Source organism: Amblyomma americanum, chromosome 1, assembly GCF_052857255.1.
Source record: "Amblyomma americanum isolate KBUSLIRL-KWMA chromosome 1, ASM5285725v1, whole genome shotgun sequence".
Lineage (NCBI taxonomy): Eukaryota > Metazoa > Arthropoda > Arachnida > Ixodida > Ixodidae > Amblyomma > Amblyomma americanum.
In genome coordinates this window covers 266,497,810-266,641,988 of record NC_135497.1, presented here as the reverse complement: position 1 = coordinate 266,641,988, position 144,179 = coordinate 266,497,810, and the positions used below count along the sequence as shown (strand labels likewise).

At 46.7% G+C, this 144,179-nt stretch overlaps 4 protein-coding genes and 2 long non-coding RNA genes across 7 annotated transcripts; 2 read left to right on the top strand and 4 right to left on the bottom strand.

Annotated features, from left to right (window-relative positions):
- Positions 1-6,884: 6,884 nt before the first annotated feature.
- On the top strand, positions 6,885-11,044 carry LOC144116437 (uncharacterized). Its single transcript, XM_077651176.1, has 3 exons — positions 6,885-7,144; positions 7,784-8,334; positions 10,326-11,044. Exons 1-3 carry the CDS (start codon positions 6,885-6,887, stop codon positions 11,042-11,044), a joined length of 1,530 nt encoding a protein of 509 aa, XP_077507302.1.
- A 15,595-nt stretch (positions 11,045-26,639) lies between these two features.
- LOC144117451 (uncharacterized) lies at positions 26,640-70,000 on the bottom strand. The gene is made up of 5 exons (XM_077651239.1): positions 69,962-70,000; positions 50,409-50,629; positions 28,712-28,775; positions 27,659-27,762; positions 26,640-26,670 (listed from the first exon to the last, which is right to left on the bottom strand). The coding sequence occupies exons 1-5, from the start codon at positions 69,998-70,000 to the stop codon at positions 26,640-26,642; spliced, it is 459 nt and encodes a 152-aa protein (XP_077507365.1).
- Positions 70,001-84,897: 14,897 nt separating this feature from the next.
- Positions 84,898-98,883, bottom strand: LOC144115042 (uncharacterized). Its single transcript, XR_013311211.1, has 4 exons — positions 98,803-98,883; positions 98,199-98,350; positions 94,581-94,706; positions 84,898-91,159 (listed from the first exon to the last, which is right to left on the bottom strand). It is a non-coding gene; the product is annotated as an uncharacterized LOC144115042 (long non-coding RNA).
- Positions 98,884-102,052: 3,169 nt separating this feature from the next.
- On the top strand, positions 102,053-103,106 carry LOC144096974 (uncharacterized). The gene has a single exon (XM_077629782.1). The coding sequence runs from the start codon at positions 102,250-102,252 to the stop codon at positions 102,901-102,903; it is 654 nt and encodes a 217-aa protein (XP_077485908.1). The 5' UTR covers positions 102,053-102,249; the 3' UTR covers positions 102,904-103,106.
- A 9,111-nt stretch (positions 103,107-112,217) lies between these two features.
- Positions 112,218-134,186, bottom strand: LOC144115041 (uncharacterized). Of its 2 annotated transcripts, XM_077649168.1 has the most exons (12): positions 134,138-134,186; positions 133,492-133,551; positions 133,172-133,246; positions 132,588-132,684; positions 131,967-132,061; positions 130,711-130,865; positions 129,087-129,133; positions 128,577-128,638; positions 128,227-128,390; positions 128,090-128,127; positions 124,241-124,372; positions 123,866-123,969 (listed from the first exon to the last, which is right to left on the bottom strand). In XM_077649168.1, exons 6-11 carry the CDS (start codon positions 130,830-130,832, stop codon positions 124,278-124,280), a joined length of 528 nt encoding a protein of 175 aa, XP_077505294.1. In that variant the 5' UTR covers positions 130,833-130,865; positions 131,967-132,061; positions 132,588-132,684; positions 133,172-133,246; positions 133,492-133,551; positions 134,138-134,186; the 3' UTR covers positions 123,866-123,969; positions 124,241-124,277. The 2 variants fall into 2 exon arrangements, 1 of the variants encoding a protein (XP_077505294.1); XR_013311210.1 differs by lacking the exons at positions 128,090-128,127; positions 128,227-128,390; positions 128,577-128,638; ... (5 more) ...; positions 133,492-133,551; positions 134,138-134,186 and adding exons at positions 112,218-117,176; positions 120,252-120,324; positions 123,402-123,507 and having other exon boundaries at positions 124,241-124,923.
- A 3,559-nt stretch (positions 134,187-137,745) lies between these two features.
- Positions 137,746-141,767, bottom strand: LOC144115040 (uncharacterized). Its single transcript, XR_013311209.1, has 3 exons — positions 141,648-141,767; positions 140,577-140,686; positions 137,746-137,879 (listed from the first exon to the last, which is right to left on the bottom strand). It is a non-coding gene; the product is annotated as an uncharacterized LOC144115040 (long non-coding RNA).
- Between the last annotated feature and the right edge of the window lie 2,412 nt (positions 141,768-144,179).

Here is a 144,179-nt window from a genome sequence, read left to right as displayed (position 1 = left end):
GTCTTCTGCTGTAGCCTGTAAAAAGGGGGGCTGCGGCTTTGTCAAGCTGTATTTTTTACAGCTTTTTCTGCAGCACCTCTGTCCATATACCTTTGAGGCAGAAATAATTTATTATTATTATTATTATTATTATTATTATTATTATTATTATTATTATTATTATTATTATTATTATTATTATTATTATTATTATTATTAATATTATTATTATTATTATTATTAATGTTATTATAATGATCCGAGCCCCAGAAAGATGGTGATCGGCGCCATGTCGCCTCGATTCCTCTGGATGCGAAGGCAACGTCGATGCAGGAGCCGGTTGTTCCGCGTCGTCGAAAGGTGGGCTGGCCGGTGTTCAAGGGGGTGAGTCCCAGCTGCGTTGCTGCGTCGTGCAGGTCGTCTCCACGCGCGGAGTGGCGCGCACTGCCCCACGCACTATGGTGGGCGTTAAAATCACCACAGATGATTTGGCGCGGGGCACAGCATGAAGACACAGCACGAAAACACAGCGCGTTCCACGCGACAGCTGGACGCACATAAACACTGGCCACCGACGTGTCAACACCACCGACGCACACTGTCACCACCACGCACTCCTGGGCGTCAGATGTCGCCGCCGCCGAGCCGACGAGGATGTGCTGGACGTCCTGCCGCACGTATATCGCGCACCTTGATTTCCCGGGGCGATGAGATGTGACTCAACAGGGCACAGCAGCACAGGTGGGCTCCTCGCACGTGGTGGCTGAGTGGTAGCCAATGTAGCCAGGTAGCCGCATCTGGGGCTCCCCGTCATGTGAACGCACGTTCGTCTCCTGCAGCGCGATAACTTCCGGCGAATCCTGTGCGATGCGAACTCGCATTTCGGCGTACCGCGCCGCAAGTGACCGCACGTTCCACTGCAGGATGGATGGTATGCGGGAGGGATTTCGGCGGCTAGCCATCATGCTAGCTTATCTGTGCGGGAGCGCCCGCTGCTTCTAAGCAAGCCCGGTGTCCATCGGTGCCCTCCGGGAAAAGTGCGCTGAGGGCGCGCAACGCCAGCTATAGGCGCGCGATCTCCGCGTTCCGTGCGCCAGGGGCTGGCCATGAGAAGCGGCCGCAGGCTCGGGCCGCGCTGTACGGGACGGCGGGCTACTGGATCGCCGCTGCCGGCGCTGCCGTTGCTTCGGTGGCTGCTGCTGCTGGGGTGTTCCCCTGACGGCCTGCGCATAAGAAAGCGCGCGCGCCGTCTGCTGATGTTGCTGGGCTGGGGCCGCTGTCTCAGCCTGGACGACGGCTCGGACAACCCGCCTGGACATCGGTGCCATGGAGGTGGCCATTAAAGTGGCCACGTGATGCTCTCGCTGCCAGTGCGGGCACGCTGGGTCAATGGCTGCGTGCCACTCCCCGCAGTTAATGCAGCGGGGCTTGCTCGCGCAGGTACCCGGCTCGTGGGGCGCGCCGCGGCGCGTGCATCGGGCAGGAGCGCAACACACCTCAGTGGCATGCCCCAGGCTGGCGCACTTGGCACACTGGAGCGGCCGGGGACGGCAGGGGCGGACCGCGAGCCTGCGCTTGAATATGGTGATGAACGCCGGGGGTGTCGGCGCCGCAAAACGGAGAGCTAGTGTGCTGCCCGACAGAGACGCCGACACCATCGGCACCGTTGACTCCGCCGCCGCTAGCAGCTCCTCCGCCGTCCTGCGCCCGTCCACACCAAAGACCAGGCCGAAGCTTTGATTCCGAGGAGGAGGCTCCTTGGCGCAGAACGGCACGCCGCGGATGACGGCTGTGGCTAGCAGGGCCTGGAAAGCATCGCTGCTCTCCGCGTCCATTGCCCCCACATTCCGCCGCATGTTTCCCCGGACGGCGAGGACGCCCGGGCGGGATCCGATCTCCTCGGCCAACTCCCAGCCCTGTCAAAGTACTCTCTGTGTTGTTGTGTGTGTCCTCTCGTTCTGCAAAAAGTTAAACGCGATGAACAATCATGAAAAGTCTAATCTTCGATCGGGCTGCCTCGACGATTAAGCCTCAGTTAAATCGCTGCCATTAACATGACGACGACGTGATACCCCTCCCCCTCGCTCAACACAGCCCAAAGAAACATAGTCAACCTACCTTTTAGAAGTTAAGTTCTACTTGCGCTGTCGTGGCTATCAGTAAACTGCGTTACTTTTTCAATGATTAAATCAACACCTTCTACAAGTCGACCTCCGAGTGCAAAATTAGCGGTAAACATGGTGGAAGAATATCTCTACAGTGGAGGTAAATTATATTAATTACTGGTAAACAAACGGTTCACACTGACAGAAATCGCCGCAAAAAGTCAATAATTCATTTATCGAAAAATAAAAAAACGAACTTTGCATACTGAAATAAACACCAAAAAAATTCAGCAGAATCTTTAAAAAACGAAAACCGTAATACCCAACCATGCGCCGAGCGAAGAAATATATTGGTGTATCGGTATTACTACGCTGTCCTCTACTATTTTGTTCGCCAATTAATCTCCGCTTTAGGCCAGCTAGCACATTATAGTTCTGCAAAACAGTGGGTTCGCTCTCACACCAGATTAAGGTACAGCAAGATGGGAATAAACTGCTTTCGTCAACAAAGCGGGCAGTCTTTCCTGCGTACATTTTCTTAGACTGTGGAACGATGAAGTGACAATGACTCGCCCAGTTACACGCTTGCGGAACATAGATTACCTAACAACTAAAGCTACGCCATGCCAGCCGGATGAAGTTTTGGTACTGCGTGTGCGCCAACACGTGTTTCAGCCAACGGTTTCAGCGCTTCAGCTAAAACTTCAGGTATACGATTTCGTGCTGCTACTGAAAGTACGAAGCTTCCTGAATAGCCAATTTTTTCGCTCAGAAGGCTAACATTCGCTTTTGTTGTCCACGTTGCAAATCTCGTACCGAAACGAAACACACATTCAATACCGACTCCACGCCATCGCCGAACAACGGTCAATCTCGCTGGCGCCATCGCTCGGCGACACATCGATATAGGCGCTCTCTCGCTCCGGCGCGCCACCCTAGAGGGTGCGTGCGACCATCGCTTATCCCAGGGGCGTCTACGTAGAGAGAAGTGAGATACTTCACACACGATATCGAAACGCATTACAAATAATTGAAAGCTCAGCCAAAAATTAAGCGGTAGTTTGATTAAGAGAACCATAGTTCACAATTGCTTTTGTCTCGCAGAAGCACACAAAAGTAGGCACGTTGATTCCTTCAGCAGAGGTTTTGAGCTGAATACATGCTTCCACTTGCACCAGTAAGGATGCCAGCCAGGACGGGGCGGCGGGCCGTACGAACGTTTAGGTGCCGTCTTATGATCGCACTTTCCACGTGTTAATATTTTACTAAAGATTACCGTGGGGGGACACTTCGCACAAATTTTTGTGAGGCCTCTCTTTGGTTGAGGCCTAATACTAAAATCCAAAGAAAGAATTATGCACAAAAAATGGCAGTGCGGCTGTGCAGCTCCTACCGATTTCCCCCCTCATGGTAGTTCCTGAGCCTCTTGTGGGCTTCTGGTTCCGCCCCGTGCGCTTCCGGAGTTCCTGATTTCGCTGCTGCCTTGGGTCCCGGTGTTCCTAATCCCGTTTGCTGCCCTTGGTCCTGCTGGACCCGGCGGCAGCGCCCAGGTCGACCACGGAGCTGCCTCCACCAGCTACCAGACCAACGAAAGCCCAGTGCTTTCAGTTCACCGTGCCGGTACCTACTCCGGCGGTCGTCGGTGTCGGGGGGCTGCAATATCTGCAGCACCTCGGCGGAACCAAGTTCCTTGCAGCTTTTATGCGAAGCATAATAGGGAACACTACTTAGCTCAACCATAGCCCAGCCTGGCGCGGCCGCGACCACCATTGACGTCATAGCCTAACTCCTCCTCCCGCTAGGGGCGCTGCAGCCGAGCACGTGGTCTGACGTCACGAAAGCTGAGGAGAGACGGGGCTCAGCTCGCGCGGCCGCGACCACTAAGGCTAACTCCCGCTAGGGGCGCTGCAGCCGAGCACGTGGTCTGACGTCACGCCAGCTGAGGAGAGACGGGGCTCAACTCGCGCGGCATAGAGCGGCCGCGACCACCAAGGCTAACTCCCGCTCCTCCCGCTAGGGGCGCTGCAGCCGAGCACGTGGTCTGACGTCACGCCAGCTGTGGAGAAACGGGGCTCAACTAGAGTGTACTAGAAAGGTTTCGAGTGGGCCGAATACCCGGCTCCGCGCTTGCTAGGAGGTGAGGCGCTCCGCGTTGAAAATGCTGCGGTGGAGCTGCGGTCGAAGTGGATTGGGTTGCGCCGGAGCGAAGCGTCAGGAATGTTCTCGAGCAGCTAGCGGCGGCGGTTTTCTTTGCGTAGCTCGTTCTTTTGTGATCACTGTTTTATCCTGCAGTTACCATCAAAGTGTGTGGCATGCCTAATCGAAGGCATCGTCACTGCTACGCACCGGGATGTCGCACCGGCTACGCGGGCGTCCCAGCCGAGAAGAAGCTGTCGTTGTTCAGCGTCCCGAAAGATGCGGTTCGAAGGAAAGCCTGGGAGCGGAACCTCCATCGCGCTGACAAGCCTCTGGATGAGAACTGCGCAGTTTGTGAGCTGCACTTTGAAGAACGGTACATACTTCGTGACTACGTGCACGTAGTGACCGGCAAAGAAGTGAGAACCGCGCGCGGAGTGCCCGCGCTCACACCGGAAGCAGTGCCCACGCTTTTGCCCCAATACGCCGAAGTATTTGAGCTCAAAGGCACCCCCGAAACGTGCACCACGCAAGCGTGGCACGTCTACCGTGCTCGAAAGCCCGGGCTGCAAAAGGAAGAAAGCCTGCACGAGTGTACTTACGGCCGTGCACGACAGTGGAAACTGCGACGACGAGTCGGCAGTGGAGTGCACGCAATGGCCAGCTCTTGACTCAAACAATCTCAGGGACCTGAAGACCCCTTCAGCGTACTGGTCAGTGCATAATTTTTCCGACTACGAAGGCACTGTTTATGCACTGTCAAGCTTGGAAGCAAGTTCTGGCACGGTGACTTCTGAAAGGGCTGTTCTGTTCAGCCTGAGTGCGACCGAGATTACGTACAGAACATTCCTCAAGCGAAAACTCGTTGCTGAAGGTGCTGCGAAGACTGTGCTCGAAGCAGAGCGAGTCATTTCTGAAGCCTCCGATTTTCTTGCATGTCCTGGTGCGCACTCTACCTCTGCTATTTTAGAGAAAGATCTCACTGCAAAACTTCTGGTAAAAACAACAGTCATTCATGGGGCCTTCCACAGCAAGACATGCACAGGGATGACAACAACCAAAGGTAAATTTGTGAAGCGAAGTGACAGATGCAGAGTAGTACACTATTTCATGTGCAGTAAACTGTGAAGGTCACGCCCTGTGCTACTGAGGGCAAGATTAGGTTAAAAGCCTAATCACGATGATTAATATGCGCGCTACATGTGGTAGCAACAGTCCAGAAATTAAGCAACAAGCGTATTTTGCAATTTGTGTTGCTTTGTATCGCTGACCGAGGCATATGCAATGCAAAAGTGCTGTGATAAGAATTGGAATAGGAGTTTTGTTAATATTACTAAAATATATCAAATTACCCAGGTGTGTTTGCTCAAGCATGCGAACTAAACCTTTTATTGTTCATAAAGCCCTTTCACGCTGTAGTGCACTTGCATAAATAGAATGATAAGTGATGACAAATTTCTCAAGTATTTTGCAATGAGCTTTGGTAGTAGCTTCACTACTTTTGACATTCATTCTTATTTCAAACAATATTGCTCTCCTTACATAATTGTGACTAACTGGTGTGTGACATGAGGGCTTAACAAAATACCTAATTTCATTTCAGGAGTCCCATGCCTTTCATGCCGTTATCTGCGCAAGACCCTGCTGACACGGATGTCTCGGCTCAGAAACCGTCGTCACAAGCAAATCACGACAGTGGGCCAAAAGCTCAGGTCTATGTTGCAGAAGCACAGGCGCCTGTCCAAGAGACTAATAAGCCTGAAGGGACAAATCGAGAGCATGAAGGCACGAAATTCTGCAATAAAAGAAGAGACTTTGGCGGAAAGCATTGCTATGTTGCCCAAGAAACAACAGGAAAGCGTGCGGCACTGCTTTGATGCCTGCAAAAGAAAGAGTACAAGGGGCACGAACTTTACTAAAGAATGGGTGCTTGAGTGCATTTTAATGAAAATGAGGAGCCCGAAACTCTATAGGCACATCAGGAAGCACAACATTCTTGTACTTCCAAGTAACACCACTTTGAAGAAGTACACTGCAGCATACAAAAGTGGCTTTGGATTCAACAAGAAGGTGATGGAAATCCTCAAACAAAAAACAAGCAAAATGGACAGCTTCAGTCGTCATGGGGGCCTTCTGATTGATGAAATGAAGTTGTCAGAGCACCTATCAATGGAAAAGTGTGCAAAGTAGCGTGGATTTGTTGATCTCGGCCCATTCACACCTCCCGATGATGCAGGGCTTCCATGCGACCATGGAATGGTTGTCATGTTTGTCCCGTTCACTGGGCGGTTTTCGCAGATAATAGGAACCTTTGCAGCGAATGGAAATGTCAAGGGAAACCTGCTATGCAAAATACTTATTGAAGCCGTGATTTCGGCTGAGCAAGCGGGACTCTTTGTAGATTTCGTGACCTGTGACGGTGCCTCATGGAATCGGAAAATGTGGACACTAATGGGCATTAAGGCATCTGCCAGCAAGATTACGTGCGGAGTGAAACATCCTGTTGACGCAAAAAGGAACCTGTATTTCCTTTCAGACTTCCCGCATATACTGAAATGCCTTCGAAACTCACTGCTGAAAGCTGGCTTTAATACACCAGACGGACGAGTAAGATTTTATCTGTTTTGAGTGTTCCAGCATAGTTATCCTGCAAAGTGACTAACAATGTGCTTCTTTTTTATGATGCAGGTTTCAACATATTTTGTTAAAGAAGCGTTCAACTATGACAAAGATAATGTGACGCTGAAGGCGATGCCAGGGCTGACTTTAAGCCATCTGGACCCAAACAATTTTGAAAAAATGCGGGTCACCCTCGCGTTCCAGCTCTTCGGTGACCGCGTGTTGCGTGGCTTGCATCATTATAAGGACAGACTTGAATCAAGTTATGGAAAAGGAGCCATAGATGCTACGGAAAAATTCTTCAGGTAACGTGTTTTGTACTCTCAATCTGTGCATGTGATTTTCATTTCATTTCATTTATTGATCCCTTAAAGGCCCGGAGGCATTACATAAGGGGGGGCATATTGGTTTCCAACGGCGATGATGGGAACATGCATAACAATAAGAAGAACAAACATACAAACAAACATAAAAGAGGTTGTAGTCATATCAGGGTTTTCCAGCAAGTGATACATCATTTAACAAAGATATGTCAAGCAATACTCGCTACAAAAGAGCGCAGAAGTGATCAAGATTTATGTGAGGTGAATTTTTATTTGCTCGCGGAATGTTTTGTGATCAGTGCATGCAGCGATGTCGTTAGGCAGTGAATTCCATAGTGCTATTGCGTTGGGGAAAAATGAGTTGTTGTAAGCTGACGTGTGGCCACTGATGCGTGCTATCGGGTTACCGTGACTAAGCCGGGAGGACGTTCGTAGTGGGGCGGTTAATAGAGCGTGCCGTGATCTTGTGTTATGATAAAATGTATGAAGTAAGCATAGGCGGGAAACGACGCGGCGTGATTCCAGTGTTGAGAGACAGCATGTGCGACAAAAAGTTGTCTTCAGTTGTGAAAATAGTATTGCTCTAACCTGTAGTGACAGCAGATCTTTATTTTTTTTCAGAATGATCAACGAACTGATCAAAACAATGACATCGCGCTACAAGTCTGAAGCTCTCTGGCCAAACTCAAGAGGTGCTGCTGCGTTGTCGGCTTTCCTGGAATACATCACTAAGTGGGAGGAGTGCACCGTCAACGGGGTTGGCTTCATCAGCAAGACAACGGCTGTCGGCTTTAGAGTGACATTGTCTGGAGTGTTGCGACTTTTGGAGTATTTAACCAAAGAAGTTGGATTTAAGTACTTAATGACGGCCAAGTTAAGCCAGGATCCAGTTGAAAACTTGTTCGGGGTTGTACGGCAGTCATCAGGGTGTAATGACCATCCTACACCTGAGCAGTTTTTGATAACTGTTAACTGCCTCAGCTTTTACAGCCTGGCCAGACCTGTTGATGGTGCCAGTGTTGAGCCACTAGTCCTCACAGCGCTACTTGACACAGGAAACACAGACCTGTCAAATTCCACAACCTTGGAAGACACAATTGACAGCTATATTTCAAGGGGGGACCTTGATTCCCTAGAGGATGCTGCCAGCCAGAAAGGCAACGGTGTTCCCAGTGAGCACAAAAGTGTAGTTCAAAAAAGAAGTGACTCGCGCCTTATCTACCACATGGCAGGATATGTCGCCAGGAAATTTGTGAAAAAAACTGGATGTGATGCATGTCGCACTCTTTTGCTTGTGAGCAATGCAGAGGGGAGGTCAGACCTGCACTCTGGTTTTACCAGCTTCGCTGACACAGGTGGACTGCTGTATCCATCTAAAGAGCTCTTTGAGTTCATTAACTACTTAGAGAGTGCCTTTACGGGCTGCTTCAGCATGAATCAATTACATGCTGACAGCATTCTGGATGTGCTGTCACTGCTCAGGACCAGAACAAAAACAATTGGATGCACAGTCCATGAAGGCGAAGTAAAGTGCAAGGTTGTGAAGTTTTATATTGTAACACGGCTCCACTTCCTCATTAAGGGCCTAAACAAATCAAATGATGAAGCCAAATGATGGCGTCAAAGGATGAAGCAACTAAAAGTGCGCAGGTGTCTGTGACACTGACAAGCAGTACTGCTGATTGCTTTCGCGAAATAAATGTTGACATATTTTGCATTTGATTTGCACTTGCCATCAGTGGTTTATAATATACATCATTCCTGTCCGATTATTTTCATGTTTCACGGCCTTTTATTGCCATAGCCAAAAATGTATTCATCCTTGTGCAACACCAAGAAAATATTTTGCTTGTACAACAGAACTTTGGTCAGTGATAGCCTGCCTGGTCACAACGAAAAGGTTCAGAGAGAAGTAAACTGAGCGCTGAGTGGTGTTCGAATCCCAGTCTTGCACTCAGCGGTTGCGATTTGCGTACGCGGGGGCCGTTGAGCGCTCCGACTTTGTAACATTTCTCGACTCTGCGATTCCAGACTCTCATTTGGAATCGCGCCCGAACGCATTCCTGCGCTTTATTTTTGTGCGCGTCCATGCATTCCGCGTAAATCTATTTCGTTCTCGCGCTGATAGCATGCTTTCGCGATTCCACTGCCTAATACACATCGTCTGGTTAAGGACTTTTTTATTACCTTTGCATGACGACGGATATTTCATCAGTATTCAAAGAACAAAAGTTATGGTAGACTCCGTGTAAGCTGCCAGGCCAGACATACACGCGAACTTGTGGAGTGCGCGGCAGTTGCAACTCGCCTGACGCGCACACGGAGGGGACGGTCAAGCGACTACAAGCGTTCTGAAACACCTCGGGGCCTATCTTGTGCCGTACTGCGCCAATGACCCCTGTTTGAATAAAAAGAATCAACCCGTACAGCCAAGACGCCGCAGAAGGGGCCGCAGCGCACAGCTTGCGCCGCGTCTGCCGGCGCGCCCAGCCAATCCACTTCAATCACAGCACCCTCTATTCTCTCGACAACCAGCGCCTCGCTTTGAGCGCCTCGTTCGTCTCACTCAGATCTTTCTAGTACACTCTAGCTCAACTCGCGCGGTCGCCGCGCGGCCGCGACCACCAAGGCTAACTCCCGCTCCTTCAGGAGATTGCTAAACAACGAAGACACTAGCCTGACTTACGGGCAGGCGATACCGAATCCCTTTCACAAATCTATTATGCTTCGCATCCTAGGCTTAACCTTAGCTAAGCCAGGCCTTTTTTTTCGTCTATGGCCCAGGCTACAAAAAATTTCGCGGCAGGCTCCGTGCTTGCCGCAGGAAATGAAGTGCCACTGTTGCAAATGGCCGCACCAGTGGTTTACGTGACGGTGTTCCGACTGCCGCCATCAGTAAGCGACGACGCCCTCGCCGCCGCTCTCAGCCCCTACGGAAAGGTGCGAGCAGTCACGGAGCCGACTTTCAAAGGGAAGACTTATGTCCGGAATGGAGCCCGGATGGTCAAGCTCGATATGCAGCGGGCGCCTCCCAACTTCCTCTTCGTGGCCGGTCACCGAGCGATGCTCGAATATAGAGGGATGAAGAGGGTGTGTTCCCTTTGCGGCGCTGCGGGCCATCTCGGCGCCAACTGTTCCGTCGTGTGATGCGGCCGTTGCTCAGCCTACGACCACGAGACAACCGCATGCCAAGTGGCTTGTCGGCGCTGTGGTGGGACCCACGCTACATCAGACTGCGTGGCGCCGCGCTCTTACGCGGCCGCCCTGGCGACATTACCCGCACAGCCCGCTGCAGGCGTTGAACCACTCCCGGGGCGGCCAGAATCTCCTACAGAGCCCGTGGTCCCCAGCGCCGCGGAAAGCGATGACACCTCGCCCACGGTAGCAATAACGGGCGAACCAGCCGGAGCTATACCTGAGGTGGTATCAGACGAGGAGAAAGCAGAGAAGTCATCTTCGCCCGAGGAGGATTCCGAGGCCTCCACCTCTTCATCGGTCCCGTCCGGTGTGACGGACACAGAGATTGATCGATTCCACTCCCAGCCCACGGCAGGCCAGAGAAACCAAGACGACTTGGAACCGGAGTCATCGGACACCCCGTCGGAGGTCTCTGCCTTTGTGTTGCCAAAAGGGGATCCCAGCTGGACGAACCCGATCAGCCAAGTTGCCGACTTGCTACATCCGGGGACACAACAGTCCTGTAGCATCCCCGACACACCCAGCACAGCAAGCCTTGCTGCCCTGCAGAGGCAACGCTCAGCTCCTCGCCTATCAGGAACGCGCATGGTCTCCAAAGGGCATGGGATAGACGAGGCCAAACGACAACTTTCGTCGTCGGACGGCGGCGCCGCGTCTGCGTACCCTACAGCTCTCAAGAAGTAAGCCTAAAGGACCGCCAAGGAGGGTGCCGGGATGGATGTCTCGGTCTCCGAGGCGTAATCACCATGGCCCCGCCTACACGTGCAGCCGCGCCCCCGGGCCTCGTTGCCTCCTCGGTGGTGGTTGAGCTGCCGCCGCTTGGCCGGGTCACGCCGGTGGCGGCTGGCTGCCATCACTACCACCTGCCGTTCAGCGCGACCCCTTCGTCTACGCGAGCGGCGACGGACCAATGCGTGAGCGGTGATCGGTGTTTGTGTGTGAACGACGGTGCGTGCTTTCGTGTGATCCTGGGTGCGTATCCTCACCGGGTGCCTTTCCTACCCGAGTGTGGCCCGGCGTCGCCACGGTCGGTGCACGACTGCTCAGACGACGGGGACATGCTCGGGGGTGCGGTAGACGGTCGGGACGCACACCTACATCAGACTCTGGTTTTAGCAGTGCCGCTTTCGGCCGCTCCAACGCCCCGCACGGACAGGTCGCCCTCCCATGTCGGTGCCACGGCCTTCAACCAGCCGAGCCACCAACCTCGCCTATGGACCGCGCTGCCGTCTCCAGTATTGTACGCGCGACATGAACTCCTGGCATCCATTCGCACCTTGGACGCCCGGTCATCCGCATGGTATGACAGCTGTTTTGTTTTCGCTGATTTGAGACATTTCATGTCACTATACCCTTTTCTGCTCGCGATGGCTGAACTCACTTTCGTTACCTTCAACGTCCGTGGCTTTCGAGACCCTGACAAACAGCGCGAGGTAGTCCACCTTGCGCGCGTTCTAGGGGCCGAACTCTTATTTCTTCAAGAATGTAACTTTCGCACCCCTCTAGACGTGTTTACTTTCCGTGACCGCTTTTGTGTTGAAGCCTTTTTTTCCCTTACCAACTCCGCGGCGTGCAGTGTTGGCGTCGTATTCCTAAATCAAAACCTGCGCAGCGGAGCACATTCCACATTTGGGCTCGAGGGCCGCACCCTGGCTGTGGACTTCAACCTCAGCAACAGGGGAGTGCGGGCACTGATTGTGCATGGCCCCGCGCAACACTCCGATTCCTCTGCCTTTAACGTTTCCCTCGATACGTTTCTAATTGACTGTTACACCACATTTTTGGTAGGCGATTTTAACTGCGTGTTGGATCCACTGCGAGATGTTATCGGACCGGGCCAAGGTCGTACCTATCCCGGCACGCAAGCGCTTCGGGACCTGGTGACATAATTTCACTTGACAGATGCGTGGGTGCAGGTCCACGGAGTAAATTTTGCGGCAACGTGGCAACGAGGTCGGTCCGCCTGTCGGCTGGATACTTTCTACTTCCCGAGCGAACTAAGCCCATACGTCACGGACTGCACCGTGCACGATTTTCCGCCGCGTCTTAATCCGCGTCTCTCGGATCACATGCAGACCAGTGTCTGTTACGCTGAGGTTCGGAGATTCCGGAACCCGCACGCGCCTATGGCGCATGGACCTCACCCTTTTAGGAGACCACGACAGCGAGGCAGCACTTGCCGCGTCATTGATCGCAGTGTTCGCTCCGGGCGCACGACCTTCGGAGCGGGACGAGCTGAAGGCTGAGTGGCGGGAGGTGCTCATAAGAGCAGGACGCGACCGAAGACGGCGCCTCACGTGCAGCCTAAACGAAACGCAGCGTCGGCTGAGAATAGTTCAGGAGGGCGGCAGCCTTATCTTCGCGATGCTCGATTACATAAATCAGCTAAGAGTGAGGTACGACACCTTACTGCGGCAGTCTTCACCAGCCGCGAGTCTGGCGCAGACTAGGGGCAGGCCGGTGTCCAACCCCTCGATACTCCAGCACGTACGGGTGGGGACCATGGCGGACGAGTCTCCGGCACGCGTACTATTTGTGACTTTGGACGACGGCTCAGAGACCGCCGATCCGGGTCACATCGAGGAAACCTTTACGACATACTTTGAGTCTCTTTTCGCGACAGACGGAGTACAGTTCAGGGACGATATTTTCTGGAACGAGCTGCGCACCTTTTGTGCCGGCCTCCCTTCAGTGAAACCTGAAGCACACAGCATGCTGCGTGCACCCGCGACAGCACATGAAATGCACAGCTTATTGCGGGGGCTGAAGATGAATTTGGCCCCAGGCTCCGACGGAATCCCCATCTCCTTTTATCAAAAGTTTTTCGGTCAAATCATGGATGCCCTTTTAGAGATGATTAATGAATTTCTAGAGTCGGGCAGACGCCCCCGGTCATTTTCAGATGGACAGGTTGTCCTCCTCCTAAAAACAAACGGGCAGGGCTCCGACCCCGGGGCTTGGCGCCCAGTAGCACTATTAAACACCGGCTAGAGGTTAGTCGCCGTCCTACTGGCCAAACGACTCAGCGCGGTACTTCCTGACATAATAGGCCAGTCCCAGTTTTGCAGCATTTCTGGAAGGTCTATTTTTTCCGCACTCTCTCTTAAGAGAGATGTTTTATTGTATACTCAGCGAACCGGCATTGCCGGCTGCATTGTGTCCGTAGACCAAGCAAAGGCATTCGACCGTGTGGAACATGAATACCTCTTCGGGTTGCTCACACAATATGCCTTCCCGGAGCCCTTCGTACAGTTGCTGTGCGCCCTGTACAGCGACCTTGAAGTCAGGGTAACGATCAACGGAGCCCTTAGTGACCACATAAACGTAACACGAGGCATACGGCAGGGGTGCCCACTTTCACCGGCCTTTTTTGTAATTTGCTTAGAACCTCTCCTCAGTCGCATCATAGCCTCGTCCGACATTAGGGGATTACCTCTCTCTCCCCAGGAGCAGCTGCGGGTGTCGGACGACGTGTCGCTCTTCCTGCGCGATGCGGACAGCTGCGTCGCCTTCCTTCAGCTGTTCAGGGCTTACAGCGATCTTTCCGGCGCACTTTTGAACCCCGCCAAATGCAGCGCCATGCGGTTGGGCCCGTTCTCGGGTGCACTGCCGAGCGGCATACAGTGGGTTGAAAGGATGAAAGTCCTCGGCGTGACCTTTCTCCCCACAGAAGAGGTGTCGGCGCGAACTTGGGTACAACTTCGCCGCACAGCGGCACAGCGCTTTACCGTTGCTTCTCAGTTCAGGCTTTCCCTGTCTGAGCGAGTTTTTATAATCAAGACAAGTGTGTCATCGGCACTTTTTTATGTAGGGCACATCGCTCACCCCCCCCCCCCCCACCCCCGGCAGTTTTTTGCGTAGTTTGCCTCAATGTGCAACGCATTTTTGTGGGAGGGCAGAGCGGAGGTCGTGGCTCGTCAGCTGACGCGTTTGCCGCGAAGCATGGGCGGCTTGGGCCTTCCCTGCCCTACCACTGTATGCGAGGTACTTGCAGTACGAGAAACGTTAGCATTATTGCAAAACCAGGCATATGCTGGATACCACTTGGTGCAGTATTTTTCGGGGATCTCCCTCCGTCATTTTCAACCGGACCACCAGTAATCAGGCCCGAGATCCGTGAACCCGCCGGCACACTATACCTACGTCTCATGCGCTTTCACGCGGCTCACAGCCGCACTACCGAACGAAGACATCCGGCGTAAGCCCCTGGTCCGCGTTTGCGAGGCGCCGGCTGTGAGCCGGCTGACAGCCGATAGCCTCAGGCGAAGCCAAGCGGCTAGGTGGCGGCAACTTCCTCTCATCTGCGCGCTCATGTACGGGATTTTGGTTGGCTTCGGGGTTGGCGAGTTTTGCCGACCGCGGATCGCCTGTCAGTGCGGAGAGTGATACCGTCAAACACTTGCCCCCAGTGTCGGAGCGTTGAGACACTCGACCACGCTCTCTTCGAGTGCGTCGTGGCGCGCGTGTTTTGGCGATTACTGTAGAGTATGTTTAAAATCCGGTTTCGTGCTCATTCGCGCAGGCGAGACGCGATCAGAGACTTGCTTGTGTGCCTAGGCGCATGTGTGAGAAGCTGCGTGGTATAGCTGCTTGGCGCAGGCGCCCGCAGCGAGCCATGCATCCCCTCTTACTTCGCTTCCGCCGTCAGATGGCCGAACACTTAAACAGTCAACTAGTTGTGCTGGGAGAGGCCGCCTTCCTTCGCAGGTGGCACACACGCTTCATTAAAATCGAAGGAGGCCGGTTGTCGCTAGTCGCGACAGCCTACTGACATCTGCAGGGTCCTACGCACTTTCAGGCACTATATCATGCCCACATAACTTTCTGGGTTGTCGCCCCCTCCCCCTTTTTTTTCGAGAGTGGTTTACGGGTGAGCATAGTATTTGTGTATTCATGCTAGAGGTATTTGTGCAATTTATAACATTTCAGCTTGTCATTTTTTTGTTTGCTTCTTGCCGAGGCAGCAGGGTTGTCATTGTATATATGTGTATGTTAAAAGTGTATGTATATATATATATGAGTATGTATGTACAGTACATGTATGCAGATGTGCATGACCTCTTTGTCCCCTCTGGATTTCTTGTCAATTTTGTATCCATTGTTTCACACTACATTAAACTTCTCATGATTCGCCTTTTACTAAAGATTACCGTCGGGAGGGACACTCTAATGAGCCTAAAGGCCAATTTTTGTCAGGTCTTGCCCGTTTGGGTGAGGCCTAATACTGAAATCCAGAGAAAGAATCATGCAGAAGAACACTATGCGCACGGCAGCGGGTCTGTGTGCATATAAGCTCACCAGAGAGCGCATCCTGACTGCGGTCATTTTTTTTTTCTCGCTGCAGGGTAACGACGATTGGAACGGGTGCCCGACCTGCTGTGTCCGGAAGGATGCGCAGGCACCGAAACCGATGTGCACGTCGGAGCGAACGAAGGGGATCATTTTCGCGCACACGGAGCTGATTCTTAATTAAAACGACAATGTAAGATAATTTCCAGTAGATTGTTGAAAGGCATCTGCCTCTCTGCATGCATGTGTCGACACAGCATTGCGAAGTGCTCCATACAAAAATGTCAGAACCATATAAAATATACATGAGCACAATTATTGTGTATTTATTTTCCTTTGACTAAGGGCTTACTCACACTCGAAGAGGTCGCGCGTTTGTTTTGGTCGAAAAGCGACAGTCGCAAGTGGTAACGTTGTCAACAGCCAGTCTCTTGCTGCTCGATTTTGCAGCCCTGCAACTGCGAGTCGCAAACCGCTGAACCAATCAGTGAGGGAGCCGAGCTTTCGGCAGCGACGCCGCTCGCTGGTGCGGCGAGCAACGAATTGCGCTTTCTGCTTTTCGGCTGCGTAGTCGTCGCTAAGCATAGCCGGTTCCGCATCGATGCCTCAGCTGAGGGCGTTTCGGAACTGACCAGCGCTGTACCCGAGATTCTACTTTATCGTGAACCCCGTCTCACAATAATATAAAAATATGCTCGATTTCCGCGATGCCTTCAGCAGCGGAGGTCGCCAGGTGATCGAGCCGCTTTGGGCAACAGCAGCAAAGCGGGCCAAAGCGGCTCTGAGAAGAAATTTGCTTGTATCCAGCAGCTCGGCATTTGCCAACGACCCTCAAAAACTGATTCATTTTTTTTTAATTTCGACTTCCGAGAGCATAGAATGAACGCGAACAAACAACGTACCAGCGCATTTTTCTGACGCTAGCGGCCGGCATCCAGGCTGGCTGGCAGGCCGCTTGTACGGCCGCGGTGCACATTGCCTTTATATCTTCCTCTTCGCTCAGGTCGTCGCAGTACATTGCTAATATCGAGGGACCAGAGCACTTTCGAGGACAAAGCGCGAGCGCCGGAGACGCGGCCAGAGCAGACGAAATTCTCGAAAGCGCGCGAACGGCGTCATTCCCAAGGGTTCTCATTTCAACGAGAATCGAACGCGAAGGCGACCCGCAGGCCGCCCTTGGAAGTGTGAACATCGGTGTTGTCGAACTGCGGTGTAGTCGCAGGCGACTGCTGGTCGCGCGACCTCTGCGACTCTCAAGTGTGAATGAGCCCTAAGAAAACTTCCTACTCAAAACTATTCAAAACTATTCAGACTATTCAAAATTAAGCTCACTAATAGAATATGGTTAAGAAATGCATAAAAAGGCACCTGATTTTGCAAGACAACTATCAGTATGATTCTGGAGGCCTGATTTCGAAAGAAAACCTGAATTTACGTTTTGTTACTCTCAGCTTGAATCATCAGCAAATATATGAAAACAGATGACATAATTTAATTAATGAACTGTGTGACTTACGAATGTTTCAGTGTGTGTTCTCACAAGAAAACCATAGCATGATATGTGCACGGTAACTTTTTTGCGGTCGTTTCCATTGGGAGTTGGTGGACGTTGTTCATGGCGTTTCTTATTCAGGCATTCGGCTACTGCTGTCAGGAGCTGCAAGAGATAGCACGCAGCAAGGAGGCGCCCTATCGGTTTGTGAAGACTTTCTTGAAGCAGATAATCACAGGATTTCTGAAGGGCGTTGCGAAGGCACAGGCTGATAATGCCGAGCTTTATTAACTTGGTATGGGCAGACTATTGTATCGATGGCAGCGATGGCGTAGAGATAGAGCATCCGCCTCGCGTGCAAGAGGACCGGTGTTCGAACTCTGGTGCAGCGCAATTCTCCACCGGGTTTCAAAAAAAAAATCTGCGTGTCGATGGAATTGCATAACCAGGCCTGGAGCGTGGCCTGATCTCGGTGACCAGAACCGACAACGCACTCTCTCACCAAAGCAGGATTTGGCCACCCTGGTGTAGTACTTGGCCACAACCTTCTATGATCAAACCAATTAACCCTCGGCCCTCAGTCCCCAGCGGCTGCTGAACAACTCACCACGGCGGCGGTCAGACCTGTGACGCAGCGGAGGGTGCTAAGAATCTCTGGCTCCGGACAGGCCGCCATTGGAATCTAAACCTGACAACGTTCAACGCTAGAACTTTATCTAGTGAGGCTAGCCAGCAGTGCTTTTCGAGGAACTAGCTGGAATTAAATGGGATGTGATAGGGCTTAGCGAAGTTAGGAGGACAGGTGAGGCGTATACAGCACTAAAGGACGGACACATACTGTACTATCGCGGATTAGAGGATAGACGCCAACTAGGTGTGGGATTCCTCATTAACAAGGATATCGCTGGCAACGTAGAGGAGCTCTATAGTATTAACGACAGGGTAGCAGCTATAGTATTTAGGCTGAATAGGAGGTACAAGCTGAAAGGGGTGCATGCCTTCGCGCCCACATCCAGCCATGATGACCAGACCGTTGAAAGCTTCTATGAGGACGTAGAATCGGCAATGAATAAAGTAAATCACAGTACACTGTACCGATGGGCGGCTTCAATGCGAAGGTGGGCAAGATGCAGGCTGACGACCACGGGGTAGGTGATTATGGGATAGGTTCTAGAAATAGCAGGGAAGAGTTATTAGTCGAATTCGCAGATAGAAATAATTTACGCATCATTAATACCTCCTCCCGCAAACGAGAAAACAGGAAGTGGACCTGGAAGAGCCCCAATGGTGAGACTAAAAATGAAATCGACTTCATAGTATGCGCTAAACCTGGCATCATTCAGGATGTGGCCGTCCTCGGAAAGGTGCGTTGTAGCGACCACAGAATGCCAAGGTCTCGAATTAGCTTAGACTTGAACAGGGAACGGAAGAAGCTAGAGAAGAGGGAGACCATTAACGAGTTAGCCGTAAGAGGGAAAGTACAGGTGTTAAGGATAGCGCTGCAAAACAGATATTCGTCTTTAACTGAGGAAGACGATCTTGATGTTCATACAATGCACGATAATCTGACAAAATAATTACGGAGTGCGCAGTAGAAGTAGGCGGTAGGACAGTTCGACAGGATACCAGAAAGCAATCTCAGGTGACGAAAGATCTGATTAAGAGGCGCCAAAGCATGAGGGCGTCTAACCCTACCGTCAGAATAGAACTAACGGAGCTATCAAAGTTAATAAATAAGCGCAAGGTAGCCGACATAAGGAAGTATAATATGGAGAGAATCGAGCATGCTCTAAAGAACGAAGGAAGCCTAAAAGTAGTGGAGAGGAAAGTAGGCATAGGTAAAAACCAGATGTATGTATTAAGAGACAAGCACGGCAATGTCATTAGCAATATGGATAAGATAGTTAACGTAGCCGAAGAGTTCTACACAGACCTGTACAGTAGCCAATGTAATCTGAGCCTTAATGAGAAAGACAGCAGTGCACACCAAAGCGTCATGTCGCCAGTAACGAAAGATGAAGTAAAGAAAGCCTAAAGAGCAATGAAAAAGGGAAAAGCAGCTGGGGAGGATCAGGTAACAGCAGATCTGTTGAAGGATGGAAGAGACATAGTGCTAGAAAAACAACACCCTCTATACGCAATGCCTTAAGATCTCGACTGTACCCGAAGCTTGGAAGAATGCAAACATTATCGTAATTCATAGGAAGTGAGACGCCAAGGACTTGAAAAATTACAGGCCGGTCAGCTTACTATCCGTGGCCTACAAAGTATTTACTAAGGTAATCGCTAATAGAGTCAGGGCAACCTTAGACTTCAATCAACCAAATGATCAGGCGGGCTTTCGTTAAGAATCTCCCCAATAGATCATATTCACACTCTCAATCAGGTGATAGAGAAATGCGCTGAATATAACTAACCTATATATATATATATATATATATATATATATATATATATATATATATATATATATATATATATATATATATATATATATATATATATATATATATATATATAGCTTTCATTGATTACGAGAAAGCATTCGACTCAGTGGAAACCTCAGCAGTCATACAGGCATTGCGTAATCAGGGGGTAGAAGAGCCGTATGTCAAAATACTGGAAGATATATATCGCAACTGCACAGCTAATATAGTCCTCCATAAAGTCAGCAATAAAATTCTAATAAGGAAGGGCGTCAGGCAAGGAGACACGATCTCGCCAATGCTATTCACCGCCTGTTTACAGGAGGTATTCCGAGGCCTGAATTTGGAACAGTTGGGAATAAGAATAAATAGAGAATACCTAAATAATCTGTGATTCGCTGATGAAATTGCCTTGATGAGTCACTCAGGAGGTGAACTGCAAATGATGATCAATGAGTTAGACAGGCAGAGCAGAACGATGGGTATAAAAATTAACATGCAGAAGACCAAGGTAATGTTCAACAGTCTAGCAAGGAAACAACAGTTCACAATTGGCAGCGAGAGCCTGGAAATTGTGACGGAATACGTCTACTTAGGGCAGGTAGTGACAGCTGATCCGGATCATGAGAGGGAGATAACTAGAAGGATAAGAATGGGGTGGAGCGCATATGGCAGGTTCTCGCAGATCATGAGTGGCGGTTTACCAATTTCCCTCAAAAGAAAAGTGTACAACAGCTTTATCTTACCGGTACTCACCTACGGGGCAGAAACATGGAGGCTAACGAAAAGAGTTCAGCTTAAGTTAAGGACAACGCAGCGAGCCATGGAAAGAAAAATGATAGGTGTAACCTTAAGATACCGGAAGCGGGCAGAGTGGGTGAGGGAACAAACGCGGGTTAATGACATCCTAGTCGAAATCAAGAGAAAGAAATGGGCTTGGGCAGGGCACGTAATGCGAAGGCAAGATAACCGCTGGTCCTTAAGGGTAACGGAGTGGATTCCAAGAGAAAGTAAGCGTAGTAGAGGGCGGAAGAAGTCTAGGTGGGCGGATGAGTTAAGAAGTTTGCAGGCAAAGGGTAGATGCAGATGGCAAAGGATAGGGTTAATTAGAGAGACATGGGAGAGGCCTTTGCCCTGCAGTGGGTGTAGTAAGGCTGATGATGATGACTCCCAAAACTGGCCCTTACCCTCCAAAATATGACTTCGGCTGGTTTGGCCCAAAATCGATGTCCAATCTAATTAAGAGAAGCGCTTACCTCACAGAGGCGAGTATTGTTCTTTGGAACAAATTTCTCCCGCCGGATTCTGTGGAGCCGTATAGCTCGTCGCTTGTAGTCTTTTTTTCCGCTGGGAATGGCAAACAGCGTTTTTCCCGTTTCTCGCCGACGGCTGCACCCAAAGGCGCAGCACCCAGGCGTTCTCGCAGTTTCTACGCAGGTATGAACAGAACAAGCGTCACCTCGCAACTGGAAATGCTGTGCACGCTTATCTCAGCCCATAAGAGCATGTGCTACGTAATGCTCCGAACAATCTGTGTGCCGGCGGCCGGGATAAAGAAGCGAGCGGGCCATTTATGGCGGGGAAGGACCACGTCACCACGGAGTAGAGACATACAAGAACATTCATATATATCAGTGTGCAGAGCGGAAAACGACCTCATTTAGGCCAAAATATGTTTTCAATATACTTGTGCAAAAAAGTGATTATACTTATTTATATCATAACTGACCGAGTGAAACAAAACAGTGATGAAGGGCGGTGAGATAGCCATAGGCGTGATGCCTGCGACCCGTGCCTTCCTAGTGGGAGACAGCAGTATCATTCAGTTGAACATCAGATCTCTGAGACTAATACAGTCGAACCAGGATATAGTGATTTCTAAGAGGATCAAAAAAGATCGATATAGTGAAAATTCAATACACAGATAGAGGCTTAAGCCACCCTCAAAAGCATAACAAATTGTGACTTAGCGGTCACAGGAGTCATGTGCCACAAAGTTCGGGCACGGAAGGTTAAAGCACTTTATTTCACGGAGAAAAATTACTAATTTTCGACTGCTTTTTGCTCTGAGTAATGAATTGAAAACGCTAGTGTCGATCTTCTCGGCAGTGTCCAGGCACGGCAGCCCAGTACCTTCCATTTCGCCGCAACAACGCCGAATGAGGCTGAATGCTGACGCCAGTTCAGCGGCTGTGCACGGGTGCATCTCTTCTGGAACACAGTTGTCCTCGTCATCGCTGAAATCGCCTTCTTGGGCGCCAGCTATTCCGGCCACAATGTCATCAGCGAGGTCAGCTACAGCCTGAACTTCGCTGTCAACGTTGATAAGTCCTCAACAGTAAGTTCCGATAGGACAACGCCGGGAAATTGGGACAAGTCGCGAAGCGTGTCCTCCAAGCATTCATTGCAGTCATCCAAAGCTTCAGGACATTCATCTCCAGCCCCTTCAAGGCCTGCCTTGCCGAAAGATTTGGCTACCGTGGCCTGTTTTATGGCGTTCCAAGCGCCAGTAATCATCTGGATGGCGCCGAGCAGGTCAATCTTGAGATCAGTTTCTATGAGGAGGTTTATGAGGAGCCGCTGAACAAGTTGCCTTCTGTAACCTACCTTGAAAGCCCTGGTCTATGGGCTGCAGTCTCGCTATGGTATTCAGCGGGAGAAACTTGAGTGCAATGTTCTGCAGCATGCACGTTATTAGATGGGCTGAGCAGTTGTCTAACAGAAGGCATACTTGGCGTCCCGACCTGCCCAACTCGGCGTCCCGAGCCTGACGCCATTCAACAAAAAGTTGGCGTGTCATCCAGGCCTACAGCCGTACAGCCGTAGTCGATGGGAAGCTGCTTGCCATTCTTGAAACAGCGTGATGACGTGCTCTTTCCAGAAACAAATGAACGCAGCTTGCACAGGCCATCCATTTTCCCCACAAGCAGAACTGACATACGCACTTTGTTCAATTTCCTGCCGTGACATGAGCTCCCACGAAGATCAAGTGCCTTATTCGGCAACATTTGCCAAAAGAGACCAGTCTCGTCTGCATGAAGACATCGGCAGGTGAAAACTTTGCAGCGATCTTCGACCACTCCTCTGAAAGCCACTGCTGCATCTCCAGGCTGCTAGCAGCCCCACTTTCGCCTGAAATAACTTTTCCCACAATGCCGTGGTGGTTTTTAAACCGTTGCAGCTACCCAGTGCCCCCGCAAATGTTTTCTTCGCCAAGAAGACTATGAAGTGGCTCTAGAGTAGAACGCCGTCCCTTCGCCTCTTCAGTTTTTTACTGTTTTACGACATTATAATGAAAGCACTGTTTCTTTTTTGGTGACGGTCCGTCCGTCCGTCCGTCCGTCCGTCCGTCCGTCCGTCCGTCCGTCCGTCCGTCCGTCCGTCCATCCATCCATCCATCCATCCATCCATCCATCCATCCATCCATCCATCCATCCATCCATCCATCCATCCATCCATCCATCCATCCATCCATCCATCCATCCATCCATGTCCAATACAGGGAAACATCTCTTTCTGGTGTTTTGTAATGGAGGACACTTCAGCAGAGCGTGGAGCTCAGACAAGCAGACCTCAAACTTGAAACGTTTGTTTTTCTATTGTGTTTCTACCTATATGCGGTTCGGTAGTAGGCAGTTAATTATCTCTAAGCTTATGCTACTCATCCGATCATTGCAATCTAAGTTTTCTTCGTATCTGCGGTCTGAAATGTCACGTGTTATATACCGTGTTTCGAAGAGCAGCTCATGTAGCCTGTCCTTTCGAGTCCTTTCATGAAGTTATATCCTTTCTTAAAGTAGGCGAGATGGTTCCCCTCGGGGATATCGACAGCACTTCGTGTTCATGTAGTTGTAGTTCAACTGTGCCGAGTTTTATGTGCATGCTTCAAAATCTTCTGTGGTTCCCCCTGTGGTGCACGGCCCTATTTGAAGTAAAACGTGCACGATAAATACCAACACAAGCATTTTCATAGCTTACATGAACACCATTGACTTTACAGCGGCCGTTGTAGGCGCGAGGCAGTGCCCAGAAAGTTTTACTTTCTCTGCCTTTGTACCCGCCGCGGTAGCTCAGTGGTTAGGGCGCTCGACTACTGATCCGGAGTTCGCGGGTTCGAACCCGACCGCGGCGGCTGCGTTTTTATGGAGGCAAAACGCTAAGGCGCCCGTGTGCTGTGCGATGTCAGTGCACGTTAAAGATCCCCAGGTGGTCGAAATTATTCCGGAGCCCTCCACTACGGCACCTCCTTCTTCCTTTCTTTCACTCCCTCCCTTATCCCTTCCCTAACGGCGCGGTTCAGGTGTCCAACGATATATGAGACAGATACTGCGCCATTTCCTTTCCCCAAAAAAACCAATTATTATTAATTATTATCTCTGCCTTTGCGCCATCGATGTTTACTGACAAACATTCAGAGGAGATGGCTGGAAGGACGTTATAATGTATCGGCGCAACACTTGATAAAAAGAGAAAAAAATGCCGGCTTTCGTCGATAGCTAGGCCTGGTACGCGGCTTCTCTGCGGTGAAATGTTTGAGAAAATGTTTTTTTTTTTGATCCCATCTTGGGCAGACCAAGCATTCGATACCCATGGCCAAGCTGCCTTTGCGCCATCAAAATCGAACTGTCGCAAAAAAAAAAGCATCATGCTCCTCCACAACCAAAGACCAAAGAGCGAACAAGGGCCAGTCTTGGAGCAAGGCGGGCACAGTGTTTTCTCCGTCCTGTTCATCCCACACAGAGAGAACCACGGCATCGGTGGCACGCCCCACGTCTCAGACAGGAGGTACTAGTGCCAAATCGCGGCTGCACTGAATCCAGGTGATACGCGGTCACTGACCATACCTCGCCGAGCGGTCTGGTCGAACCTTTCTCCTGCGACGTGTGGTCCGTCAGAAATCCGCCGCCAGACACTTCCTAGTTTTGCGGTTATATTATTTCCCTTACGCACGGCCTAACTTGAATGTAAGTACCCTTGCCAACCAACCTTCGCGTTCATTACCCTGAAGGAAACCAGTTAAAGTTGCGAAACTAACATTTCTTCAGCACCCTCGTCCCGTCTGGAATGTCCTCGACCGTGGCGTCTATCGATTGGAAACCAATGATAGCTTCGAGCAACTAGTGGCACAGGACTATCGGAAATTGAATACCGATAATGCCGATAGTTTTTAGTACCGGAATGAAATTAACGGCTGCACTTACACCTCCCTTGTTAAAAAATTTGGTCCGTCCACAGCACCGGAAAGCTCGGGAAAATAATATACATGTTTCAGTCGTATTCGAACCCACGCCCTTCGGTGCTAGGCTGACGCACAAACCACTCGGCCACTGCCGCAGGGCTGCAGTTGATATTTCTGTACGGTATTTCTGTATACCTCATAAGGAACTGGTGACGGACGTTTTACAAACGGTCACTCGTCTTAAGTAAAGAAGGCGAAGAAGGCGACGCAAAAAGAGAAAGAAAAACAAAGCGGGCAGAAGGTCACAAGATAAAAAAGGAAATTACGCGATAGAAGGCGAAGCAGCTGATGTAAAGCAGTGGTAGGGTGTTAACGTAGTTAAACCGAGTACACATGCGAGAGCAATGACACTTAAACTTCGCCGTAAGGGGTTTACAGGGTTAACGCCCATGTATGCAGAATTGGTCACTATGTACTTAACAGTCATACATCTCGCCGAGCCCCCGTAGCACTACTAGGCTGGCAGGTGGCCGTTTCTACCATAGCCACCGGTAGGGATCGTGCGACCCGTGTTGCTCTTCCTGAGCAACCGCTCGTGATTAATCGTTAATTTAATTGCCACCTAGCAGGGCGGGGCAGGTTGTGATGAAAGCACAATGTTGCGAAACTTAGTTGACGCGAAGCCCTCCTCCCGTTGGCCACAGATGGCGCGACGCTCCTGCGAACTGACCCGGGTTGGTTTGGAGCACAAGACAAGATTGTTGGTACGTCCGGAATAGTGCTTTCGCGCCAAAAGCGCGTGCGCCGGCGGGAAGCGGATGATGGTAGAAAGGAGACGCTCGTGCCCGTCCTCCAGAAGGTTTTCTCCTCCAGGGCTAAGAAAACACGGTCTGTTGCCTACTGCCGCATCTGCAGCAAGACACCGCTGGCCCAGCTGTGACAGCGACTTTTACCCGAGCATATCTTCTGACGCCTGCTTTTACGACGCACTCCAAGGCTCTGACGGTCGAGGGCAGGCCAACCGCGCCGTGAGCAAAGTGGCATTCAAACTTTTGTTTGCGCTCTTGTGGAGGTGAGATACCAGGAATGTAACATTGTGCGTTTAAATATAATAAAAAAACGCCTATTTATCGTATTGGAACGCGCAGAGTGCCTTTCTTTGGTATGCGTTCTCTTTGGCGTTCGATCCCGCATTTGTGGCCTTCATCGCACCTGCGCTTGCCGGGGCTCGATGTGCTCGTGGTGTGCGTTGGTTCTCTTCGTGTCAGATTTTGCGTGTTTAGTGGTCTCGCCGTGTGCATTAAACGTGTGTGATTGTGCCAATGCTGGCGTCCTCGTTCCTTTGTTCCCCCCTGACGGGCTTCTCCCGGAAAACGTTACATTGCTGAAAAAGAAGGTTTTTAACATAAACACATCCCCCCGCCGAGATGCCGGGAACAGGAAGTGACTTAAGCAGACCGTACGTCCGCGCTCCATCATCTTGGCCGCAATATTCGCTTTGTAAACCTGCCAAAACACGACACTGCGCACATGTATTCCTGCAGTAGGTTAATCCAGGGGTAGCACGGATTAGGCCTCAACGTTTTCTTTACACTAGGAGCATTGTAAAAATAATGTCGCTAGTATTACAATAGTTCGCTAATGTTTGCTGTCGATAGTTCTATCGATACTTTTACAAATGTTGGCTTATGATAGCACCAAATATTTTGCAATAACTGACTATTAGTAACACTCAGTTCCTGAAGTTTCGCTGCAGTTTTTTTCGCGAATCAAAAAAATTATTATACGAAGCTGTGAATGTTCTAAATATGGCCATCGCTATAGTCATGAACAATACTAACCCACACCAACAAAGTTAGAAACTAAGCTCATAGAAGGCGACTGCGGGGCGGCTTATCGCATGAATATGCCATCAGAGATAACACTGAGGTCAAAGAGAACGACCTCAAAATCATCGCGAAAATTTTCCTGCGGCCATTTTTTTTTCTTTTTCCTACTAAGCCCGGGTCGAAGCAACGTGCGACAGTTCGCCACCAGTCGCGTTAAACGATAAAATTAATGGACGCGGCATCCGAAACAAATTCCTCCAATTTCTGAAATCTTGGAGAGGTGCAACACACAAAGAACTTAAAGCAGGTTAAAATGTAGGGTAGAAAAGCGAAAGTTTTATTAAAAATGCTCCGCTTACGGGTTCCGAAGTGTTCGCAATCGTTGGGCTGTTGTAATCTACATCGTCGGCTCCCTCACGCTGAGTGTTCCGCGCAAGCTTATCTGACACTACTGGCAGCTCCTACTGTTTCGTAAGCAGCAGCTAAACTACTAAGAGCAAGAAAATCTGCTAACATATTGGTTTAGGAGCAGGTGCGCCCAGTGTGGTGCGTCTCCGGCCACTGGTACCCTTATGGACGGCGCCGGTGGCTGTTGCCAGCACGACCAGGAGCTTCGCGGTACTACCACTATACCAATACCTTATCCAGTGACTCTGCGGAGGGTACATCTGTAGTGCTTGGTGACGCGTGGACAGAGAGCCCATCGTCTGTACCACTCATTCCGCGTGCTCGGGACACGCGGGAAAACGTCGCCAAGTTTATGCTTCAGTGTTTACAAGCGGCAAGTTTCTTGATCTTAAACTTTCCATAGCACTGTCGATTGTATTAGAGCGATAGCTCTACTAGATGCCCAGTCGGTCCGATCCTTGACCGCGACTAACCTTGATAAGCTGCTGAGCAGCTGCTTGAAGTTAAACGTAAGATGGCCAACTGACCGTGCACAACAAGATGGCAACCTTCAAATTTTGCCTGGGTCATTTCCTATATGTTTTACCATCGATAGTTCGACAGTGACTCAACTATCGATGGTACTATCGATAGTCTTGCATCACTGCGATCAACGCCTTTCGGAGGTATACGCACCGTGAAAATTGCGAGTGGTTAAGAGCCAGGCTCTCGAGCTTGATGCAGAAGCCAACGTCGCAGCTGGCCACTATGTTCTGCACCTTGAAGTCGGCAAACCTTGCCTGCGAGGGAGTTGTGGGAGGACGCTTGTGGCATTTGTGCAACACACGAATAGGGAACAGACTAGCCGTAAACACCAACGTTGTTACAAGCAAGGGGCCACGCACGTTGCCCGTATTTGCGCCAAATGGCTGCAATGCCCTCGTCGGCGGCGCCATGCACCACGCGTAAATCAGAACGGCGCGTTCTTCTAGAGACCGGCCGTGAGGTCAGCTGGAAATTTCGCGCCCGAAAATCGTCATGCCAAAGGCACAGGTTCTGCATACATATGCTCTCTGCTGCGGAAGTTGAAAAATTGAGCACTAAAGAAGCCGAAAGGAAGCACGAATGATGATACAAAATATACAGCTTGCCCCTACTACTTTTGGTGCCCATGTGCATTTCATAAAGTGTTCGGAGAAAGTGCTGCCTGCCTTCTTAACGTGTATTATTGTTCCTTGCCTACTTTTGTTATTTCTTTATAGTAGCTGAAATAAAACTGGAACATATATAAAGAGGTTTGCATGCAATGATGTAATGTGCCTCCGAAGCGGAAACATTACAACATAAAAAAAACGAAGATGCGTTAGCTGAATATATATCACAGGTGAAAAATGTTGGCACGGCTATGCATGCGCCGTATTGATTTCGACGTGGGCTGATTCGTTGGTAGATGAGGCAATAACATTAACTGCCCTTTCATCTCCGGCATGAAAAAAAAACAGTCATCTGGTCCCAGGACAACGTGACCACGTGACTAGGTGAGAACTTTTTTGCCTTTCATTTCGTCTTGCAGGGGTCTGCCTAGTGTATCGGAAGCTTTTATGAACGCTGAACTAACTGCCACTTTATAGAACACAATGGAAGCATGTGCACCTTCACAGAGCGAGCCACTCTATGTGAAGAAATGCCGATTCTTTTTCATACCGACCAGTATACTTAGTAGGACATCATTCAAAGAGCATAGCTTACGTTGTATCCAAACTTCTGCGTGATTCGTGCAAACTTTCTTGCTGCAATCCTGGCCTGTAGTTCGCTGTAAAAATAAAAACAAATTTAGCATATTGTGCGAACTCTCATATGTCCGAGTAAAAAAAACAACTTCAAGCCGTCACGTGACTCAAAACTGTGGGCGATATATAACTAGTCAAGCTCTAACTCCAGAGTCCTTGAATCGAAGGTATACGGACAACTGCAGCGCGCGCCACCTAGAGCGACCTTGCGCGCCCGGGACAGACGACGCCCGTGGCGACTGCGGCAACATGAATATTTATGGGATCAAGGAGGGACTGCACGCAACATATCTGCGGAGTATGAAAATGAGACCAGGCGGCACTAAAAAAGGTGGAAGGTTTGCTATGAAATATTTTACTGGAAGCGTGAAGAGGTGAGTCGCACAATTTTAAAAATGTTTGAACTGTTAAATAGCGAAACCTAGCTGATAACGATGGGATTCGCGCCTCAAAGTGCAGAACAGCATTGGCGACATAATTCGGAAGCCCCAGACAAAGGCGAAACGCCTCAGGCTTCAACAGCACAAGAGGGCGAAGTTTATAGACAGGAGCTCCGGAGAATAACACACTCGAACTCCAAAATTGGGCTGACGTACATTTTATAAATCATCATAAGTGTATGCCTTCTCATGCCTGACCTAGCACTACAAAGCCTGCGTAGGATGCCAATGACCCGAACTCCTTTTGCAGAACCTTGCTCAATGTGTGGCCGCCAGGACAGAGTAGAGTCGTATATTACTCCGAGATACTTCACCGTCTGAACTTGAGGTATGTTATTTCTATAGACCAGGCAGATATTTACAGGAACAGAAACCGGAAATACTAACAATGCGCATTTCTTCACATTGAGGGACAGATGAATTCTTCCTAACCAGTTGTCAAGAACATTGAGGTAATTTTGCAGGGTTCCATAAAGAGTGTGAATGTCACCTGCTGATGCAAAAAAATGCAATATCGTCGGCGTACACATAAGTTTTCACATTTTGAATGCATTTTGAATGAAAATGTTAAAAAGAGAAGGTGAGAGAACTGATCCCTGCGGTACACCTCTTGTCTGTGGAAATCTCCTTGAGGAAACACCATTTTGGCAGCAGTTTCATTTTTCAAAAAAAAACAACCAGAAATCCAGGCTATAGAATAGCTTGGGAAGTTCAGTTCCCGTAATCTTAGTAGCAGAGTCGAGTGCTCAACGCTGTCGTATGCTTTACTGACATCCAAGCTGGCAAGCGCAGCAAACTATTTTCAATTACGAGCTAATTTAATACGACTCTCTAGGTCAGTATGAGCACACCAAATTGAACAACCCGGCCTGAAACCAATTTGACATGGATTCAAGAGAGCCTTTTCTGAAATGAATGACATGACACGGCTGAGAAGGACCCTTTCCACCTATTTCACTAGGTTCGATGTTAATGAAATAGGACGTATGTTGTCCAAAGTTAAGCCCTTCCCTTGCTTTTTAAGCAATGGAACTATTTCAGCAAGACGCCACTCATGAGGTATCCAAGGACCTTTAATAAAATGGTTAACTAGAGCCAACGGATCTGCAGGAGATTCATTGAATAAAATTTTGATCACAAATGAAGCGACTTTATCGGAACCAGGAGACGCTGGGGATGAGCGCAGAACAATTTGCGACAGATCAGACATAGAGACGTCAGTGAAATCACTTGAGGTGCATGTGAATATAGTAGGAGAAGGCAGAGCAGATGTAAAGCGAAGCTCTAGGCCACACGCAATACCCTCTAAGGCCTTTGCTATGTCAGCAGGGGACTGAACGAGGGATTCAATGTTGGCAGCCGGTGGAATCACCTTGATGCGCCTCATGAAATTAAACAAAGCTCGTTTATTTTCTGATTGTGAAAGGAAATTATAATGATTTGTATTATACTCCTCCTTTGCACGGGCGAGAGTGCGCTTAAATGTTGCTGCAACATACTTATAATGTAGCCAATTTTTTGGGCATTGATTGATGAGAAGTTTCTTCCAAGCTGCTTTCCGTCGTCTAAATGCACGCGTGCACTCAGCATTCCACCAATTGTTCGCGATTGCACCCTTGGTTTCCTTAACAAAAAATTCAGACTATTGCCTTGCATGGTCCAGCACTGAACATATATGTGTAGCCTTGCTTTCGGCACTTGTCTGAGTGCAAGAGTCTGAAGTGATTTGGAGGGCTGATTTTAACGTATCTTTAAAGCAACATTAATTTATTAACGGCGCTGATGTCGCTCAGGAGGAGTTAATTTATACGCAAACTTGAAACTAATCGTGAGATGAGCACTGTTTTTTGCACAGTCAACAGGCGTCCAAGACATAACGAAGACTCCTGGGGAGGAAAACGTTAAATCCAAGGCAGAGTGGCATTGACTCCGAACAAACGTAAGCAATGCGGAATTGTTGCAGACCAATTTTGTTGGCAGAAGCCAAATCAAATGGTCTAGAACCAAAGCTGTCTGTTTTAAACCCCAACGTCACATGGTGCGAATTGAAGTCTCCCAGTACTAGAACCTGAGATCGGCTACTAGACATGAGTGAGTCAAAGGGCCAAGTGTCACGCACACCAGACGGGAAATATGCATTAGCTACCGTAAAGGGCTGTTAACCTGGGACACTGAGGTCAACCGCAAGGATTTCACATTAATTGTCCGCATATTGGAAAGAAATCCATGCCATGTGGCAAAATTTTGTACAGAAGAGCACTAACAACCCTCTCCCTCGTGATGACATGTCAAGCCAGAACGGACGGTAATCCTTGAGATGATAATTGAAATTTGTAGTTAGCTATGTTTCCTGTAAAACAACTAGTTCGGGTAGAAGCTGATTGCATAGGCACTTTAAGTCTGTTGAAGCTGAGAATATTGATCGACAATTCCACTGGAGTACACTTAAGAACCCTATCTTGGCTGGAGTGCCACAGCCGCGACCACCATTTCTAGAATCCTGGTCTTAGCATTTTTATTTGCGTTACTTTTCTTTGTCTTTGACTGGGGGCAAGATGGACCTGCAATATTCAGAGAAGACGCACTTCGTTTCTGGGCGCGGAGAACAGACTCCATATTCATACAGTCCATAAAAGATGCGTCCATAACGCTGTTCGAAGGAGAGGCCTGAGAGGTCTTTTGTTGCTCACATTGCTTTTGGCTCTGTGGAGCGGAATCGATTACTACAGAAGGAGGAGTAGGTTCCGAAGCCAAAGAAGGCAAGAGCGGAGCGGTGGACACCTGCAGAAGATTGGTCATCTGAGCAGCTATGACCTGAGAAATGCACGTGGATACCGTTTCCATAATGCGATACATTGCATTTGCCACAGCTTTCTCAACTGCCGCTGTAATAACCTGCGACCAACTGGAATCCATTATGGGTGGGCATTTGGCGGCCACACTAGAGTAGCCTGAGGCTCTCTCCCTGACTGCGGCAAAAGCCTCTCTCCGCGTGCATCTGCGCTTGTCTATAAGCTCAAGCACCTGAACTTCTTGTGCTCATGCAGAACAGTCAGGCGAATCAGGAGGGTGAGCACCATTACACAAACAACATTTCTCTTTCTGTTCAGGACATTCCTCTCTGCAATGACGTTCCCCATAGGCACAGCAGCGTAAGGCCGATTTGCAGGCGTTGCCGCTGTTGCCAAATCGCCAGCAGTTCTGACACTGAAGGGGCCGAGAGTTAAAGGCATCTACTCGAAAAGTCAATGGCCACACCTTAATCTCTGACGGGCAAAATATCCCTGCAAGTGTGGCAATGACGGACTCCGTAGGAATTTTGACTCCGTCAACCATCCTGCTGCATCGATGGACAGCAACCACTCCCGCAGGCGAGAGGTTCTCAAGCGTTTCCACAGTGCTCAATCGAGAGTCGACCCCTCGGACCAAGCCCTTGGAGCATGCTAGATGAGGCGGAATGAATGCGCTCATCGGGTGGTTGGCGAAGTTCGTACACTTCAGCAGGTCTTCAATACAGTCTTTATCGGTGACCTGGGGCCCTATTCTCGACACGCATGGCCGCCGTTCGCCGCCATATTGTCTCTCTGATTGGCTTATTGGGCGATCACGTGCAAGTCACGAGTTTTAAATTTGTGGCGCGAAACTATCAGGCTTCGAAATAGCTTTCTGCCGTGACGTCAAAATGACGTGTACTTGAAGACTGATTTTTAGCACAGTTATATTTTGTGCCGGGTTGGTAAATTTAAATGTCTGTGGAGGAAAAACGAAGCTACAGCTGGCATGGAAGAAAACACTTGGCTCGTTTTAGCAATTTTGAGAAAAAAAAGTTCGTACTGTGAGGGTTGCTTCCTAGAATGTGATTGGCTGGAGGAATGTCACGTGATTCACGTGATACGCAGCATAATTCAGTGAGGTCAAAATGACGTTTAGTGACGCAAAGGAAATGCTGCCATTGATGAAAAATGCCCCATTTGGCCGCCATAATTTGAGACGGCCGCAAGATGGTCGAATTATGGTGGACATAGTCGAATTATGACCACACTGATTTATACGCCTGTTAGCTTACCGTAGTTTGGTAGGTGCTTATTTGAAGTAATAAACTGTTCCGAAACATGGTTGTTTTGAATGTAGAAGCATTGAAACGGCGTTATAATGGTACCTCTTAATTAAGCAGCCTTTTAGAGCCTTAATTATCAGAGCGTAATTTTACACCCGCGTGAGGACTCTAGCTGCGCTCCCGTTTCAAACGCTTCTCTCATGATAAGAAATTATCGGTCCGCGCGGTCTCGGTTGCTACAGCACGGATATGGCGGCGTCCGTAGCTGCCGTTTGTTGTCACAGGCTGCGAGAAGCGAAGCATTCGTGAGTGCGCCTCAGTGTTTTCGAAGGACTGCCCGGTTCGGGAGTGTGACTGCCTGGCCAGCGATATATGGTGTGGTGGCTGTGCAAGAAGATTTGCGGCAAGAGGCAGCGCGTGAGCACACTGGTCTGCCTTAAACATGGTATTGTAGATGCTCCGGCCGTTACTCTGATCCTGTGTTTCAAGGCGCGATCGGTAGCTGTGAACGTCTGGACACCAATTAGTTCAGTGTTTGCCTCTATTTACACGCTGTCGCTGACCTGATATTCAACTGCGTGAGTGATGAGAGGGTGGCACAAAGGGTTGTCTGCCGGCTGAGCAACATGCTTCCAGAATGTGCTCGGCTTGTCGGCGGGACTGTGCTCATCAGGAAATTGCCCTCATCAGTGCATCATCTGTGTGCTCAATTTGTGTGCATCAGTGTCTGTGTGTATAAGGGAAGTTTCTGAAGACAGCGGTGTCAGCAAGGCAGCGTACATGTGCCAGGTACATCGTCTCGAGTAACGATGAGGTAAGGGAAACAGCAACGAAAAATTGCTTTTGACTTTCTTCAGATGGCTGCATGCAAAGTTCATATTGATGGCTGGTGGCTTTCTTCGGGTGTGTAATAACAAGTCCCTTATGTTCCTACCCTTTTTTGGTCACATGCAAACAGCTGTGAATCTCGTGGCACATTTATTTGTAGCCTATTAAGCGAGGAAGCCTTGCGCAAATAAAAACAGCATTTCAAAATGTCTGTAAAGTAAAACGCACAACGAGCTTTCAGATTACTACAATATGCGGATGTGGGTGACTCGTAGGGCGTCTGCATGTCTATGGTTTTCTTTCATTGCACACAAATGCAATGGCTTGGCATCTGCATTTTGATAAATGCAGTTGCAAAAGCATTCGTGTAGTGAGATTTTAGTGCAGTTCAATATTCTGAGGTAAAGTTAACCTTGGACTTCCCCTACAATGTGCCTTGTAGCAGTTGCCTTCACTGCAACACAATAAAAATAAATATGTAATAATTATTTATACCCATCAGTCTGGCTGTAGTCGAGCTGTTTTCACAGTTTTGTTTTACTTCCTCCATCATTTTGATAGAGATGACTAATAAAATATAACTGTTACAAAAGCAGTATATTTGAGTAGTAGTTACAGTCATACATGAAACTTTAGTTTGATAATTACAGCCCTGTGATGTCTCGTATTTGAAAGTCTTTTCTCTTGTGTGTATGAAACTTGCATTGCACTCAAGCTCACGCACTAAAGACAGTGTTGATTACCTTCCAGGTGACATGTGTATAATGTGCCTCTTCGATGCATCACTGCTATCCTCGGAAGTCATGTGCTGAGGAATGCTGCTGCAAGGTTCAACATCGTTCACCTCTCAGCTAGAGTGCTTCTCAAGCAAAGAATCATTCTTTGGAAGGGTTGCATTGGATGTATTCACAGGTGTCAAGTGCTGTACATATGGAACAGGATTCTTTTCAAAGGCAATCACAACTTGCACTGTGCGACACATTGCATGCATCCGCACTTAGCTGCAGGACTCACTGGCATAGTTTTCACCTCTAGTCATGCTATGATCAGTCTATGTAAACATTTTTTGTGCTTCAAGTTTCATTGCACACAGCAATAAAGCTGTTCAAGTCTGTGATTTTTGTGCTGCTCTTTAAACAGGACCAAATTTTCCTTTCAGTTTGTCACTAGAGTGTGTAATGACAGGTGTGTTTGATGTGTAGACTAAGCTTTTCTCTAATACTGCAGTTCTTCACGTGACACGAAGCGTAGAAGAAACTTTAATCCTACCAGCTGCAAGTTGGCCGGATGTGTGCTTATACGCATGCTTTAACGCTACTGAACAGTTGCTAATTCTTAATGTACTGCAATGCTGTGTGCTCTCTTTATGCAGAATGTGCATGTTGGTGCTTTAGTGCAGTGAAACAGAGGAAGTCACCAAAATGTTTTTCTCCTACCAGCAGAGCTTTGAACCAGTACTTCTCTTTGATTCCTGTTAAAGGTTTGTGCTCCATGACGTGATTACTGCTTCACTGAAATTTCTTGACATGCACGAAACATAGGGATGTGTATGCAGTCATTTATCACATCTTGCTCAGGGCGCAGTCTGATTTTGTAGGCAACTGTTCGTCCGATAGGAGGTCCCTAATGTGTCATCTGTGTGTGCTCACAGAGCAAAGCAAGCTTTGTCTCCTGACATTTCTTTGCCTCTGTGCCTGTTTTCTACTGTTACTTTTAAATGCTATGTGTAGTGATACAGCAATCCACTAGTTTTCCTCTGAGCAAAAAGTGAGGCAACTCTGTCATGTTTGCCATCTGCCAAGCTTGTATGAATGAAAAACAAGGCAGCTGTCTGCTAGTTCGATTAGTTTCGCTGTGTAACGCCCCGCTTTTACCAACCTTGTTGCTGGTACTTTGCTTCTTGGCTGCTGCTAATGCTGTCAGGCAAATTTGACAAAAATTCCAGACAATCTGTTCAACCTGTTTCTTTGGTAAAACTGGGGCATCAATGGATGCATTGCTATTTTTTGATTCAACACAGGAATCTATTGGATTTGGCACTTCGTGAAATGGGCATTATCAATGTGCACATATACCGCATCACACTTCTTTCACACATTGCAACTTGTCTTGTTACCAGAGAAATCTGCCTCTGTGACCCTGATGTGTGCGGGATTTTACCACTTTTGCTGTGTGGCAGCAGCAATCGGCTCATTACTGTCATTGCCATCACATGTCCTGCAGCAGTCATGAAATTTTCTTTTGTATCAAAAACAATTGTGTTTGTTGTGATACTTTGCAGAAAGGAAGTTTGTTCTACAGCTGACTTGCTCCGAAATTTTGCTTGAGCTTCAAAAGAAAATTGGAAGCAAAGCAATTATTTTTGTTAAAACAAGCTAATATTTCAGGGGGCTCAAATTTTGTGCAATATATCTTCCAGTGCACTCAATTTCCACTAACATATTGCAGTTTTCTCTGCCTTTGTATTACAGTTGATTTGTTTAGTCAATAAAATGCACCAGTTTCACTTACATCTATCCTGATCACCAGTTTATTGTCTACTTTACCCAGTACTCAGGCCTTCCCTTGCGATTAACTGTGCCAGTGCCACCAATGTCTAATCCCACCTCTGTGTAAAATTATCTATGCATGCGTGGCTGTGCTGATGTTCGGCAAAAAAAAGATGCAAATGACTAAATGCATGAGAAAATTGCATTCAACCCTTTAGGGCACTTTGTACACAACTGCGTACATTGCGAAATAATTTTTCTCGTGGTTTGCTTTAGTTGTCACTGATTTATTAATTTCAATCCCATTTAGCATCCATCGTCCTCTAAATAGGGTGCTTTTTATGGTTGCAGCACATATTTTTCTGGCAGAATACAACAGCATAGCAACTGCTCCAGTATGTATGTTTGTAAACAATGCCTAGATCAAAAATTGGAATGCTTGTTCTGCTTTGTATTTGGCATTTCTGTTTTGGTTTTTAATGGTGCGCCAGCTGTCTTCAATTGTAATGAACTGCAGGGTTGTAGTCAAGTCTTCAGGCCACATGGTCTGCTTTTGATCCCCGAAGTGCAAAACTCAGTATTCTTGAAGCTTAAAGGGCCTTGAAAGGCTAAAACAAGGGTTTTCCTCACCTTGCAGAAGTTTATAGCATGATGGGTGCCTTGAATACTCCACTACACAGCTAAAAAGTGAACCCTGTGGCGTGAAGTCTTCACGTAGGGGTCTACATGCACCGTATCGTTGCAATTCGTACTGCTGACTTCTCCTTTTAGCTGTGTATGGTATGGTGCTGTGAGGATAATTTATTTCGTGTTGAACAATCTCCTGTGGTTTATTAATTATCATGAATACATCCTATGTGGTGCACACATTAAAAAACCTACCGAAAGCCAGTGGCTACCGTCGCTGGCTAGATTGCTTTTTGTGCATCCTGGAGACTTTTATCTTAATAGTACCCTAACCAGAACACTACCGCTGTCTGTATTGGTGCCTCCCATATGTTGTCCTGAGGGCGACATCAACATTGAATGTCTTGCTTATCTTCTGTCTAATCTTACGCTTTTGTTTTTCCTGCCATGTTCCTGCCTCTAATGCTGTAATATTTGGCTGTATTAAATTCAAAAAAGCAGTTACCAATTTTATGTGTTCCCCCACTCTTCTTTGTATACTTCCGGGCCTTCAGAGTATGGAAATAAATTAATTTCCTCCTTGTCTGTAGTGCTCCTAAGTTTACTGTCATGTTTTTGTTCTCCTTCAGCTCTTCGGCTCATGGTGCCACTTAGTTGTCTCTTTAAATACTGCGTGCAAGGCCAACCGGAATGCTTGGCCCCAAAACACATGTTCGGGCTTTGTGTGACATGTACTAGGCAATGAGTGCGCATACATGAACATTAAATTAAGTTTCTTGCATCATACAAATAAAGCTGCCGCGGTGGCTCAGTGGTTATGGTGGTTGGCTGCTGACCCGAAAGACGCAGGTTCAATCCCGGCCGCAACGGTAGAGGCCCGTGTACTGTGCGATGACAGTTCACGGCAAAGAAACCGAGGGGGTCGAAATTATCGAGAGCTCTCTACTACAGCATCTCTCATAGCTTGAGTCGCTTTGGGATCATAAACCGCATAAAATAAAGCAAGTATCTTGCACATTGCATGTGTCTTACCGTAATATGGTGTCGTCACCGATATTTACTCTCTACCTCTATGTTCCTCCCCTGCCCCTTTGTGGAATAACAGGTGAAGGAACTTTTCCTTATCCGACCTCTCCACCTTTTCTGGCATATATCTTTCTCTCTTACTTGGAAGCTTGCTGTACTGTACTTGATCAGGCATCTAAAGGAGCTGCTTGATTTTATGGTAGGTGCATAACTGTTATTCTACAACGAAGAAACTTCAAGACGCTGCCTGGCTCGTGTTGCTTGTGTGGACAGCAAGGGAGGTGAGGCGTCCTGTAAGTGCTCAAGAAAATAATTTTGCCCCACCTCACAGAATGTTGCGCTTACTTGCATCGCACATATAGTGTAGCTGCTTCTGTGTGGTGGTCGTGAGTGTTACGCATTCACTTGAACAAGTAGAAAAAATTTATGCCTTTCTAGGAAGGGAAAAACAAGCAAAATTGCTGACATTTGTAATTTTTATGAAGTAATATATGTGCCACTTACATCACAAAAGTGCATGCGTGCAGGCTTGTGAAGCAAAATATGAGTACATCACTGAATTTTGTGAGGGTACGCTCTATTCAAATTATGTTGTGTGTGTGTGTGGGGGGGGGGGAGTTTTTGCTTTGTTTTATGTTGTTTGTTATTAATGCCAGAAAAGAATCTTTTTTCCCCGGCTTTGCACATTAAGTTGATAATAAGGGATGTGCTCTCGGTGTGTTCTCCTTGACGCGATTTACTCCGATATTCCGCGCTTTGCAGTTTCGTTTCGTGCGCGGGTGCATGCAAACATGACTAACAGCAGAGTCTGGTGCAACACCTTGCCTAAAATGTGCACATCGGCTTGCCTTGCCAAGCATGCATTTCAGCACTAAACCCATCTTGGAGGCCTTCCAAGCGCACACAGATACAACTCCGCTGCACCCCGCTCTCTGTTAAAGCCGATACGTAGCGATTAAAAGCTTTAGCACCTTTGCTGACCTGACGGTAGCTGACGCGGCGCCTAGGAAACAGTGGGTTTCCGCAGAGTTTACAACGCTAAGTATGCGAGCGTTGTCCTCAGACAGGGACTGCTGGCCTGCGCGTATTTAGGCGCCGTTTTGGGCGCCTTTTCAGCAGTGGCGGCACCACTCTAAAAATATAGCTCTCGTTGCTTCCTTTCCTGGCCCGGACGAGATGACTTTTCCCCCAGAAAACTGCCTTAGTCTCAGTTCCTGCATTCAACTGTGGCTGGTAAGCAAATGTGCGAAGCTGTCGTCGATCGTTATAAGGAGCAATGCCACAAAGGCATCATGCCGGCCAAAGCTTTCACTTTCCACTCCCATTCGGCACGTACGCCATTACGAATACCCTGGCCCCGTTCCTGATGTTCGCCAGCTTCTCTGGGCAACAGTACGCACGCGTGTAGCGCCGCTCGTGACTCGCGGGTACGCCATCAGTTCACCTCGACTGAAAAGTCGTCTAGGCTGCGCCCTCGCTCGCACCGCCGCATCGAACTCGATGAATCCTTTGACAACCGACGTGCGAGTCTTTCGCACTGAGTAGCCTAAGTCGGTCTGCTCTTAGCTGCTGCCGGACATCCGACATGATACTCAAGAGGCCGCAACATATTTCACTCCTTCGCACTGCCCCTCGACGCGTATGCACCGAAGATTGCAACGCAGAGGCTCAGCGCAAGCTCCCGAAGCGGCGTTCTGTTCCGTACTTGGCGCCAATAGTAGCAGACGACGGTATTTATTTCTAGATCAGTTTTTATTTTTTTTCTCTCTTCACGTAATCAGATTCTGTGGGTACGTAACCTGGCACCGCCTTGATGGTTACGTCACGCCTACGTCACAATTTGAACAAAATGGCGAAATGTCGAGAATAGGGCCCCTGCACAAAATACAACCCCTGCCGAACTGCGGGACATCAGTAATGCGCATGAGGTGCTTGGATGTGGATTGAAGAGCCACCTGTGCTGCCTCTGGGTTGTTCAGTCGGATAGTGCCTCCATCGGAAGGCACTAAAGCGACCGGAATTCTCGAAACTCCACTGCGGAAAAACAGATCAAGTTGGAGCTGATCTTGAAGAAGAGATGCCGACTAAGGGGAAAGCCCCTGGCCAGGAGTAGAAGTAGACATTAAACTCTCGTTCCACGCCCAATCCCCCAGAACAGGTGCAAGCAGGCACAGACAAAAAGAAGGAGAAATTGAGCAAGCTAGCGCAACATCGCCAGGTACTTAGCCGCTACCCCGCAGCCTGGGTAGCTGGGCCACGTCACCTTCCAGAGCTCCCAACGGTTAACCTCCCTGCCTTTCCTCTTCTTCCTACTCCTCCTCTTCCTCCTCCTCATAGTAGCAACAATGCGCTTCACGATGGCATCAGATAGCCAGGTTTTAGTTTTTACGATGACGACCTCCAGAAACCAGCCACCTGAAAGCTTTGTTTTCTGACTGCTGCCAATTTATTGATTTTGTGCTACCTATAAGATGCAATCTATAATGATGTTCGCAGTATTAAGGCCGTGATTTGCCACATGTCTACATTATGTTTCCAAGGTTTCCTCTAGCCATCTCTTCAGCGACAGCCTGAGAAAAGATACTCTCTTTCGGGTTGGCGCTGTGCAACGAAGGCAAACAGATGAGAGACAATAAGACTTCAGACAACAGGATTAAGTGTATCTGGATGTTCATCTTGAGCAAGCAACCTTGAGCCAAAGCCGCTGACACACACACAAAAAGTTCGCAGGTGCAGACATTTCCAGCAGTCTTAGACAAAAATTATGAATATTGGAAAATTGTAAGGCACTGTTACGCAAATAATGAAAGAAATGGTCCTTTCTTCCGATGTGCACCAAAATCTTTTTTTTTAACTTTTTCCAACGCTCGCATGGAGACGTTAAGTCGGCCATAGAAAACCAGTGGAGAACGCTTTTGACGAGGGCAAAAACGTTAATAGCAAAAAATTCGGCAGAGATACTTAAGACTGCTTGCGTGTGAGAAGGCAAAAGCCCGCCCGCTCACCACGCGTTAACGCAGTCGTTCTCTGTCCATAGCACACGACCACACACAACCGGCCGCTATGACTACTTGCGGTGAAGTGACGCGGCAGAGGGGTAATCATCGCGTTGCCACGCAGCCAGCAACGTCCTACCTCTACATGACTGTTCGAAGCCGCCGCTGCGGCGCCGCTGCACCCTACGCGCGCTGCGGCGTGGTGTAACCCGATGTCACACTGCTTGCAATTCTACCTCTAAGCCGTCGACTTCGCCAACGCAGTCGCCGCCCTAGCGTGCGCCCCTCCCCCACCAGCTGCCGCATCAGGTTGCATTCGGATGTACCGACCGTCCGCATGAGGACGCCATCTTTTATGGGTACCATCAGGTGTTATCACACACACAGAGGAGTTTCCGCTCAGTGGGGCAAATCAGGCTTTCGCCTTAAAAATGCAAGCCTGTCAAAGGGAGATCTGCGCATACATTGGTTGTTATAGTGACATCTTACAATATATGAAAAAAATGCGTTCATATACTCTTTCCCGTTCGAGAATACTTTTGTCCAGGATTGTTTAGCATGGCTGCAAAATTCGATGCCTTGCTCATTTGTAAGAACGTCTATCGCAATGGTGCCAGGTTCTTTTCTGGTCTTCTCATTGCCAGGCATTTTACAGCTCTTCTAGGCGTATTTAGTGGCTGTATGTGTCTTTCAACATTAAGAATCTGTTTTGCCCAGAAGCTCGTGAGCCTTGGGCAGTGAAGTTTATTTTTGTAGCTTTAACCATTGTTGAAGGTAAACAGTACATGTGTACTGCACTTGGTTGCAATGTTTGGAAACATTTCGTGCACCTGATATATTCAGTCAATTTTTTTCTTTTATGATATTGGTATGTATGTTGAACTTTTGCTGTAGCAATCACTCAATTTTCGTTCCAATTTTTCTTGTGCTACAATTCAACGTTAATTCTTCAAATATTGTCATTGAGAAGAACGTATTTTTACCTTTTATTAACCAAATATTGTATAATTATGTACTGTTTTCTGTACTTTTTACTCCGTTCTGTAATGCATTCAGGCTCGAAAACTATGTGAAATAAATAAACAAATAAGTTTGCTGATGTGTTTAGACTCTCTATCATCTTTAAATAAATGAATTTGGCGAGAAAAACTCTCCTTTTGTAACACACTCAAGAAACACATTATTTGAGCCAGCAAATGTTTTGCAGCTTGAATTTCTGATAATTCAGAACACTGAAACTTCTAGGAGCTTTATGCTGTAAAACAAATAACGTTTTGCATATCTCAAACCTTAAAGTATTTTTTTGTGTTACAGACATAATGTCCAGTATTTGTCATGAATTTTTTACATTAGACGAAATTTTTTTATCATACTGCCAAAAATTTCTATAATAGGTGCATATTATAAAAGAGCGCACTGATATGTTACATTTTTATGTGCTGTTTGTTAGTGTGACTGCCGTATATTTTCCATCAAAAATAAAATTAACCCATAAAAAACGAGCATTTTTTCCACGGTAAAATAGTAGGAAGGGTGGTGGCAGCGCAGACATAGCGAGGGCTGGCGCCATTAGTGTACTTGGTCATACACTGAAAATAACATTTTTTTCTGGAACTGCTAAAATGTTTCTGTGACTTCTGGCAGCAAAACTGGAAGACACGGGCTTAAAACACGACAGGCATTTTCGGACTATTTTCTGCAAATGCACACATTTAGCTGCAGATTCCTATGAGCGGTTTAATGTGCTTTTGTGGTGTCATAAAGATCCTCAAATACTTAGATATCTTCTCAAAATAAATAAGCTGAATGCCGGTTACGCAAGCGGCATCGCTCTTGAACACTTAGGCACATGAGTGAAATACCATCGGCAGCCGTACGTGATATCCTTCTCTTTCCTCATATGCATGCTCGGTTGTTATCTCGCATAGTAGTGCGCGTTTTGAAGGCTCATATTTCGTCAATCACTTTTTTATTGTTCTCTGCTTGTGCATCCCGCGTGGGATGCGAAATAATTTTTTCCCGTCATGGATGCGGCCTGCCGACCGCACGCAGCGGAAAGGCATCCCTGCCCTTCCACAATGGAAGGCCTGGAGTGCCTGAAACACATGATATAAACGGTTTAAATGCGTGTTGTGTTGTGTTTTATGACACATAGGCAACTGAGGCCATCATGCGCCAAGAACAAGGTATAGGAAAAGTCTTTTTTTGAATATTATATAAATGCAAGAATCATCCCTGCTCCAGCGGCCCTCAAACATTAATATTACCCAGTGAACACATACACAAATATTATAAATGGCTACAAATAAAGCTTTAAAGAGGGCCGGGTAACATCAGTAGCCCTCCTTGGCTGCGGAAGGATATCGAGGCTTCCAACCAATCATAATAAAAGCCTCAGCTTTTTTCTCAGGCATGAGAAATTGGCTGAGGTGTACTACAATTCAAACAAACCAGTGAGGAGAAAATTTAGAGTCTCTTCAGCAATCCAGTTTCGTTAAGAAAGCTAAAAAGACATGATATATTAACAATTGCATCATCTCCTAAAAGCAGTGCTGGATGAAAAGGAATGCATTTATTATAAAATTCAGTAAAATACGTTTTTCTTAGTTCTTCCAATTCCACACAAGAGAATAAAATGTGGTTAACCGTGAGTTCATCTCCACATTCTTCGCAAACAGGTTTCTCTTGTTTTGTTAGTAGGAAGTTGTGCCTAAGGTGCGTGTGGTCTATTCGGAGACGGCATAAGATCACTTCCTTGAAACGTTCTTGGTGCACACACGACTTAAATTCACCTAAAACTGGTTTTACCAAGTGTAGTTTATTTTTACCTCATTGTTCCATGCCGACTGCCATTTTTTTCTTAGTTTCCTTGCTACTAATTTCATGCAATCATTAAACGGCGTATTTACTTTCATTATTTCCTCGCCACGTGCTTTACCAGCACACACATCTGCTCTCTCATTGCCTTTTATTCCCACATGACTCGGGACCCAGCACAGTTTTATATTTGGTCCTTGAGCTGTCGCAGTTACTATGTTGTGTATGATATCACCAAGAAGAGGGGAGCTTGCATTCTTAGAATTGAGAGCTCTAAGTACACTTAAGGAGTCTGTGTAAATAACAGCATTTTTGAGGTTCTCACTTAGTATTTTTTCTATGGTCATACATACTGCGTAGTACTCCGCGGTGAAGATGGAGGAACACTGTGGTAGTCTTTCTATTTGCTCCGAATTTCCTCGCACCACTGCGCTTCCTACGCAACTATCTCTTTTTGATCCATCAGTATAAAATTCTGTAAAACTACTGTATTTTTATTCAAGGGCACGGGATTCTTGTAATATATGTTGCTGTGGAGTTCGCTTTTTACGAAAATGTGCAAGAGTGAGGTCACAGATTTCAGGAAAATTGAACCATGGAGGCAGTGGACCACGTCTTCGAGCAACGCCAGGTAATGCATCCTTTACGCCGAGGTTTTTGCACATATATTCAAAACGCAGGAGAAGTGGCCTTATAGCTAATGGTTTGTTGATATATAGTGTTCTAGATGGGCACTTAGTGACTATTTTCTTACTGATATGTTTAGGTAGTGAATGTATTTTTAAAACGTACGAGCATGTGAGCATGGTTCTTCTCTCTGTAAGTGATGGTTCGTTGGTATCCACATAAAGACTGTTTATCGGTGACGTCCTGTATGCACCGGTGGAAAGACGCAAACCTAAATTGTGTACTGGGTCTAGCCGTTTAAGGTACGAGTGCCTCGCTGATCTATAAACTATGCATCCTTAATCTAATGTAGAACGTACTACAGAGCGATGAATCTGTAAAAGACAAGTCCTATCGGAACCCCAATGTTTTCGTGAAAGTACTTTTAGTATATTCAGAGATTTAGAAGCTTTCTTTTTGAGTATGTTTATGCGCGGTAGGAATGTGAGCTTTTTGTCATAAGTTATTCCTGAGAAATTTGTGCTCATCTTTAATTGGTAGTGCGACTTCATTTAAATACAGGGAGGGATCAGTGTGCAGTCCTATTCTAAGCGAAAAAAGAACAGCTACTGAATTTTGCGTAGAAAACTTGAAACCGTTTTTGTCTGCCAAAGTTGCTAGTTTATTTACTGTCATCTGTATTTGCCTCTCACACGATGTAACGCTAGAGGATGTGCAAGCAATCTGGAGATAGTCGACGTAGACAGAATACATGATAGACTTCGGGATTATTTTTGCTAGGGAATTCATTTTTACTATAAAAAGCGTGGGGCTTAAAATACAGCCCTGAGGCACGCCGTTCTCTTGAATGAAATTCTTAGAAGGCGTGGCACCCAGGCGTACTTGAAATGAACGGTTGGTCAAAAAGTCACTCAATCATTTTAGCAGTCTACCAAGGATTCCGAGGTCTCCAAGGTCCCGCAGTAGGCCAAACCTCCATGTTCTGTCATAGGCTTTCTCTAAATCGAAAAAGACCGCAAGGCAGTGTTGCTTGTGCAAAAATGCTTCTCGGACTGTGTTCTCTAGGCGGACTAGGTGGTCGGTTGTAGAGCACGCCTTTTTAAACCCACACTGATGGATGTCAAGAAGATCACGGGATTGTAATATAAACATTAATCTAATGTCAAGGACGCTTTCGAAGGATTTGGCAAGTACGCTTGTTAGGGCTATAGGCCTGTAATTGCCAGGGGATGTAGGCACTTTTCCCGGCTTCAACAACGGTGGCTCTGGAATCTCTCCATGCCTCTGGAATCTCTCCTGATAACCATATTTTGTTAAAAAAATTTCAGAAGCTAGTCTACAGCATGTGCGGACAAGTGGGCAAGCATTTCGTAATGGACTTCATCTGGTCCTGGTGCAGTCTGTTTACCCGAAGAAACTACACTGTTAATTTCGTGTAGTGTAAAGGGGCGATTATATGCTTCCTGAGCAATGCCCTTTATCGGCAGTCTTTATTTTTCGGCTGTGTTCTTATATTTTAAAAATTATTCTGTATAGTTAGATGAACTAGATACAGTGGAAAAATGTTCGCCTAATATGTCTGCTTGTTCTTTTATATTTGTCGGTACACCATGGGCGCTCAGAAGAGGGACTGTGAATGGAGAGTAGCGACCATCCATTTTGTGTACTGCCTCCCACATTTTTTTCGAAGAGATTTGGCTCCTTATCGAGGAAATGAAATGCTGCCAGGATGATTTTTCGGCATTTCGACGTATGTACCGCGCTTTTGCTCTTGCTTTTTAAAGTTTATACGGTTCTCCTGTGTGAGGTATCGACGAAATATACCCCAAGCTTTATTTTGTTGTTTTTTTCCTTCTTTGCAATCTCGTGTCCGCCACATTTTATGGTTGCGTTGTGCTATTCCTGAAGATTGAGGGATAGCCAAGCGTGCGGCAGAAAGAATGCAATTTGTGAACTTTTCATTTATTTCATTTACATTAAGATTTTCTAACGTAATATTCTGTAACGTGGCTGCTGTTCTAAAAAGCTGCCAGTCTGCTAAATTGAGCTTCCAACACCGTGGTTTTGTCTGGGTGACTGATGGTGGGGATGACAGGCAGATTTTAACAGGGAGATGATCGATTCCGTACGGGTTGTCTAAGACATCCCATTTAAAATCGTTAAAAACTGAAGGAGAGCTAAAAGACAAATCTAAACCACTCATTTTTCCTGAACTGGGGGAGCAATAAGTAGGTTTACCGGTGTTCCATAAACAAATATTCTTGGGTAGTATAAAATCCTCAATAACCTGACCTCTGCTATCGGTTTTCTCACTGCCCCAGAAACAAGAGTGTGCATTAAAATCGCCAACTATCGAGTATGGCTCTGGTAACTGTTTTAAAGGCTCTGCAATTCATGTTGTCTTACTTCGAGATGTTGTTGAATATATACGCTACAAACTTTAATGGTTTTGTAACCAGCCACGTTGGCTTCTACGGCTTCGAACCTAGTTTTGAGTGTGATCTCGCTAGCTGCTACGCCAGGTGTCACAATGATGCCTACGCCTCCGGAGAGTTTGCTCGCCCCCTCTCGGTCACGGCGGAAGACAGTATACTTCTTTAGCACCTTAGTATGCGGAGGGCCTAGACTGGTTTCCTGCACACATAAAGCGATAGGGTGAATTGTGTTTAAAATATATTTTATGTCGTTAAAGTTATTTACGGGGCCTCTGCAGTTTCAGTGTATTATGAAAGCCATCTTAATGTTGTGTGCATGCGTGCACATAAAATTAGATTAACTTTGATTTAGCCCCTTGACTCGGAGCCTCATATTTTTGATCGATCCAAAGACCTCCGCCGTCCGTCCTATGTGGACGGCACGTTGCTTCCCTGGGTCGTGTCCATCGCCTCAGCAGAGGCGCTGGACGACCGTGCAGGATGCACGCTGACTTTTGAGTTAGACCTCGACCTATGGGAAGAGGTCTTGAGGCCCGCTGACCCGGGGGTCTGCGCAGCCTGCTTTGGGGTTGGCGGAGTAGTATCAGCTACTCCACCAGGGGGCGCGGATGGCCCTGCCACAGGCCCACTGCGGGCGGCCTGGACAGGTGCCGAAGCCTGGTGTGATGCGCCGCGCCCACGCACCACATCGGCGAAGGTTGTTTTCGCAGTGAAGAAGAATCGGTTTGTTTCGGCGTATCGCCTTCTCGCTTCCTTGAAAGAAATGTTTTCAGTGGTTTTGAGAGCAATTATTTCTTTTTCTTTTTTCCACAACGGACAAGCCCTGGAGTATGCAGCATGGTCTCCCTCACAATTTGTGCATCGCCGGGCAGGAACACATTCATCTGACTGGTGGTCCTTCGAGGTGCATTTCTCGCAAGTTTTGCGGCTGCGACAACTCTGTGAGACGTGGCCGAACCTCTGGCAATTGAATCATCTGCGTGGGTTGGGTATATATGGCCTTACATTTATTTTCAGGTACCCGACTTCAATGCTTTCAGGTAGTGTGCTGGTGTTGAAAGTAAAGATAATGTGTTTCGTATCTATTTCCTTGTTATCCTTCCGGATCTTTATCCGCTGAACATTTATGACATCTTTGTTGGCAAGGCCTTCAAGCATTTGTTTTTCAGAGAGGTGAACAAAATCAATTTCTGATATAACGCCTCGGACTGTGTTCAAAGATCGGTGTGACGTGATGGAGACAGGAATCTCCCCTATTGATACAATGTTTGCAAGTTTCTAGTGCTGTACGGTGTCACGTATTTCGAGCAGTAAGTCGCCACTAGCCATTTTTGATACCTTGTACCTAAACCCCAAGGTATCTGTCAGGCACTTTCCTACCAAGAATGTGGAAATCAGTCTTGCTTGTTGTTCTTCAGCTTGGCTATGAATGACATGAAATTTTGGGAATGACACTCTTCTTTTTTGAAAAAAAATCTTCATCGTTCCGCTCTCTTTTTAGAGAGCGATCAGGTTGGGAATGGAGGGGAGCCATAAAAAAAATAGTTTTTCAGCCACGGTTCCAGCCACCCACCACGGAGCCCAACAAGGGGACGGGACAGCAACTTGCACGCAAGTCCTGCCCACGCCAGCTGTACATCTCAACTATAACCAAATGTGACGAAACCCATGGTAGTTCGCCACACAAGGTTAACCCTAGCAGCCCACGAAGAAATGAAAAAACTAAGAAACAACGAGGAGACCGGACAGTGGTCAGAAAGAAGATAGGAAAGTAAAAGATGTAGAGGAGGACAGGAAGGGGCGACTGCCGATTTCCCCCGGTCGGGTCAGGCCGGAGGTGCCGTCTACAGGAAGCTGGGGCCAAAGTGGTGTGTTGCCTCCGCCGAGGGGCCTTAAAGGTCCAAGTGCTCGGCATCGACTCAACCACCAGGATCCCATTTTCCCCGGACACGGCGATGCCACGCACGGCGAGGCGCGGGTGCTCGGGTTCGTGGTGATGCACTGTTCACCATCATCCCCCTGCGGGGTTGTCCCTGCGGATGCTCGGGAACCCGTGGTGTCGCCACTAACCAACGCCTGCAAGTTGCAGACGCCCCCCTGCGGGGAGGTTTAAATGCATTCTCCCGTTTTGGAACGTAGGAAATCATCGGAAGACGGAAGGGAAAGCTCAAATGCGAAATGGTCGCGATAGTCGCTGTACTGTGTTCGCAACCGGGTAGATATATCATCACTCCTTCCGTTGGCATGCTGCAAAATATAATTGTTCTTCCTTCGTGAAAATTATTGTGTTTTCTTTTAATGCCCTCGACGTTTTCTCGGGATTTTGTTCCCCATTCATGAGCCCTTTTTTCACACTTGCTTTGAGATTGTTTTCTGGTGCACAGCCGCACTTGATGTACAGAAGCCGCAGTGCGGCTTCTAGAAATTTCAGTTGCTAACACCACCGGCCATTTGTTTCCTCTTCCGCATTACTGTCCCCTTCGCGGTAATTTGTTCCCATTATAATCTATTCGTTTCCATAAGCACAAATTCCGCTCTAAAGCTTTACGAGCGAACCGATGGTGGCGATGAGCGTAAGCCAAATATATTCATATATGCACTCCTTATCAAGGCCAACTCCGCGAGACTGAGGACAACTGCAACCAATCGGCGCTCTAATAAATAATCGAGTCTACGGCTCTTTCTGGGTCATGTTAATGTCTGCCCGTCAGCGAAAGACGTATTTATTGCTGAGGAAATTGCACTCAAAAATTTTCCCGCCAATCTTATCAAACTCGTGAAGACTGCACCGAAATGGACTCCGTGATCGCGGTTTCGAAGTGAATGACGATGTAGCCTAGCCTCTGGGATCTTCACAAAAAACACCCGTCGACGTACCACAGTTTACTTGAGAAATCGGGCGATGATGGCGACGCCTGTAGTTCATTTTCTCTCTTTTTCTAGCTTATAAAAGCTCCGTTTCAAGTTAAAGTAGTGTCCTTGTCGATAGAATGCGGCAATGTATCGATGCAGATCAACCTCGGTTATTTCATATACTCTGCGGTATTCTTTCTGTAAAACTGCACTGTCCGGTGTCATCGTCCATAATCGAAAGCCCGACCTTCCTTCTTTTTCTCACAATGCGTGTTTCATCGAAGAGGGCGAGAAGCCACTTGCCCGGAGAGTGCGGAAGATTACTCTTGCGTTATGTCATGTGAAGTCACAGGAAGATTACCTCTGACTTCCTTACCTGGACCGACCAAGGAGAATAAAAAGTATTCCGCCTTGAAAAAAAGACAAAAAAACGCCTAGAACGGCGGTGAAATAGACCGCACCTGCGAACCCCAGTGTAGACGATCTTCCCGGATTGGAACAGCAGCGCCGTGGTGCGGTGTTCCCGGCTACGCATGATGACGGCTGCGAAGCGCCGTGGGTTGTACTCGACGTTGCGCGCGCGCAGCGCGATCTGGCGAAGGTCCAGCTGGCAGCACAGGTTCACCGTGGCCACGATGTTCCTGCGGTGGGCAAGAGGTAGCAGCTGTAGCTCGCCGACGGCCTGTAACGAACGTTTTTCCGCACATAAACTTTTGCAGCACGCGTTGACTTCGTTTTGGTCCTCCCTGATATTAATGACTGTTTAGCTTCTTTTAGTCCTACGGCTACCCAGCCCCTCAGTCCACAAATTTTCAAAAACCTTGCGGTTCAGAGTTGCAAGATGCATAGCGGACGCCATCCTGAGCTGGCTTGGCGAGCACCCTTTGGTATGGACGTCCTCGGCCACATTTCGGGAGAGACACGCCGTTTATTTTTGAACTGGACAGCCAAGGGCACTGTCGGCGCGAAATTTTTCACAGGCGGCAGCACGTGACCTTATCTCTGCTTGCTTAGTGCTGGTTTGAGACACATGCCGAGTTCGCCAAATAAGTTTGTTTTTCACTCTGTCAGTGCCCTTTTTGAGTGCCGTCGCCGCTAAGCGACAATACATTCCGTTACTACCCCTTAGATGGGAAGGCGTCATCGAACCCGCGGCCCCATTCCGCCGCTCTCGCGGCATTAGCATTGCAGTTCTCGCTACGGACGGAATGAGTCGGCCGGAGCCGTCTATGTCGTCGAGACGATTTCGCCAAACCACGCAGAGCTGAGCTAAATTGCAGCCATTTTTTCAGCGGTCTTGCTACAAGAGTTCACAACGACACCTATACAATTAGATGGAGGGCCCTTTGGCGTGTAGATTTCAACGACTCGAAGATGCACGTTAGGCGCGTTGCGATAAATGTCGACCATCCGCGCTATTTTTGGCTGCATTTACATCGCGCAGTACGCGGTCGAGCACTGCATGTTTCGCAGAGCACATTTCGCAGGAAGGTTTGTCTTGTTTTTTCAACAAACAGGTACTTGTAAAGTGTGTGTGTGTGTGTGTCCAATGTGTGGACGACATAAAAACTTCTGTAAAGCGTTCTTTATGTCTACACGATTTCCATTCTCCTAAAATGGGCTTCACAAAATGTAGTTCTTTACCTGCTCTTCCCATGTAACCTGTCACTTATTTCTCAGTTTACTCTGAATTAACTTTAAACAATCCCTGTGCGGGATCTTGTTTTATTTGGCCAAATCGTGTTTGTGCAGCACATGCATCCACTTTTTGATTACCCACAATTCCGACATGGCTAGGGACGCGGCGCATAATTTGTATTCTGTTCTAACTTTATTTTTTATCGTGGTTTAACGTGCCAAAGCGACTCAGGCTACGAGAAACGCTATAGTGAATGGCTCCGAAAATTTCGCCTTCATTGAACCTCAACTGCAGCGGCCAGGATCGAGTCCGCGTCTTTCGGTTCAGTAGCCGAGTGACATAACAACTGAGCCACAGCGGTGACTAACTATATTATGTATAATGTTTCTTATTAATGGTTCGGCACCGTTTCTAGAGTGCAGTGCTGTGAGCATACCCAGAGAATCAATTTAAATTATTCTATTTTTGACGCTCTCTTTTACTATTCGCTGTACAGCCACAAAGATGTCATAACGCTCGGCAGTAAAAACCGATTCACACAGTGCCAGCCACATCATTTTTTATTTTTGCCTTGAACTACTGCACTATTGAAATGCATTCTTGTTTTTGAGCCATCAGTATAATATTGTTTGGTTTCATATTTTTCTTGCAGTGACAAGAATTCATGTTGTATGTACTCCTTTGGCTTTTGCCTTTTGTGTAAATGTGTTATTAGAGAGTTATAGCATATCGTTACCGTGTTTACGTTAGCGTTGACAACAATCTAGACTCCGATTATATTGAGGAAAGGAAGGCGCATGCATAATTGTCTCCCTGGGGCAGTGGACACCTCAATCGCGCTTTGAGATTCCTGGCAGTGGGAAGAGAGAAATGTCGGCTGCATGCATTAGCGCGGAGAACGTTGCCGCGGTGGCTCAGTGATTAGGTCGCGCGGCTACTGATCCGGTCTACCCGGATTCGGACCTGATAGCTGCGGCAGCGTTTCGATGGAGGCGAAATGCAAAAGGCGCCCGTGCGCTGTCAGTGCGCGTTAAACGTCCCCAGGTGATCGTAATCATTGTTGGAGACCTCCACTACTGCACCTCTTCCTTTCTTTTACTCCCTCCTTTATCCCTTCCCTTAAGATGCGGTTCAGGTGTCAGCCGAGATGTGAGACACATACTGCGCCATTTCAGTTCCTTTTCCCCAACAACCAACCAATTTTCAACGTTGTGGCAGACACACCACTGGAGCAAAAAACCGGATCAGCGTTCATTGAGTGACCAACATCTCGCGATCAACCATTAATTTAACGGCCACCTGGCAGGGTGGCCGTGTTGTCCAGTGTTCGGAACGAACTCATAGAGGCCAAGCCGCGTCTACTTGCCGGATACACCACAGCTTTCGCTCTCTTACCAGGTTCAGCATAGTTGAATGACCGCAATTTTTATTTCTTCCTTTTTCTTTCACTCTCACCTTTATCTCTTCCCCAACGGAGCGGTTCTGGGGTCCACCAAGACTTGTGAGACATTTACTGTGCCATTTCTTTTCCTATAAACCAATGTTCATTTCTTTTTCACTCTCTCGCGCTCTGCACAGACATAGAGCCTCAGTGAAACGTCAACCTTCAAAGTACTGCGAAAGCAACATCCTATATTTTGTTGCGTTCTGAGGTTGTCTGCCTAACCTCTGGATTAGAAGACTAAGGCCTTCTCTTACACGCAATTCCGTTAAGTCTGCGGGATAAAGTATATTTTAAATACCACACGTAATTAAGCTCAACTTACGCTGAAAACCGGCGCGCCTTTGCGCGTTCTACAGAATATAATGGCTGAGCAGCTGCAGCAGCAGGCTTGTTTTAACCAACAGTTCGCGCGATCTCCATCTGCTGTGTATGTGTTTGCAGATGCACGCAGACTTCTTAAGTCTAGTGTTATAAGCATTACCGAAACAAGTAACTAAATACATAACGATAAAAAAGGAACGTTTTACCGCCCTACGTTACCTATAAAAAAAAGGAACGCGTTAACGTTACCGAAAGAAATTAATGTGTATTAGCCCAGGTAATCCAGGATATACAAAACGAAAGCGAGATTGAGGCCTCCACTGACCCACGGAGCCGGTTGTGCGCCTTTCCATTCGTGAATATTAACGGTCTTTGCAAAGTTGTCAACGCCAATGAACTCTATAAACGCCGTCGTCTCACTTGTTTTGATTGAGTTTTGAGAACAGGAAATGGCACAGTAACCGTCTCACATATCTCTGTGGAATCTCGAACCACGCCTTAAAGGAAGGAATAAAGGAGGGAGAGAAAGAGGAAAGAGAAAACGGAAAATTGAAATTTGTATTTTGAGGAAAGGCAGGGCGCTGCGCAATGGCGGAACACCTGTGGCTCAGTGCTACTAGTGGCGCGTGCGCAGTAGTGACTAGGGAGCAAGAGAGAGAAACAGGCGACGAAATCGGCAGCGGCCACTTGCGCCGTGCGTGACGTCACTCGTGCTCAGACATACGCCGGCTCGCGCGAAGCGCGGTGTTGACTAGCGTAGTGAAGCTTGGATGGATGGATTGAAACGTCTTTTATTAGAAAAAAAGGAAAGAAAAAATCTTCCAGGGTGGTCTCCTACTGGTCCAAGATTCCACGGGCTTGTGCCTCACATAAGGCCCGATCCACCAGCCATTTCTAGCCGGCGGGTTGAGCAGTCCGTAAAGCAGCCTCCCAGGAAGAATGAGTGGTAGTAGTAGTAGAAAACATTTATTCCAAAAAGGTAGGATAGGGAGGCGAAAATACAGATTTTGGGTGGACTCCCCAATGTCCACCGCAGTTTCTCTTGCTTGGGATATCAGCTTTCGCAGTGTCAAGTCAGAGCTGAGCAGGGCAGACTCCCACTGTTCATCGGAGTGATGTTTGTCTAGTTCGGGGGGCTTGGGACCGGAGCAGCCCCATGTTACATGGTATGTTGTTGGAATTCCGCCACACCTGGGGCAGATTCCGTCATATCTGTCGGGGAAGATGATGTAGTACTTGTGTAGGTTAGGAAAGGTGTTCGTCTGTAGTTGTCGCCATTCCCTCGCCTCTGCCGCCGTTAGCTTACGGTGTGGTGGGGGATAGACTTGTCTGTGTTCGGAGAAGGAGGAGGCGCTCGCCGTACGTAGAGGGGAGAGGGGCGAGGTCGGGGAGGTTAGTCGCTCGGTTAGTATATCTTCGAGCTAGATTGCCCGCGGCCTCGTTTCCCTCGAGCCCCTCGTGCCCAGGAGTCCAAGTGATTTGGTACTTGTATGTGGAATTTTGAACTTGTGGGGTAGTCAGAATGGGAGCGACGGAGTGTGGAAGTCTGCCAGAGAGAATGAGACACGCGGACTGGGAGTCGTAAAATTTTTTAGCTCATTTCCCGTAGCATCGCCGTGCTGGATTGCGAGGGCAATTGCAGCAGTTTCTGCTACTGTGGGAGAGCAGTTTCGTAGGGAGGCGCCGGCCATTTCCTTGAAATTGGTGTCGAAGATGCCGCCACCGCGTTTGTTGAATCGGGGTACATGGCTGCGTCGACGTATACAATATTTTGTGCCTGTCGATGTGTGCGGCGCAGATAGTCCACTCGCGCCTTTCGTCGTCCCTTTTGTGAGTCCGAGTGCATGTTGTTCGGGAGTCGAGCGACACACACGCGAGTTCGCAGAGTTGAGGGTAGGTCTCGGTTGTCCTGGACGGCGCGTATGTCAGCCGGGGAACCCACTCTTTCCAAGATTGCGCGTCCAGCTTTGGTGGTGAGGAGGCGTTCCTTTTGCGATGCTAGGACGGCTTCTCGAATTTCTTCTATTGTGTTGGTCAGTCCCAGATCCTCAAGGTGGCAGCTGGCCGTGTACATCGGAAGGCCTAACGCATGTTTGTAGGCGGTACGGATGATGTCTGGTTTGTCTAGCTCATTGCCCAGAATTTGTAGGAATGGGAGACCGTATGACAGGCGGCTCATAACTAGAGCCTGTATTAGTCGAATTGTATCCTCCTCTCTCATACCGTTTAGGTTGCGGGTGATGCGCCAAATCATGCGGGAGATCTGGAGGGCAGTTGTCCGGAGACGCTGTCACGTGTGGTTGGATTTCCGGTCGCTCTGAAGCCAAAGACCCTGGATGCGGATAAGAGAGACTTCCTTTATTCTGGTGCCTTCGAGGTAAACCTCGATGTCACAGGGAGATTTGTAGGCATAGCCCTGAATGCGGATAATTTCGGATTTGTCGGGTGCGCAGCGGAGGCCGCAACTTGCTGCCTGTCTTTCTACGCAATTGACTGCCTCTTGTAGGGTGTTTTCTTTGTCCGCAAGGGAACCCCAGGTGGACCAGATGGTAATATCATCGGCGTACATAGTATAGCCGATGCCTTCAATACCCTTGAGTGATTTTGCCATGCCGATCATACCTATATTGAAGAGGAGAGGAGAGATGATAGAGCCTTGGGGAGTGCGTTTGTTGGGTGTCTGCTCTTTGCCAGAGCAGACATCTCCCATGCCAATAGTGGCCGTGCGGTTGCTGATAAAGTTTTTGATGTGGTTGAAGGTCTTGGGTCCTTAATCGAAAGCGTTGAGTTCTTTCAAGATGGCGTCGTGAGAAACGTTGTCAAAAGTGCCTTTCAGATCAAGTGCCATATTTAGGTGCTCGCCGCCTCTCGGGAGGTTACTGAGTACTTCTTCCTTGAGAAGGAGGAAAGCGTCTTGCGTAGAAAGACCTTTCCTGAAGCCGATCATAGTGGGTGGAAAGAGGGGTTGTTGTCCTCTATGTAGTTTTGGAGGCGGGTCTGGTTAACGCGCTCGTATAGTTTGCCCAGGCAAGGGGTGAGGGTGATGGGTCGTAATGCTTCCAGTCTTGGTGGTTTGCCTGGTTTTGGGATAGTAACTATTTCGGAGTGTTTCCACTCTGCAGGGAGTTCTCCCGCCTCCCATAGGGTGTCATTTATGTAGGTAGTGAGGATTTCGATCTGCGACTTGCCCAGGTTTCGAATCATCCCATTTGGGATCTTGTCCGCGCCAGCTGCCGTGTTGCGTGTGCAGATCGAGCCGCGGCGTAAACCTCGGCAGTGGTGATGGGGGCGTCCAGCCTCTCATTTGGGCCTCCCGTGTACGAGAGTGTGCTGGGAGGATGGGGGGTGCTGATGTATTTGGTTTTGAGGGCGGTGAGGAGAGCCGCGTCGTCTCCGGGGTACAGATGGGCGATTTTCTTGAGTGTACGGTTAGTGGCAGACAGCGATGTTTGCGGATCGAGGAGGCTGCGGAGGATCGCCCAGGTGCTGGAGGTCCCCAGCGTGCCGCGTAGTGACTCGAAAAATTGCTGCCAATTCTGTTGAGAGAGGTGTTGTGCATACTCTTGTGCTTCTGCCGTGATCTGTGATATGCGGAGTCTCAGGGGACGATCGAGGCGTTGGCATTTCCATCTGCAAACCAGAGTCCGTCGGGTCTGCCACTACTTCAGAAGGTGGCGATCTACCGCCGGATTATCGGGTGTGCATTGTACTTCGGTGGTGGCCTCCTTGTGTGCTTTCCAAATGTGTTCACTTCATTCGCTGATTGATTGAATGGGGTCTTCCGGAACGGGCTGTGCACGGTATTTAGTCCAGTCCGTGATTTTTGCTGTTCCCAGGGTGCGACGAATGTTTGCGGAGGTGATAAACGTGCTTACGATGTAGTGGTCGCTACCTAAGCTCTCTCCGAGATTTGTCCACGTAGCGTTATGGATTTATTTATTTTAATTAGAGTACACCGTGCAGCGCCGAAGCATTTTAGCATTGGAGTGGGTACAGCATAAAGTGACGAGTACATGAATATAATAATCCTAAAAGGGAGGGATGACAAGGAGCAATGCATCAATATCAGTAGAACAGAAAAAAGACAAAAAAAAGGCATGCATGCGCTTTTGGACAAAGCGTACAGTCAATGGCTTAAAAGAACAGTGCAATTACAAATCACTGATTAGATTTAAAAATACCTCTCAGGGTGGTGGTGGTGGTGGTAGTGGTTTTATTAAAAATAATAGTAAAAAGGAAGGAAAAGATTTTTGCTAGCCCCGGCATCTGCCATCGATACTGAAGCACGTGAGCTGGGGCAGCGGAAATAAAGGACAGCAGGCAGAATGGAGAAATGAAATGAAAGAGGTGAGGGGACAGGAATAGAGGACAGGGGGAGAAGTAATATGTACAAACTATTTACACAATAAGTAATGTGTCCAGGTTGTGGGCGTGATTATTTCATTTAAGAGGAATTAAATCACACACGCGCACAGCACTGTGTAGGTTCCAACTGGAGTGGGGCGTCCAGTTATTAATCGTTCAAGGTAGAACTCGCGGAGCGTTCGGTCACTGCGTGTAACTACCTGACGGAGAACAGACGGGACGTCAAGCCCGTGTGTTCGAGGAATGCACAGAGGCTCACCAAAGTTCGCTCACGAGTGCGCGCACTGCCCTGCGGCCACAATAGCGTCTTGATGGAGTCTGGTAGTATGCCCTGCGCCCTATAGGCCGCGAGCATATCGCGACGAGCATCGGCGAACGCGGAGCAGCGAAGGGGCAGGTGTTCTAGTGTTTCCACTGCACCGCATCCGTCACACACATCACTCGTCGCGATTCCGTGACTCACCCGTTGTTCCCCGGGCCACACGCAGCCAATGCGCGCGCGGAGGATCATTGCACGTTGCGACCGTGTAAGTGCGCGACAGCCGGTGACACTGTCGATGCGCTCACCTCCCGCGATGCGTGGGTCGGGGTGCTGCTTTCGGAGATGGTCGTGAATGGCCGCACGCACGTCCTCCAGCGCAAGGGGCAGATCGCTGGCAGGTAGTTGGTGTGCAGCGGTCGCGAGGTCGTCAGCTTCTTCGTTGCCGGCGATGCCGCAGTGACCGGGCACCCACTGTGCACGCACGGCACAACCTCTCTGCGCGAGGCACTCGATGCGCGAGCGAATTTCCCGCACTAGTGGTGTACCGCGGCCGTTAGATTGCAGGCGGCTGAGGGCGGCGCGGGAGTCGCACAGCAGAGCACTCCTGGGCGGCGGAGGGCCGAGGGAGCACCCCCGACGTCAACCGGCAACTTATTTCATTCAGAAATACTACGGGGAAAAAAGGAATACTCTATGTAGTTTGGTTTGCAGGTAATTTCGCAAATTTTGAAACTGTGGTCTCTTCTGTTTGAAACATAATGGGGGGTTTGAGGTATGTAAGGTTGTCAATGCCTGTCGAGTCAGTGTATATTGCATGTAGCAGTTTCAGGCTATGCTTTTGGCGTCTTATGTGTAGCGGTTCTAGTCCGACTTGTTTCTTTATTTCTGTAACGGATAAATGTCCGGAGTACTGCCTTGATATGAATCTGGCAGCGCGGTTTTGTATGGCTTCTGTTTTATCAATCACGTACCGCTGGTGGGATCCCATAATGCGGACACACATTCTAATTGCGGCCTTACCAGCGACCTATATGCTGTAATTTTTAGAATATGAGGGGCAGTCCTAAGGGTTCGTGTAAGTAGGCTAAGCATTTTCCCGGCTTTTTGGATAGTCGTGGTAATATGATTAGAAAAGGACAGATCTGCCGTCAAAAGAGCACCTAAATATTTAACTTCATTAACCTTTCTTAGCAACGAATCACCCAGTTTGTAGGTGGGTTCACTAGTGATTTTAGATTCAGTAAATGTTACCTGGTAACATTTGTCTGTATTCAGGCTAAGTTCGCAGTTTTGGCACCAGGAGGCTATACTGTTTAGGTCATGCTGGAGTGCATCTATATCAGGTTGATTGCAAATGGCTCTGTACACAACGCAGTCGTCTGCAAATAGTCTCATTTGTGAGGAAATGTTTGAAGCGATATCATTGATGCAAACTAAAAAGAGTAGTGGTCCTAGCACAGAGCCCTGCGGCACTCCTGAGGTGGTTTGAGCAAAACTAGAATTCTTGCCACCAATAACTACGCTTTGCGTTCTGTCGTTCAGGTAGTCTTCAATAACCTTGATGACTTTTGTATCTTAGTTAAGAGTTCTCATTTTGTGTATTACCAGATCATGTGATACGGAATCAAATGCTTTGCGATAATCAAGAAAGACTTCATCGGTACGCATTCTTTTTGCGGCAGTATTTGCAAGCTCATGAAATAGTTCAATTAACTGAGTGGTGCAGCTCCCTCCTTTGCGGAAACCATGCTGATTTGTAAACCATGATGATTTGGATTTGACGATTGTTAGGTCAGGGCATGACTCGTGCGTGACGCTGTTTACTTCGCGGGTTGGGTATAAAGGATCAGTAAGTATTTCCAGGCCCAGGGCATCCCGAGCTCGTACCACGCTCAGACCACGCAGCGAGTTCGTTTTGTAGCCCCATTCCCTGTGGGGGGGGGGGCGTTAAAGTCACCGAGTGCGATAAGCCGATGCGAAACAGCTAGCTAATCTGCCTCTTGAAGTATGTCAGAGAAATCGGCCTTGGTTGCTCGTAGGGGGTGATACACGTTCAGAACGAAGGTGCTCTTGCGGCCCCTCTTTTTGGGAATGACCCTGATCATGTTGTAGTTGATCTCCTGTTCTCTCAAGGAGTGTTCGACCACCTGATTTAGAGAGCGGAGCCATCCTGGTGGCTGGCAAAGCTCCTGACCGATTCGTTGTCGCTACTCATAGCGACCACCGCGGTCGCGGACCGGTAGGTTTTTGCTCGAGGGTTGTCAGAGCTGGTAACACGTTTTCTGCTAGGCGCTTTGGTGCTTATCAGTGCTTGTAGGGTAACAAATTGGGCGTCATGTGAGTCCAGGCGCGCACCTATTTGTGCGATTTGGGCTGAGAGCTGGGAGGTGAATGTTGTGAGAAGGGGGTTTATGTTGTTCATAATGTTATTCAAGAGACGTCCCTGTATTTCTTCATATGTATTGGGGAGGGGGGGGGGGGTTGTCGGTTGGCGAGGTGTGGGAGTGGGTGTCGCCAGTGGTGGTAGAAGCGGTTTGGGGGAAGTCTCAACGTCCCGGGGCGCGGGAGGTGGGGGAGGTTGGACATGAGGGGTGGTGAGAGGAGTGCACTTGCGGGCTAGATCCGCTACCTGGGATTGTAGCTTCTCGATAGTGGGTGCCATTTTTGCGCAGCCTGAGCATTTGGGTGGAGTTGGTGTGTTCGAAGGAACAGTGGGAGAGTTCTTAACGAGCTCTGCCTAGCTCACCTTTTTGTCCGTGGCTTTGGCTTGCCCCTGGTGTAGCCAGCTAATTTCCTTTTTTTGCTTGGGTGCAGGAGGAGGGGTTGACCGGTTGGTGGACATAGATCTCGATCTGCTCCTACTGCTGCAGCTTTAGCTGGATGACTCGTCGTCCGTGCTGAACCAACGCGGCGTCCGAGTTCGGGCCTGGTTGTCTTTCCTGGACCGGTGTTCTTCCTTGATGGGTGGGGTGGAGGATCGGACGTATGGTGGCTTTTGCTTGAGTGGTTTCAGCCGATTGGGGTACTCCTTGCTGCCGGTTTTGTGTGTTCCTCCGCACAGAGCACACTTCGGCAGGCACTGATGTCCGCGAGGAGGATTTTGGGCCCCGCATTTCCTGCAGGCCGCCAGGTCTGGTGTGGGGCACACATCGGAGCGATGACCCAGCTGCATGCACACACAGCAGAACTGTCGTGCTAGGCGGTACAGATGGCAACGAAACTCCGCGCTCTTGAAGTACAGAACTTTGGGGGTGGTCGGGCCGATGAAAGTGATCAGCATTGACGATGTTTTGCCCATGCGTCGTACGTCGAGCGGATATATAGGCCCGTCTGAAGAGCTTCCGGTGTCACGTGGTCCGGAATTATGTGGATTACGCCCCGTCTGTCGTGCTCTGTGAAAGGTATGTAGGCGTTCACGTCATGAGTGAGGTCTCCAAGGGTCAGTGTCTTGATTTCTCGAAGTTCATTGGCAACTTCCGCGTGCGGAGTGCTCGCTACGAGGATATTTGATCCGTAGTGGTGGCGGAGGAGGTGCCTTCCTTCCACCTGCTGCGGCTCTGGACAGGCGTTGCTTACTGCTTGGGCAAGATCGAGATTTGAGAAGTTCTTTAAAGCGAGTCCTCGGCGAGGTCAAATCACGATTTTGATGTCCGTTTTCGGTAGAGGCGGCAGGCGGACTCGAAGGCCGCGTTTCTTTGGCGTAGGATGTTTCTGATTTGATGGGGGCTCCTGGGAGTCGGTGCTGCCCTGCATTTGGCTGTTGGTTTCAGTCCGGGCTGCTTTGCGAAGCTTCCTTTCTTGATGTCTGCTCAAGGCTATCTTCCAGCCGTTGGGCAGAGGGGTAGTAGGCGGTGACGAGGCCGGGGACGAACTGGTCGTCGGGCCGTTCTCCTTTCGGTTGAGAGAGTCGGTTAAGTCCATGTCGGAATCCAAGACTTCATTTTTTGTGGGTGGCAGCGACGCCTCCGAGCTCATTTTCATCGCCGCGCAGCGTGGCGCGGGGCGAGGCGCGGGCTGGAGGACCGCCCTTGTGCTAGGAACAACGCGAGGCCTAGCGTTTTGCGCCTGGCTCGGAGCGTTAGAATCTTTTTCGGGTAAAAGTGGTCGGAATTGCACAGAAAATGGTGGGAACGGGTGCCGAACACTTTAACTGACCAATTATGGGTGATATCAGTCCATTTCAGGTCGAAAATCCGCCGTCCCGAGTGAAAATCCACGCAGCCGAGGTGAAGTGCGTCGGCTCACGGCGTTCCTGCGTAGGGAAGAATGAGTGGGATTGGGGATGGGGGTACTGCCTGTGGGGAAGGACATTCCCAAAGGTAGTGGAAAAGTGTAGATCTGGGCACGCCACAGGTGTTACAATGAGGAGAAAAGGTGGGGTGAAAGCAAGAGAGACGGTACGGTGAAATAAAGGAGCCCGTCTGTAATTGTCGCCATGTGGCGCTGGGTAAGGGCAACAAAAGTACTGTGCGGTGGGGGTAATGTCATGCGGCTGAGTTTGTAGAATGCGGTTATTTGATGATATGTATAAAGGACCGATAGGGCTTCTTTCGCAGGGTTGGATGCCTGATCGTCCGGGGTCCGGGAGACGAGTTCTCGGGCCAGCGCATGAACGCTCTCATTACCGGGGATCGAGGCATGCCCAGGGATCCACGACAGAGCAACCGTTCGGTCGAGAGAGGTGGCTGTGGCTAGAATACGATGTGTGGCCGGCGTCGCCACGCCCTTTAGGTAGTGGCGGTATGCGGCCTGGGAATCTGTGCATATTTCGGTTATGTTCTTATCAATGGTGGAGTGGGCCAACGCCAGTGCGATGGCGGCTCCTTCCGCCTCTGCAGGTGAATTATTTCGGTTAGTGGCGGCGGCCCCCACAGATCCGTCATCATAGGCTGCGACTGCCGCAAAGAATCCTACTTTAGAATTTCCTGCCACGTCAACATAAAGGATATCGGAGCGGTTGCTGTATGTTTTGGTGTAATAGCTCGATCGAGCCTGCCGCCTACCCTGATGGAGGCTCGCGCTCATATTGCACGGGAGGGGCTTCTGATATATGTGATCCTGCGTGCGCAGAGAAATAATTTAAGGTGTAGGACTTGCTGGGGTGAAAATGGGTGGATTGAGACGGAGCTGACGCAGTAGGCATTGTCCTGTTTCCATGCAACCCAGGTTGACTAATTGGTTGGTGCGTTGAACCTCTATTAATTCGATCATGGTATTGTGGGTACCAGTGACCAGGAGGAGTTTCGTGTTAACCATCCGTGGAAAACGTAAGGCGGAGGTAACAACCGTGCGTATTAGGATGTCTGCCTGTTGCGTTTGGCGCTGAGTGAGTATGTGGTATGGGAGGTGGTATGTAATGCGGCGGATGATTAATGCATGTCATATTGAGGGTCTCGCGTTCAGACAGCTCGTGATTGCGTGCTGCCACCCGCTTGATTAGTGCAGCCACCTGTTTGGTCTGTCTTTGCAAGAGCTGCAGGGTGGGGGTAGCATCCAGTGTGTTGTTAATGAGAAGGCCGAGAATCTTCACCTGAGACACAAGGGGCACTGGATTCCCGTACATGTGCAGTTCAGTGGGGAGCGGGGGGGATCACTGGGCAGGGGTTTCAGCTGCAAGAGTTCTGAATTATTTGGAGAGCAACGAAGGCCTGTGTTTGCTAATTGGGTGCTGGTGGTGTCTATGACAGATTGCAGGATATCATGGGCTCTTCCAATGGATCCCCCTGTTGTCCAGAGGGTTATATCATCTGCGTATATGGCTTTGTGGAGCCCTGGGATAGCAGCAAGGGCCTTTGCCAGTGGCGCTAGGGCAACTTTAAAAAGTAAAGGTGATAGGACCACCCCTTGTGGGGTTCCCCGGTTAGGCAAGGGGAAAGGCTTGGAGGCGACATCCCCAAGATTTTTGCCGTGCGTTCCTGAAGGAAGGCCAGAACATATTGCCATATTCGGGTGCCACAGCCGGTGGTGGCTAATGTCGTCAGGATATGGTCATGGCTTTTAGTGTCGAAAGCCTTATGAATATCCAGGGCCAGTATGGCTCGCGTAGCGGCTGTACGGCGCTTGGTGTAAAATAGAGACTCTTTAAGGGCTAGAAGTACGTCTTGCGCCGAGATGTTTGGACGGAAACCAAATTTAACGTTGGAGAGGAAGCCTGTTATTTCTAGGAACGGTTGCAGGCGATTGAGAATGACATGCTCGATGAGCTTGCCGACGCAGGTCGTCAAGGAGATGGGACGCAAGTTTTCAAGGTTTAGGGCTTTGTCCGACTTTGGTATGAATCGCATGCTGGCATGGGTCCAGGCAGGTTGGAACGTCCCAGCGTGCCAGTGGTTATTAATGACCTCCGTGAGTTCCCGAAGGGAACTTGTAGTGCTTTGTACGTTGTGCCATCCGGCCCCGGCGCCGTAGAGCGGTGAATACTAAAGAATGCCCGGCGGACTTCGTTTAAGGTGATGTCGGCATCATGTTCCGGGTTAGGTGGAGGTAGATTGGGTGTATCTGCTGACTGAAGGGATGCGGGTATATAAGTGCCCCATAGAGTGCCAATTAAATGTGTGCCCTATTGGAGCTGTAGTTGTATTAGACGCGGTTTGTTTACTTGTGTCTGAGATTTAGTGGTTTTGGGATCTAAGAGCGCTTAGGAGGGACCATGTGCTTTTAGTGCTTAATGTACCCTTCAGATTGTTACAAAAGGTTGCCCAGTTTGCGCGGGCTGGCGTGTTCGCGTATTCTTTTGCCTCACTAGTGAGAGCGGCTATGTGGAGTCTCAATTTACGATTATGTCGCTGGTGACGCCAGCGCTTGAGAAGTGTGTTGTGATCTGTTGAGTTCAATGGCGCATACGAAACTAAAGCTATCATGCACCAGGCTCAAGGTATAAGGAATTGTTTCCGCAGTTTTTTACAAGGATAAAATATTATGGCGGTGTCGAAAGCTTGAAAAGGTATTTCCTTCTACCTAGTATTCAGAGCAAAAACAAGATTTATACATGGGCAACATTAAAAGTTGTAAAGGAGGTCGGGTAACCTTATCACCCGTCCTTGGCTGGGCAAGAGGTGGAGGTCCATAATCAATCAAATAAAACAACCTCAGCCCTTTTCTCCGGAATGAGAAAGTGGCTGAGGTGTACTAAATACAAACAGACCGGTGGGTACAAAAAAAAACGTTAGAGTCACTTGAGAAATACGGTTTCTGTAAGAAAGCTAAAAACACATGATATATCAATAATTGCATCATCTCCTAAAATCAGTGCAGGATGAACAGGAATGCATTCGGTATAAAATTGAGTAAAATGCTTTCTTCTTAGTTTTTCTAGTTTCGCACGAGACAATAAAATGTGGTCAATCGTAACTTCGTATCCGCATTCTTCGCAAAAAGGTTGATCTTGTTTTGTCAGCAGGACATTGTGCCTGAGGTGCGTGTGTCCTATACGAAGCCGGCAGATAATCACTTCCTTACAACATTCCTGATTGGTGCAGGACTCCCATTCACTTATCACTGGGTTGACATTGCGTAGTTTGTTTGTTTTATTTCGTTGTTCCACGCGGACTGCCATTTCTGTCGTTTGTTACGATGTATTAAGTTAATGCAACCTTTTAACGGAATATTTACTTTCTTTATATGCTTGTCACGTGCTTGAGCAGCGCTTAAGTCTGCTCTCTCAGTGCCTTTAATTCCAATATGGCTTGGTACCCAGCAGAGTTTTAGGTTTGTCCTTTACCTGTGGCTATTACTATGTTGTGTATGATATCACCAAGTATAGGAGTGACTGCATTTCTAGAGTGGAGAGCTGTAAGTAAACTTAGCGAGTCGGTGTAAATAATACGTTTTTTGAGGTTCTCCTTTACTCTTTGTTCAATGGCTACATAGACGGAGTAACATTCGGCAGTGAAGATTGATGCGCACTGTGGAAGCCTTACTATTTGACTGCAGTTCCCTTGTACCACTCCACTTGCAACGTAAACATCTCTTTTTGAGCCATCTTTGTAAAAAGCTGTGCAAGTACTGTATTTTTCCTCGAGTGCAAAAAATTCTTGTAATATATGCTGTTGTGGGGCTTGTTTTTTGGTGAAATGTGTAAAAGTCAGATCACAGATTTCCGGGAAATTGTACCATGGCGGCAGTGGATCTCGTCTTCCAGCAATGCCAGGCAATGTGTCTAGTACGCCGAGATTTTGGCACATCTCTTCAAAACGCAAGAACAGTGGCCTTGTACTTCGCGGCTTGTTGCTAAACAGTATTCTGGATGGGCACTCTGTGACTATTTGGTGACAGATGTGTTTAGGTAGTGAACGGATTTTAAGTAGGAACACGTGAGCATCGTTCTTCTGCCTCTAAGCGATGGTCCGTTCGTTTCTACATAAAGACCGTTTATGGGCGACGTCCTGTATGCACCAGTGGAAAGACGCAAGCCTAAATTATTGATCGGGCCCAGCCGTTTAAGATACGATGGTCTCGATGAGCCGTACACTCTATATCCATAATCTAAGGTAGAGCGTATTACAGAGCGATAAATTTGCAGAAGACGTCTCCTATCTCCGTGTTTTTGGAAAAGTACTTTGAGCATGCACAGGGATTGAGAGGCTTTCTTTTTTAACGGCTTAATGTGAGGCAGGAAAGTAAGCTTTCTATCAAATGTTATACGTGTAAATTTATGTTCATTTTTCACGGGTAATTATTTCGTTAAAGGAACTATGCAAAGAATTCAAAGTCGCTTGTAAATGTTTTCTCTGTTTAGAAATGGTGCTAATGAGCATTCACACCAAGCATAAGTCTTCAGAACTGAGGCGGAAATTTATTATAAATTTAAAAAAGACGTGTTTTTTAAAATTCGCAGGCCGCTTGGTGTGCTCGTAGTGACCGATTTTGTAACTAAAATCGTGGAAGAAAGACGTCACTGTACTATGACGTCGCCAGGCAACCACACGCTGTCATTCGCTGGAGCCACGGCAGCCACGACGTCACGGGCACACTTCCGGTAACCGTGAAAATCGTCTGCTCGTGCCGCCGCGCGACCCTCTCGGGCAAGCGCGGGCCAGGGCATTGCCTTCGCGCATATGGTTTCAATTTTTCTCTTCCGCCTCCTTCTGTCGGGAGTTCCGGAGCCACTCGCACGGCTCTTGGCGGGCACGCATAGGGCTCGATGCCCATCACGGCCGTGAGAGCGAGCAGTCGCACCTCGAGGTCCGGGTTTATTACTGCTAACTACAACAGACAACAAGCAAAGAAACCCGACGCGCGCCGCAATCCACGAAGGCGAGGAGAGACCGGGGAGATGGCGCCACGCCGCCGACGCTGCTGCTGGGGGGCGAGGAGCGACAACCGGATGTTGCAAAGCGAACGTCATCTGACGACGTATTCAAAGGCGGAGCCCAGTCCCAGACCTGTTTTCTTTATTTTTGTCTGGTGCCCCGCGTGTACGACTTGAGGGGGGAGAGGAGGAGCGTAATTTTTAATCATCTATTTCTTCGTTGTTATTGATGCTAGCTTAAAAATCTTCGCGTTGGGGTGACGAGTGATGAAATGCCTGTCTCTCGTCTGCTTTACGTAATCTCAATTAATTTATTGCATAGTCCCTTTAAGGTGAAGGGTGGGATCTGTATGTATGCCTCGTTTTAATGAGATCAGAAATGCCGCTGATTTCTGGGGGGGGGGAACGGGAAACCATTTTTATCCTCCCATGTTGCCAGTTTTTTTTATTGTTAATTGTATTTGTCTTTTACATGTTCCTACATTGCAGGATGTACAAGCTCTTTGAATGTCGTCTACATAGACTGAGTACATAACAGACCTTAGGATTATTTTCCTAAGGGAGTTCATTTTTGCAACAAAGAAGGTAGTGCTTAATATGCACCCCTGTGGTACTCCATTTTCTTGGATGAAACTCCTCGAAAGGGTTGTACCTAGGCATACATGGAAGGAACGGTTGGATAAGAAATCTTTTAAACAATTCAACATTCTGCCTCGGATGCCAAGCTCGGCAAGGTCACGAAGAATCCCGAACCTCCAGGCCGTGTCGTATGCCCCCTCAAAAAAAAAAAACAGCAAGGCAGTGTTGTTTATCAAAACAGAGCAAAAGGTTGTTTGCTCGTTAGTGCGGTCAGTGGCTTGGCTACTGCAGTGAAATTGAGAATGCGACATCTATTATAGGTGGCAAGACTAAGGACTGGCGGACTTAGGTTTCGCTCTTCAGTCATGGAAAACTCCTCACACACTGCACCTTCTCTGGATCCGGCCGGACACCAGTGGCCAAGACAACACGTCCTAGGTACCTAACCTGTGGTTTCAAGAACTGGCACTTGGCCGGTTTCAGCTTAAGGCCCCACTCGCTAAAGTACTTAACACCTTCACATCGCGCAAGTGGCTCTCAAAGGATTTGCTGTAAATAATGATGTCATCGAAGTACACATGACAAAGCTAAGCTTGCCCAATAGGCCTGCTAGTATGACGTCAGCCGTTCTCTGCCATACTACCGCACTGCCCGAAAGGAGTGTTGAAGGCTGTTTTTCTGTCACGGGTATCCATCTCTATCTGCCAGTATCCACTCGCCATGTCCACCACAGTGAAATACTTCGCTTTCTCAAGCTGCGACAGGGTCTCGTGAATGTTTTGCAATAAATAGGGGTCCACCGCAGTGACCCTATGGTTTCTATAGTCCACCACGAAACGGTAGCTTCCATCAAGTTTCGCTACCAGTAAGGCTGGTGCAACCTACGGTGACAAAATGTTAGATGACGCCGGCCCTAAGCAAGTCTATCTGTGCTTCCATCTCCCTTTTAGCGAAAGGGATCCTATAGGCTCGACGGTAGACAGGAGGAGCGTCCCCAGTGGGTATCTGCTGCTCAATGGCCTGGCAAAGCTCGAGGTTGGTTCTGCTGGTTCGGAATATTGAGCTATTCTCCAAAATCAGACTTTCGATATCGATCCTCGGTGGTTCCCCAATGTGCGAGCGCTCAAACATCCTCAGCAAATTATGCCGTGAATCTCCCGTTTTTTTAGAGTTAATATTTAGAATCAGCTTTTCTACCGTCACGTCTTATCAAATACCTGAGCACCTTGTTTTTCCCGAGGCGTATGTTCTGAAGGGTTAGGTTGGCCACCCTGACAGGGATAGCTTAATCTTCGCGTGTTGTAATGAGGGCGGGCGCTCCCACAAGTCCATTAACCTCCAGTCGAGACACCTCTATCACCACCATCTGTCCGCTTGATACGGGTCACAAAGGCCTACAAGATAGAAGGCACTCACTAATCGCCGGAAGCACCGTAGTCTCGATCAGCGTGACGGGTATGTTCCCTGCGGGCCCACCGCACGCGTGATTCTGTATCGCCGGCCTTTGGGCACCCAGTTATCGATTGGGATATAAGCTCCGCCTACACGAATACCCGAGTACCCTACCCGCCTACCCTGGCTGAACAGCCTGTCGATCCATTGGTCTCTTAAGGAGTCTTGTCTGATGATGCCGGCTACAGAAAGCACGCCACTGTCGTCGCACACAAAAAACTGCTAATGAATACATGGCAGCCAAGTGCCAAAGGCATGCGGTAGACGCTGAACGTGCCTTTGCAGTCTCCGGTGATGCCGATAAGGATTATCTGGCTCTCGCACCTTTAGAACACCTTCTCCTAGTTTGGGTTTATACCTGTCAGTGCGCTGCGCTTTAACAGGCTGACTTTGGAACCTGTGTCCACGAGACACTTCACAGGCTCGGCTGATATCGCCCCTACTGTGGCAACGAACGTTTCGGAGTGTAGCAAAAGCCTCGCTCGTAACGCGCTCCACTTGTCACAGCCAGAGTTTCGTCTGCATCAGGAGGAGGACCCTACATTAGAGGTCTGTCAGAGGAATCTAGGGCAACACTATCCTGGAAAGGGACAGACCGCCCATTCCCTTCATCTAAAGAACGGCGTTCTTTTCCGATCATACCAAGTAGGTCCCAGTCAAGTAATCGAGCAAGCAGTGGTACCGAAGTGCTTGCGCACTCACGTCCTCATGCTGGCGCATGACAGTGCACTCTCCGGCCATCAGGGCATAATAAAAACTACAGCTAGGGTACTCGGTGATTTTTATTGGACTGGGGTTCAGGCTGACATAAAAAAATTGTCATGTCTTGTGATGCGTGCCAACGCTCCGTGCCAAAGGGGAAGCTGAGGATCGCTCCACTGGGCCGAACACCTCTCACTTCTATACCACTCGAGCGAGTGGCGGTCGACATTATCGGGCGTTCATCCCCATCCTCGTTTAAAGGGAAGCGCTACCACCGGAAGGAAAAGAGAACCGTATTTTTTCTATGGACGAACGTTTAGGATCTAAACCGACCATCAGTCGCTCAACTATTAGTTCCAGGCCAAACATTTTAACAGCCGCGTGTTCCGATGGAGCCTCGTGCTCCCGAAGTATTTGTTCCAAGTTGAGCACAGTAAGGGATCCACAAATGTTGGCGCGGATTATTTGAGCCAGCTGTGAATTTGGAGGTGTTACTTTAGGCATAACACCAGCGTGATATTGTGCATAAGGTCTTGAACGCTTTTGCCCACATGCTTTGTTGACTGCTTTGTTCACTTCTATTGTATGTATACTGAGTGTCAAGCGCATGTGCGGTGAACCGTGGACCAGCGTGACCCAGCGGGTGGCGCGTGCTGTATGTGTGTGGTGTGTCTTGTGGGGTGTGCCTTTTGCGGTTAAATGTCTCCAGCTTGTCAGCGACCTCATCAGCCATCAAGAGTGCGCCGCCGTTCCTATAAAGTTTCTTTTCCCTGGAAAATACTATTCGCGAAGGGGGGGGGGGGGGGGGGGCGGTGGCTTTTCTGTAAGGCACCGGCGCCACACTGCGGCTGGCGAAGACGCTCATGACGAGAAGAAGAGAAGTGAGACGTGGCTTAGAGTTAGAGCGCGTGCTGGGGCAGAACAGGAGGATTGCAGTCGGCAACGAACGTGGACTCTAGCTGCTGGCTCCCCGAGCTCCCAGGCTTGGGCCTCCGCTGCAGAAGTCCCGGCTGCCAGACCTAGACAGGCTGCCGTCGACAGCCTGAGCCACCAGACCCAGGCGCCGGTGCTTCCTGCTTTTCACGTGGCCGGCAGCCTCTGAAAGCGGGCCGCCTCCATAGCCCCGCTGCTTCCCCGGGCTACCTGACCTGGGGGCCGCGCCTGCGTTCCACAGGTGAGGCGAATTCCTACGGCAGTGCTGACGCCTGCCGTGGAGACCGCCATCCATTCTCCACCACCGCCATCCATGCGACGCTTCTATCAGGGCATTGACCGGAGCCTACTGACTGCACTCCCCACGCCACACCGCCTCTCTTGAAGCACCATCTACCAAGCTCATACTTTCGCTGAACATTGAACGCTGAGTGAACCTTTCCTTTTTTCCTCAAGCTCTTCTTTGTCTTATGCGAGTGTTGTTTTTGTTTGTTTGCTTTCCTGTTCATGTGTTCGTGAATCCTTTCCTCTCAAGGCTTAAGTTTTTTTTTTTCCACATGCCGCCTGGTCTATTTCTTCAACCAATTTCATCTACCGTTAAACGTGCGGTAATCTGAACCTGCAGTCTTTCCCCTCCTAATCACGAAAGCAATTAAGGAATTGGGAGAGAGGTTGTTCATTTAGGATCTTGTGTCTTGCACTTTTCTTCGACGTGTCCTCGCCATCAACGTCCCCCATGGTCTCCACATCGAGTCTCTTCAAACGGTTCGCGAAAGAGAGTGAATCTTCATTAAGGTTCTGGTGCGCGTTCAAGAACTTTACAACTTTCATGCTCACCGGTTCGTTGTCGAAACGCTTCAATGCAAGCGCTTTGAAAGATTTGTATGTGAACACGCTATCCACTTCCTCATCCCTCCATGCGAAATCCTGAGCCACCGCGACCATTTTGCACCACTCCATCCCAATCGTTTGTTTTTCCTGTCATCCTCCCATGTTCACCACCTGTTCAAAAATTTGCAGAAAGTCTCTGATTTTGGGACCAGTGTCATCCCCTATGAACGTCGGAATCATACTGCCCCGCATTAGTGCACTAGCTCTTAACATTCCGTCATAAGAATTCTGTGATTGCGATAGCGACATGTTGGCCCTTACTCCTTGGATGCAAGGGTGAATGTCTCGCGCCACAACTTCAGCAAAATGCCACCGCTGCCACCACCTGTGATGTTCCCGCCTGTCGGGGGTCGGTCACACAATCTACGAGTCTTGCTAAAGCGAGGAGAATTGAGCCAACAAGGCGATAACCCGGCAAAACATTATTTATTCTTCCCTGCCTGAAGGCGAAACTGGTGGTTCGCTCACCGCTGGCTTTTAGAAGTCCTGGCTGTCGGTCCGGCAGGTTGGGGCTTCACTCCGCTCGTCTTGCATCAGCGGGCCGCGGCTGCTTCGGCTCTCCCGTGGTCTGCATCTCTTCCCGGCGTCTCGGCTGGCAGTGCTGTGATGGGTCAAGGCCTCAGGATTCTTGGGCGTCTCAGCTGGCGGTCAGTTTGCTACGGTCCCCGAGGTCCGGCTTCGCTGACTGTAGACCGGCGCGATCTTGCATCCGTTCGCCTCATCCATGTCTGCTCGAAGTTTTTTCCGTTGTCCCTTCTGCCTCCGCCGCGTTTCTCCTGGAATTTCCTTTCTCATTCTCGGGTAATCCTCGCCCAATGGTTTTCTGCCGTCGCTGCTCATGCAGCTGACCAAGGGCACCCGCCAAATTCCTAGGAACCCGTGGCTGTTACGACGGGAAAGCCGATGGCCTCGTTGGGGATGTGTCGAAGGGGGTCAGGTGTCCCTCGGAGGGCAACGCTTCCCTGGGGTCAGTGTCTCGCTTCCTCTACCGGCAGCCCGTCTGGCGCCAGCTACCCGCCTCCCCCGCCACCTCGATCCGTTACGCCATCTGTCGTGCCCGCTGCCAGTAAGGCCATCTGTCGGCCTGCACACAAAGAGTACAAACGTGACCGCCTAGAACGATAAATTTGACGACAGGCAAAGTATCTTTGGCAGTAGCCGGTGGAGTGAGTTCTTTTCAGCAATGCCTGGGCCTCCCGTATGCAGCCCTTCGCACCCAGTAGATATAGCAAGGCAGCTCATAATAAAGGAATGGTGGAATGCTCAGGAGTGACAGCCAGCAAGAGGGAGTACATGGGCAGTGGCCGAGACAGCGGCTAAAATAAAGGTGTTTGAGAGCCTGCAGTAATGTGCCTACACTTTGAACACAGCTAAGAGGTGCCAGTCAGTCCCACCCTGAAATAAGAAGAGCGACACAATGCAAGTGTAGCTGCAGTAGGCTGCAAATTCAAATTCATATTCCAGCTCAGCAAGCACAGGAACAAGAGTTGCAGTCTGATCAGTGCTACGCCTGCATTACCTTTACTAAAATGCATGTGTGCTGTGCCGAGTTCTGTTGTCATGCATACACAGCAAGTGGTGTCAATAAACAAACCCTTATAGACTCGTTATGTTGCATCATTATAAGCACTCACATGGTAACAATGGTCTATCTACATTATCTACTTGGTCTTCTGTTTTCGTCTTCTCAGCACGAGCGTCTGCGTATTATTTTTAGCATCCTCTTTTCAGTAATGTGCCATATTCCGTGCGAGGTCAAGCAGGGCGGATATAACAAACAGTTGAGTTGGAATGAGCACAGGCATTTAATGCATACACTAAGACAACCAAGCATACTAACAAAACAACTGTTCCACACAAACAGAACAAACATGGACACTATAAGCATATGTCAGAGTGGACAAGAGCACGCATGAGGGAGGGAGGCCGCTAACTTGTGATCAAATGCTTGGGTGGCTTATATGTCCGTGCAACACCCGCACATTCATCAGGTGTACATCACTACGTACCAAACCACAGGCCAGATCTCTTAGAACAATTGGTCCAAGCATGACATCAAACTTTGTTGAGTGAACAAAGATATGAAGAAATGAGCACTAAGGCATTTTCTTTCTTACTGTACTATGCAGCCTACGGAAAACTCACTTGATATGCCAGTGCTGTCAAAGTTGTTTCTACGAGATTCTATCAATATTAATCACAGACAAGCCTATGCGGCTACAGACCTCTCCCCAGAGTGGCATTTTTATTGGTGATGTGCTAAGGCTTGCCTCCCTTCTAGTGCTTTGTTACCTAGGCATGTCTCTTCAAGACAGATTTGAAACTGCTTCCTAATGAGTATTATAACGTTCATGGTTAGTTTCAGAGCTTTGTTTCCTGCTCGTGTGCAAGTTCTGCAACACGCAATATTCTAGAACGCTTTGTACGGATGAAATGTCTTTTCTTGAGCACTAACACAAAACAGAAGAGTGACGAAGTACATCGCTTGATTTCGTGCTCGCTGAACACCATTTCATGTTTGGCCACCATAAAAGTAAAGGTCATTGCCATGCATCACTATTCGCAGGGTGCCAGACATATGTGATAAAGGGGTCAGCATACAGCAAAGCGACAATTACCCCAGATTAAAGGGGAGGGAGCCTGAACCCTGTGTAGCTTGGCGAGGGGAAGTGGCGACGAATCCGGGCGACGACGGCCCGTTTCAAATGCTGCGACTGGACCGAAAATATCCGCTGTAGTCGGTGAGACCGCAGTGCGATTTTCGGTCACTGCTTTCACATGCGACACCGACACAACGAATTCGCTCGGAAGAACCGGCAAGGTTCCTTGGTGTTTGCATAGGCAACGTATTATTAAACGCGACAGAAACATCCCACAGAATGTGTTGATGATTTTATGGCCAGCGTATTTTTAGATGCAAGGCATTATTCCGTATGTTTTGATTAGGATAAAAAGTTTTGCTTCCACCGCGGTAACAGTTCCCACGTGACTGCACGTCGCACGCAGTCTCGGCGCTCCCCAATGGTTAGTCACAAAGCGAACACACCGACGCTGCGAGTGAATTCCAACCGGACGGAGCTCGATCGCAAGCCGTCTGCGACTAGACCGACGGCCCTCCCCAGTCGCAGAACGACAGAGTTCGCAGTGTCGCAGGCGAAAATCGCATGCATGTGAAACGGGCCGCAGGCGGGTAGCAGTACCCTGTTGCCTCTTCCCAGCCTGCCCCAAATCCAGTTGGTGATGAAGAGGCGGTACGCGACGAAGCGGTTTTGCCTGAAAATAACAAGCGTTGCAGCGAGCCACAAATACGCGCACCTGCCATGCGACGCTTCTGCACGGAGTTGACCTTTGTGAAGCTCTGCCTACTTGCTCACATCGTCGCCATGCCTAGCGTTCTCTTCGTTTTCCTCCGCCAGAGCTATGTAGTACGCAGCCCGCAGTAGTACTTGCGGCGGACAGCATACGCTCTCGAAGGCGAGGTGGTCGGTGATGCAGCCGTCGCCCTGTTCATTCACCACCTGTGGCACACTGCGGCAACAAAGCTGCTCGTCGTCCGTCGGCAGGCTCATGAAAGAGGCAAAATTATGTGCCTTGGCGCGCAAACTAGAAGTCCGCTCTTCACGGAACGCACCATGGGACGCTGTCGTATTCGCTGCCACGCGTATGGCTCGAAACCCATCGCGGCGGTGGCCGGGACCGGCGCAGGTCGGAAAGCCCAGCCAAATAGTTATTCCGACCTCATAATAACAAAAGCGTTATTTTCACTCATGGATAATGATTTGGCTTGGCGTCATTTAGGATTTGTGGATCACGGTCGTGCGTGCGTTTTGCATCACTTGCTTGTTTGATCGGTCTCGTGCGGCACATTCGTTGTGAAAGGACGCTTGTGTGCTTGCGTGGTTTGTGTGCTCGCACTTGTGTAGTGCCTGTGCCTTCGAAGGCGCTCCAGCAAAATGAAAGTTTTTTCGAAGCTTTCTCAGGAAAATTTTGTCGTAATTAATTGACCGTATGAAAATACGCTTTCATTTCGCGTAATTTATGGGTTGATCGAGTGGGCATATGTGCTCTCATCCGTTCCGAGCTTTCATCCTGATTTGCGCAGAGTATAGGCAAGTTAGTAATGTGAATTCTTTACAACGTGATCAGACACGGTGGTTCTGCAGTCCCCGAGGCATTCGTCGGTCGAAGCGAGCAGCGGTCCCATACGTACAGGGTCGTCCACCGTGAACACGCGAGTGCGTGGCTGTACTCTGGAGGGCCACTGCATCCGACACGGCCACTCATCGCAGTCGAGTGGCGCAGAAGTTGAACCTGGGCGTGGCGCTTGGCGTCATCTGCCACTTCGCTTCGATGCGCGGCCGTGTCGGACGCAGTGGCCCTCCAGAGAGCGCAACCATGCGCTCGCGTTACGACAAGAGAAGAAGGCTGCTAGTGGCACGTCGACAGGACCAGATGGTATTCCGATTACGTTAATAGAGAATGTAGGACCAAAATCCAAGCAAACATTAATAGAGGTAGTGAACAAAATGATAGTGGATGGCAAAGCCCGCAATGAATGGCAATCAAGTAGAATGAACATGATTATAAGGGAAAGGGGGACAAAGCTGACATAAGCAAATACCGTCCCATAACACTGAAGTGTGTGGTTTGTAGGGTGGTGATACAGATAATAAAGGACAGACTGCAGGCTTGGGTGGAGAACAGGGGTGGGGGGGGGGGGTTGCTAGGGGAGCAACAAAATGGGTTCCGGAAACAGAGGAGGTTGGAGCTAGGACAATGTGTTTTCATTGACGCAGTATATGGAGATTGCTGAAAAGGAACAGAGGCCCCTATGGCTAGCATTTCTGGATATCAGGCGAGCCTATGGCAACGTTATTCAAGAGGATTTGGGAGGCATACTGGGCACATTGTATGTGAAAGATGGAGTAATCAATATTTTAAAAGGTATATAAAGGTGACAGAGTGCTTATAAAATCTTTAAAAAATTTATGTCGGGGCCTATAGACACACAGCGGGGGCTTAAGCAAGGATGTCCTCTGTATCCTGTGTTGTTCATGTTGTACCTGCAAGGGTTAGAGACCAAACTAGAGAGGAGCGGACTAGGCTTCAACCCTTCTTTTTTAAAGCAAGGAGAATGAATTAAACAGTCATTACCAAGACTAATGTACGCGGATTATGTAGTGCTAATGACAGACAATAAGGAAGATTTGCAGAAGTTGATTACCATCCGTGGTACAGAGGGAGATTACCTTTGAAGTTTAGTAAGGAAAAATATGCTGTCATAATATTTAATGATAAGGGCGGCCAGCATAGAATACAAGAGTTCACACTAGAAGTCGTGGATCAGTACAAGTATATTGGAATGTAGGTAAATAACGGTGAATAAAAGGGTGATGGAAAGGGGAATGAATAAAGCTAGTAGGAATGCAGCTGCCATGAAAAATAGGGCACTGGAATTAAAGTAGGTATGAAGTGGTAAGAGGGATCTGGAAAGGGGTAATGGTTTCTAGTCTGACTTTCAGCAATGCGGTCCTGTACACGAGACCAGATGTTCAAGCAAGGTTAGAAATCAAACAACGCGGCGTAGGGAGGCTAGCTTTGGGAGCACATGGCAATACACCAAATCAGGGGCTACAGGTTTATATGGGATGGGCGTCGTACAAGAGCAGAGAAGCTAGCAGTAAGGTGGCATTTCAGGAGTGATTGAGAAAAATGGGGGGAAAAGCGGTGGGCTAGGAAAGTTTTCAGATATGTATACTTAAGAAACGTGTAGACACGAAATGGAGAAAGCGAACCAGAAAATTAACAAGCAAATATCTGAACAGCAGTAGGGGGGCAAATCAGCGATTATCAGTAAATAAACAGGTTAAAGAAATAGAGAGCTCTCTGGAAAACAGGGGTGCTGACGAAATCGTCAAAGAAAATATCTATGATAATTGTAGGGGAAGCTCTTTGTTGTTGGAGAACAGGACGGGAGTTTTGCAGACTAAGACATGTAGAGTCAAGTACCACGAGATAAAAATGTTGTGCATTGCGTGCGGAGAGGAGGAGTAAATGGCTGAACACTTGATACTTCTCTGTAAAGGCTTCACCCTGCAGTGGTAAGCAGCGGGGCTGATTTTTTCAAAGCATTGGGGTTTAAGGACAGTGAAGGAAAATTAGATTTTAAGCGGATAGAAGCAACCAAGTGAAGGTTATCTGATTGGTGGCTAAAATCAAGACAAGAGTAAAATTTCATAACTGATGGCTAGGTGGCTTGAACCACCGCACGACTTAAAGAGTTCTGCCTTATCTATCCATCCATTCATTGTATTCATACTAAAGGTGGACGGCCCTGTACGTTGTAGATATAAGCGAAAGGCACAAATCTTCGAAAGGCACTAGGTGAATATTGCTCACGTGCTAACTATTAAATTGCACGGGGATCTTCAAATGTTAAAGATGCCCTGCCTCATTCGAAGTTCCTGGAATCGTTTACAAGATACCCTGCGACGATTGTCTCAGTCTACATCAGGAAGACACGAAATCTACCAAGGGGGCTAAGAGCACTGCTATGATTTCGGCAGGAATCAAACAGCCTCAAGTGCTGTGGCAGAACATGCGCAAACAGGGCGTGAAATTTCTTGCGATAATGTGGAGATTGTTGCCGCTGAAAGAAATTCGTAAGCGTGGCTGGACCTGGAATCCTTAATACTACAGACCATACTGAATACACTCAACAGAACAAAGAGAAGCCTTCGCCAGGCCTAAGCAAAGTCATTGCGCCGATTAGTTAAAGCTACACAAGCTTCTTCTTTCATGATCGGTCCTTCATTGCGAACAAGAAACCTGTAAGGGTTCCGAAATTTAAATAAACGCGTTTGGCATGGTCAGTGACCCAAGTTTCATTCTTCCTTTAATGCAAAGTGGGAACTCCACGACCGACAAAGGGTGCCCTATACACCTAAGCTAACAGCAGTTGTGCCCTGCTCTCACAATATATTCCACAACTGACGTCAAAAAGCAGGTTCGCCAGCAGGTTCGGAATCCATTTTGTACTACTTCTCTTAAGCTGTCCTGCCTGAATCCACGCATTTTTTGTGTTGGCAGAAAGCACTGGTGGCAGAAAAACACCCTAGACAATTGGTGTACTACAGTGGTGTTCTGTGGGGATATTTCTGGCAGTAGGTCATGCTAGATGGCATTTCAGTGGAGTATACCCCCCCTTTAAAGCACATCCACTTGCCTGTGAGACTGAACGTCTTTTAAGAGATTAGGATACTGGGTATAATAGCGTAATAATATGAGCAGGAAATAAATTGTCAGTAAAGATTTGTAAGGGGCTAGTTGGTCGTGCATACTGAGACTGGGGAGGGCTAGATTCTAGAGAAGGGAACAACACCACATAGGAAGACCACGAGACAAGAGTGCTCAGTCTCATTATGAAATAAATTTGTTTGTTGCAGCTTATTTATTATATATTCATTCCTTGTTTGTGTGTCTTAGCTGCTCAGACTGATATGCTTTCTTCAGATCTAAGCCAACTTTCTCAATAACAAGTCACATTGTAAGAAATGCATATAAGCATAATTGTGACGGCATGTTTCGCTTTGCCATAAGTGTCACAAAAATACTCAAAATTGGCAAATTCATATTGGTTGGCATCAAGTAAAAGCTTTTATTCATTTTAAAAAATCTTACTACTGTGTTGATATTTATGTATGGTACTTGCTATGGGAATGAGGTCCTCGACATGCGCATGGCCAGCCACAATTTCATGGCAATTTGTACACTCACTTTTTGCTTCTGTTAAGGTTTGTTGAAGTGCTGTTAAAAGAGCTGGGATCACGTCTTGGGACCAGCTTAACGGGAACCAATGGAACTTACAGAAGCACAATGCATCCTTCAACTGGGGCCATTTGATTTTCCAGCTTAATGATTTTTTTATTCTTGGATAGTTGTAGTGCAGCTCTTGCTCTCCTATTATTATGAGTGGTAGACACCTTTGACGATGCCCTAAAATCTCAACCTGACAATTCAGAGGTATGATCATGTTATCCGTAAAGTGTTTCAAACTGTACTTATAAATATTACAAGTTTTGAGAAAAATTTTATCTGTCTTTGGCATTGGCAAAGCAGCAAAGACTAATATTAAACATGGATCAAAGTAATATTTTACCGCACAATTTAAAATTGTCCACAATTCTTGCTGAAATTTCGAAGAGATATTAGGATGCCAAAATGTTTTAAACATTACAAATGTCCTTTGACATTACAAATGACCTATGTCCCACATTACAGTTTAATCCCTCCTGTATCTTTCTGCTTGATTAAAATTCCATTTCTTTCATTGAAAATGAAATGGGTCCTATATTGCTACAGCACTTACTTGAAGGAGCTTTAAACCTATTTTTTTCTGCGGTCGAGAAGATATGATATCAGGTAGTTAAGGTGAAACATAATGTGCCTTTACTGGGTAATTGCCATCTGGGTTTACGTACACGCAAGAGAAACATCCTAATTTTGAGAATTTGACATAGTTGCAGCTCATATGAACCAAGATCACCCAGTCTCAACCAAGAACCTGTTGGCCACAGTTTCAAAGAATCATAGTTGTTTGCTAATATGTGATGGCACACCTTCCCTTCCAAAGCATTGTTAGTGCTGGAACTAAGTGAAACTATAATCAAAACTGAGGTGCACCTCAAACATAACGGCAGATAGTTCCAGTCAGCGACTTAATAGAAACTGAATGCTTCTGTCTTGAATCAACAGTACGTCAACTTCATAAGCATGGCAAATTTCCAATGGTCTGCACTATGGAAACCACAGGATTCTATGTGGTCTCAGCTCGGATATGACATATTAAACTGTCTACATTTTCAGTTGGTACTAGTCAAAAGCCTGCAAGCATGCATTGCAGCAGTGTTAAGGCTTCTGCTGTAATCTTTCTGTGCGAGATGTGTCCTAGTTTTGATTAGTTCTTCTTTTATAAGGAATAGCTATTAAAGAGATCTCCTTTGACATCGGCTGGACACCGGCTGAACTTGGAAAAACAGTAACAGGGAATAAAGTGTATATATGCTTTAGTGCCCGTGGCGGGAACTGCTAGAGGAGATAGCTGGCTACGCACTTGTAGGCGTGGCTGCAAGCCCTTCTGGCCCATGCAGTTTCGCCCATTTTGGCATTGTAAGCTCATTGGGCTGCAGGCACAACGAAAATCATATTTTGAAAAATCTAAAAACTGATGCGGATATTATGGTCAGCTATAATTAACCTTTCAAGAAATAAGCCACATTACTGTAATTGGTAAAAAATTTAATCATGTGTTAGATAACCAGCGTTCTGGTTAAATAAAACATATTAGTTTATCTTGAAGCACTCTTTTACCACAAAAAATCTAAAAATTATCACGTCTTCGAAGAAACACACTGTGGACACTCAATTTTTGAGTGATTATAGCATGTAGAAGGTAAATTAGGCACGGCATATATACATCTTGCAACTGAAGACTCTCACATGCACCTGCTGAATGGCATTTATTTTCTTGTTTTGTGCAATACATGTCTTACTTATTTTCTTCTTCCGTAACTACTACATATTTCACACAGCAAAAAAACTAGTTCAGCTGCAATTGCGAGTGCACATACTGGGATGTATTTCTCTAGTTATTATTATACTCTGCTGCAAGTGATCAACTTGCATCAGCTCGTCCTGTTACCGATTCTTCTGGCCGAAAACCTTAGCTGCAGCCATGGAATCAGCATTCTTGGGCATGTGTGACATCTGTGGTCATATCATCCAGGTGGTGATGTACGTGATTTGTGTGCATCTGGGAGAGGCTGGCCCTATGGGCTATGTGCACCTGATATCTAAATATAATATTTTTTATATGCTAAAGTGCTGAATCATATAGATAGATTTTGGTATTCCAAATATGATTAAATCTCATTAGATATACAGCAAAACATTACTTATTTTATTTAAAGTTCCAAAGGCAATATGAAGTTCAATTTTAGGGCTGCATGTACAACCTAAGGTGAGAATTGAGTGTGCACTTGTGTTCATATATAATTGTTAAATGCACCAAAGCGTTGAAAGCTACAGAGCATTACCGCCGCGTTTTTTACGGGACCACGAAAAGAAAAAAAAACAACAGCCAGGAAACGCCGTAGCCGAATGTTTAGCGTGAAAAAAAATGTGCAGCGTTGCCTGCAGTTTTTTATTATACTGACATACGCACCATATGTTTCTCTGGAATTAGCAAGGCTGTGTGGTTCTCAAGATCGTTCTGCATGCGCAAAGCTTCAGAAACGAACTGCGATGAGTCTCGGTTATCCTGAGCAGCTGTGTGTGGAAGGGATTTAGCAGTGAAGAGAGAGCATGCCTACAGCGTGCGAAGATGTGGCACGCGTGGGCTGCTTCGCTGTTATCGCGGTGGTCGCATTAATCCCCTAGAATCATCGCCTTTCGGAATCTAGAAATTGTGCATTTTAAGGTGGAGGTGACAAGAATAAAGCGGATGGCAGACACAAAATTGTCGGAGCCAACCGACGCAGCCGCATTTCGCACAGCGCTGCTTGTGCCGTCTGCCGCGGCAAAGTTTCCTTTTTGTGCTTTGGGTCGTTCGCGCTAGCGCCGCAGCTGCGATGTAACTTTGCCAACAGGCGCACAAAAATCACTGTCTGTGTGTTGGCGTTGGCCTGGGTGCTTCCTTCCAGAAGTCGCCGAAAACAGCGGCGACCAAGCGCCTATATAGAGTACGTACGTGTATGGTCTCGCTTTTTCAGGCCGGCGTCACCATTACGCGCGCATTGAACAAATTCCGGGACGGTGTAAACGACCATCGTGAGATGACTTTCTCGCCGTGCGACAAGGGAATTATGCAACATTGCACGATGTAACAGATATAGGCGATCCAATTTAGGTTGCAGGGGTTTCTGTGCCAGCTGAACTACCTGGCTCATATGAAGAAAAAAAAAACGTAGCACCGGGAAAAATGCAGCAACCGCGGACGTAACAGCGGGATTCTACTGGATGTTTCTTTTGCAAAGGGAAAAATCAATCCTGCCTCTTTTCATTGCGAGGGCTAAAAGCGCCATCTGCGGAATTTTATCTCGTATCGATATCGCCGTTTCGCTGTGCCGTATGCAAGAACCATGATCTGTGCGTTTTGTGGTAAAACCTTTTATGCGCGATCCTTCCTCAAACACACGCTCACACAGTGAACTCTCGTTGTTTAGTGCTCGCTTTTATATAGCTAAAACTTTCGGTCAATCTATTGGAACTGAATTAAGAGCGCCAAGATAGTGGTCGCGTGTGTGCGGCGGTAGTTTTGTAGCCGTGCTCCATTTTAGCAGTCTTATATATAAATTTGTCGCTATAATAAACTTTTGAGATTTGCGACAAGTTTTTCGAAGATGAAGACAATATATTCAAGGGCCATTACATTTAGGGACAAATTGTGCGCGCGCCATGGATGGGAAATATATATATGCCCACGTACCAATGGTCAAGCATTCGACGTCTCGATACTTCAAGCTATTAAGCGACCGAAAATTTGTTCAAACTATGCTGATTAGAAACGAAGGGTAAGGGGACCAAAAAATAGTTTTTTTTATGCTGAGTTCGGAATAAAGAGAGCCCGACCAGAGGTGTTGGTACTGGTATTTTCATTCTTATGCGACCGCTCATCAGTACTGACAGCATTAATAGCGGCGCCTCATAAATTCCACTCGAACGGCCCTGCATACGCTAAAATAAACTGGTCCCACGTCGTGACAGCAACAGGAGTGCAGCTGGGGAGAGAAACTGCACTTCGAAATCACCGTGTGACAGGGGTAGTAGACGAGTGGTTCTCCACGATGGCCGCATGCAGCACGCTGCATTACCATGCTTCATCGGTCAGGACAGGTAAGCTGTACGGCCGTTGCGTACGCTTATATTATTACCGGCAGCTTTGTTGCACTGAAATACGCGATTTTGACGGGAGTGAAGTGCCAGTTTGTAAATACCGCAGGTTTGAATTAAGCAATTTCCCTGCCCGTGTACAATACGTACCTTACATACCCCGCTGGCAATAATCGTCTTCAGCAGCTGAGATAGAAGAAGAAAAAATTAATCTGACATTACAGGTGATGCGAATTCACTCAGGCCCCTGTTCTGCTTGAGAAAAGATAGGTCACGACAATAAGAAAAGTCTATAAATCAAATTTAGCAAATATTTAGGGCCTTTTGCTAGCAGTTAAAGCCTGATATTACCCAGTTTGTGCACCCGAAGCATAAATCATGAAAACCAGGTTAAACCCAATTCCTGCTCAAAAAGTGCCTTCAAGAGAAATGTAGTTTTCCAGTGCAACAGGCTGAAGCTACCACATAGAAACTGGAATATGTCTTGCACCTCAAGGCAATGAATAAACTGGTCACGTGATGGTTTCCATGTCATATTGCATGGCATGAATTACAGTGGAAAACATCGTTTTCTTTATTCTCTTTTACAGTGCAGTTGCGGCTAATACCAATTTCACAAACTGCCAACAAGAGCCCAGTGCTACAGAATCCGCCTCGTTTGCAGAGAGTTTCAATCCCAGTAGCACTGCTAGGACAGTTACCTTGCCTTTGTAAGATACCTACAAAGAACATTCAATTCAAAGGACCTCAATTACAATGTTCAGCAAGGGCTTCCCTAGCACTGTCAATGCTCAAGTGCTGAATGAGGTTGTGGTATGGGTACACGCATCCCACTCAGTGATGATGCAATTAGAAAAGGCACTACCCACCTGTAAAAGAGTTGAAACTGGCCCCTCCTATGCATTAAAAGTAGACACGAGCAGTGCCCACAACCATCCTGTTCAGTACCTGAGTTACATTCTCACCTGGTATCAGCACCCTTTTAGCAGTTGTCTCAAAGCAGTATGTTGGTGAAATTTCTATTCCTCGTTAGCTTTGTGGAGAACTTTCTGCTGCAATGGTATACACAGGAACGCAATATGCGGTTCTGCAGCAACACTTCAGGCTGTGATGGAACACACGGCAAGCACTTACCTCAAAGATGAGTAGGTTACTCAAAGGAAACAATGTGGTGGCTGGGTATGGTCTTAAAAAAAGCTGCTTTGTAACACAGTTTTCTATATGGCCAACGAAGTTGTTACTCATTTATTCATAGGCTCCATTAATTACTAACAAGGCGTGTCGGCACGAATACTTTACTGGACGCGGCAGTCCTGGCCGACGTGGGTCTAATGCGACTCTGCTTGTAGGCCAATGTACAGACTTGTGGGCACAATCTTGAGCCAGTACAATCTTGAGCACAATCTTGAGCCTGGAACGGGGAATAGGTGCCTTGGACAAGAGAATGCCGCGCCATGCAAAGTCAGCTGCTGCAGTCCCTCCACTAGTGTCAGTCATACACAGGACTGGATGCCATAAAAAGATTAAAAAGTAGGCAAGCTCAGAACAATAAAATGCAACTAATAACCACTAAGAGAAGCCCACAAACAAATACGCAAAAATAGAATGCATATGAGACAAAAAAGATAAGGACATCTTCCAACAGACTATAGCAGCAGCCCACGCACTCCTGTAGTGGCTTTGCGTATGGACATTAGAAAGGTCCTCAAAAAAAAGGATAAAAGGAACATTGTTCAAGGTGTGCTGGAGAAACCACACACAAAAAGAAGTCTGTAGAAGGCAGAGAACAAGAATGAATGAAAATAGTCAAGACAAACAACGAGCGTGTTCCTGAAAGGCTTCTGACGCTGGCACACAGGAGGTCACAAGCACCATATGCTAAACCCAGAACCTTAAAGGGGCGAAGACACCAAATTTTTGGCTGGAGTGTTCTTAGTTTCAAACATTGCATACTCCCACCAGACGCGTGATACGTGCTCCGCGATTCAAATATGCGCATTAAATATTATCGCATTATTTATACTGAGCGATTTCTATTTGGGTGTCGGGGTGCATTATATCACTCCCGAGAAATAGCAGCAACCCTGGTCACGTGGGCTCCAAAAATAGTGACACAGGGACCGTTGCATCGTCTGCTCTCGTACACATGCTGTGCATGGCGGGACCTTTCGAAGTGCCGGCCAGTACTGCGATATTTGAAAACAGATATTTGAACAGATATAAAACATATATTTGGAATTCCAATACAAACATGTTTCCACAAAATGAAGCGATGAAAAGAAACATTTCACACAAATATTTTATTCCTCCTCATCATTTATCACAACCTAAAGCTTATTGAGCATCTCAATTAATGAGGGGAAATCATGTAGAATGGTACAATTTATCTGAGCCATAACTGTGTTCAGGAAAAAAAAACATGACAGCTTGACTTTGTAAGCTGCCGAACGACAATATTTCGGCTTTTCACTTCTCGGCCTTTTGGCGAAGAACACATATAGCACCGAAGAGCGGCCTTGTGGTAGAGCATCCGCCTCACATTCGGGAGGTGCTGTGTTCCATTCCCAGCGCCGCCATGTACCCGCCGGTTTTTTAACGGGTACAAGATTTCCCCCGGCATGGTGCTCGTCTCATCTAGGGTGAGATGCTTGGGAAAAGGGTCTTCGACCAAGCCGCTACCTTGACGGATCAGAGATAAGTTCCGCCATCAAGCAACCGTAAATCCGCCTTGTGAGGTAGAAGCCAATCTCTTTTTTTACCCTTCATGCACACCTGGTGAAGCGCCTGAGCCAGCCACAACGGTAACGAGCAAATTCCGCTGCACTTTGCTCGAAGAGGGTTTCTGAGCGGAGAGTGCTATGACACATCTCTCTTGAGGCTAGAGAAGTGAACATTTCTTCATGAACGTTGTAAGTTTTTTAACTGGCACAAGGTGAGAGTTTTGGACTGTGGGTTTTAAGCACGTGGAGTCGTTTTTGTGCCCGCATTTGATGGGAATTTTGAAGGGCAGGCTATCCTTCCCACGCGGTGCACCCCTGGAGAGCCGAGCACCAGGTCGGGGGACCGCCTGTTCACATGGAATAACCGGCTGGTGGACCAGAGGCCGCGGGAATCAAACCCACGACCTCCCGTAGCCGAGGCAAGCACTCAAGCAAGAGGCCACGGCTGCGGTGGAGATGCTCTTCTTGTCACAATTTAGAAGCTGAAAAGGCATATGACGTGATTTAGCATTGTTGAGAAGCATAAAATGACAAAAAAAATCGATGAACAGCAGCTTAGGCTACAACAAGAGAGACAGCATTAACAAGACGACCTCTTCCAAACTCCCTTGTGACACCAGCTGTGGCATGCTGCCCCAGTGGCAGCATTGTTGACGGGACATGGCCTGCTTAACTCTTGTGTATTAGTCTGACCACACTGGAAACCCTGGCAGTAACGAATCCACAGATGCTGGCACATTTAAACTAGGAGTCTGTGCAGGAATTTCAGCAGCTGTTTTCCTTCTCACTAGAAGAAAAGTGCCTGACTGCTCCGGACTCTTAGATTTGGAAGTTTGTTAAAATCATGCTCACAAGTTTTTGCTTTCTTTTAATGGTTCATAAGAGTGGTGGCCATATGTGCTGACATTACATGTGCTTTCACAGAAGAAACAAGCAACCCTACTTTGAGAAAATTCTGGAAAATTTCTAAACGGAACACTCTGCATGCTTTCAGGGGCTTCATACACTGTTAATTGTACTGCAAAAGAATATTTCAGGCTTTCAAGAAGGAACCCTTGAACAAGAGGGCTGACAAAGGTTGGTTTGCTCATCACTGAGAAGCACTGCCTTTTACTGCCTTTCCAGTGAAGGCACACTCTGGCATCCCTTTCGGTAGCAGCAATGCCACAGGACAAGCACCAAGCGATTTCCACAAAAAGTAACAGCTTTTTATGACCTCGTCATCACTGCTCGAACCACAGAGAAACTAGCCTCTATTTGTTTGCTTCTGCAATAGCCTACAAGAATGACGAGGCCTGAGAGCAAGATTTACAGATTGATTTTGATGCCACACTAGGGTGGCGTGGCACCTCGCAGCAGCATACTGAAAGTGCATGAATTCTGCACATTACTATGACTACGGCTTATTCCGAGAAAATACTTTTTAACGTAGCTGTGTCTATTCATATGCACCAGCCCAAATTTAATGAGTGTGGCAACCTGTACAGAACCAACATTGCTCACTCAATTGAAGACAAGAAAAAGACAGCTAAAACAGACAGGCTGCGATGCCTAATAATCATTAGAAGCAAAAAATACGTCATGCCAATGAGAACGGACCGTGTGCTGGATACTCAAAGTATAGTTAAAACTCGCAGCAGGCCCCTGCGTTAGTTTCAGTCCGTCCTTTTCCCAGACTTGGCCGCTTTTTTGGTGGTATCCCTCACAATTCTCAGACTTTTTCAGGTAAACGAAATTCCTCTGACAATTATAGGTTGCTAGACACCCTTTAAAACCGTCACAGCCATTCAAAGAAATACAGTAGAACCTTGCTGTTCTGTTCTCGGTTCGTGTAATCTGCAGTATCATAAAACCAAAAACTATGCGTGTTGTGCTATTTCTATTCACAATGCAATTCCTGGATAACTTTTTGAAACGATTCCCTGGTATACATGTCCATAATTTTGCCAAATTCTGACCATATGATGCTTGGTTTGGTTTGGTTTATGACGGTTTAACGTCCCCAAGCGACTCAGGCTATGACAGACGCCGTAGTGAAAAGCTCCGGAAATTTCCGGAGAAGACGCTGCTGCTGCCCTGCACAAAGGTAAGGACACAAAGCATCTTAAGAGCAGCTGCGGCTTTTCCACAATGCAAAAGGGTAACGGGACAAAGTATCTGAAAACGGTAAGAAATAGTTGACGGACTGGACGTGCCATGAAACTTCAGCTCCATGGAAAAAAAAATATAGAAACAACTTACCAGCGCTAGAAAAGGAACTTCTAAAAATTTGTGCCAGCACATTCACAAAAGTTTTAATGAAGTTAAAGCGCCAATAATTGCCAGGGACTAGGAAATGGCACAAAACCTGGACATAGGAACAATCACGTTCTGAACCGCAAACAAATTTTTCGTAGGTGCTAACTCAAGCTTGTTGCAAAAACATTGCATTCATAACATCCAGAAAATATATATAAAGGGGGAAAAAGGGGGCGAGACAAAAATAAAGGGAAGGTGGCACAAACCTTTGCCTTAAAAATGCAAAAGGCCTTGTCTCGTACCATTTGCGGACGCTATCATGTCAGGATTTCGCATTCATTGAAAAGCAGTGTGCAATCGCCTTGAAATCGGTTTGTGGCAGACTAGCCAGCAATTAAATTACCGTAATAAAATGACAGTAATAAAATTACTTTTCTCAGTAATTTCGAATGTAATTGATTACTTTTGCAGCCTGGTAATTTAGTAATGCAATGAACTACATTCAAGCAGTAATTTCACAGAAAAGTAATTAATTACTAGCGAAATTACTTTTGCTGCATAACGAGTCCATGCTTCTCGTATCTGCCATTCTTTAGCCTCGCGTTTGTGGAGATGAGCATCCACAAAGCAAAGATGTAGTTTATGAGGGTTTAACGTCCCGAAGCAATCGACTCGGGCTATGAGGGACGCCATAGTGAAGGTATTCGGCAATTTTCACCACTTGGGTTCTTTAACGTGCACTGACATCACACAGTACACGGGCCTATAGCATTTCACCTTTACCCAAATGAGACTGCCGCGGTCGGGATAAAACCAGAGTCTTTGGGGTCAGCAGCCGAGCACCATACAACCAATATAGCCACCACGGCGACTCCCTAAGCCAGAATAAATTACGGAAGGCACTTGAGACTACTTCCATGCTTTGATGGCGAAATCATTCACTTTTTAATTTATATTGTTTCCTTCCTTTCTAATGACGCAACTACTCATTCGTTTACAGTCATAGGGCAACACATACATTAAATCAATAATTACTTGCAAAGAAGCAACGCGGTTTAGTGGCCCATGAGTTGAGCGATCGTCTCGCAATATGAAGGCCCTTGGTTAAATTCTCTGCACCCTCGGAAGAAATGTTTCTCTTTGCTGACGATGTCATTGGGGGTTGTGGACCACTTTTCTTGGACATCGACAACGACGCCGAGTATCGATGTTAATGTGCCACTTAAGGCTTGTGCCTTAAAAGCGCGCAAGCAGTAATAGCCAGAACCCTAGGGAAGCGGTGCATACTGACGAGAGGTGATGTGCGCGCTGGCGTCAGCACTGCTTTAGTGAAGAGTCTGCATACGGTCTCACACACAAACGCACTGCATGGCCACCAGGAGAGCTCCATCACTAAGGCATGCCATATGACACCTTCGCGCAGACGTACTGCGAGTTCTTGAGCAAGTACTTTGACGTCGCCGCACTGACAAGAAGTCTCAACTGACACATCTAAGAAAGTTGGTCGTGACTTGTCGGGGTTTTGTGGCCTCATTTGAGGCCCTATTTCTAACTCAACGGCAACACAGGCAACAGCGTCCCAGCGACATGCAATGCATTCCCACTAACATGTCTCTAGAACAAATCAATTGAACAGCAGAATTGGCAGCTTCTCGCGCCCCTGTGCACTTCTTGGATGATGCGTGGATAAGCAGTCAATGCACACCCGCTGTTTACGTGGATGACAAATTCTTCAAAATCAGAATGGTGAGACCTATATTACACACTGAACGATGTACTCCTGATTTAAGAGCGATATGAGAAATATCTCATCTACATCAGCAAAGTGGCTGTTCAAACTGACAAAAGAGGGGCAAAATTTCCGACGCCCATTTTCAAGCCCAGTGGCGGTGCGAACAAAAACTCTAGAAATTTTGCGCAAACTATGACCAATGCACAACATTTTAGCATCGAAACTAAGAAGTAATTTTCATTACTTAAGGCAGGTAATTGTAAAGTAGTGTCATTACTTTTTGAGAAGAGTAATTTGTAATGTAATTTAATTACTTCTCAAAAGTAATTTTTCCATGTATGGTGTGTGGTCAGCGGCTGCCTAGGAAGAAGAAGAAGGGAGAAAGAATGAAAAGGAAACGCAGGGAGGTTAACCAGATGTGAGTCTCCGGTTTGCTACCCTACACTGGGGATGGGGGATAGGGGTTAGAAAGATGACAGAGAGGAAAACGCAAAAAGAAGAAAAAAAAAGGAACGTGCACACATGGAGACGCACACACACAAGGCGATTTAAGTTAAAGTCTTTCACACAGGCCGGTAGATTGTAAGAAGCGCAAAAGCGCTTGCACGGCCTTCTGCGACGGTAGGTCCTTTCGATGTTGTAGAATTCTTTTTTCGGATAGCGGTTGGTCGTCCAGTTGGTCAAGTTCGTGGCTAAGGCATGCCCTCTGTGGACTGTAATGCGGGCAGGAGCACAATATATGGCCAATTGATTCTTCATGGCCGCAGTGGTCACAGGTTGGGGTGTCGGTCATCCCTATGCGGAAGGCATAGGCTTTAGTAAAGGCAACACCCAACCAAAGACGATATAAAAGCGTGGCGTCTCTACGGCGAAGCTCTGATGGCGCTCGAAGACTTAATGTTGGATCAAGTGAGTACAGTCGCGTATTTCTTAAATACGGCTCATTCCATTGCGACTCGGTGCACTGCCAGTTTTTTACATGCGACAATGCTCATGGGGAAAAGGAATATCGTGACGAAGACGACGAAGCTGGCAGTGGCACGGTACGGAGCACTCGCGCTAGGCCAATGGCCATTAAATCATACCTCTGCCATCGTTTATCGCGCCTCACTTTTTGGCCGGCCACCAAGTAACAAAATTATACACCACACAGCATGTGCATAGCAGGGAATGGCCAAGAGAATTTTTCATTTGGTTTTCTGCATGCTAAAGGAGTATAGACACGTAATTTTGGTGGCATGTTTTCTTCTCTACAACGATGCAGAAAACACTACTACGCATGCATCACCGAGCGATATATGCCCATGGCCCTTAAATAATTTATAACTGAATTTTTTCTGTCACGCTGTTTCAGTTTCAACAGCCGAACAGTTGGTGTGACGTCAAAGAGTACTTTTGTGTCACGTGAGGCATAGAAAAACGCCCATATAATCGCTGCTTTGTTATAATTTATTACAGTGCTGAAACCAGCCTTCCTCAAGAGCAGGAATGACAACTAATGTGGAAGCAGCGATTATATATGGCAGTTTTTTCATGCCTCACGTGACCTGTAAGAACACGGCGTCATAGTCCTCATTCGGTTGTTGAAACTTAGACCAAAACAGCACGAGAAAGAAATGCGATTATAAATTATTTAGTGGTTATAGGAGAATACCAGGTGGTAATCCATGTATAACAATGCCTTACGCATCCTTACAAACAAAAACAAGCACCCGATAGTTAAGTGTCTATACTCCTTTATTTCTTTATTAGACCCACCATTCTGCTCACTGATCTTGCATTGCAGTTCATCTCATGAGCAACTTAGCGATATCACCTGCGAATCGCAGATTACTAAGGTGTTCACCATTAACTCTTACCCCCACTGTTCCCACTCCAGGCCTCAGAATAGAGCAGGTATTCCTAAATAACTCCTGTTTATAGAATTACAGGAGGTATGTTGTTGCAGAGGAGGCATTGTGGAAACTCATTTTTTTTTTCATGATTGATGATATATTAGACACTGCAGTCCAAGACTTCAGCACAGCTTGGTATTGAGCTTCCATCATTGGCAAAACGCCATCCAATGAAAGTAACGCCTACAAGGAAGCTTAAGACAGCTAAACCCGTACTGTTGGAAAAAATTGCATGCGTGCTCGACACTTGCTCTTGCTTGTTCGCTCAAATACGGCCTAATAGAGCAGCTGGGACACGGGACCTGGCTTACATGCCTTCGAGGCTGCACTCGTATCTATGTGATTAAAAGGTTTCGCCTACGCATTATTAATAGAGCAGCTGGGGCCCGGGACCTGGCTCATATGCCTTCGAGGCTGCGCTAGTAGCCATGTGGTTAAAAGGTTTCACCTGCGCATTCTTTGAAATGCCTCAGGTGTCATCTTTTACCAGGTCAGCGGATACACTCAGGCTGCTTTCAGTTTTGGCATATTGTTACGTGGCGACCAGCCGAATAAGCGGCGATGAACGATGGCAGTGAGATGATTTTCATGGCCGCTCCCCTATAGTGCGACCTTTCTCTTCCAGCGCCACTGCCAGCTTTGTCGTTTTCGTGACACTACCCGGGGCTGCCGAGCGATCGTCCTGATAGTGAGTAGAAGAACACATTGACGGAGAGACGCTCTCAGTGGAGATGGGTTCAGAGGACGGTACAACAGAAATGGCGTGGGGGGAAGTGCTGGCCGCCACGATGAAAGATATGTGTGAATGAATCCTGGTCCACGAAGCTTCCGGGTCACAGGTCGCCAGGAGCCGACGGCCGACGCCCTTGGGCGCACCGAATAGCATGGGAAAGGGGGTGGTGTCCTCACGTGTGGGCAGCGTCTCGGGTCGCCGCAGCGTAGTCATGTCAACATGTCTTGTGGTCAAGGCAGGGGACGGGGCTGGGGCGAGCGGCGAGGTCGGTTCAGGTCCGGCGGGTCGGAGCACAGCCGGGCGGGGCTAAACAGGTGCACACGGCCGACGATCACGGCAGGCGGAGGACTCCGAAGCTCCAGGACCAGGATGGAGATGATACCCCGCATCTCACACCTAATGTTACGCGGCGACCAGCCAAATAATAAGCGGCGATTAATGATGGCAGTGAGATGATTTCAAAGGCCGCTCGCTATAACGCGACCTTTCCGTTCCCGCACCACTGCCAGCTTCGTCATTTTCGTGACAATATTGCCGCTTTGCACATAGTTTTTCTGCAGTGCCACGAGGTACGCCTTAACGAGGTTCTACTGTACCTATGAGTACTAAGGCTGCTGAATTTGATGTGCCTTAGGGCCCGTTCAAACTTGTCCAAAAATCCGGCGAGCGAAGCAGATTCGGCCGCTTTTGATGCCGAGTGAGGCGGAAAGCGGCGCGCCTAGGGCGATCGGGCTGGACGAAAATTTTTCATGTTCACCGCCACCGCGGAGAAACATGACGACTCCCTTCGACGCAGGACCCCTCGCCTCGGAATGAATCCGTCATTGTTGCGGCCTTTTTGAGCGCGTTCACTGGCCATAAATCAGACACCGGTACATCGCTTCGTCTCACATCACCTATAAGCAAAATTATAACTGATAAATTTGCTTTATTGTTTATTTAAACGACAATTCTGCCGCTACTAGGCTTAAGAGGAGCACCGGTTTTGTTGACAGTACAAGTACCGTCCTAAGCAGATGGCGCCACTAGGCTGGGCGTTACTTTGCGAGTCTGTTTGCATACGCTGAACTAAAAATGGCAATGTGCCTGTGTTTACGTACGTAAGCGTGCATACGGTTATGGCACACAGAGAGCATCGATTTATGCTCTTTCCTAACCATATCTGTGTACGCCGCGAGCGGTGACGTGGTGGCCGGGAAGTGTGTGGAAAAGCGAGAAACGGCAGCGGCGTGGCGCTTCCGCCTCGCCCGGGCATCAACAGATGGGAACAGCTCCTAGTTTTCCCGGCGAGCGAAGCGGATTCGCTCGCCGGATTTTTGTATAAGTGTGATCGCGCCCTTAATGTGACATCTAAACCGATTCATACACCTGCAGTAAGACCCATGAGCCAACTATAAAAGTGAAGTTATGATCTATTGCTATGCGATGTGTTCAGAACAGGAACTGCACTTGATGGTTTCACAGATAACTTTGACCACAATGGCAACAAAGGCATCAAAGGTTGCCTCCAAACTATAGCTCTCCATCATTGGTGGCATGCTTTCCGTTGCTCTACTGTCTTTCTCACAGTGGCCCACTCATAACTCACCTCAGTTCTGACTGCGGGGCCAATCCAGCAAACAAGTCTTACGCAGTGCTGTTCGGATGGACCTTATGGCCTTGCCACTGCTCTAATTACGCCACACCACTTTCGCTGGGCCCCATTGCGACATTCCTAACAGAGGTGGAGGAAGGGGGAAGTTAGAGCACCAAGAAAGCCAAATATAAAACAAGGACATAGTGCAGTGCCCTCGCTCAAAGCTCTTGCCCTGAGCTCAAACAGCACAGGTACTTCTGGTTGAGCTTACAACTTTGTCATGCCCGAGCTGACAGCTCACCAGCCACACACATCGAAACAAATTTATAATTACACATGCCTAATGCCACATCTATTAAGATATGTAAGATGATGTTAAGCCATCTATGCTCTAACCAACAAAATATTCTTACCACTGTCAACTAGATGACCTCGGTTCTCTTCGGCAATACATCCAGCTCATTACTGTTCACAGCTATGGTAAATTGCCATTTTGACCTCTCAGATTTTCTCATCAAGGGGCACAAGGGCAATTGGTTAACTGTCTGGTTCTTGGGACCAAGTGTCATTAAGCAACCACTACAAGCTCTGGGCAAACACTCCCTGAAGGGGCCACCGAAAATCTTGCACCAAAGTTGCAAATTATACTGTTTGAAAGGGCACTACTTTTTTATTTATTTGTACCTCAAAGGCCCAGAGGGAGTATTACATGAGGGATGTGCTGACATATATTATACCTCCTACCACAGAAGTTTTCAGAAAAGGCAAACTGAAGAGCTAAACTATTCATCTACATCCTTGAGGTTATTTTGCTCCCATAATTCCTACTGCACTAGAAGTCTGTTTTAGTGCTTTAATCTGAATGCCAAACACTCATAGGCATGCACCACACATCCTTTACCAGCATAGCACCACGTAAGATGATGTCAATGCCTCATTTGGGGCCAAGGGGTGCAAGCACACAGAACAGCAGGAACAAAACGCAAGCACTAATGTTGTGTGAGTCACTCCTGTGCTGTCGTTTGTGCTGCATGTCTCAAGATGAAGAACAACCCCCTCCGATTTTCCTCAAAAAGTAAAACTACAACAAACATCTACTCCTAAATTGTGAAAACAAAACGACAAACATAGAAGGAAGAACATAAACATGTATCGTCCTTGTCTTTCGATGTATTCTTCAATTATGGGAACTACTTCCTCGTTCATCTACCTGTCCTACCTACATTCGTCTGTGGCTTCTCGCCTCTCACTACTGCTTGCCTCTAGGGGCACAAACGTTGCCAGTTTCACAGCAGGAGGCCCACTTTCAACATTGTAATTTGCTAGATCCGTCACAGCCTAGTTTCTTTGTTCACTATACAGGCAGGCTTTTTTCATTTAGGGTCTGCAGGTGAAAGCTGTTGTCTTAATAGTGAATGTTTCCACGTTTCATTTTTGTTTCTTCCTTCTATCTAATGGCTAGGACAAAAAATTGTCGCTCACCCAATGCAAAGGAAATAGCCACATAATCATAGGGTCTCTTCCATTTGGCTGCACTTTCTGCACAAGTTCAAAAAGTGCAGCACGAGTTCTAGGCTGGCTTGCACTCGCCGAAATGGAAGCGCAGTTGCGGATAACATGTGTAGGTCGGATAACATGTGTAGGTCGAAGAAGCGGAGAAGTTATGGCACTAGTTATTTAAAGAAATGATGACAGTTCTTTGTTGAAAGGTTTATGGTTTATGGGGGTTTAACGTCCCAAAGTGACTCAGGCTATGAGGGACGCCGTAGTGAAAAGCTCTGGAAATTTCGACACCTGGGGTTCTTTACCATACACTAACATCACAGTACACGGGCCTCTAGAATTTTGATGGAGACAAAATTCTGGGGCCCGTGAACTGTGCGATGTCAGTGCACGTTAAGGGAGCATAGAGACCTAATTTTGGTCGCCTATTTTCTGCTTTATAATGATGCGGAAGACACTACAATGCATGAATCACCATGTGGTATTCGCCTATGACCGCTAAATAATTTATAATCGTATTTTTCTCTCATGCTGTTTCGGTTTCAACAGCCGAATGGGAGTTGTGACGTCCAAGAGAGGTTTTATGTCATTAAAGGCATAGAAAAAGTGCGATGTAATTGCTGCTTTATCGTTTTAATTTGCTGGAGTGCTGAAGCCAGCCTTCCTCAAGAGCAGGAACGACAACAAATGTAGAAGCATCAATTATATTGCAGTTTTTCATGCCTCACATGACCTATAACCTCTCTTTGAGGTCATAGTCATTGTTCAGCTGTTCAAACTGAAACAGTACGAGAAATAAATTCAGTTATAAATTATTTAGAAGCCGTAGAAGCATACCACGTGGTAATCCGTGAGTAATAATGCCTTACACCTCATTACAAAAAAGATTGGTTTGGTTTATGGGGGTTTAATGTCCAAAAGTGACTCAGGCTATGAGGAACACTGTAGTGAAGGGCTCCGGAAATTTCAACCACCTGGGGTACTCTAACGTGCACTGACATCGCACAGTACACGGGCCTCTAGAATTTTGCCTCCATCAAATTTCGACCCCCGCGGCCGTGATCGAACCCATGTCCTTCGGGTCAGCAGCCGAGCCCCATAACCACTGAGCCACCGTAGTGGCGTCATTACATTCAAAAGAAGAAATCACGCACCCAAAAGTTAGGTGTCTATGCTCCCTTAAAGAACACCAAGTGGTCAAAGGTTTCGGAGCCCTTCACTACGGCGTCCCTCATAGCCTGAGTCGCTTTGGGATGTTAAACCCCCATAAACCATAACCTTTCAGCAAATAACTGTCATCATTTCATTAAATAACACGTGCCATAGCTTCTCTGCTTCTTTGACCTACACATGGAGGAGGTGAGTGACTGAGGCGTCATAATAAAAACCTAAGCGGTCAAGTCGAGTCGAATGGGCAGCATTTGAGCGCTAATTCGTAAGTCGCCTGTGTGTATACGTGCAAAAGATTTTTTTTTCTCCTTGAAATGACGATTTCTGAGAGCAGGTTCATGGTAAGACTTCTTTGCGATTTGCTGCTTGAAAATTCTTCCAAGTGTTTAAGGATTTTGGTGGTCATTGGTGTCGGCGGCATGCACTTGGCTGCAATTTCGCGACGACAGCAAGGCTATCAGACAATCAGGCCTGCACTCGACCATTCGTTTTGGAAGCGGCCAGTGCCAAGCTGCATTTGAACTGTCTGAACTGACGCTGCAGGTTGCCGGCACCACCGCGGAACTTCACAGAAGTAGTGCAGAGAGTGCAGTCAAATCAAAGAAACTTATCATGACCACAATCTTAAAGGGGTAGTTTGGGCTTGTTGGTATAGCATATTAGAAGACATAGCGCAGCACAATGGGACAAACAAAAGGAGCACACACGACAAGCGCCTATGCTGTGTGCTCCTTTTCTCTGTCCAGTTGTGCTGTACTATGTCTTCATCTAATATCACCACAATGAACTGTCACACATTGCAACAGTGTCTTGTGAGCTTTATGCACCTCACAAGCTTCCAAACAGTGAAAGGACATCAAGCACATTGTCCACAATGTTCATCTATTTAATGCCTCTTTACAGCATCAGCTGTAAACGCACTCATTTTAAAATTCTCACAGAAGGTGAAGGGCTCACCTTGTGGCACCTTAAAGCCTTTGCTGCCTCAGCATTTTAAGGTCCCATTTGTTCATCCTCTGCGCCAGCAAGCAAACGCCGGACTCGAAGCTTGAATTGGGAAGGCCCTTGCATACCATAAAACTGCCTGCCAGTTTCTCAAGTGCTGTTTTCTGAAATAGATATGAATTTAAAAGAACAACATGCTTCGCTCTGCAGACACCAAAGTGTAATCGCTTATCTCGCCGCAATTTTTTCCCTTGTTTTAGAAAGCGAATTGTAACAGCCGCACACAATTGTAAAGTGCAATTAAGGTAACACTCTACAGTCTTTCCCAGCCGCGTGGCCACAAAAAATCGGACTGCGTATAAAACTAATCGCACAAACGGTTTGTTCAACTCACAACCGGCTTTATTAGTATTTATTAGTATTAAACCCGGTCGTGGATCAACTGGAGCGTTGTCAAAAGTTTCTTGCCTTTTTTCGGGAGCACGCAAAAGCTGGTAATTATGCGTGTTTTACATGATCATGAGCTACGTTGGGCTGCGCTGACGAAATATCTAAAAGCACTCTCAGCGCAAGCTCTTTTCTGTAGACCTACACAGAGCTTTTGAGCAGTACTTACGATAAAGCAGAGGAGTCTTTCCCTCCGGGCCTTTCGGGTCCACTGCCGGGCAAGGGGCTCAGTGCTAGTCCTGGGTTATCTGCTGACACAAAATATTCGGCCGCAAGGAAGTTGACAACGGAATGCCGAGTGTCAGATAACAGGCAATCACTCAGTGTGTGCATACCAAAAGCTAGAAAGAACAAATTACTCATGTGGAACAGGATCGCGCGCCCTTTCCGCCGACCAGCCATAGTGTTACTGAAAGCAATGCTCGGCTCGGCTCAAACATGGCTCAAACGGCAAAAAAAAAAAACTGCCGGACGTGACGACTTTCCTTGAAACGAGATGCAACGTCATGGGTTGAAATAACGCTTGCGTTATTTCGACCTGGTTGCAGCAGTCACTGCCATTCCCGCTTTCCGAAGTAGGCGCAAGTGAAGCCACCGGAAGTTCGGGGGCATGTCCCGGAAGTTCGTTGTCTGCTGTGTATCTCAATGCAAAAAGTCGCGTCTTTCGCCCTTCCGGTCTCAGTTTTTCGCGTTATTTTTTGTGTAACGTCTGCTGTAATATCAAAGGAATAAGCTCAACGAGAGAAATGTGTGCATTGCTTAGGAAACATTGTAATTTCAGAGAAACCGAAGAAAACAGCCATGCAGGTCCCACCATGCCACGGCAAATGGATACGTGCATTAAACACTATTTTCTGATCTGGCTCTTGTCTTACGAGCGTACTTAGGGTAAGTAGTAAAATGAAGATCAGTCTAGGCCATCTTAAAAACAAATTTTCGTGTACCAAAGAAAAGGCAATGGGGCGGCAATCCTGACACTCGAACTGCCGCTGTCTCAGTTTCGGTTTGGTGGCGGAAGATGTCTCTTCTCATCGACGGCAGCTGATCGCTTTAGGGTGTCATTTACCTTCCAGACGTGCTTTTAATCTAACTCAATAGCCATGTTTCCTCCACACAGCGCGAGAGAAACGACTGACGAAAAAGACGAGTGCTGCAGCGCATGGGACAATTAAGCGCTAGCTGTTAGAAGTCAACTGCACCAAGCATCAAGAATAACAGCCCATTCAGGCCTAATTTGCTACAGTACGAAACAGTACTTGATACACTAGCTCCGTCGAAAAAGTAGTACCATATACCTTTTGGACGCGTTAATGTGTACCAACAGATCACCGACGGCACCCCACAAGATTGTGTCCTCGCCCCCACTCCGGTTCGGTCTAAACATAATTTGGTAAAATGGTCACTGCACCCGCCGCGGTGGCTCAGTGGTTAGGGCGCTCGGCTACTGATCCGGAGTTCCCGGGTTCGAACCCGACTGCGGCGGCTGCGTTTCGATGGAGGCGAAACGCTAAGGCGCCCGTGTGCTGTGCGATGTCAGTGCATGTTAAAGATCCCCAGGTGGTCGAAATTTTTCCGGAGCCCTCCACTGCGGCACCTCTTCCTTTCTTCTTTCACTCTCTCCTTTATCCCTTCCCTTACGGCGCGGTTCAGGTGTCCAACAATATATGAGACAAATACTGCGACATTTCCTTTCCCCAAAAACCAATTATTATTATTATTATTAAAATGGTCACCGCACAGTCGGCTGCCTATGAAGGTTTCCACCTATTCTTTCTTAAATTTATCCCCATTGATGGCATAACTTGGGCTTAGAGCGCGACAACGTGCATCACAGCAAAAAGCAGAGTTGGCAACGCTAGCGCAACGGGAAGACACACAGCTGAGCAGGCGAGGCACGAGTGACGTCCTGTCCTCTGCTAGTTTCGTCCCGTTGCGATGCATTGGACCCTAATTTTTGAAACGTCTTTACCGAAGACTTTGCTGGTCCCCTGATGCAGTTGACGGCGCAACAGGTAGGCATTGTAGTAGAAAAAGACAAGAATCGCAAAAAGACGAAATGCTAAGTGGAAAACGAAAACTGAAACTGAAAAACCGTGCTGAGGTCCGATTTTGTGCACTGCCAAAGGCTGACTTTCGGCACATGCTGTCCAATTTCCGGTGGCTTCACTTTCGGGCACCCGATGCCGCATCCAGCCCCCTGTGGAGATCAGTGGAGCCGACCGACGTGACGTTTGGCCAGCAGGGCATAGTCCCGCCCTGTTTTTTTTTTTATGGAGTTTCGGCGGCGATGAGTTGAGAGGAGATAAGAGGGGAAAGGAGAAACATCATTTTTAATCGCCGATATCTTCGGTGTTCGTGAGGCTGGCGTAAAAAAAAATTTGCGGTGAGGTGACGTGTGGTGGAATACCGACATCTGGTGCGCTTTTCTTAACCTTGGTATTTAACTTTTCACGGCCTAAGAGCGTTAAGCGCCAACTTCAAGGGCCCTTCCTGGGCGTACGCGCTCAGCGTCGGCGCTCTTGGCGTACGCCAAAACCGGTCTGCGCATGCGCACGGCAGAAGATGCCAGCGAGCCTCGGCGAGGCGCCGATATCTGTCCGTGCTAGATATCGGCGTCAGCACACGGGCGCTCGCGGTCCGGTTTATAACAATGGGAGGATCGCGGGGCTCACCGTGACTCTTTTCTTCGTGGCTTGAAGCTCTTTCAGGTTCCCCGAACTTTTCTTCGCGGTTTAAGTTGTCCTTTCATCACCCCCCCCCCCCCCCAACCCCTTCTCTTCACGGCTTGAAATTCTCTCTCTGGGCTCTAGGGGGGAAGCGAGCCAGCGCCAGGAACATGGAGATGCATGCCCCTTTGCGACGCCCGTTCCGGCGTACGCCAAGAGCGCCGACGCTGGACGCGTACGCCCAGGAAGTGCCCTTGGAGTTGGCACTTTAGCTCTTATTCATCACGTTTCTCGATTTCTTGGGGTCTACTCCCACCTCCCTTCGGCGTGAAATTTTCAGTCCAAGGAATTCAAGATGGCGGCCCCTGTAGTAAATCGATATAGCAACCCAATTGGCAATTGATTCGTGACGTGATTAGTATATCCGACTGTTGATTGATTGGTGAGGTCAATGATTATTGTGACGTCATAATTAACTATAGTCGGGCACAACTTTAGAAGACAGGAAAGGCCCCGCCCAGATGACCGAAGCGCAGCAGCCAATTGCCTCCGCGACTAAAGAAATAGTCCCGCTCAAAAAATTGTGACTGCTTCTAAAACGCGTATTTCTCTGTATAAAAAAGATTTGTGTATCTTGATGAGTGGTTTAGTAAAACTATCATGATGCAAATGCTTCAGCACATGCCGGATCGCGAGAGAAAAACTCCGTGCCTTGTACAACGCTGTGCGTCGTCTGCTACGGAGCGAGATCGACGGCACCGTGCGTGTAATTACAAAACAGTCTGGCTCAATAGCATAGGATTCATATGTACTTTTTGTGTGTTTTCACAAGCTTATTTTTTTAATGTGTGAGGCTTATTTTTCAATTGCTACTTGTTTCTTCTTTTTTTGCGGTTGCGAACCTACAATCTCGTGAGTTCGCGCACGGCATTCCGTACCTCTTTTCCGCCATGGAGCCCAGCGAGGTGACATCGGAACGCGAGCCTTTGTTGCCGAACGAGCCTTGTGTCGCATCGATGATCACACCACCAAGGAGCCTCGGCAAGAGCAAGAGCGGCCGCATCCTGAACAGCGATTCACGCAACATGATCTTCCACTGCTACACGTTTTGGCGTAACAGGGAGCCTGAACGCAGAGTAGAGGAGACGAGCAAGTTTGTCGCTGACATGCTCGGTGTCAGCGAAAGGACTGTGTTCAGGGTGAGGAAGGAAGTTAAAGCTTCGCATTTTTCGGGTGGCAAGCTAACGACGCCGTCCCGAAAGCGCCCACGCAATGCGGAGAAGAGAAGACGCAGCGCGAAGTTTGACAGCTTCACGTTGTACGCGCTGAGGTCATGTGTGCACGATTTCTTTCACCGCAACGAGATACCGACGGTCGAGAAGATCACAACCGAGTTCTCGGAACGTATGAAACTCCCATCACTAAGGTGGTGGACCGTGCGTCGCCTGCTTGCCGAGATGGGCTTCAAGCACGAAAAGAGAAGCCGCAACTCGCTGCTTATCGACCGGGATGACATCACCGATTGGCGGAATCACTACCTCCGTGACGTGGAGCGCTACCGAGAGGAAGGCCGAAAGATCTTCTACCTGGACGAGACATGGTGACGGCGGGACACACTCGGTCGATCGTGTGGACAGACACCGTGGTGCAGAAGCGCGGACGCCTGTTCGCTCGAGCAAATGGCCTAACGACGGCTCTAAAACAACCTTCTGGGAAAGGTCAGCGCCTTATCGTCACGCACATCGGCAGCGAGGATGGCTTCGTCGACGGCTGCTTGGATGTATTCCGAGGCCAAAAGACAGGCGACTATTACGAGGAAATGGACGGCAATCGCTTTGAGGGCTGGTTTAATGGCGTTCTGCAGAAGTTGCCAGCTGGTAGCGTCATTTTTTTAGACAATGCACCTTACCATAGCCGGCGAGAAGAGAAATTGCCAACGACGGCCTGGAAGAAGGAGAAGATACAGGAGTGGCTCACAAGCAAGAAGATCACCTACGCTGAAAGGATGATAAAGAAGCAGCTGCTTGAGCTGGTGGCATCTGTAAAGTCACGCTTTCTGAGCTACATCGTAGACAATGCAGCTGTAAGCGCCGGTTGCATTGTACTCAGGCTCCCGCCGTACCACTGCGAATTTAATCCCATTGAGCTTGTTTGGGCCAAGGTCAAAAATGGCATCGCTGCGGACAACAGAGACTTCAAGCTGTGCGCGGTCGACACCATCCTGAGGGAGAAAATCAAGCACGTAGCGGCGGAAGACGGCGAAGAGCATTCAGCACGTGATGGACTTGGACGCAAATTTCAGACTTGACACGTCTGGGAGTGAGCACATTCAACCCATCATCATCCAGCTGGCTGAAGATGACACTGAAGAAAGCGACTCCGACTGCGAGCTGTCTGGCATTGAGCCACTCGACGAAGCATAACGGCTTCTTTTAACGAAAGAACAGCCTTTATTAGGGCTACTAAAATTCTTCCCGTTGTCTCGCAACAGACAACCATCCATTCCGTGACCTCTGAAATAAATAAGCAGTTCCATTTTTGGCGTATTCCTTATAATAGAAGCTAAATTCTGATAAGCAACGTCCAGCACACATTGTGCTCGATTTAAGAAGTGGCATAAAAACATGTTTCAATGCTAGTATATCTGAATTGAAACACAACTGTTAACACTGATTATCTTTGGCGGGTTCAAAATGCTCATTCAGGCAGCCACCATCTAGTTTGACGGGCCCCATCTTGAAATAACAGTATTCAAGGCACGCTTTATAGCTCTGTTAGCAGTATGCACTGGAAATCGCAGTCATGTCATAGCCTGTGCAGCTGCGATACCAGTAGTCAACACGAAACTGACAGCCACTGTTAGCAGCTTGCACGCCAAAGCACATTCATGTGGTTGTATTGTTTATTTTGGTTATCTGGCTCACACAAGTAATGAGAATAAGAGAATAAATATAAAACATTATTAGCTTATTGAGGCCCAAAATGCTCATTCAGGCAGCCATCGTCGAGTTTGTCGGGCCCCATGTTGAAATACCAGTAGTCAGGGCACGCTTTATGGCTCCGCTAGCACTATGCACTGAAAAGCGTAGCCTTGTCATAGCCAATTTTTAATTTATTTATCTGACTCTGGCATTAACGCGAATGCAAGCACAATTAACGTGAATAACTTTGCTAGCATTTTTTTTGTCATATTTACGTACCGGAAAAATGCTCAGCAAGGTTGAACGTGTTTTAGTGAGTCACTTTGTTCATTACAAGCCGTAGGCAAAATGACGGCCAGATTCAGACAGTGATATTGGTGAGGTAATAATGGGGGAAAGCTGAAAAAGCTCTCACAGCAGTGCTTTGCTGGACACCATTCACTAGAAAACTGCATTTGTAATGATAAAAGCGTCAAGACAGGAAATGATAATCCACTGCACAATGTTATGTGTACCCCCACGCCGTATTGTGTCCCAAGCGTGGTCTGATGTACCATGGGTGCAGCGAGCCAGGGCTCCTACCTTAAGACATCCCCCCTTTCCATCCGACTCCAAGCAGTCTTATCTCCACACTTAGTCACAAAAAAATAAAACGGTGGTGTAACGAGGATGTAACGCGTATGTTTGAGCGTTCGCTGTGCCGTGAGAAGGCGCAGGACAGAAGGCTGCGTTGTACTCATATATATAGTTGCAGCATTCTATTTCTCCCCGGGTTTCTGTTTGCAACGTCGTCAAGGTATGTGGTTTATGCTCGTTTTTTATATTCGCCTCGTAGAAGTAGTTTTTTTCCTGTTTTGATAACACGCTCAAGATTATCCCGAGGCTCGTGTGAGAGGCAAAGCGAGAGAGAGGTTTCACCCTGCAGAATACCCGTAACCTGAAACTGCGTATCTGTATCGTACGCCCATATCGTCTTTCCTTTTGGCACCCATGTTGCTCTCTACATGCGTTTGCTTTTGCGTGTGCATATATGCTTTTTTACCATTTAGAATGTTTGCTTAAGGTGCATCAACTTTCAGCCTGTATTATGTTTTTATTGCTCCATTTTTTTTCAGATTTCTCAAAGCTAGAAAAAATCTTGGCAATTATTATTTGCTGGTATCGTAGTGCTCCGTACATTGTGTCTTAAATGGTGCATAAATATGCGTCTCCCATTTGTGTTCATTTAAATGCAAAGAGCACATCTAATAAACTGAAATTACATCTGTATTGCGCTGCTATTTCCTGTTATATGGGCAGGATTGGGCGACTTTGAATTAATATTTTCTTTGTGTGTAAAATTTTAGCACATTTCATGTTCTTGTGGCGGGAGCAGCGCAGCATGAAACAAAGAAGAGAGAGGTGGGAATCAACGCTAACAACCAGATTTTTAATCCATGTTCGGTCGAATATATACATCTCGCTCGTGCAATAAGGAAAGGACAGAAGCATGACAAACGCATAAGATGTACACATGGTAAAAGATTAGGACAACACACGCAGATAATCAATTTCACTGTCACGAAACGCTATCGAAAGTATGCTGACACATATACGTCGCTCTTTTGCCCGATGTTGAAGGCGGTCCGTTAAAATACGACTGGATGACCATTATGTTGATAAGCTGCGGAGCGCATTCATGCTCTCTGCAATGTTTTGCTAATTCACTGCTGATGGCGCCATTTAGGGATATTTTGTGCTCTCGAAGCCATTCATTCAAACAGTGCCCTGTTTGACCAATATACATGCGTCCGCATGACAGAGCAAGGGTGGTCAAACGGGCTAGTTGGTAGCTCGTATTTGGAAAAAACAGCGCACCTTTAGACATGGACAGGGGCAGATATAACGACACAGCGCTGTGTCGTTATATCTGCCTCTGTCCGTGTTTAAAGGTGCGCTGTTTTTTCCGCAAGACAGAGGTATTTCCTAAACCCCGCTTTTCACACATTTCACGTTTTATTTTCGGTGCTTTTTCTTGCATTTATATTTTTCTTTGATCGCTGTTGACTTTGGCGCACAGGCTTCTTAATTTGTTGGGTGCTGACATGAGCACTTTTACACCAGCTCTTGCGCCTACCTTTTTGAGACTGTGGGAAATGCCATTAATGTAAGGAATGACCGCGTACGGCTTCCTTTCTTCTGATGTGGTTGTGACATATTTTCTGCCTCTAAGTGCTTGCAAAATCTCTTCTGCGACACTGAATAGCAGTCTCGTCGGGTAAACTGCTGCTTTCAGCCGACTGTTCTGGGCGCCAAAACTTCCTCGAACTTCCTGATGACAGGATCTCGTCAAAGCGGCTCTCATTGCTACTTTTGCTGAGGACTAGAAGAACTAGCACTAGAAATAACAAGTGAACTCCAAGAAAACAACGTTATGCGATTTCTTGACTTGACGCTAGCCTTTCTAGGCGCTCACATATGCTGTCGGTACGGACCACGAAGCTAGAAGGGACTGCTCCCCTACAGATCTGCGCACTCCAAGATCATCAAGCGGGGGTAGAAAAAACAGCAATGAGAGCCGCATTGACGAGATCCTGTCATCATGAGGTTCAAGGCAGTTTTGACACCCAGAACCGTTGACTGAATGCAGCAGTTTGCCCGACGAGACTGCTATCCAGTGTCGCAGAAGGGATTCTTCAAGCACCTAGAGACAGAAAATATGTCACAACCACATCAGAATAAAGGAAGCTGTACGCGGTCATTCCTTGCATTAATGGCATTTCACACAGTTTCAAAAGGGTAAGAGCAAGAGCTGGTGTAAAAGTGCTCATGTCAGCACCCAACAAGTTAAAAAGTCTGTGCGCCAAAGTCAACAGCGAGCAAAGAAAAAAATCAATGCAAGAAAAAACACCTGAAAAAAAACATGTGAAATGTGTGAAAAGCGGGGTTTATGAAATACCTCAGTCATGGGGACGCACATACATTGGTCAAACAGGGAGCTGTTTGAATGAACGGCTTCGAGAGCACAAAAGATCCCTAAAGGGCGCCATCAGCAGTGAATTAGCAAAATATTGCAGAGAGCATGAATGCGCACCGCAGCTTATCAACACAATGGTCATCCCGTTGTATTTTGATCAACGGACCAGGGAGATTGAAGAAGCCTTCAACATCCTACTAAAGAGCGACATATGCATCTGCATACCTTCAATAATGCTTCGTGACAGAGAAATTGTTTATCTGCGTGCGATGTCTTAATATTTCACCACGTGTACATCTTATGCGTTTTTCATGCTTCTTTCTTTTCCTTCTTATACGAGCGAGATATATATATTCGACGAACGTGCATTAAAAATCTGGTTGTTATTCAGCGTCGTGTGCCGCCTCTATCTTCGTCTCGTGCTGCGCTGCTCCCGTCACAAGATCATGCACCAACCAGCCCAAATTTTCACCTTGTTAAAGCACATTTCATGTAAACAGGTAAGTGTGAATGGCCTAGCCAGCAAGCATTCACGCGAGTTGACAGATGTATTACACCACCTGTAACGTAAGCATGTGCCTGAAATTTGGCACATATGTGCACTTAGATGCCTGAAGACTGCATGAAAAAGAAGAAATAATTGTATTGAACCAGAGCCGAGAAAACTAGCATTAACCTTTTGGGGATGTCCCTGGAATTCACAACTTTTTGGACACTGCTAGTTGTGGGGACATTGTTTGGACATCTTCGGGAAAAATGAGAACCTCCTGAGGACATTCCAGATGTCCTGATCGGATATTTCTGGGAGATTTTGTGTTTGTTGGGATGGTGCTGTCGATAGGATCTCAGTCATACGCAATCTCTGAAGATGCAACAACCCCGTCGACGGACTCCGACTCAACAATCGTCTACTCGCCGCTGTCCTCGGTAGACCGCAATCTCCAGGGCACCGTTACGAAGAAACAGCTTGTGGACGAACTGAAATGCCGTGGACTACCATGCTCCGGAGGAAAGGACGATCTGATCTCACGAACCCTCGAAGACAACATTCGTCAACGAGCCTCCGATGAGATGGACCCGCCAACGATAAGCCAGGCTGCCAACGAAGACGACAGGCAGGCGTACCTGGAGGCGCTGTCCACAATCAAGGAGCACCGTGCTGAGGTAAAGATCGTCCAAGCGCACCTCGCTCAGGCTACCACGTCCATCGCACCAGGAGTGTACGGCAACGCCAGCCCAGTTGTCCCAACGCCGACGGAAAACATCACGAGTTCCGGACGAAGCCCCACGCAATTTTCAGCTACTGCTGATGGAACGATAGCTGGAACGACGGATGGCTCGCCAACGGCAAGTGACAGTCGCGCACGCTACGACTCGGGGCTGAACGGCAGTGCCCACATACCGCCGCCTTGCGCCGCCAGTGACAGGACACCGAGCATGGCAGCAATACTGGGAATGATCGTCACCACGCAGGCGCAGCTAGCCACTGCGTTGACGAGAAACCCCGCAGCCACAGCACCAGTGTAGATCCACTCAATGAGCAACACGTCATCCGCCATACCGCTTTATGACAGAACTCCACAGCAGAGTGTGCACGGCTGGATCTCCCAGGTTGAATGCATCGCAGCACTGGCGCACTGGACGGAGTCGTTAACGCTGGCCAGCGCAGCGACACGTCTGACAGGAGCCGCAAGGGACTGGAACAGCTCCTACGGAGCGAGGTGCGACACCTGGCCCGAGTGGAAAGAAGCCCTCGCCTCCCGTTTCAAACGAAAGCTCTCGATGCAAGATTTTCTTGACCTCCAAGCCAAACGACGCCTTGAAGCTTCCGAGTCGATCGTGGAGTACCTGTACTCAAAGAACGCAGTACTTGACAAGGTGCCGTACCCACTGGCTACAGAGGAAAAGGATCTCCCTCATCCTGAGTGGTATAGACGACACCTGGGCGAATCCACTTGCGGTGCAGTGTCGCACCATGGTTGGTGACAGAGCTGATCGACCGCGCGGCCCAACTTGACTCGCGACGCCGCATAACCCTGGACACCTGCGACGCCAAGGATGAACCTTCGACGAGACGAGGCCAAGCTAGACGGGTCGAGACGGTCAACGCTCCTCAGAACAACAGAGGGCATGAGTACTCACGACCTTTGCAGCAAAGATACGGCACAGCAGGGGCGTGCTTCAACTACGGCGACACTGGCCACCTGTCCCGCGAGTGCAGCAAGCCAAAGACCGCAGCCACCATCAGGGCGGAGCAACGACGATCCGGCAGCGGCAACAATGCCAACCGAGACGGGCCACCCATCAGGCAAGTGAATTGCTTTCTGCACTCTACCGGCGGCACGCTGCCAATCGTTACCGGCCAAGTAAATAACAGACCACTCAAGATCTGTATCGACAGTGGAGCCGTGTCAATATTAAGCGAAGATGCCCTGAGCCCAGATATTCGCACGCACTCTCGATTGCCTTCGGAGGAAATTCAGGTCTTGAACCACTGCATAAGAACCACGCGCGCGGCAATGCTGCATGTTGAAGTTTGGAGCGACGAAAGTGTGCCTCCAAGACGTCATCGTAACGCCGCTATCGGAATCGATCGATCTTATTCTCGGATCAGATTGGCGCCGCGCTGCTAACGTCGATGTGACTTTTCACCCGACTAACGACGTGACTCTCGTGCATGTCACCAGTTATCGTCAACGCACCATCGAGCTCGCGGGGGAAGACTTCAAACTCTACAAAACACACGGGAGAGGCTTTAGTGGCTTCGTTTTGCCGTCAGGCTAATGATCCTGCTCCTGACAACAGTAGCTTTGTGCAGTTGAGTGCGAAGGACCTTTGCCCCAATGACAACTTCACGACACTTGTAGAAGAGGCGGTGTCAAAAATGACTTCGCAAACAAGCAAAAGCCAAAAAGATGTGCTAAGATCTATCTTACATACGCACCACCAAGCTTTCACGTCGAAAGCAGATGCACTGGGTATGTCCACACGCCGAACACAGCATCGAACTGCGGGACAGCGTGCCGGTCACATCTAGACCGTACAGGTGTTCTCCTGCTGACCGCCAGTTTATTAGAGAACAGATGGACGACTACCTTACCAAGGGTGTAATCTGACAAAGCGAGAGCGAATACGGCGCTCCAACGATCGTGGTAGACCAACCGCTGCACCCGACGACCCCACGAAAGATGGTGCACGACTATCGCAAACTCAACGAGAAGACAATTAACCCTTCATACCCGATGCCGATCATGGAGGACGTCATCGACGACATCATGAGGGAGGGCTCAGAGATGAGTTGGCGTCATCTCCCCGAAACGCTTGCACCTGAGGACAGGCGCAACATTTGGGAGGGCCGTGTCAGCATGTTGCTGACGAAATACATGCCGAAGAAACACATTCCTTCGATTCGTCGCAGTGACAGCGTCGACCCTCGGACAAACCGCAGTTTCTCCGAATTGGTAGCCAGAGGAATGCAGACTCCCACGAGAGCTCACCGCACCTGGACATGCCAGACAGACCCCGCCGACTCTCCCCCCCCGCTTCGAAGGGACAGGAGTAGACACGTGTCCGAAGGGAGAAAAAGGACAGACTACACAGACAGCGAGGGGAAATTCACGCCGAGTGGACGCATCAGCAACAGCTCAGTTCGCACAGGCGCGATCTTCATCGAAAGTGTGGACTGAGATATTTCTAAATTTTCTTACAGCGACCTTAATAAATTAGTTTTCCAATATCCATTGAGTGTCAGCTAACACTGCGAATAGTGGTTTTTCTGGTTTGAAGCAGATTCTAAATGAACAGTAATTTCCACTGAACAATTTCGCACAGAATATTTCAAATACTTCTGGCACACAAAAAGGTTGCACGGCACAATAATAAGCATTCTCAAAATCACATATTTTTTTCAACACAGTCATTACATGAAAAAAGAAGAGTGGGCATTGAAGCTTTGCCAAAATCACTAAAGCTGTGTTGCCTTTCTGAAAAAAATAGCCGTTGGAAATTTGGGGGGTCATCCTACATGCGGTGCCAATGTATTCCGGGGTGTGGGACCTCTGAGAGGTGCTCTCAATTGCAAATGCGTCGCTGGGCAGCTGTTGCTTTTTCAGCGGTGCCTCCATGAGCACCTAGCTGCTAGGCCCACACACATCACGCGCCTCAGTGCCCAGTGCTATCTTGCATGAAGCGTCGGAAAGGGGCACCCATCTCATGTGTCTCACGTTAGCTTCCCTTGCTGCTCGCATGGTCCACTTGATTATAAATTTCATGCAGAGAAGAATGGCTGCAGCAGCTGCAGTCAGCTCAGACTTGTCCCAGGAAAGTCATGGGAGCCATGTGTCTTTCAACTGTGCATGCCGCCATACTGGTTCTGGCACATGTGCATTGCGAATAACACGGGCACAGACACACTACAGGTGCAGATCTGGGTGCCACTTTTTCTTCCCCTCATATCTGTTGCCACACACATACGTAGGCTGGTTTCGATGTACACACGGGCATACAGGCATGCAGCACGTAAACCTGGCAGGTGTTCACGGTGTCATGGCTTTGGCAGCGCATATGCTGCAAAGCCATCCCAAAGGATTGAGTAGACTGAACCGAAACCATATGAAGCAAGTGTTCCAGAAGCATTATTCGGTCGAGAAAAATACTTCAGAGATTTCGAATACCATACTATAGAATATTTTACAATTCTACCGAATATTCAATATTATCAAATGTTCACACACCCCTTGTCTTTACAGCATTCTCAATTTTCATTTCAATGCCAGCTTGTTATGTGCATCAACAACAGCACAATTACATTGTTCACGACATGCTGCTTGTGCATAAAATGTACATAATATCTCTATACAGTTCTCATTCACTGACATTACTTTGCTCAAAATTTAACTAGGAAGCATGTGAGAGGGTACTGAAATACAATAAGGAAATTAAGTAAAAGAGCAAACGATTAGATCTGAGTAAGAAATGCAACAAAGTAAATAGCACCTTCACAACCTCTTCTCCAGTCTGCATGCCAAAATCATCCTGGAAAAGAAAAATTCATCTCAAATGAGTTAAGGAGCCTAACATAGAGACTTCTGAGAAACGACACTTAGGGTGTCAATTCAAAACTAGATCCAAGGTATATTAACTCTGTCTTAACCGTATCTCTAGTCTTCGTATTGCAATAAAACTGCAAGAGAAGCCTGTTAGCACATAAACTTAACAGCTGAAGAAAGCTTTACAATACAAAATAAAGCTATACACCGTATTTACACAATTGTAAGTTGACCTCCCCCAAATCACATTTCCGAAAAATAAAAAAACTTCCGAGGTTGTTTAAGTTTGGCCTTGAATAGTTGAACACGATAGCAATATCCAGTGGCCGCTGTGCTATCGGCTGCCGCGCGCGGGCACATTCCAAAATGAAAATGTATTAGTCACTGGACTACTTGTCCACACTTGCGCCATCGTCATCACTAGCACTGCTGTCGTGATTGTTGCTGCGGTCTCACAGTACGTAGTTCTATCATTGTCCACCAGCGAAATCTCGCACTTCGCAAACAGCCAGATCACGATATCGCGTGGAACAGCTGAAAATTTTCCTCGCTGCAGCTGCCACACCTGTATCACCCGTTGTGAACGTCGAACTTGCGGCCTAGCGCGCGGCTGTTTGTTTCTTCAGCATAAAAAATGGCAGCCATCTTGAAGGTAGCCGTGAACAAGCGCCGGTCGCATGTCGTACCTGGAGCACAAATGATGACTAACGAAGCACTACATCAAAAACTTGTGAAACGCGGCCGGCAGTATTCAAATGCGTCATAGCCAAAGAGAAACTATTCGTGAATGACATCGGCTCTTCCGTCGGCTACCAACACCGCTGCCGTTCCGAGTGGGGGTGCCACCTCGATTAGAACAGCGGCCCTTCCATCAACTATCAACGCTCCCTTAAGCACCGAGCGCGCATTTGAAAGTAAAAAGGAAACTTGTTGGACACTTGAGCTTTCCATAGTTGCGTTATCGGGCCGCCGCCGCATATCAGCAACCGCAGTCAGCAGCCACGTGTGGGGTGCCAGTGTGCTGCTTATCAATAGCATCCATCGGCGGAGGGGATGCCAGTTTTGCGCGTTGACATAGCAGCTGCTCAAAGCCAGCACCAAGAGCGATGCGGCGGAGCCATACAGCAAAAATGCAACCCTGCTGTAGCATGCCTGATATCTCGTTTGTCTCGCATTTACTTATCGTGTGATGTTTGCGTTTCGATTGTAAGTCGACCTCAACGTTTCGGATTTTCGAAATTTAAAAATAGGTCGACTTACAATCGTGTAAATACGATATATCTTACCATAAATATCCAGAAAAGCAAACCACAAATCATGATAAAGGATTCTGGCATATTCAAACAATTCAATACAGAAAGCAAAATAGAAGGAAAAATAACAAAAAATCATTTGTCTGCACGTCAAGAGTAGCATTTGAATCCACCTGTGTGCAAACACACACATAAAAAGCAAATCTGTACACGTTCTCCAAATTTCAAAGTAAAAGAAAAACAATGGCATAAAGCTCCACAGAGAGTCTGTACATATCACAATCAGCTCCAGCAAATTTTGTTTCTTTAAAACAATGGTGTCCCCAGCACTAAGAAACAATATACTAAAGTCGATGCTTCAAAATTAAAGCACATTTGGCATTCACTACTTTTAAGCAACTACAGTCGAACCCAATTAACTCGAACTCAATTATATCGAACTCGGTTAGATCGAATTATCGTTTATATAGAATAATTTCTGTGCACCATAAAGCTATAACCTGAATGCATAGGAAAATATATGGCTTCATCATACAAAAATTAGCCACATCCGACAGATCGAACTTTGGGAAACACCAGGCGACTCAAGAAGCTTGGTTTTCCTCAACACACCGGGGGTTCACTTTCCCACTGGTATGCTCAGACCAATGATGAAGCAGATTTTCCATGACAAGCAGCGGATGCGTACAAATCGTGCATTGGGCAGTTGTGCCCACGTCCCACAGTTCGCCCGGTGCATCGTGCTGCCACTGGCAGTTTCGCATGGTTTTCGTTAGTCTCCACATGCACACGATGATAGCCGCGAAACGGACGGCAGAAACTCCCCTTTTCTACGAAGCTGGAAATTATCACGCGAGTTGAACGAGATGAGAAGAAATCCTAAGTCGCCGCAGTGCATAGGATTCCTAGAGGCACGCTGAACAACATTCTAAAGAACAAGGATGACGTTCGGGCCAAAGTGGAGAAGAGACCTGGCACTCGCGGCAGATGTGTATATACAGCACCATAAGAACATGTTCGGGCAGCTGCGTACAAATGGTTCCTCGATGTCTGCCTCACTATAGACAATGGCTGTGCCTAGCGCTTCAGTGCAAGTTTAAGCAACATCGCACTTGGCTTCCTACCCCCGAAAGCTACACTGGTGCTAAAACCCTTGGACCAGGGAGTAATCCGCACAAAGAAAGTTAGTTGTAGGAAACAGCTGACTGAATGGCTTCTGCAGAACCAGGACTGCAACAGACCTAAAATCGACCTCATAGGCACCCTGTCTATACTGGTTGAATTGTGGAATGATTCCAAAACCAAAACTATAGAAAACTGCTTCCGACATTCTGGTTTCTGCTTTGTCAGAGCTCGTGGGTTATGATGATTTGCGTAACCAGTTGTCCGAATTTTCTGGTGCTATTTACGATGGGGCAGCTGTAGATGAATTCGTCTCTGCGGATGATGATGTTAAGACTGTGGAAGAGCTTGCAGGCGAACACATCATTGCCGATGTTGAGAGTAACCAGAACCGCACTAATATGAATTGTGATGTGGAATTGAGAGAACATGTGCCCACATGCTTTGTGCGCTCAACATGGTTCGTCGACATATTGCACGTCAATAGCAGGCTGAGGTCTCAGCTGTTTAAAGTCCATTGGTAACAATGAAAAATGAGTTTTCTTCTAGGCAATGAGGATGAAGAAGCATAATAAATTCACAACTATTTCACTTGATAATCTGCACACAGTAAATGCTTACCATAGAGATACATTTTTTTCCATCTCAATGAGATTTTGTGTTAAATTTACTGCAAGTTTTACATCGAATTACATGTTATATCGAACTTTTAGGCTTTTTTTGCAACTTCGATATATGTGGGCTAAACTGTAACTGTGTCTTAGGATGCAATTAACGCTCAGCATTTTCAGACAGCATTTTTTTTACAGAAAATTTAGCTTCTTGTTTCTTAGAATACCTGATTTACAGTGTACAGGAACCCAATATAGCTTTCAGATTTTCATAAAGCATTACTTCAGATCTGGATTGACGAAACCATAGTAGCTGGTATTCATAAAGTTAAGTGGATTCATCACCACTCGCATGCATGCCTCTATGTTGCAGTCACTTGTTACAGTGCATCTCATCCAACTAGTGACATAAAACGTTGTAGTTCCTTTTGCCGCCTGTGCTGCACATGGAAAAATGTATTAAATGTAGTACATCAGACAAAGATGAGCTAGTCCCATGGGCAAATAAGCTTTGCAGCAAGTACACCTGATAATCTGATACAGTAAAAGCTTGTTAATTCGGACTCGATGGGGACGGGATAATTGTTTGAATTAAGTGAAGTTCTAATTATCGAACGGGCACTGGAATGAGTAGCATTACAGAATCCAAAGTAGTCACATCTAGACTCGTTACTGCGAGCTAAGCGCTACTACAAGTTAGTGGCAGGAGATTCTGAGAGTTAGTCATGAAGTCCTAATGGCAAATGAAATAAATTGATCGGCCAGTTATGCGCCAGAATTAAGTACTGGAATGCATTCGCGTGAGCAGCGAGCTTTAGTGGTGGAATATAGGACGCTCTTTATGCTTCAAAACATGTTTATTTATGGGGAAGGGTTGTCAAAATTAGAAGGAATCAGTGATGTCAATTTGCTTGTGTTTCTTCTGTCGAGACTCCATCAGCATCATTTGCAGCTTGCCAAGAGCTCCAGCGCAACGTCAGAGTTTTCACTGGCAGAGAAGTAGCGTGCTGCAACATCGAGCGCCGATGCTACTTCACATGCACTCATGCACTTGGCTATAGCATAGGCTCATCGCCGCAGTCGGACTCATCACTGTCGGCTGTGCTCACTGCCCGTGAACACTGTCGAGTTTGGTGATAACATGCTGCCTCAATTATATTGGCGCCACTCGAGGGCTCCAACATCTCCACACTGCTGTCGACATAGCTCGCGGCACCAACAAAAAGCATGTCGCCTGCGCCCTAACTGCCATACTATGTTGTGTGCACCATACGATCACGACCCAGCCACCGCGGCGCAACGAAAACCGGGAACGGCTTGCGCCGAAGCATCGGCGGCGCGGGCTCCGCCAGCCTCGTCCACTCGGCTTTTTTACTTTCCATTTTTTACATCTCTAGTAAACTTGCACTGCATTGTGCTCGCTCTGGGTCAACTTCTATATAAGAGGAGCGGAGTCAGCCAGTGGCTCCTATTCGAATTAAGTGTAGCAAACGCCGACTTGATCGAATTACCAAGAGTTTTCCCCCCACTGAAATACACAGGGCTATGCCGGGACACGGGCATCAGTTCGAATTAACCATCAGTTTGAATTAACGAGCTTTTACTGTATTATGTTTTCCAACACTAATTTAACATCACAAAGGTCAGATATACCTTAGCGAATGTGGCACTTTTCATGACCAAACATTTCGGGCTGAAGACCAAGATGTCCTTGGCATTCAGACTTCTTTATTAATATAAATTAGCAATTATTTTTCCTCTGAATGATTTTCAGTTTTTATCTGATTTCAAGAACGCAGAGGTATACGTCCTGCACAGGACCACAAAGATCTCACTTCTAAGAACCACCACTGCAGAAGGCATGCACAGATAAAAATGCAACATACCACGCTCGCCAGCCAGTTCTGTTCTTGCTCAAGCTGTTTGGAAAGGCTGAATACAATTTCTTTCAAGTTTTGATTGGCCTCTTTGCAATGTGATGAAGATGTTTAATTTTAATGCTGCAATCTTTCCTTGAGGGTTTGATATAGTTGCATAGCATCAATCAGACTTCTCTTTAGTTTTAACAAATGACCTGGCAAAAAGACCAGCCTGCAGCGTATTCAACATGTGTCGCAGTTTATATCACACAGACAATGAAATGGTTACAATGTCTATTTCACTCATTGGAGATTCCCTATGATGACACCCATCATGTCTTTTGTTATGAGCAGGCTACTGTAAGCATAGACTACTTTTATTCAAATAGTGCAGTACACTGCTGGCACACATTACTGAGGTCATAACCAATGCACATAGCCTCGGTGTCATTTGGCAGTTGTGTACAGGCAACAAAACTGACCTACGCTTGCTATACAAAAAATGACTGATGATTTAGTGTGGTTAGGCCAAATGCCAATTAGGTGTGCTAGCACTTTAGTCTGAAGCTGAGGCTCGGATTTCAAGCTCAAGTAGGGTTCAAAGATTGGCAAAATCGGTGAGTGGGATCCTTAGTGCTAGTGCACTAAGCTCCACCTTGAGGGTGTATGCGGAATTGGTCATTCTCTACTTCATTCATAGATCACTGGGAGTGACGCAGCGGTAAAGTGATGTGCCACTGCCCTTTTTTACTAGAACTGAACAAGAAAATCACGGCAGAAAACAATGTATCATTTTTTTCCTGCATGTTTCACGGTTATTGTACCAGCTGGTACACTCTTTTATGCGGTCCCATGAAAAACATAACTGTAGGGTTCTACTGTACACCTTTTTTTTCTGTTAAAGAGGGAACGTAACTGAGCAGTCATTTTATGTAGAAAACGATTTCACAAAGTAGAACAGACGCCATGCTGCCAGTGGACAATGACCTAAACTAGTCATGTCCCTACAGCAGAACTTTGTCTATTCTTTTATCTTTTACATGCCACCCTCACTTGGGATTTTTCTATGTGCCAATGACATTTACTTCAGTGCTCTGTAAATACGACGCACACCACATGCTCATGTGCAACTATGGAAGGCGATCAACCTGTCAGAGGCATTTGACAGCAAATAAGGCTTTGTGATGCCTTCCAATATGCATGCTGCAATCACATTCACCAAGCGCAATATTTTGTATTACATACTGAAAGTTTCCAACAGCTTCATACCACAAGTGAAAACCCACAAATTCCAAATTACAGAATAAAAAGCATCTGTCATGGTCACTACATGCTCGTGATTTATTCAGCAAACTCTTACTTCTATGTTTTCACCATCTAAGCACCCTCCAGCGGCATATGTCAATACTCTATTGACTCTTTCATGCACCTGTGTGCAATGCTCTACAAGAAAAGTCCGCAGTAGTCTCTGCTATCTGCAGGGTTTCTCACAGGCTCCTATCACATGAAAAATATCTCGGTGCCTATTGACTCACTGCCTCAATTTGAATAAGCTGGTGCCACATAACGGGTTTGCAAATGATCATTACAATCTTAAGGACCATATACTATGAGAGCAGACTTGCATTGCCCACGCGTAAAAACAGAAATCACAATAACTTAAAAAAAATTACTGCTTCAGATGATACTCTTTGAAGGACACACTGCTTCCATAAATTCATTTTTAATCCTTAAGTTGAAATGGCAACTCCACAGTGTTAAACGAGTGGTGCAATTTTTGTTGTTTACCAGAGCCATGTCTACGTTTTTCACCAGTCTTTGCCCCTTAGTGAATTTTGCAGTGACCAAGAACCAAAGTTGCACCATCAGAGTTGCAGTACTATCTATGGACAGGACATAGATGGTCACTCATTTGCGGCAGTTTCACTGGAAAAAAAATGGCAGTGGTTCAGCTCTGGTTAAACCTGGAGTGACACGATGGCTACAGCTGGCCGAGTGGAACTCATTCAGTTGAATTGCAAAGTCAGTCTTTCACAGCTCCGTTTCACTGGGCGTTCCTTCTTCATCTTTGTCCGTGGACTCACTCCCCACCCTCCTCTAACTCGGTTTCGGTGGCGTGCCATGCCGTCGGCAGCTGCTCCGTACCACATGACCAGCCACGGCGCCGCCACAGAGCACAAGGGTGCCATGATGATGGCTCGAAATGCTAGCGTAAGGTAGCTATCGCTAAAAAAATGAAGAGAACACCTAAGCTCCACGTTAAGGGTTTGACATGATAGCTCTAGGGGTTTATAGGCTCATATATGCCGAATTGGTCATTCTCTACTTTATATTCATAAATCCCTGGAAGTCTTCATACCACTCCTGGTACAGTGGTGTAGCGGTTAAGTGATGCGGCACTGCTCTGTGAAGCAGGTGCTGTTACTGGTGGGTCTTGTGCATCCCAGACTGCTCTCCCTGAGCAGCCAATCATTAACTACCACCTGCTATGGTGGGCAGTTTGCTCACAACCCGGTGGGTAGGTAGTGATGGCGCTACAATACCACATTACCTAGGTGGCCTGTTTGCATCCTAGTTAGCTTCTCTGGGGATTTTTGCTCACGATCAACAACACCATCGCTGCCGACACCAGATTTTCTGCAACCCGAGCTCCTTAACACTATCACATTAAAAAGCATACCATAAATCCTTTTCAAGCAAAGTGCACAGCACTGCCTATCATCACCGTATCATTGTGATTTGCGAGTTGAGCATAAGTATAAGATATTTTTTGCCCGCTAACTTTTACTCGCTAAATTCAGATCTAATATACTCTATCACATGCTTTCTGTGAACAGAATGGATATGATGGTGTGCATCACTTCATGTTTCACCACTTCCTTTGGAGTAGCCTGCAAACTATGTTATCAGGCAAGCATACTGGGTTACCATTAGAGAGTGCCTCCTCCTTCTTTTCTACTAAAGGCCAGAAGCTGTTCTAACAAAACTTGCACAGCAAAATGTTTTGAGTAGTAAAGAATGCCACATAATATCACAGCAACCAATATAAATGTATAAACATACAATCCTGTTCAGTTTCAGAGTCTGCAAACTTTGTAGAGCAAACAGATTTTCAAAGAAGCCGAGTGACCTACAAAGGGCTGAGTAAACAAACAAGACGCACAAAACCACTGCTGCCACACACCTGAACCTCTCTGACTCATCCACTGCTGCTAGCTTTTCCTGGACAAGACTGGCAAGCTCCTCTCTCTTTTCCTGATAGTTTTTCAAGAAAAGACAAGGAAGCATTTAGTGCTATGCACAATCACAATCAACAATTTTGAGCATCAGTGAAATGAAGAAAAACATTCAACTTCACAAAAACAAAGTGGTTCAGAGTGAACCAACTCCTCAATATAGCAACGGAAATCTAAACACTCACAAGGCTGCAAGACAGGTCTCTGGAAAACATGGAAAGTGAAGCATGCACAAAAGTGATAACTGCTTTCATAAACAAAGCTTAAAGAGTTAACCTCTTATACTTCAACGGCTAACACAAAGTGAGCTACTGTAAGCTAGCCACAACCATGCTAAGGTGCAAACACCCTGTAGAAACATGAAAACAATGCCCCACCACTGTACATATGTGAATGGTAAACACTGAGAAGAATGTCCTGCAAGATTATTCTTCAGGGTAACTGAAAGCATTACTGTTATGAAAGCCTCTTTTGGTGATTTCGAAGCACCGTTAAAGAAAATTAATGGTTTAGGTATATTGCAGTCCAACACCGACATTGGTTTCCCGTGTGCAGCTGTCAATTATGCTCACACATTTTACATACTTGAGTGATGCAACAAGTGACAACCCAGGTGCAAAAGATTTGACTCCCCACTCAGCAGTGAAAACTGCAAATGCAAAGGTGGTCACAGTTAAATAATTGTAGCCTCACAGAAGGTTCAGTGGACATACACTAAAACCTCAATATCTCGAAGTCACAAAACCAAAGAAAAATTGAAATAAAGAGCCTTGAGGTCAACAAAGTGCAAAACTTTTAAATGTATTGATCATACATTTTATAACTGTAAGCCTGAATCTATCTATATCTAGCAGTGCTAATTCCCTTCTGAAGAATAAGCACTTTACCATTTAATAGAAGAGTCTGGCAAGCGGCACAGCAGCGCAGGAAACCCAGCAGACAAAGAAAAGTGCGCTAGCTTGAACCTGTTGTCGTGCTCATAATGTGGAGGCAGTAAGGGCCACCACCATCCCTTCCATGTCTCTAATGATACTGCTGCTCATGGGAAAGAAGATTCAGAGATTCAACCGCATGTACCCTCTCCCTGCCTGCCCCACCCTCATTGTCCTAGGAAGCAGATTCTGTCCATGCCTCATGTGAAGTCAAAGTCGCACAAAAGCATGCAGGGAAACAGAGTGGCAGTAATGGGCGCACACTCCAGTCCACTAGTGCAGACCCACCTGTTCGTCAGTAGCATGACCTGTAGGCTGCAAGAACCACCCGCCAACAACCCTCCTTTCTTTTACCAAGTTCTCACAAATCATATTCCAAGATATCCAAATTTTGTCATGAAAAGCTTCCAAGATACTAATTATTACAGTACTTAATGCTCTCCACTACATGACATAGAAAAACTTGCTCAACTTTGATCACAGATATATTTAAAGATATGCGAGCTGGGGTTAGTGGAGATTTACTGTAATTTCACTGATAAGACCAAACAGGAACAACCACTGAACTAGCAGCAAACTGCTTTGCAAGACACTCTTCAGAAGAAATGGTCGAAACGCACTGTTTGCTTTCTTACCAAGCAAAATGATGAGCAAAGTATACACCACAAACTTGCCGAATTTTTGAACCATATGAAGCACGAAGTCTGCCCACTGATCCTAACAATGATACACCCGCCCACTCCCACAGTAAGGCTACACATTGAGCCGTTCATTTAAAATCAGGGCTGAGATACTGATCAAGTAACTGCACAAATGAGTAAGGCTTCACCATGATCAAACTTATTAACCAATTGTTCTACAGGAATTATGTCAGCCAAAGTGGCAAATAGAAAGTGCACTGTTTGCTGACCAAGTCAGAATGTTGGTTGATGTTTGGAGGTAATATCTTGTCAAACAATGGACGACCAAAATGCACACAGTGTGCCTTCTCAAAGTTATACAAGCACATGCTTGAAGTGAATTTATGCATTCAAGTAGTCTACCTTTCACTGTAAAAGGATATGCCAGGCACAGTTACAATCTCTTTCCTAGCAATGTGTTTAGCATGCTTAGAAAATGCGACTGCAGGCTTGCACTTCTAGCAAAGATAGACAAGAAGGTGGGTGTTGTAAGCATGCAGTTCCAGAGAATGATTCAGAACACTTGATATGCCAGCAAGCAAGCCAAAAAAGAACTTTCTGCTACAGAAGTGTGTGCGATCTCTGCCCACACAACAATATGCTCGGTTATTAAAGAGACCATGCAAAAAATAAAGTCGCTTGCAAATGGTTTCAATGCTTAGAAATGATGCTAAGAAGCGTTCACACCAAGTATGAGTCTTCGGAACTGAGCCGGCAATTTATTATGAATTTTTAAAAACTGTATTTTTAAAAATTTGCAGCCCGATTGGTGTGCTCGTAGTGACCGATTTTGAAACTACAATCATGAAAAAAGACGTCACTCTACCCATGACATCACCAGGCCACCACACGCTGTCATTCGCTGGAGCTATGGCAGCCACGACGTCACGGGCACACTTCCGGTAGCCGTGAAAATCATCTGCTTGTGCCGCCGCGCGACCCACTTAGGCAAGCGCGAGCCGGGGCAATGCCTTCGTGCATATGGTTTCAATTTCCTCTGCCGCCTCCTTCTGTTGGGAGTTTCGGAGCCACTCGCAGTGGCTCGCCGAGTCGCTACTGTCGTCGCTGGCGTTCAGCCGGTACGGCACGAACGCATAAGGCTCGATGCCCATCGTGGCCGTAAGAGCGAGCAGTCGCGCCTCAAAGTCCGGGTCCATTACTGCGAATTACAACAGACGACAAGCAAAGAAACCCGACCCTGCTGCTGGGGTGCTAGGAGCGACAACCGGAAGTTGCAAAAGGAACGCCAGCGGATGACGTATTCATGGGCGGGGGCCAGTCCCAGACCTGTTTTCTTTATTTTTGCCTGGTGCCCCGCATGTACTAGTTGTATTAAAGGTTATTAAATTATTTGTGTTAAAACTGCACCCAGTCCTGCTTGATAAGCACAGAGAGCAAGCCAAGTCTGCAGGTTCTGCGCCTCATTGTTACACAACTGCATGCCATCAAATGCATGCAAGCAATTCAGTCAGCCTCTGGACTACCTGCAGCTCTGCTTCCAGCTCGGCAATCTGTGTGTCCTTTTCGAGAAGCAGCAGGGCAGCCTCCTCTCATTCTTCAGCCTCCATCTGGGCCGCAGCCAGGGACTCCCTGGTGGCACGAGCACAGTGCAATGTACTCAAAAATCATTCACACTGCTAGCAGAACTACAGCATTCAGTCAGAGAGCAGTGAGTTGCAGTAAACGCTTCAGGCTCCTCGTGAAGTTATGCCTTCCAGTAATTAACATGCGAGCACACCACAGTGAGTGCCTGTGGTTATGGCCAAGGATCATCAAAGTTGGGCAGACTGAGATATATTTGCAAAAGGTCCTATAGCCAGGCTATGCGAGATCCAAACACAACAAAAAGCTTCAACTGTGCCGCTCTCAGTTATGTGCAGCTAAGTGCAAGTTGCAATTAAGGGACTATTCTTTTAAGTGTGGAAAAAGATCACAAATAAAAGCTCACTTGAGGGACTCGGCTTCAGCCTGCACTCGTGCTAGGTCATCAGCACTATCGGCAGCAAGCTGCTCAAAGTTGGTGATACCACTGCGGAGGCCTTCAATTTCAGCCTGCAGGTAGAAACCAGAGACATTCAGTGGAATTCACACATCATGTGAACGTCCCGCCTCTGAGAAGCGGTGTGGTGACATTGGCTCCAGTTTCCTGTGCGAGATCAGCGCACATAAAAGAATTCCATGTGTCTGGAAATAATTTTCTGTTCATGCACTACAGCATCCCTCACAGCTCACATGCAGCTTCGGGACGTTGAAACTTCACTTACCATACAGAACCGTCAATCCTAAGCTCTCATGCCCTAAGAAAGCATGGGAAACAGCCTACCATCTGCTCCCTGATGACAGAGTCCATTCTTGCGCACTCAGGAGAGAGTCTCTGAACTTTTCTTCCTGGCCAATTCGTCACTCATGTTAGAGGTCACTCCCTGGGAGTGGCTCCAGTGATCATAGAATAAGACTGTTTGGGAACAAAAAATGCCCCACCTTGCATTGAGAATGGATATTTCTGCACAAAACTGCTCCAGACTTAAAATAAACAAGCCCCTGCACAAGAACAGCAACAGCATCTCTCTCCTTTTGGAGATGTTCCATTCGAATAACAAAGAAAATAATATTCTGCGCAGAGCTCAAGTTTACATCACCTTGATGTCATCTTCCCGAGAGAAGATTGGTGTATTTTTCACTTCTTTCCCTATGCAGCTGCTTTGTTTTCCGACTACCCACAACTTGAATTCTGATTTGTCACACAGCAAAGGCAAAGATATTAGTGCAATGAGGCCCACCAATGCACATTTGGGGGTCACAGACATCCATTTTTTGTTACTCTACTTGACACAAGAAAAGGCTATTAGAATACATTTGTCTAAACAATAACGCTGAGAGCGCCATTGGGAGGAATGACCCGAACCAGTCGGCTGCAGACTCAAGAACAAGTTTTTTTTAAATCCCTTGTCATTGTCCAAGTGCCATCTCGAAGTCCGAGCATTCTAGTAGTCACTTGGTCATTTTCAGTCGCTCCAATCGTCCAGAGAGGAAGCTGCTAGAACCTAACCCAGGTGAAAATCTTTAACTGGAAATTCAACTTTGAGTCACTGATACCAGTCAGAAACCAACTGGTCCCAGTTGGAAGCCAACTGGTTCCACTTTGAAACCCAGTTGGGGACCAAATGGGAGGCAAATGGTCAAGTTCGCCACGAACTCAGAACCATCAATTCCCAGCTGAGAGCCAAACAGTAGGAACTGGGGACCAACTGGGAAGTAAGTGGTTCCATTTGTGGGTCAAGTGGGAAGCAAAAATTCCCAATTGAAGGCCAACTGGGCAGAATTGGTCGTGGGTAAAAACCAAATGGGAAGCTTTTTACTGCTTGGAGGGATGCTGAGAAGAAAATAAATGCTGCTGCGGATCAGCACATCATACAGTCATTAGGCGCAGAAGTGAACATACTGTGAAATTAGATGAAAGCTGGCTTATTGGCGAGCATCATTCCGATCGCACTGTGTGCACTGCATGCGAAAATGCCCGTCGGCGCTCTCCTGGTGAATAACACCACTTCCCTCGAAACTCTGCACTGTTAGCATAGGTCAACATGCACATGCTGCGAACGTATCGTGCGCCCACGTTATAGCTTATTTTTTCTTTGTTTTTATTAAGCCCGTTCTCTTTGTACCTTCAACCCGTTGTGACATAGACGTTTCGGGCAGGCTAACATGATATTTATTTATTTATAATTGCCCAACCACCCAAACGAACTTCCATTTTGGAGACCGTGACTACCGTGACCAACCGTAACTCCAGGGAACTAGGTGCAGGTGTCATTCTCTACACCCCAATTGTTGAAGTTCGCAGCGTATTTTATCAATAATAGCGCAAACAATGCACGGCGATTACAGCTATGAAAAAAATAACAAGTTAGAGTTTTAAATTAACTTAATTTTCATGCTAGAGAAAACAGAGTACTAAGTATAAAAGGTTGCCGATACAAAACAAGCGTCAGTTTCACGCACACCATCCTTCCTAGGGTAGCCATAGGAGCAATGGTCACGCAGATTGTGTGTGCAATTTCTCATCGTGTTCCGCAGGAACATTGTGGTTTAAGAACCTCGCCATAAAATTAATTTTTCGCATACTATTGTTGGTGAGATTGTTCAACAGATCTTTCCATGATGGGGCTGAAGGAAGACAGTTTTCTTGCTTTTACTACTCAGCGAAGTGGACCCGTCAATACGAATTAGGACAAGTCGTTTTCAACGGTGGGAGTCCTGCCCTTTCTAGGTGCGTACTCAATTTGCTCATTTCGGTGTATTTTATGCTATTTTTGCATTTGTAATGAAAAAATTCCAACGCATTTAGCGGCACGTTATATTTTCGCGCTCACTCGTATGGCTGTCTTGCCAAACTCGCTGTGCACTGAAACAAAGGCTGGTGATGTATGCAACTGACCTCTACTATACGAGAAGTGAGCATGCATTCGGATCATGTGCCAAAGTGCATGCGGAAGCAAACTCCGCTCAGCACGACTGCATTTTAATGCTGCAGAGAGCACCTCTTGACGCCTCATAGACTTGCCTTGGTAAAGACAGCGTAAATTACTGGGCTTTTTTGTAGTTGCTGTGAGCTATTCTTTTGTTTGTCACCTATAAAAATGAACTACAATGTTTTGTTTTGCAGCAACCCTGACCGTTTAGGCTCGGCAGAAGAGTTTTAATGCTACCGCAGCTGTTTAAAACATTAACGTACCCAGCGAGAAGATTCAATATTCAGTGAAGGCACCAAGGGCAATAAACATTGAGGGTAATAAACATTGACACACTTAAAACTCATCCTCAGTGTTTTGGGCTCCCATGACGGCCATGTATACTCGCTTACTCAAATGTATTTGAGCTAGCTAGTGCATGGACGTCTCGACGCTCCCGTAGAGACGTCTGTGACTGGGTTGCAGTAGGCCCCCGTTGCACCTGGGATTGCAACGGGTCCCAGAAGCATCTGGGGTTGCAACTGGTCCCAGTTGCAACTGGAAATCTGTTCCTTAAACCAGATGGACTGGGACCAGTTGGAAAACAGTTGGAAACCCGTTACCAATTTTCACCTGGGAATAATGTGAGTCATCTTTAGGGGGCTAAGACAAAGAAGAAAGTTCTGGAAAGTGTTACAACTACCAAAAGTAACACAGCCTCGACTTCCGGCATCAGTTTAGCTAATCTGACACGGCTGACTTAAATTTTCCATTATGGAATACGAGAGCCTGTTGACAGGTGCATTTAATAATGCCATCCAGCAAGAAGTGGTGATGTTTCCAAAAGCTGGCAGCGCTGAGAGCCAAACTGCAAAAAAAATATCACAACGGACTATTCTCAGCTGCCATACACAGCACCAGCGTCACAGCTACCTCCATGTACAAAATAACAAGTTTTTAGGTAAGCATTTCCTATAACTCCAACAGCAGTCCAAATAGCAGTAAAAATAAAGTGCAGCACATGTGTTTTCAAAAGTGCAGGCATCTTCCTGCAGCGAAGAAAATCAATGCACCTTGCCTAGAAATTGAAAATTGGTTTTGGGGGAAAGGAAATGGTGCAGTATCTGTCTCATATATCAGCAAACCCTGAAAGGAGGGACTAAGAGAAGAAAGGAAGAGGTGCCATAGTGGAATGCTCCAACCACTTGGGGATCTTTAACGTGCACTACACATTGCACAGCACACGGGGCGCCTTAGAGTTTCGCCTCCATCGAAATACAGCCGCAGCAGTCGGGTTCGAACCCAGGTACTCCGGATCAGTAACCAAGCGCCCTAACCACTGAACCACCATGGTGGGTGGTACCTTGCCTAAAAAAATACTTAGCACCTGCTTATACAGAGAGCAAATTTAGTGCAATGACTAATGCCTGGTTTCTAAAGTGAATGAAACCACACAAAACCACTCTGCCATAGTGCAAAAAATTTACCCCAAAAAAGATAAAACCAAATAAGGTGATGCACGGAACAAACTTGAAAGTTTTCCTGCTTATAAAACTGCAGCCCCAAGACTGACAGATCTCCAGCACAAAATGCACATCACATGCACATCATTCTGAGCGCAACTAGACACTAACACTGAGATGTGCCAGTTATCCAAGAATGTTGCAACACTGTCTTTGCCCGCAACATGCACAAAAAGAAAATAGAAATGTGGAACTCACAGATCTGTGTGCGCAGCTTCATCGCTTCCCTAACAACACTGGAGCCAAGAGGAAGGTCAGCAAGCAATGCAGTCAAATACATATGCAATCTCTATTCACACATGTGAGCTGGAAATCAGACTGCAATGACAACTTACGTCTGCAAAGTGGCCTCAAAAGGACCTTGAGCAATTCCGCTTTCCTGTATCACTTGCTTCAAGGTATCCTTGACAGTGGTCAGTTGATGGTGTACTTCCCGTGTTATGTTTTTGGCAACATCTTTATGAATTGTGAGGTGATCTTCAAGACTTTCTTTTGCTTGCTATAGAAATAGAAGTGGATGCCATGCTCAAAACAGCTATTATATTTTCATGAGAAACCATACTAGCTAGTGTGAGAATTTGTGTATGAAAACAACAAGCAGTTGCACTGCAACTTTTCTGAGCAGGCAAAAAAGAAAAAAAAATGTAACACACATGCTGTTGGCAAATGGTATTAATTAACTGACCTGAAGCTCATTGTAGTCCTTCTGTTTTTCTGCAAAGACTCTGTTTTCAGCCATTAGGGCATCTGCAAACAGTGAAAAATGGACACCATTATTTGTCAGCGTATTACGATGCAAATGCAGAAATAGTTATATTACACAGTAGTAAAGGTCATGCAGCGACACTGCAAAAGGAAATGGCATGGCAGCACATTGTGGCTCCATTGCAACGGCATTAAAGACTATACCCTCCAATAGCAATTCCAGTCTATGCACAAGCCAAAATAACTTCATGGCATTAAACAACACGCGAATATTTATGAAAAATCTCTATTTAGCGTGCATGCAGTTATAACTGCATGCTTCGCAAGAGCTCCCTTGTTTCAGAGTGCACTGTTCTTAGTACAGTTTGCATGAGTCAATATAACCATGTGAATGTGGATATCATACAATTCAAAACATATTGACAGAAACAGAGAAATCAAAACTTAGACATTAGATGTTAAAAAAAGAGGATAAATTTGATAAGTATACCTCTCTCTCCCATCAGAGCTTCTATAGTGGTCTTTGCCGCTCTTTCTCTGCAAAACAGAAGCAAGGCTGTCAGATGCCCCGATAAATTTGTTGGGAAAAGATGAAAGCCATAATTAAAAGAATAGATCTTCAACATAGCTACAGCCAGCCACCTGAATATATCCTAAGCTGCATATGAAAAGGTAATCAGGGGGATAAAGTCCCATGATGAAAAAGCAAGAAAATAAAAAGCACAACAAAATATACATACCGTAAAATTTCGAACAAGTGCCCCCAACCATGTAAGAGCCCCCTTAACTTCACTGTTAATTTCACATTACCACGCTCTTCTGAGAAAGCGCCCCCCCCCCCCCCCCGCCCGCTCCGCGCCCTTATCACTCACCGCCCCCAGGCAACAGTGGCCTGCCCTATCCAATCCAATCCTGCTTTTCAAACCGTTCGCAATTTCACATGCTCGTTTGCCACGCGCCATTTGTCCACTTGTTTTGGCATTGCCAGGTCGGCAATGCATTCGTATAAGTGGCGAAGAAAATGAAGTCATACAATGGCATCGGGAAAACGGAACGAACATGCCCCAAGCGGCTCAAGACTTCGAGCACGACTGGAAATTGATATAGAAATGGGACAAAACTTTCGAGAACTTGCTACGGGAAACCAAAACTTCGAGGAAAGTTGAGTAAAGACTGTTGCTGTTTAGTGAATATGTGGAAGATGCACTCCTCGAATGAGGAAGAAAGGCAGGATCCATGTGCACTGCGCTTTTTTTTCTGGCAGGAAAGTGTCGCCGCCATCTTGAATTTCGGCACCGTTCTGGGATAGCGCCGCCTCCTCACTTTGCCAGTAATTTCGACTTGCGGGGGTGGGGGCACTTGCTCGGAATTTTACCGTAGGTATTCAGAAATTTGCATGCATGGGAACAAACATCATCTTTGCAGAGGCACTTGTCACCAGAGTGCAAGAAAACAAAGGCTAAAATGAAGTTGCCCCTTCAAACAGCAGAGCAATGCACCCAACACATATGCTTCCTACTTTCAGTAATGCTGGCCCGTTGTTCTCGTTCCCATTGTTCTCCTTTTCTGCCCATTCTACTCTGTCAGTCGTGCTTGAGCTAGTGCCTTTATCCTAATTTGGTAAAACCCTCTCTCATTTATATGTTACAGCCATTAAAAGTAAACATAATGTAGGTTTCTATCACAACCTTATAAGTAAGGATTAACTTTTGTTGAATCAGTAGACTCGGCCTACGGCCACATCACGGCTGAAAAAAGGGATACAGGAGACAACTGCTAAGACAGATAAACAAACATACTTTGGTATACATCTTGGCCACACCACATGCTGAACTCCCATGCTGAAAAACTTGCAAGTGCCTTAAATAATGCCTGTCCTCACAAATTAATAAGCTCAAACATACCACCAGCAAGCAAAGTAGAACTCAGACATATTGGTAGCACATCACTTCATTTTCCCTGATGACAGCCACACACAGAAAAACAAGAAATGTTGAAGGTTACTGGCAACAATCTTTATCCTGCAGTGGAGTCCTCACTGAAGGTGAAAACAACAACATATTAGGGGTGGGATGACAAGCTCGTGGCTGCACTGAACCCTGCCCAACTTTTACCTATCATTCAAGGAGATGCGCTCATCACTGAGCTGCTGCACGGCACTGCCTAAGGCCTCAAAAAGTTTCAGGGCCGACCCATCGTCCAAGTCAGACAGGTCGCACAGCTTGCTGGCCAGCATTCGCAGTTGTGCAATGAGCTGGTCCTTCTCCTCCTGGGGTCAGGCGTGACAAAAACAAAAGGTATTTCAATTGGAACCACAACTGAGCGAACAACAGTATAGAGATTACTCATGCATATGATGTCAGTAGCACAGAGAACCTATATGCAGGCAACTACGACTGTAAAACATGGCATTCGAACACATAGCCAGTCGTAGCTCATATCATCGCATAGCAGCCTCAAGAGTGTAACAATTTTTGGAACAATCTGATCAGGAGGCCCACCTCCCTGTAGGCTGCAAGCATATTACAGCACTGCTGAGCAAAAGCAGAAAGCCTGCTTCTGCTGCTCAAATACTGGCTTCTATGATGGAGCCTTTAGAGGGAACACTCTACTCCATGTAAAATTTGATCTCAGATTCAGTGTCTCCAGATGACCTTGAAATAACCTTGTGATGCCTACCACAGGAAAAGTGTGTAAGCTGCATAAGGTGTACCATGTCTACAAGGTTCACCATGACCACTCTGGTCCATTATGGTGACATGGTCTTTGATCTTGACCTCTGTCCACCCCCAAAAATTGGCCCACCTACCCCCGAAATTTGACCTTGGCAAATTTGAACCAAAATCGATGTCCAGCCATAACTGACCGCACACAACACTATGGTGACCTCCAAATTTGGCCTGGGCCACCTCAAAAATTTGGCCCACCCACCCCCAAAATTTGACCTTAGCATATTCGGACAAAAATCGATGTCTAGCCATAACTGACTGCACCAAACACGACGATGACCTCCAAATATGGCCTGGGCCACCACCAAAATTTGGCCCACCCCCAACACTTTACCTTGACCGATTTGGACCAAAATTGATGTCCAAACATAACTGAGCAAGCCTGACACGATGAGGACCTCCAAATTTGGGCCACGCCATTGCAAAAATTTGACCTTGGCAATTTGGGAATGCTTTCGCACTACACTAGGTTTAACCGAGTTGAAACCTTGACAATTTTTTTGCTCAAAACTTGCTAGCGGTGTGCCTGCAAGTACACAGAGTTGCCACACGCCAACTTGCAGCCGCCTGCCAAACCTGAGAACGAATACACTCTCAATAGGTAAGATTTAATTACTCAGCTGAAATCATGATGAACAAACCTTTTCAGTTCTATGCTGGAGTACTAGACTTTCGTTGTCTGCAAGCACATTTTAATGCTCTTCAACAAGGCGCTGCATATTCAGGTGGCACTGAGCTGTATGAGTGAGAGAGTACGAACAGCAGTTAGTCACTTCATTGAGCAACAGCATGAGCGAGGCTGCCGTACGTGCAGTGTCCAGATGGCGAGGAATGCTGGCACTTCAAGCTGTTGCATACCCAAATTACATTTTACCACACAGTTCTCAACCTTATCAGCACCCAGGGGTCAGCAAGACAAGAAAACTCGATGCAGCCATGGGACAGATGTGCTGAACCTGGTTCCTCAAGAACATGTTTTTGGGGTCTGGACTGGATAGTGCATGTCATTCAGAGCGATGAGACATCACCCAAAGTGCAATACCAACAGGCAATTATAGGTGGCCATGCTATTACATATGTCAGTAGTGAGCTGTTGCACATTAACAGCAACAGACAGATATGGCAATGTCTAGTCGTGCATAGGCAGGCAAGTTAATGTCTACTTCTGTCAATGGCACTCAGCCCAAAACCAATGAAAGGACTCTTAAAGCCCTCATAGTAGGAACCAGAAAATTAATTGTGCGAGTGAAATCAAGCATCACCATTGTCAGCCCTTAGTGCAACAATCCGCAGCTGAAGATCCTTGAGGCTGCCTCTCAGAACTTGGTTCGAAGCCTCTGCATCCTCGCAAACCTGCAACTGCATGTAGAAACTGGTCATTTCATTCAGTTCACAATCTTTGTGTATTGAGTACACAGTGCACAAAAAAACACCTTGTAATCTTGATGAAACAAAAATATGATTCCTACAAAATAACTTTTGTAGTCCACAGAATACCCTCCTAGTTTTCTGAACATGACAAGTAGTCATAGTAACCCCATTGTTGCCTAAAACTCGATGTACAGAAGCTAAAATAAACAACTAATTTCATTCGGTATGATAGGTCTAGTGGCAAAATTGTAAAAAAAAATTGGTGAAAGTAAATTTAAATAGTGCGTGGTTTTAATCAATTAGCACAGCACCAACCTTAAATGATTAATTGCGAAACCTCCCTCAGGATCGTCCTCATCCTCTTCTATGCTTATGGCATGTAAGATTCAGATATAACCTAACCTGTCCTCTTTTTATGTTTTTATGCTATGCGTAGACAGAGTTGGTAAGTGAAGGGCATAACCAGCTATGATACCTTGATGTCCAATTCCTTTTTTGCAGCTCTCGAGCTCTGCAGTCAAGTGTCTATTCTTCTTGCTCCACGTCGTCCCTGTAAACATGGCGGAGGATCACATTAAAACCAAGTGCAGATGCCACACACAGTCTGCGATTGGATGGCATCACAGACATACCAAGGTGGACCCATTCCTTCATTCATGCAAAGCTGTCAGTCAAGTGACATATCTCAACCACACTGCCTTTCATTCATTGCATTTTCTTCCCGCCCTTCTTCTCAATCACAGAACTAGTGAAAAATAAAGAAGGTTGTCCAAAAGGAAGCTCACTGATACACACCATGTTAGCATGTGCATCTTTCAGCTTCTTCTTAGTGCAGTGCAGGAAGTTTGGAAGCAGCTGCAATGAAACAGTAAACTTTATGTTCAGCTACAACGCATGCACTAAAAATGCAACCACATCGTTTATGACACCTGCACACTATAAGCAAGTCTGTAAGTGCCCCTTGCACAATCGTGCAACACCAAATTACAGCAGACATCCGCTACAAATGAAAAATTTAAAGCAGATCATTTTTATTTGAAGAAGGCCATCAAGCAATAAAGCAAAGGATATGAGAAGCTAGAAAAATAAAAGCCATAAATATTAAAAGGTAATTCCTTCTGATGAGCTGATTTTCTCAGGTCCGTACATCCAATAAAGAGTGATATATGAATTAGATGTTGCCACTCCAACTCCTGGCGTGAGGCTGAACAGCATTTGTAAGCAGTGAGTAAAGGTCTTCAAGGGGCACTCAATAAAAATGCCAATAAGGTTTTGCTCTATCTCATCTATTAGTAAAACTGGTTTATATTCATGTAGTGTATGTACCCAGTTATCCATCATCCAGATATAGCACCAATGAAGGCCAAGATTAAAAAAACAAGCACAGTATTCGTCCAGCAAAGAATAAACAAACGACTAGAAATGTGCAAGGGCTACGTACAGTGTTGATTTTTCTCAGTGCCTTGATTTCTTCTGAGAGTGCTGTATTTACTTCGTAGCATTGACAAAAGGGTGAAAAGAAGAAGTAAGTGAATGTCGCCACTTAGCAGGTCTTAGCTGTCTCTTCAAGCAAAATGCTAGTATTAAAAACAAACAACCTCCCAAGACTGGTGGTGGTATGCTTTCACCACAGAATCTGCATATTGCCAACAATATACGTTGAACTGCACTTGCTCTGTTTTACTTGGTTCTCACAAACTCCTCACATACCAACTTTACCTTTCCAAGAGAAAATACCAAAAGGACAAACTGGGAATCCTGGATGGATCCATCTGGTTCCAGCTGGATCCAAACGTAACCAGCTAGGCACCCAACTGTATCCAACTAGACTCAATAAACACAGCAATCAAATTTGTTGGTCTCAATGAATTATACAACTGGTTTTGCAGCTTCCAACTGTCTATTCCAATTATTCTCTCCCAGCTTGGTAATCCAATTGGGAGAGCTAACACCAGTTGGAATGTTAGGAACCGTTTGGAATTTGCAAAACCAGTTGGATGAATACAACAGGTACTTAAGATTCCAATTGGACATTACAATTGGGTCTTGAGACTTTCCAGTTAGAAAATTCACAACAGTGTGCTTGCTAGGAATTGCAAGCTCCAAGTGGTAGTAGAACTGAACCTACTGAGACTGGGCATTCCAAGTTGTTCGAAATACACAACTGTAAATTTTCCAACTGGATATCCAACTGGAAGTCGACTGCCTTGACTGGTACGTATTGACACATTGCTATCTATTAATACGGAACAGAGAACTAAATAAGTTATTGTAAAGAAAGATATTAGCAGCTTTAACTGCTGAGTTGTTTTCTTCATTTCCACCGTTACTGAGGGCTTGATTAAGTGAAATAACTTAGCTCAACAAATAAGCGCCGCTGACCCCAGCACCAGGCTGCCACCCATGTATGTAATAAGTAAGTGGGGGCAAAAGCGTGTTCTGTGGATGTATATTGAGATTATGTTACTTCTGTGTGATGCAGACTTGTCTGTTTGGCTCACCTCCCTACAAAGTTAAAACAAATCTTGTAGGAGCAATTACCATTGGTGGATGGCACCCTCGGGGGCTTGGCGACTAAGAGAAAAATGGCACGGTTAAAATAATGCCAAATACGAGATTTTGAGAAAAGACACAAGATGCAGTGCTGGCAAATTTTACACGTCTACTGCTCAGTGCTCATTCTTGCAAAATTTTCGACGCCTCCTGTGTCTTTAGGTAAGGCAATATATGCACCCATGCATACAATAAATCTGCTTGATTTAATTGTATTTATGAAAACAATGACAATCTTTTCTCTTTTTCCTTCCTCTATATTTCTGTTAACCCTTTACAGGTTCTATCATTAAAGGGGTTCTGAAAGCGGCTGCAAAAAGTTGCATTATGGCTGTGATGTTAAAGGACGCCACTTCACAAATATCCTCCAGCAAGAATTTTTTTGATGCAGTTCATAGAAGTCGAGTAATCTGCATTTAAAATTTGAATTTCAGAATCTTCCCGCCTTTCCCTCTTCTCTCGTTCCTTTTTGCACGCTGAAAGGCCGGCACTCGTTCGCTGGCCCATTGCAGGGGCAGAGCTTCCAGACCTGCCGCAGCTAAGCCGCTATACTGCCCGTAGCCATGGCAGCTACCTGATGCCTGAAAGAATCTAACCATTAGCTATCGCTGAACTGGTATAGGCAGGAGCGTTGGAACAGAAGAGGATGCGAGCATGAAAAAGTCATCGAAAAAGCTTGCCAACTTTCGCGCTTGATTGTGGGTTCTCTGCTACATGTAGAAGTGTATTATTTGGCTCAGGCGTTCATGACAACACAATGGCAGTGATACAGTGAGTTGATGTGCTGTCGTCGGAAGGTGTTTTCAGAGCTCCTTCAATGGAGTACTTGCACCAAACTTTTTGTTGCATGTTTTCTCTTTGGAAGATCTTATACACGTGGATCGGAACTTGCAATTTGCCTTTGCCTGGTAAATAATTTATGACCAAGTTTTTCTCATGCTGCTTCAGTTCCAGTTTCAACAGTTAAACAGTGACTGTATGATGCATAACTTGACTTAAGGTCACGTGATGCCATAACGAAATTGCTGTATTATATAGCTGCTTGTTCATTCACTTTCATTCCAGCTCTTGGGACCTGACTAACACAACATTCAGAGTGGAGACAATAAAGCAGTAATTACACCACAGTTCTCTCATGCCTCCCATAACCTGATGTCTACTTGCACTCCGTAGCCTTTGTTCAACTCCTGAAACTTAAAAATGCACCAGAGAAGAAATTAATTTATACGGCGGGCGTGGTTCGGGTGTCCAACGATATATGAGACAGATACTGCGCCATTTCCTTTCCTCAAAACCAATTATTACGTATTTGGCACGCACAGGGGAATTCAACGTGAGTTTACTACTCTGTTGCATATCAATATGAAGAGCAAACAGAGCTAGAACTTCATTTTGGTATCCATACCCCTTTACCAAACATATTGCTCTCGACACATTATGCCCATGTTGTATGTGTTGCTTTGTTTCTACTCCCTTTCTAAACCCTTTGTTCTCCTCCATGTGCGTGTGTGTGTGTGCGTGCGTGCGTGTGTGTGTGTGTGTGTGTGTGTGTGTGTGTGTCTTCTTTACCAAAGCAAAAGGTTTCAGTTGTTATTCAGCGCTATGTTTTGTGCCCTTTTCTACGATGTACTACAGTCATCTGTGCCATTTTGATCATGGCAATAACAAAGAAACGGACCAGCAGCAAGGTTTTTAAAAATAGGGGTGCTGTCAGTGCTCTTTGACTGAACCACTATGAAGAGCTTATTAATGCGACAACATTAAAGCTTCCGTTGTGCAGCGAATCCGTCGGTATCGTCAGTGTCGTCGGCATTGTGAGTGAAAAATCTCTGGAGGAGCAACCTAGGTGCGCCACATAGATCACGTGACCTACTGGAGCCATCAAAACCTGCCCACCGAATTGTGAGCAAACTGACCGTGGTGGCAGGTGGAATTTAAGTTAATGACTGGTAGCCTGAGAAGAGCAACCTGGGTCGCAGTGGCCTATTGTCACTCTGGGACAGCTACAAAATCCGTTTATGCAACAAAAAATTCATGAAAACACGGCCATTTGCCTTTGGCATTAATAGATTCACTGCTATTAGAATTTTTTACAAGCTACACTGAATGAAAGCTAGTAAGAGGTAAATACACAAGGGCTTAATGGTGCAAGCACTAAACACTCACATGCACCTAATTTTTTCAGGAAACCTTGGAACCCCTCATAGCTACTGTATTCCCTAAGAATGATGTCCATGATTCTGTAAGCAAAAGTTTTCCTGTTTACAAAGAGCGAAAACTAAGTATGATTGGTACTGTTTATAAGCCAATAGGAACAATAAAATTAGGATTGGGTTTTCTAGTAAGTAATGTTAGTGTATATACCCCACAGTTTGAATTTTGTCTACATATGGATTACTCATTCACATTGGCAGCCATGACACAAGAAATGGCACCTATACTAAAACACATTCAGTAAAAAAGATAGAAAGGCAGTGCACATGCACAGTGACTCACCTCATTTCAGCTGCCTGATGATGTCGCACCTGTTCTTCCATGGCACTCTTGACAAGACACAGTTCGGTTGAGAGACTTGACATGCGAGATGCCCTCTTTTCAAGCCATGAGTGGCAATCAGCTATTTCACGCTCCTAGCAGAAATCAGAGACAGAAAGCAGGTGCAAGTTCAGAAATTTGCTGCACAACAAAAAAATCCATTAATTCCAATTTGAATCTAAAATTACAATACCCTAACTTGAACCAATTGGAACTGTAACAGAGCCTAATTGGTTCCAATTCCAATTGAATTCAGCTGAAAATTCCCATTACATCCAACAAGAATGTATGAAATGGAGCCATTTGGAATCAGCTGAAAGAGTCCAAAAAACCTGATTAGTTCCAAATGGTTCAATTAGATTCCATTTGGAACCAATGAAATTTTTCAGCTGGGGCTCATAAAGCATTCAGACTAAGCCAGATAGTCACCTGAATAAGCTATGTCCCAATCAAAATTCAACAGTTCCACATTCCTGCTCAAGGCACCACAAGCCTGGCAAAGGACATACAATAGTGCACAGACCATTGTGCCTTGTGTACCTGGAGCCAAATTTGCTTATTTTTTCTACCTATCAAAGCACATCTGATGGGGCTGTCCTCATTTCTCACGCTATTAATGCTAATCATGTCATTCATAGTGCCACTATAAAACTGACGGATGCCGAGTTTAGAACAGACTTCATTGCAAAGGAATAAAGGTTCTGGTAACAGCATGGGTCGCTACTGGTCAAACCAACAAACTAAATCAGCACGTCAGTGCACGTTAAAAAATCCCCAGGTGGTTGGAATTATCGCCCAGCCCTCCACTATGGCACCTTTCTTCTTTCACTCTCACCTTCCTCCTTTCCATTGCAGCATGGTTTGGGTGTCCACCAAGATATGCAAGACAGTCACTGCGCCACTTCCGCAAAATGAAACTTTCTCACAATCCTCAACGAAGTCATGTGAATACCAGTCCATGTAAGTGCCAATAATATCACTATCATTTCCACCATTTCTTCTGTATACAAAAATTGTGAATACTCAACAGTACAGCCAAAGGCCGAATAAAGTCTTCAAATATTCCTTTGTTGAATTAATGAATGAATGAACAAACAAACCATGGCCCTGTGGTTACCATTCACAAAAAAACAAATTCAAAACAAATTCAAAAACAAATTCAGGCATTAAGGTAAAGTATATGATAAATATTTCGTGATAAGAAAGACAGGAATATCGAGGTAGTGAAAGAATGCAAATAGTGCTCACTATGCAAGCTATATCTGGACTCTGAGTGAAAATGGGTTACATCTAGAAGAAATAATATCAGGAAGCTAATTCCAAATGATATATGGCATAAAGAATACATCTCAATGAATTGCAGTCCTATGCATGTCTGAACATAAGCAAAAAAATAACATGGTTATGCACGCCCAGACATGCACCGAGGAGTACTAAGTGACACAGGTGAAGAGCTGCTATTGACAACCATACTTATGCGATAAGCAGAAGATCCAAACCGAACAGCTATTCTACAAAGGCGGGTGCCAGTAACTTTTATCAAGTTTGAATGCATTGAACTAGTGCATATATAGTTACTGAAAACAAATGCGGCTACCCAATTCTTTTCAGTATCACTTTTAGGCAATTCTACAGAATTTCTCGGAAAGTATGGTGAAGAGATTTCCAGCTGGGGGGTGTACCAAGATTATTTAGGCTGATTTCTAGACACGAGCAAGAGCACATTTTAAATTTCGGTGCAGGGAACCAAGTGAATATGATGCTTTTACACATATGAAGGTGCTAAGTGGAGATCAGGAAAGGTTGGGTGTTAAGTTATTGGCTAAACATTTGTCAGAATTATAGACCTTGATTTATTAAACGTAGCCACCGAAGAAAATTCACTTGTGTGTGCCTTCAACAAAAAATTAAGGAAGCAAATACACATGCTTTGAAGGTGAAAGCATTATTTTTAATTTATATTTTTCCTTCCTTTCTAATGACACACGTACTCATTAGCATACAGTCGTAAAGCAATGCATTCACTAGGTTCACCATTATTCGCCAAGAAGCAATGCGGTTTTGTGTCCTATGGGTTGTATGCTCGCCTCGCAATCTGAAGTTCCTGGGTTCAATTCCACACACCTTTGGAAGAAATATTTTACTTTGGCAAGTATTTTGCAAGTATTTTGTTGATAACTCATTGAGATATGCCTAATTAGTGTAGCTGATGCACTACTAGCAAGTTGTTTCATTCAATGCGACAGTAATCTGCCTATAATAGAGCAAGTTCGGCAGCTAGAATCAAGCGGATTGAGCCTGCACTCACTCTTACCCCTACATCAAGTCCGCCTCCTGCATGCAGGAGTTGCGGCTTTCCCTCATAATATGGTTACTTTGGATAGCAATATGATAGACCTACGTGCAACTCTAGGTACTATACAGCAACTCTAATTGGCGATTTTCTGGACCACTTTTCTTGGACAACAAAAATGTCATGTTTCATTGCTAATGGGTCATATAAGGCTTTCGCCTTAAAACTGAGTACTCTTCACGCTGCTTGTGAATGATTGTGCTGGCAACAGCCTGGCTAATACTTTTTGAAATCTTTATCAAAGTGCATTTACTGTGTACTGTGAATGTGAGTGTCAGACACTCAGTGAGACCATATTCTGCAAGAATAATACCAATAATTTGTGCAAAATTTTAGTGCAAATACAGCCAGCAGCTCAACAACAACTGAGATATCATTTATGCATATCTGCCTTTGTTAGTGATGAGAAAATTGATGCACAAAACAGCACAGTTTTTACCTTAAATTTGAGCTCCATTCTCAATACGATTAACTTGTCATGTGTCTCTCTTATGAAATCCAATCCTTCCGTGTAACAAGGTCTTTGCTGACTGGAGGTAATGCCTGCACCTGCGTAAGAAAACAATGCCATGTGCATACAAAAATTCCATAAGCAGTGGTTTCCTACATAAACTATGACTGTAGCTGAACAATCAATGGTCAGCTAACAACCATAATTGTGGGCAGTAGCGGTGAGCTAACTGGAATAAGTGCAAAAAAAGGACAGGATAAAGAACTCAAATCAGTGTCACAGCGACGTTATTAAGCAAAAAAAAAGCACCAATATTCAATAGTACAGTTTCTGCACCAGTAGACTTGTAAGCTAGTATGAGATTTATTCACAAATTGATATGAGTCCCATATTCAAGACAATCATCCATACCTTAAAGATATTTTAGAACTAAAGTTGCCAGTCACAGCATCGTAGTAACTATATTATGAAAAAAATTTCTACATGAGAATCAAGGGGTGGTACAAGCTTTAGTACAAGCTCAAACTTGCTTTGGGCCACCCATCTTGTCTTGAGCAAAAAAGAGTGACTGTATGATCACAACATTTATGCACAGAAATGACCATAAAGAAAGGCAGCACAAAAGGCAAAGAATAAATTCACGATTGTAAGACAAGCCATGGCAAAGTTAGCAGTATTAGACTGTTGTTGTGATGCTAGATGGGGAGGTCACAGGAACCGCACCGGAGACTTGAAGGTCAACCTACCCGTGCGCTACACCTGTGCATCTCTCCTGCATAGACAATGTCCCTTAAATAGCAAAGCACCGCAAAAAGATATGTCCATTTCTTCAATTTCCATAGTTTCTAATGTGCCACAACCGAAGTTTCACATTTAGCCAGAAACTGAAAAAGCAGGAATACCTTCACATTTTCCAACCAAGCAAACGAACTAAGTATATGTAAATTAGATGACTCAAGTGAGCCAAAAATATCTGCAAGATAATTTAAGCTGTCCTGAAGCTAGAGCTTCAAACCTTACAGCTCAACTCCCTAACAACGCCTAATCCTACTGTCTTACCAGGTTGCCCCTCAGCAGCATTGGCGGATCTAACAGTTGCAACCTGCGTTGTTGGCATTCGTTTATGTTGGCCTCGGCCTGCACTCATTGTCTTTTCTGTGCAGTGGGCTAGTTGACTTCTACAAAAAAGAAAAAATACAAGCATTCAAAAATTCAAAAGGGGAACAAAGTTCCACAAAGCATGGTGTACCACCTAGATGCTAAGAAAAATTTGCTTCTGCTAAGGATGGTAAAAAAAGCAAGGAGGCATCAGATAGAAGAAGCAGCACAACGAAAACATTTCGTACATCATAAAGCATTACTTTAGAATTAAAGCGGCAGACTTAATTGCCCATATATCTAATGCATTATGTATTGGAATAAGTGAGCAATGACCACTCACTACTTGTGGTGCCATGCAGCTACAAGAAAATGAACCATAACAAGATAAACAAAAGAGTGCAGACAAATGCACCTGCATCAGCCAATTCAGTGTTAGGTGAGCTGAAGGCTGAGGCTTTGTTGCCCATTGTTGTATCATTCATATGATTCACTACTGCATGAGTGCCTTCCAATATCAAATTTTTATCATTTTTAGCTAGCATAGCTTAGTTAAACACATCGGGCTTCAGAAGTGCCAATTTTACTCTGATGGACATGCAGGCAGCACTATCAAACATGTTATTTATCTTGGCATCAGTGTGCATTTTCGCGGCTGCACAGTACAGTTCCCTAGATTCAGGTAAGGCAGTCCAAGACTAAATGCCATATATTACAGCTACCGAATCCAACAGTTGCTATCGAAAGCCAGCTCTTTCCTGAAGTATTTCCAAAAGCCAAACTGAAAAGAACGCAGTGAATTAACTGCAGTGCTTGGCGCAATGAAGCTGAAAAGCTGCACTTTTAAACTTCTCAGACAGTATATTGCAGCAGAAGCATGTACATTCCTCTCGTACAGAAACTAAACTATTCAGCAGCAACACTTGATTCGGTGCACTTTTTAAAGTAATTTTAATTCTGCAGCTAAGCCAGCTACAAGACCACATGTTATAGCTCCTACTCTATGCAAATCTGCATGCTCATCAGAGTTGTAATATGTATCGTTATAGAAGCTTATTACAAATGCTTAGAGAACAGAAATGAAATTTGCTTCATGACCATGCATATGTAAACAAGTTAATTACATGGTGATGTTAAATTTCCACTGCAAAAATGAAGGAGCAAGAATAAGCCAATGCAGTATTTTGGAACTAAGCTAGGAATTTGACTATTAAATGCCTATTAACTGGAACGGTTGCAAGAAGAACAAAATTTAGTCATAACTGTTAGGCACAATCCCTAAGCTCACAAAGCTCATTCTGCGGTTGTCGAAAAACAGGGAGCCAAAGCTGCAGATATTCCGCAGTGGCAAAAAAGCGACAAGGCAGCGCGAAATGGTGTCAGTATATATGCGCCCCCTCTTCATGTCCTACCAGCAGAACATATACATTGTTAGCAGCGGGCGAATCATAATTACGGTGATTCGGTTACGGATCTATGCACGTAATTATATACATGCCGCATTGCACAGCTGCAGTTTTTAGATGGGCTCCTAAAAGATTCAAGATGGCGGCGAATAGCCACCCCGCCACACCGTCAGCCGAGGGTGTCACAGTGACAAAAATGGCGACTGCATGGCGAGTAGGCCTAGTGGGGCCAGACACTCCTCAGAAGTTGCATAATAAAATATGACACACACTCGACAGCTATTTTTTTTTATAACAGCGAATAAAAATTTAACATTTTCCGTGCATTCACCGCCTGCCCCTTTTTTATAGACATTGGAATGCCCAAGGTACCGTGTTGAAACGCTAAACGCGCACCAGCTGAGCGAAAGCTGCTTCTTATGGGTCGCCAATGCTAAACTATTACAATTCTGACCACATCAGGAAAGAACATCATCCAAAATTGGTATATTGAGAAAACCAGACTGTCGTATGCCATCTCTGCATCAAATTCTGTGCGAATAAGCGAGCGGTTTAAGCGTGAGAAGCATTTTACAGTGCGTGTGCAGCGTTTTATACGTAAGTGAGTACGTGGGGCATCCAACTTGTCATTACAACATAAAAAAGCAATTAACATATTGCTGGGGGAAGAAAGCTCGATCAGCAATAAATACAACGCACTAGCACATGAAAATCGGAAATAAACACAACATCGAGATGCTCTATAAACTGACCTGTCTGGCACAGGCAATGTACGCCGTCGCTCCAACGCATGTACTCGACCAAAAAAACATGCTTTTAAGTCACGAGCTGTTGCCAACTATATATACACGACTATCGCATACATATTCTGCACCTTTGTCGTCTACACTGAGACCGAAATGAAAAAGGTTACAAAGTTTACGAACTACTAACGGAGCGAAACTGCACACATGGTTCTACACATTGTTTACAGCGAGAATTACTACATGAATAATAACGCGTTACCTAGGACTTGCCGTCATTAATGCGGCGAGGATGTAGCGACTTACGACACTCAGCGATGTCCGGCGATGTTTTCACCTTATTT

Bases quoted from the DNA above. Each gene is read 5' to 3' on its own strand.
- LOC144115041 (XM_077649168.1), bottom strand. From the start codon at position 130,832: ATGCTGGCCAGCAAGCTGTGCGACCTGTCTGACTTGGACGATGGGTCG. The intron at 129,134-130,710 runs GTAAAAGTTGGG...TCTGTTTTGCAG, and splicing joins CGCATCTCCTTGAATGATAG to AGAAAGAGCGGCAAAGACCA. The intron at 128,639-129,086 runs GTATACTTATCA...CACTGTTTGCAG, and splicing joins AGCTCTGATGGGAGAGAGAG to ATGCCCTAATGGCTGAAAAC.
- LOC144116437 (XM_077651176.1), top strand. From the start codon at position 6,885: ATGTGCTTCTTTTTTATGATGCAGGTTTCAACATATTTTGTTAAAGAA. The intron at 7,145-7,783 runs GTAACGTGTTTT...ATTTTTTTTCAG, and splicing joins GCTACGGAAAAATTCTTCAG to AATGATCAACGAACTGATCA. The intron at 8,335-10,325 runs GTGAGCACAAAA...GCCGTTGCTCAG, and splicing joins GAAAGGCAACGGTGTTCCCA to CCTACGACCACGAGACAACC.
- LOC144117451 (XM_077651239.1), bottom strand. From the start codon at position 70,000: ATGGCCGGAGAGTGCACTGTCATGCGCCAGCATGAGGAC. The intron at 28,776-50,408 runs GTGCGGTCTATT...TTATTTTTACAG, and splicing joins GTCTACACTGGGGTTCGCAG to CGAACTACAGGCCAGGATTG. The intron at 26,671-27,658 runs GTGCGTATACCT...CTTTGACCTCAG, and splicing joins AACCACTCGCAATTTTCACG to TGTTATCTCTGATGGCATAT.
- LOC144096974 (XM_077629782.1), top strand. From the start codon at position 102,250: ATGGAGCCCAGCGAGGTGACATCGGAACGCGAGCCTTTGTTGCCGAAC.